This window comes from Trichoplax adhaerens, genomic scaffold (genome assembly GCF_000150275.1).
Source record: "Trichoplax adhaerens TRIADscaffold_4 genomic scaffold, whole genome shotgun sequence".
NCBI classification, from domain to species: Eukaryota; Metazoa; Placozoa; class Uniplacotomia; order Trichoplacea; family Trichoplacidae; genus Trichoplax; species Trichoplax adhaerens.
In genome coordinates, this window is record NW_002060946.1 from 1,042,543 (window position 1) to 1,186,721 (window position 144,179).

The 144,179-nt window shown below is 32.7% G+C and overlaps 14 protein-coding genes across 14 annotated transcripts; 6 read left to right on the plus strand and 8 right to left on the minus strand.

Moving 5' to 3' along the window:
• Positions 1-3,561: 3,561 nt before the first annotated feature.
• On the plus strand, positions 3,562-3,873 carry TRIADDRAFT_24518 (uncharacterized protein; the record flags this gene model as incomplete). Its single annotated transcript, XM_002111308.1, has 1 exon — positions 3,562-3,873. A coding segment is annotated over one exon (312 nt), but the record flags the coding sequence as incomplete, so codon positions are not given.
• Positions 3,874-15,326: 11,453 nt separating this feature from the next.
• Positions 15,327-16,997, minus strand: TRIADDRAFT_23870 (uncharacterized protein; the record flags this gene model as incomplete). The annotated part of the gene is made up of 1 exon (XM_002111783.1): positions 15,327-16,997. One exon carries the CDS (start codon positions 16,995-16,997, stop codon positions 15,327-15,329), a length of 1,671 nt encoding a protein of 556 aa, XP_002111819.1.
• Positions 16,998-22,273: 5,276 nt separating this feature from the next.
• On the plus strand, positions 22,274-24,234 carry TRIADDRAFT_7341 (uncharacterized protein; the record flags this gene model as incomplete). Its single annotated transcript, XM_002111309.1, has 3 exons — positions 22,274-22,379; positions 23,903-24,039; positions 24,118-24,234. Coding segments are annotated over 3 exons (360 nt in total), but the record flags the coding sequence as incomplete, so codon positions are not given.
• A 1,463-nt stretch (positions 24,235-25,697) lies between these two features.
• On the minus strand, positions 25,698-29,038 carry TRIADDRAFT_55237 (uncharacterized protein; the record flags this gene model as incomplete). Its single annotated transcript, XM_002111784.1, has 7 exons — positions 25,698-25,887; positions 26,419-26,672; positions 26,753-26,950; positions 27,054-27,171; positions 27,439-27,619; positions 27,712-27,994; positions 28,736-29,038. 7 exons carry the CDS (start codon positions 29,036-29,038, stop codon positions 25,698-25,700), a joined length of 1,527 nt encoding a protein of 508 aa, XP_002111820.1.
• Positions 29,039-30,744: 1,706 nt separating this feature from the next.
• On the plus strand, positions 30,745-33,642 carry TRIADDRAFT_24643 (rab6; the record flags this gene model as incomplete). Its single annotated transcript, XM_002111310.1, has 8 exons — positions 30,745-30,814; positions 31,219-31,277; positions 31,725-31,778; positions 32,700-32,805; positions 32,959-33,070; positions 33,184-33,277; positions 33,359-33,428; positions 33,581-33,642. The coding sequence occupies 8 exons, from the start codon at positions 30,745-30,747 to the stop codon at positions 33,640-33,642; spliced, it is 627 nt and encodes a 208-aa protein (XP_002111346.1).
• Positions 33,643-34,689: 1,047 nt separating this feature from the next.
• On the minus strand, positions 34,690-38,357 carry TRIADDRAFT_50137 (uncharacterized protein; the record flags this gene model as incomplete). The annotated part of the gene is made up of 14 exons (XM_002111785.1): positions 34,690-34,785; positions 34,918-34,989; positions 35,092-35,136; positions 35,398-35,478; positions 35,528-35,647; positions 35,774-35,818; positions 35,987-36,107; positions 36,277-36,350; positions 36,442-36,511; positions 36,703-36,761; positions 37,139-37,199; positions 37,868-37,947; positions 38,082-38,160; positions 38,239-38,357. The coding sequence occupies 14 exons, from the start codon at positions 38,355-38,357 to the stop codon at positions 34,690-34,692; spliced, it is 1,122 nt and encodes a 373-aa protein (XP_002111821.1).
• Positions 38,358-38,939: 582 nt separating this feature from the next.
• Positions 38,940-44,869, plus strand: TRIADDRAFT_63823 (uncharacterized protein; the record flags this gene model as incomplete). Its single annotated transcript, XM_002111311.1, has 16 exons — positions 38,940-39,065; positions 39,491-39,538; positions 41,722-42,019; positions 42,169-42,238; positions 42,332-42,401; positions 42,487-42,539; positions 42,650-42,790; positions 42,925-43,027; positions 43,141-43,235; positions 43,328-43,511; positions 43,636-43,740; positions 43,847-43,908; positions 44,066-44,145; positions 44,254-44,407; positions 44,498-44,617; positions 44,713-44,869. 16 exons carry the CDS (start codon positions 38,940-38,942, stop codon positions 44,819-44,821), a joined length of 1,818 nt encoding a protein of 605 aa, XP_002111347.1. The 3' UTR covers positions 44,822-44,869.
• A 2,478-nt stretch (positions 44,870-47,347) lies between these two features.
• TRIADDRAFT_55241 (uncharacterized protein) lies at positions 47,348-73,131 on the plus strand (the record flags this gene model as incomplete). The annotated part of the gene is made up of 83 exons (XM_002111312.1): positions 47,348-47,430; positions 48,933-49,048; positions 49,237-49,312; positions 49,818-49,866; positions 49,896-49,928; positions 49,993-50,079; positions 50,193-50,270; positions 50,518-50,598; positions 50,720-50,823; positions 51,379-51,466; positions 51,570-51,657; positions 52,029-52,136; positions 52,346-52,437; positions 52,750-52,828; positions 53,110-53,201; positions 53,362-53,412; positions 53,534-53,608; positions 53,807-53,857; positions 53,949-54,029; positions 54,220-54,266; positions 54,379-54,444; positions 54,954-55,014; positions 55,140-55,195; positions 55,360-55,426; positions 55,615-55,684; positions 55,776-55,819; positions 56,013-56,123; positions 56,205-56,270; positions 56,385-56,420; positions 56,555-56,651; positions 56,783-56,841; positions 56,923-56,964; positions 57,153-57,224; positions 57,965-58,009; positions 58,135-58,264; positions 58,401-58,503; positions 58,626-58,680; positions 58,806-58,897; positions 59,011-59,098; positions 59,216-59,323; positions 59,412-59,548; positions 59,674-59,741; positions 60,310-60,365; positions 60,463-60,527; positions 60,798-61,023; positions 61,151-61,257; positions 61,386-61,473; positions 62,032-62,094; positions 62,201-62,325; positions 62,466-62,582; positions 62,666-62,732; positions 63,301-63,387; positions 63,543-63,716; positions 63,788-63,917; positions 64,417-64,492; positions 64,621-64,677; positions 64,806-64,881; positions 64,993-65,069; positions 65,185-65,203; positions 65,316-65,509; positions 65,840-65,939; positions 66,084-66,173; positions 66,290-66,358; positions 66,483-66,542; positions 66,636-66,773; positions 66,856-67,005; positions 67,166-67,267; positions 67,469-67,552; positions 67,651-67,716; positions 67,794-67,902; positions 67,991-68,047; positions 68,191-68,303; positions 68,471-68,593; positions 68,908-68,954; positions 69,535-69,630; positions 70,054-70,150; positions 70,438-70,561; positions 71,236-71,411; positions 71,735-71,881; positions 72,072-72,149; positions 72,307-72,426; positions 72,669-72,803; positions 72,988-73,131. 83 exons carry the CDS (start codon positions 47,348-47,350, stop codon positions 73,129-73,131), a joined length of 7,461 nt encoding a protein of 2,486 aa, XP_002111348.1.
• A 1,713-nt stretch (positions 73,132-74,844) lies between these two features.
• Positions 74,845-79,209, minus strand: TRIADDRAFT_55242 (uncharacterized protein; the record flags this gene model as incomplete). Its single annotated transcript, XM_002111786.1, has 10 exons — positions 74,845-75,015; positions 75,372-75,666; positions 76,001-76,110; positions 76,203-76,384; positions 76,647-76,763; positions 76,873-76,984; positions 77,582-77,706; positions 78,358-78,613; positions 78,891-78,940; positions 79,194-79,209. 10 exons carry the CDS (start codon positions 79,207-79,209, stop codon positions 74,845-74,847), a joined length of 1,434 nt encoding a protein of 477 aa, XP_002111822.1.
• A 6,473-nt stretch (positions 79,210-85,682) lies between these two features.
• TRIADDRAFT_55243 (uncharacterized protein) lies at positions 85,683-93,707 on the minus strand (the record flags this gene model as incomplete). Its single annotated transcript, XM_002111787.1, has 28 exons — positions 85,683-85,859; positions 85,972-86,091; positions 86,186-86,403; positions 86,477-86,557; positions 86,661-86,741; positions 86,811-86,879; positions 86,966-87,065; positions 87,162-87,293; positions 87,370-87,438; positions 87,552-87,637; positions 87,711-87,789; positions 87,876-88,022; positions 88,143-88,226; positions 88,297-88,365; positions 88,444-88,565; positions 88,668-88,710; positions 88,815-88,877; positions 88,972-89,052; positions 89,131-89,253; positions 89,481-89,572; positions 89,656-89,739; positions 89,825-89,927; positions 90,038-90,110; positions 90,210-90,287; positions 90,481-90,535; positions 90,736-90,786; positions 92,865-92,977; positions 93,598-93,707. The coding sequence occupies 28 exons, from the start codon at positions 93,705-93,707 to the stop codon at positions 85,683-85,685; spliced, it is 2,703 nt and encodes a 900-aa protein (XP_002111823.1).
• Positions 93,708-99,535: 5,828 nt separating this feature from the next.
• TRIADDRAFT_55244 (uncharacterized protein) lies at positions 99,536-100,768 on the plus strand (the record flags this gene model as incomplete). Its single annotated transcript, XM_002111313.1, has 3 exons — positions 99,536-99,641; positions 99,790-99,987; positions 100,155-100,768. 3 exons carry the CDS (start codon positions 99,536-99,538, stop codon positions 100,766-100,768), a joined length of 918 nt encoding a protein of 305 aa, XP_002111349.1.
• Positions 100,769-103,455: 2,687 nt separating this feature from the next.
• Positions 103,456-112,984, minus strand: TRIADDRAFT_23574 (uncharacterized protein; the record flags this gene model as incomplete). Its single annotated transcript, XM_002111788.1, has 15 exons — positions 103,456-103,612; positions 103,749-103,884; positions 104,227-104,387; positions 104,490-104,540; positions 104,666-104,748; positions 104,887-104,947; positions 105,028-105,141; positions 105,391-105,567; positions 105,650-105,755; positions 105,889-106,198; positions 106,327-106,408; positions 106,842-106,993; positions 107,878-107,899; positions 109,419-109,492; positions 112,751-112,984. The coding sequence occupies 15 exons, from the start codon at positions 112,982-112,984 to the stop codon at positions 103,456-103,458; spliced, it is 1,920 nt and encodes a 639-aa protein (XP_002111824.1).
• A 5,094-nt stretch (positions 112,985-118,078) lies between these two features.
• On the minus strand, positions 118,079-122,173 carry TRIADDRAFT_10902 (uncharacterized protein; the record flags this gene model as incomplete). Its single annotated transcript, XM_002111789.1, has 2 exons — positions 118,079-120,234; positions 121,777-122,173. Coding segments are annotated over 2 exons (2,553 nt in total), but the record flags the coding sequence as incomplete, so codon positions are not given.
• Positions 122,174-137,177: 15,004 nt separating this feature from the next.
• TRIADDRAFT_55249 (uncharacterized protein) lies at positions 137,178-141,423 on the minus strand (the record flags this gene model as incomplete). The annotated part of the gene is made up of 2 exons (XM_002111790.1): positions 137,178-139,282; positions 140,883-141,423. The coding sequence occupies 2 exons, from the start codon at positions 141,421-141,423 to the stop codon at positions 137,178-137,180; spliced, it is 2,646 nt and encodes an 881-aa protein (XP_002111826.1).
• Positions 141,424-144,179: the final 2,756 nt, after the last annotated feature.

The window sequence follows — 144,179 nt, forward strand, 5'->3', positions numbered from 1 at the left end:
CTTTGGATGGAAAAAGACTGTTGTTATTTTTATATAAGCATTTTATAAATGAGCCTCATAAATGACTATTCTAACAGAAATCTATGAATCATTTTAGTGATGAATTGTTTTTATTAATTGGTCATTGTGATCATTTTATTTTATTATTTTTGCAATTTTTTAAAATAAGAAAGGATTTTTAGGTATCATCTAGTGGTACTGTTATGTACAGTGCTGTAAAGCCACAATATATATTCAGTAAATAATGTTGCTTGTCAACGAATAATGCTTCAAGATTCAAATGGTACTTACAGAGTTCTGGACGATAACAGATTTGCATGCCATTAGAATGTAGAATCTATTTTAAGGATATTATATATTGTTGGTAGTGCACCTTACTTCATGTAGCATTTAGCCTTTTATTTGATAGTTATTTTTAAGTTTAGGAAAACAGTTTTTAAACTTTTAGATAAAAATGATGTTGTAGTGATGTAGAATCTGATGTGCGAATTTGAAACAAATTCACTACAGGCTAATTCGCGGCTGTTCATTTATTTATTTTACGATTTTCGAAGATTACAATATGTACAGCGTACAGTACATGGCAGAAAGTAGAAAGCCTGACTGTAGCAATCAATCCAGTGCGGTAACTGTTTCCTGCACATATGAACACAGAATACAGCAGTGCATATAGTAAATTTGCATTTGCATGGCACCGCTAATCATGAAGATGCACTCCTCGATGAACTGTAACAAAGACGGGCTTCATTGTACATTACAAGAAGTGCAGATTGCGAAAGTTAATTCCATTTCCATTCCGTACAGAACTTTTGTGCGCTAGACCTATATTGTACGGTACAGTATAGTACAGTATACTAGTATATTTCTACAGTATAGACAGTTATGGTTAGGGACAGGGCTCTAAGGCACACTTGTACAGTAGTAGCAGTGCAGTAATGCTTTAGCAGACGCATCGATCAGACGATTATTATTTTTATTATGGCATTGTTCCTTTTTTGTTGTATTTTTTAAAAGTTATTTACGATTCTAATTATCACGTATAAACGTTTAATGTACAAATCATATTAACTTGGTAATTCCTGATAACTTCACATGCGCGTATCTGAATTATTTTAGATACTATATTAAATTATTATTTTCAATACATCGTCTTGGCACTAGTGCTGTTCGTGATATGATTTAGCAGATCAACGAATTGGCAGTACATTTACACTTTATAGTATTGAAATTAATTGACGTTGAATATTATTAACTGCAGTGTACAGTATTACGATATAACATGATTAATGTACTCATACAGTACAGTATATTGCAGTATATATACAGTACTGTAGTACAGTAGCTTGTAGAATTGGAAATTCAACAATGTATGATTGTAGCTAATTGTACCCATGCTAAAAATGGAACTGTACATTGTGTACATTACTGTAAGCTATTTATTCTAGGTGGTTGAACATTTCGTTTTTAAGTCCTAAATCATAGATTGAATGTACTTATGAAGATTTCCTTATGCGTTTTAATAATTTCATTTTAATTTCTTGAACATTTTGGTTGGATCATTACAGTACAGTATTGTACTCAATGTGTTTCAAAAGTCCTCCTTGGTGAAGCTAGCCCGCTCATATCTCGCCTAATGTACACTTTTGAAGTTGTGTAGTGTGCGGTGTTCAGTAATTGTGCACAGTGGCACGCGGTACTGGCATACTATTGTACTGTATGTTCTGGTAGTAGTGTACAGTATACAGTACAGTTGTACTGTATAACAACATATCTGCTGAATCACATACTTTACACTGTACTGTACAGCAGTAAAGAATTTGACTTCATTTCTGAACTCACTGTACGAATGTACAGTACAATACACTGTAAAATATTATCATGTTACAGTGAATGACCACAGCACTGTACAGTACTGTACTGTAGAAGTGAATCACGTAGAGTACAATACAGTACCGTACTGTGGTAGGAACAGTACAGTACTGTACACTAGTGATGTAGCGGGTGAGCCTTACAGTAAGTAGTGTACGTACGTACTGTACTGCGATATTGTGATCAGCCATTGATTCCTGCACCCAATTTGGATCTGTAGTTGTAGGTCCTCCAAATCATACAAACTACGTTCTACTTTTCAAAATGATCAATAAGATAGTTTGGAGAATGAATGTACAACGTACGTAATTTGGATATGCCGTTGTAAAATGGATGAATAAGCTGTCGTAGATGCAGTTGAAGTTGTAAAGGAGAAAAATGCAGACAATACAAGCAAGAGAAAAGAAAAAAGCATTTCACTCTGGGGGTGATTGATTGGGCAAAGGGGTACTCTTTACTGCTATTGTTGTAGGGTCATTAATAGTTAATGTGAAGATGTGTCAATCAACCCCCCGCCTGCATGTAAACAAGATTGCACCTGCAGGCAAAATTAATCATCTTGTCAATGAGATTCAATTTCCTCTGGGATCAGAATACCGACAGCTGACTGGCGTTGGCGGCGGTTGATTTGCCAAGCTGACAAGTGCATTACCCGCCTCCTCGACAATAAACACTTGTCTCGACTGTCATAATTACGGTAGTGACATGAGCAGTACGAGTATCAGAAATACGCAACATTAGTTACCGTTAACGTTGATTGGCTGGCGTGCTTGCTGATGGCCAATCAACGTGTCGCATAATCATCCATCAGTACTAAGAAAATTACCTTACCGAAGGGGGAATTCACACGACGTCTTCAGGCGTAAGACCGTTAAATCCAAATAACTCAAGGCAGCAAAGCGCGATTTGCCGTATTCTATTTTCTTCTGTACTGTACAGTACTGTAGTGTTGTACTGTACAATTGCCGACTGGCCAACGACTTGGTCAAGTAGTTTAAGAAGCTTACGGTACACCTCAATACAACATACATCACCACCACCACTGGTAAACACTATTGGTACCGCGTGTTGCTGGAGCTGATACATTTTCCTTTTTTTGTCCAGTTTTTTTTTTTTTGGCCATTCTCGGTAGTGGTTGTTATTCTTTCACTACCGCACACCCTCGCTCCAACTATATTAACAGCAAGGACAGAAGAAGAGAATTACCGTAAGGTAAGTAAAAGACTACTTTGATGCAAATAAATTGACATTCAACAACGTTAGGCGGTAAAATTGTAATGATAGTCAAGATTGTAAAGGATTGGATAAATTACTTGTTGACAATATCGAAACGACGGAGTTTTACAATTTTTTGTTACCCCTTTTGAATTGTACGGTACTATACAGTACTGGCTTATTGAAACATTTCCTTTTTAACTCTTTCTTTCGTTACCTATTGATATTGATGGTGGCGGTTAATTTATACCGGCAGGAGGAAATTAGAAAGCGTAATCGTTTCATTTTACTTAACTTATCATAGAGGATCGATTAAAAAAAAAAAGCGTACACTCAAGAAGAAAGGAGAAATCAATCCTGTGTATAGGACATCTAACTTACAAAGAATTTATCACCTGTAATTTATACGACAACAAATTTTTAAGTAATAAAGTACAAACGAAAAATTCGTTGCAAAACTAGAAGAAAAATAGAATTATGTCTAGTGGCGGTGCAAGCAATTCCAATAATGGCGCTAATAACAGCGCTAAAGCCAATGCTGAGCGCGTTAAAAGACCTATGAATGCCTTTATGGTCTGGTCAAGGGGTCAACGTAGAAAAATGGCGCAAGAAAATCCCAAAATGCATAATTCAGAAATTAGCAAGAGATTAGGTGCCGATTGGAAGCTATTGTCAGATGCGGATAAACGACCCTTCATCGACGAAGCCAAGCGTTTAAGAGCATTACACATGAAGGAACATCCTGATTACAAATATAGACCTAGACGTAAGAACAAAGCGTTACTGAAGAAGCAAGATAAGTATAATATGCCCGTTGGAGGTGGCGAAAGACGTCCTCCACCGGTGCAACGGGCAGTAGCACAAATGCAACCTGATCAGTACGCTCAGTATAATGGTTATGTTCCTCAAGGTTCTGTAGGAGCACCCGCAGGTTATTCCAATGTTATGGGTCCAGGAGATCATATGAGCCATTCCATGTCCGGACATCATCCAACAATTTCACCAACCGTCTCCACCGGGATGACGTCGCAATCGGCTGGTAATATTCGAACATCGGTAGTTTCTAGCGGTTATCCACCATACCGTGAGATACAAGCCAATCCTCAGTATTACAATCCTCAAGTTAGTTATTCTTATGCTCCATCCATGAATTCGGCTGCTTATTCGCAGCAACACGGCCCAATGATGGTTCCTACTAACATGAAAGTACCAAGTGATGCACAAAGGATGCAAGGTGGCGGTCGAGTTCCTCAACCCAATGATCTTGGAGATATGATGAATATGTACTTGCCTTCTCAAGGTGACGCTGGCAATGATCCTAACGCTGCTATGGCTGCTCAACAAAAATATCACATGCAGGAACACATGTCCGTCAATGGTGTTGGTAGTAACGTACCTCAAAGCTCTGGTTTGACTCATATTTAGATAATACGATCACGACAAGGGAGAGGAGGTGAAAGGAAGAATTTGTCAGTTGTATGACTTTGCGGTATTTCCAATTTTTGTTATAGTTATACTCTTCTGGTCACAATCGAAATACTTATGAAAACGAATATTGTTACGATGCCATTGCTCTTCTTTTTTCACTTGCAATGCACGTCAATGACCCCCGTTAACTAACTACTGTACGATAGAATGATTTAGCGTGTGTGTTAATACACCAACCATTACCGTTGATTAAATTAAACTTGTACCAATGTTTTGAAATCAACTACGCTCAACGTATACTCTGGTAGTGATTTGATCTTCTTTTCCCATTCCTTTCTCTCTCGCTTGTAATGAATTCGCAAGCATTTTTGTAGTATTACCGTATAATGGTTATCTTCCATTTACCCACCCGTAGTCTCTAGAATATTCAGGAGTTCGGGTCACCGAGGAGACATTTTCTCCGCGAATTTTTTATGTATTGTACAGTACTTTGGTGTATGGACATTATACACGTACATCCATCATGGTGCTTTGTTGTGATTTTAACTGTAAGAATATTTTATCGTCCATAGTACAGCTATAGTACTGTAGTCGATTTCTGTTGTAGGTGAGAGCCTAAGATCACTGAAGTGGTCTTTATCTTTCTTTCGACTGTAAGTTGTTTCTTTTCCCACTGTACTTTTTATAAAAAACAATTGCCACTGGAAGGTACTTTTTAAAATAATTATAATTATTTCATACTTGTTAACTATTTCCCCGAACTTAGTTCTATTTGATCGGATTTGGAAAATATGAGCTAGAAGAATACTTATTCAGTTTGTCTTTCCACTCTCTCCTATTCTGCCGAACGAACGATCTGATTGATAATATATTTGCTCCTATTTGTTACTGCATTACTGTAAGGAGATGAAAAGTATCATTTGTTGTACATGTATACTGGAAATCAACTCTTGCTTGATTTCGTGTCTAAGTACCTAATTGACGCTCTCCGTATTACACAAACTAAGTGTTATTTGTACAACAGCTTGCGGGATTGTTTCCTTTCCAAAAAGGGCTTGTTGTCTTGTGATATGTCATTTCTCTGAAAAATATTCCTATCAATTTTTGTTGTAGTACTGTCTTCAAATATTATTCTTTCTTTTCATGAACTTGTTTTTATTACCCATCGTCATCAACCTGTAAACTTAGACTACGTGAGTATAGTATATAATATTTATATACTAATGACGTATATAGTATTACTAGCAGACTGTATTGGTATTAATTTAATGTACATTCCTTCTAATTTATTTATTGCAAAACTTCTTTTAATATACATTTGACATACGTACATTTATTATAATGTAAAATTGGTCGAAAGATGTGTTTCTATTCCTCTACTTCCTTCAGCATCTTGATTTCGTGTAATGATTGATTTATATCAATGTGTGCAAATGCTTGAGAAATAATGTTGAAAGACAGAGATAGCCATTGCACTGCCATCCAGACAATAGAAATTCTCTGTTATGCATGAGATAACAGAAAATGGAGGATTACACGTTCGACCAAACTTCGATCATTATCAACAAGAGAAATTGACAACTTATCAATCGTCAAGCGATATATATTGGTGGTACCTATGCAGTTCGAGTGTAATACATTGAGAGAATAAGAATTTTTCTGGTAATAGCTAATGTCGATGTGAATTTTCATGACCTCTTTAAACTATTATTAAATAAACTGCTGTCAGTTCAGTATTCGCAATGACTATTCAGTAAAAAGTAATGCAGTAATGCAATCTCCATTAAACATATTTTATTATCTTGTATCTTGATTTTCTTGTTGTGAACATGCAGTGCTCGACTATAAACGTAACGTTTCATATCAAGTATCGTGCAGGTGCGCTGCTCTGGAATCATCCAAATATACACTACGACACAGCTCTATAAGCTTGAACAAAGCTATTGATGAGTTCGAGTAGAATTGACAAGATTCATTTAGTAAATATATACTGAACTATAACGTATACTCATACAGTACTATACTATGCTAGACAGTCATGAGAAGGTATTTATTTATTTTTAAACAGTATCATCATCCAATTATCTTGGTTGATAATGCTACTGCTTTAAACGATATACATACAGTACAGTGTAACTAGAACGTTTTAGCCTCTAAAAGTCGTCACTAACTCCACCAAGTTGTAACGTACAAGGAAGTCACGACTTTAACCCTTTTAACTATTAAAACTACATATTGTATTGCTATTTTGAATGCTATTTGTTATCATATCTTCTCTTAAGTTCAATGTTTGTTTTGAGCGAATTTACTGGGCAATGTTGAGCACAGTGCTTCATCCTCTATCGTAACTACAGTTTGCAATAGTTTACACCTTGTTCACGTAACGTTGATGATATCTACTCCTATCGGGAATGTACCGATCTAAGAACGCCAGTTTCTCAATAAGATCGCATGAATACCTACATTGCTATACCATAACATTGTAGTTATAGTACCAATAAAAAATATTTTTATTTTAACCATGATGGGATACTGTACTGCATGCCTGTATTATGAATCTTTTGTGATAGAGGATAGAAATCTGGTCACGACCGTAGTACGTATTTATTGTTGTTCACCAAATTGATCCGTGTATGCCTTTCGGCGAAAGTAATCGAAATACTCTATAGTTTACAGTATAGTGGTAAAATTATGCTAACAACTTTTAAGCTCGTCGGAGTTGTAAGATTCGATACCGTTGATTAATGACATTGCCATTAATATGTAGTGTACTTCTTATTTAATGGAGTAAAACAATATATACTATACAGTGAAGTAGCCATCAAAAAGAAAGAAAAAAGAAAGTCATACAGTACAGTACATACCGTAACACAATACATATTGTCTGTATGCTGTACACTGTACAATGCGACAGCAATCTTCTAAGTCCTAATTACCATACAGTACCATGTAATGCATACAGTAGTCTCTTTTCGATTACAATTGCTAACACTATATCGGTAATAAAAAGTCGCAATAACGACCGTATTGACTTTTAACCCTGTATCTACAGTACACTGTACTGTAGTCTAAGAAAGGGGAAAAAAAAAAAAAACTTTTTTCTTGGCCATTATGGCGTACTGAAGTTGGCGTTTTTGCAGACAGGAATTTTTATACTTGTCTTTTATGAGCACTTTGCCAATCGTTAACAACGATAAACATTTCCCTTTTTTTCTCTCCCTCTTTTGACTACAATAGCATAGAACGTGAAGTCACGGTAAAATACAACATTGCATCAGTACAACACATAGTATGGCGCTGTACAGGACTGCAATGTCTACTGAACAGTGTCATCAAAAAAACGAAACCATTGTAGCAGCTGTTCACTTTTTGACCAAACATCACAAAAGGTCGGAGATGAAAATCTTTTCATTCGTAATTTCGACATCAGTGCTACACGCTGTTGGGTATAGACCTTAGTAAAGAATCAGTAATCATAATATTTCATTTCTTTTGGCTAATTGAAACGGCACAGCCAACCTCAGTACTGTATACTCTCTTGAAAGAGTGCAAATTGTGCATGGTGCTGGATGTTGTTGACTAAAAATGAAAAATTCAATCCCTAGATTTACGCTATGTGGTATAAGTAAGATCTCAAAGCTAACTTTTTAATGATGCGACTTAGTAAGCGAAACGTCGGTCAATACGATCCGTGTCATAGACTGGTTACAGCGCTATGCTACGATATATAATCATAAATAAAAATGCTATTGCATACTTTTTACCATGCTTTTACTCCAGTTCTCTTCAACGACTCTGCATGACAAGTGTACGGTACTATGCTGTCGTGATACCATTTAAAGTCTATCATGGAAATTATTGTAATTGCTATTCTCGATGCCGGCCGGCCAAATTCGAAACCAAGTGTGCAACATATAGACGAGTATGCACAGCGAATTTGAATACTATTGCACCCTGATTGCAATGGATTTATACTGGTAATCAGGCCTCTAAAATAGACTGAATAATCTGTACAACTCGTTATTAATTCAGAAATAAATATCAAGAATACTATGTGCTCTACTGTCAAGCAGAATACGCATACAACAGTATTACAACACTCAAAGCGCAATATCATTGCATGCGATATTAGCAAGCCAAAAATACAATAGTAGATAATTTATTAAAATTAAAATTAATAAAATAAATGAAGGATAAAATGTTGAACACCAGGTCTTAATTAATAGCAACAACTGGAGCAAGAACATATAGTGCGCGTGGATAACGATAGAACGGCAAGATGAAGTAAAGCTAAATCATTGAATTCTATCTGGCCAAGAACAGCATTTACTGAATTATAATTACTTAATAATCACCAGTATTAAACACAAAACAACATACGCCTGTAGAAAGTTAGAGATTACATTAATACAATTAACCAATTATTTATCTCTGGTTTTGATATTGCATCAAAATGAAGTACTATATGTAGCTGTTGTATTCAAAGAAAGAACATTAACGGTATATTGCTGCCGATAAACGTGATAATTGAAAAACAATCAGTTTGCTCTAAATTACTTTTGTTAAGAGGTGCCGATCTTAAACTGCTCAGTGACAGTAAAAGTGTGAAGTAGCTATAAAAATCCCATTAATTACATCTGTTAGGCTAGCTTGGCTGATAAAATAGTAACATTATAACTTGTAACTTCTAAGGAGTCACAGGAATCCACTTATAAAGCTGCTCTCAAGAGACTGAATCGACTGCACTTACTAGCTGTAAACTATCACGTTGTTGATCAGCCTACAGATATATAATTATAATTTGAAACTATTGAGTTCTTATTACATCATTTACATGTCCTTATTTCACCCCATATTTTATTTAGTTCAATACAACGCTCGTAATCTGAATGTATTTACACTAACCATTATTACAATAAAATAATGGACTAAAGACATATTTTGACTGGCATTTGTAAAATACAAGGGATTATTCCTAGAATATTTGTACTGGTGTACTGGCTATCGTATACATGCATGCAGTACAATAGATTATAAAAAATTTTTTTTAACACACATTAACAATCGCCTAAGTACGTACAAATTATGTAGAATAAGAGATTTACAGTACTTCAAAAGAAGTCCAACTGCATTCTTTTGTTAGGATAAATAATAACGGACACTATAAAATCAACAGCAAATTGATAAAGTTTTGAAGTTGCTCGTACATTGTATGAAACTAGAAGTATAATTATGGATATACACTGTATAATGTATGTGAAACACAATTTATTAAACTTAGAACTTCCATCAACTGTAATTGAGCTATCTAAGCGAATGACTATTTTTTCTCCGTTATGTTTGTCATTAATTAAAGTACCAGTACACGATACAGTATTTAGAAAAGATTGATCGAAAGAAGTACACTGGTGGACTATGAATTTTCTCAAAATCATTTACGATAAATCAAGCCTACTCCACAAAAATACTGAGTTCCTTAGACTAAATACGCTCTAATTTGCTATCAAAATATTATAAAGCTATAATCTTCATATCTTCGATCTCAAACTATATCCTTTACTAATTTTGTAATTTTAATATACGTCCTGCTCAGCTATAGCTGCTATATAATTTTCGCAACTACGAGAGGAAATAATCTACTGATGTAATTGATGATTTACTTTATTACAATAATTAATTATTAACAAAATATGATATACATTTATGAGTGACTGAGTGTGAACCTTTGATGCCTAATGTGAAAATGTGTCGGACGGACCTCAAAAACTTTCCTAGATTTAGGTTACTGTTTAAGATAAAGTATTTAATACAGTGTATACAATATCTCTGTTTAACTTGAGAAATCCATACTCGAACATGGATTTGTAAGAGCACTATGCGGAAAAAAGCTAAAATTTCAAGCGATCTCTATCATACGCTTAATAAAAGGACATGATTGCTATATTTTCAAATTTCTGGGCACAAAAAATTCTACAATAACCACCTCATTTCGTCATATTTATTAATACAAAGCTGAATTTGTTAGTAGTATACACAAGTTTTACGAGAAGATCCAATGCTGACGGTAGTTAAACTTTAAAGGTTACGCGTATACCGTATCGAGTTGTAGAGCTTAAACACTGTTAGATATAAGCATATACCAAGACAGCATAGAGATAATACCACTAGTATAGCATCCTATTATTCATACTATCTGGTTCCAAGATTGTTGAAAAGCAATGTTGGTATATGATTGATTAACCATACTTATAGATCGTAATATTGAGATTGAATTATGACTAGATATTTTATATATACCTATAACAAGAGATGGTTGGAATATATCGTCCAAAGTATGATGATATTTTAATCTGCTACTTGATAGAAGTAAATATCTTGAATTACCGATTATTTATTTAAACTAATAGTATTTTCTTAAATTTATAGTATATCATATATTCACACTCGATTCTAAATACAAATAATAATATTTAATGAGTGAATAAATACTTCGTACATACATATCTGGTATCCCAATATCGAAATATTTTAAAATTATCAATTTTATGGTTATTACAATATGACAAAGGATGACCTAGAATAAAACAACAGCGTTGTATTGGATATGCAGTCCGCGATAGGTGTCAAATACAGATTAATTAAATTTTTTTATTAATGTAACATTTAACATTGTGTGGCGTGTAAGTTTGACGAATATGCAAAACAACACGGCAACTAAAACTTATTAACCAGATCTTAATTAAAATGGTCAGATATTTCGATAGCTTATTGTAACTATTTAGGTAGACATAGCAGCTTAATTGTTTATAGTCAATCCAACGGTAGTTTAACATGCAGCATTAAAATATTGTTAAATGTGTTTACCCAAAAAGATAGTTTACAAGCATTGGCTTAATTAACGATGAGCAAGAACTGCGAGTCAAAATGTTATTAATTTAATTAAAGTAGTATGATATAAAACAAGAAGGATCCAATTCCTTTTCTATATGACTTTCCTTTACAACTACAGTATTTGCAATGTTCGTTCTAAAGCTGTCAGATTTCAAGGCTGGAGTTTATCCTTACTTTGACTCGAAATTTTTCTTCAACTGATACTTATCCAAGCATCATTGTGAAGCGCTATTTAACGATAAAGAATATTAAATTTCTTTTTTGAGCTTATTGAGTAGCATTAGTGGGTTTGGTTTAATATTTATTCTAAGTTTCTTGAGCGAACAAGCAGTATTTCATTTACATCTGCACTACATGCCATTATATGTAATGGCCATTCATAATCTGTAATTTACAGTATCTTTTCGCGGCGCGAAATTTCGTATGCAGGCAGAATCAATAGAAAGGTAGATTTCATAATACATATATTAAAGTATAATTGTGCGAGGGCACTGTTACTGCAACTCTTTATGAATTACTCATACTCACAATTATACAATCTACAGTCAGCAATGCACACAATGTAAGGGCTCTACTACAACATATTCGAAGCGCAGTATTGTATTAACTACTTTGATCATTCACTATTACTTATTGTTTTCGTATAAGATAGGAATGATTATGCATATAGTGGAATAAACAAAGAGCCAATTAGGCCAGCGGCGCTACATATTTTAAAAGTTAAAATTCATTAGGAATTGTTGCTTTGTGTTAAGCTATTGTATGTCTGGCGTCTGGGCTAATTCATTGATATTATAATTTACTACCCCTCAGAAAATACTTTAAATGCTCCTCCTTACCTATTATTGTACTGTCTCCGAAAAATCAATACAAATTTTCTTTAGGCGCCTCAGAAATCAGTTTATTTGAATTTCTTATTTAGCACCGATTGGCATGATTTTTAATTACTCTATTAAATGATACTGTAGGAATTAAGAATTAGACAATACACAGTATGATAATACATCTTTAAATTTTATTAGTGAGATACTTTGTGTATATACATATGTTATATACTGTACAACTGATATGCAACAAAATATTAACATAGCGCAATCTGAGACTGCCTAATGATGCGCTTACCAGTATTAATTCGAAATTAACATCTCTTCAATTTAACTCGCCCACACATTGGGCGATGTGGTGTAAACTTTAGGTCTAATTAAATTGATTAAACATTTAATTACCTTATCACTACACAAACTGAGTAAGTACAATAATATCCTGCATTCTTTAAATGATGTTGTGATATCATTATGTGCATCAATTAATGCACAGTAGCTGCTAGTTAGGCGTGTAGTAAAATAAAAAATAAACAGGCAAATGAGAGTATTTTCTAAACTTTACGGTTACTTTTAACGCAATAATGACTTTAAATCCCTAATGGCTAGAATATTGCAATGATCGTGGATAATAATCAAATTTTAAAAACCTTTGCACTCAAAATATTCTAAGAATTTTTATTGTGACTCATATAAGCATTAAGTGGAGGTAATTAGTCTCATGAATGGATGATTGATTGCCATCTTTTTTAAATCACTTCTCTGAAAGACATAGTAGATATGACCATGACGCGTACACATTTCCTTTGACGTTATATGCATCCTTAAAGTTAAAATTTATACTACAGTGAGCAGTCTTAGGTCTGTTTAGCGTACAAGCGTGTGCCTGAGGTTATAGTTGCCTTAGTGTAAAGCATATGCCTTACCGAGTTTTTTGAATCAATAACCAAATCTACGAGTGTATTAGTCTTTAACTGTAATACGAGAATCATATGCATGTTGGCCAAAATCATTTTTTGTTTAGCCACATTACGTAACGGTTAAATTTTGTCTGTACGTTCATGAATGCGAACGTAGGAATAGTACCCACAATTAGATAGTATAGTAATAAAAGAATGAATGATGACAAATACGCATTAAGACCCTCACACTGCTACCTCTACTTTTCTGCGTATATTGTCCATTCTTCGCCCTTACGTACATATCACTATCCAGACTGCTACTTCATAAATGATCCTACATTATTACGTACATTGAATTAAACAACTGCTAATGCTGCAATTTCATCCACATTCCTATGTCATGATGCAAGAGTTACTTAAATGACATAAAGCCAGACAAAACAAGACTTATTTCTTATTTTCAAGCTAAGGTATTGAGAATCTAATCATGACGATGTGGATTGTGTATTTAATTTACTTCCTTATATGATTGCGAGTAAATTATTTTGATTAGTACTACTTCCAGAAATCTATAAACTACCATGAGAATACCCCTTTAGCTGTATGGAATGCAAAAGAATCTATGCATAGCTACGCCATTATGATGCACTAATAGAATAGTCTATGTATAGTAGTATATCGCCTTGGTAGTGTGTTATTGCAATATTATATAACAATTTACATCTTCATAAATACTCGCACTAACGCACAGTTAGATGTGATTGATCTGTATTATTCTTGATTATATTTTACAGTATATTAAGAGTTACTTCTATGCATATCAAAGCTACTAATCATATGTTCTATGCAGTTCTTATTTTGCTATAATTAGTGTATATGCGGCTTTTCATTTATATAGCCAAATTTTATTACGTACATGGAAGCAACGCTGAGTAGAGGTGTACAATCTTAGCTACGCAGCTTGAAAATATACCGCAAAACAAACTAAAAAAAGTAGTAAGGTAACACTAGATGCTCTGTAGAGCTTGCATTGATATCTATCGATTTGACTATTACGTGTAAGGTGTTAGATATTTGCAATAGCATTGTATAGAGCTTGGATATATTCTGTAGTACGTAAAGTACAGTTCGTAAGTGCATGGGATAAAATTTTTTCGAAATCTTTATGAATTAATTACAAGTGTTACGGTTGGCGAATGACTACGATATCGAACTATGATGAGAGATTCTAGTGAGGGCATAATCTGTAATATTACATTCCTGTTGCACTAAAATTTCGCTACAGTTAAATTATTAAAGGTAAATAAAACAAAAACTTGATTTATGATTAGTCATAGAGTACTAAGTAATGTGTTTTCAAATCTCGGAAAGTACAGATAAGAGGACGTACAAAATTATTGTTTTGATAGGATACCCATTTGGGCTATTTGCTTTTAATACAACTTTACAATAATACGTATATCCCAATAGATTATCTTGACTATTAGTAAGTTTCAGTAAGTTAAATTGTAGCCGACATTTAACATACGATATCGATTTCCAAAATTCGAACGACGAAAGTTGCATATATTTGTACAGTATAAAAGACATCGTGAAATCAGCTTCTAAGGAGTAATCTGTTTCCTATCATATGATATAAATATTTTATCGTCATCTGCATCGAATTTACTTACGCTACAGTGACTACAAATCGTCATATAAATAGTGGGTATGCTATTTTGAAAGCTTAGGTATATAATTTCATAGATTCGTATTAACAGATTCGAAGGATATGCATACCCATATAACTGTAAAAAAGTTAAGCGTTTTACCTAGACGAAATAAGATAGGACTGTAATATGCAATAGCGAATTACGGCAAAGTTGTCGCAGTAATTAGGCAATAAAGACATAATATCCAAGCAAGATGCACTGATGAAGGTCACATCTCTAATGCAATTATAATAAATTAACAGTCGCATCACTTCGTGCACGTATATCATTATATTCATAATATTTCAAATTTAAAAGTACTACGAAACTGATAGTTTTTTGTTAATTAAAAACTTCAGACAACAGTTTTTATTTACTCTAAAATATAGACGTTATTATATTTACAGTAATTCTTAGAAGTATTTGTATAATATTTTATAGAAACTGTCTCATAGAATATTGTAGATTACAACGAAGGCGAGTATTCCGTTCGAATACTTATAATTATGCTACATATGACCAACAAAGTTGTGGTATATGTTTTGCAATTCTTCCATACTAAACTGCTGTAGAACAACAAAAGTACTGACATGTTTACTTGTGCCATTTTGAGCACATTTTTTGCAATAAACTAAACAAGGTTTGTCTACGGTAACGAATAGAATATTAAAGACTTCACATTTACATTGGCAACAACACGGAGCAGGCTCATTTTCGCGATATTCGTGCCATTTAACTTTAGTATTGGAGGCCTCTAATTCAGCTAATGTCTCTTTACAATCTTGCATCGATCGAAGTAGGATAGATTCGATATGCCCTTGTAAGACTTTCTCTTTGATCTTTATATTCTTTGCCAAATTCCAACTCAGTAATATCATCGGAACAATAGAGTGAAATCTTTCTATTTTATTACAATTGTATCGTTCCATTGCCCATTTGTATTGATTAGCTGTTATCGGGCCGACGTTCCAGGCGATGTTATTACACCATCCTAAAGATTGCACCCAATGAACGGTACCGACATTAACAAAGACGATATCACCTGGTTTTTGAATAAATCTGTATAATGGAACATTTAGATCAAATATTTCTTCAGGAACTGGCCACCACGATCCAGTGAGAAAGTCTACTTTGTTTTTTTTACATAACTTTTCGATAGATCTCCAATTGTGAACGGGTACTCCAAACCATTCACAATCACCAGGTCCGACATTAATGTTGACAGAGCATAAATTATTGTTTTCTTGATGGCCAGGAGTACGGCATCCTGGTACTTTCATGTATAACTGGACTGAGTTCATACCTAGAATTTCGTAACCGAGGTAGGTTAACATATTTTGACGTGATGCCACTTTAAGAAACTGGGGTAATTTGTCCATTTCTTTTAGTTGCATCTTCCATTTTTGTTGGTTTGATAGGTCAACATTTGTGCCAAATTTTACCATTTTATGTTGATTTAATTTTCTCCTCTTAGCTCCTCTGTTACTGCTTTGGCCAGAGTTGCTGCTACTATCGGAGTATGGTGATTCAGCTGATGATTCGTCATTTTGTAGCAATTCTCGTATCGAAGCAGCTTGATAGCGCGCATATTTAGCAATTGTAGTATAAGCCCGATTACTTTCACAAAGCCAAGTTCTTTTTCGATAACGTGAATCCCAATTTTCGTCTGACGTTTGTTGGCGTTGACTTCGTACCTCAATTTGATCATCGGCGCTATTATTTGCTAATGATCTCGATGAGAACAGATCAAGGTTCATGTCGACCGCTTTGGCCATGCCTCGAATAATAGTAATAGGATTCTCTGGTGAAAGACACCATTCCTCTAAATTATTCGAATAAGCTTCTTCGACGTTATCAATCTCAATTATAGGCGCGGCTAGTTGCAGTTTAGAGTAATTTGTACGCAATAGATTATTGTAATTATTTTCTACATCGCTATCTATTGTTCTACTGGAAGAATTTAAAGTTTTTACAAATGTATTATCCTCCACATTAGCATCGATAGAATTTGAACATATTGTATCTGATTTTACAAGATTGAAGCGCTTATCTAGAAATTCTGGAAGAGATTGAGGCTTTACGCTACTTTCATTGAAAAAATAATCGAATTCAGGTAGTGAGTTTATACCTTGTATACTATTATCGATCTTTTCTAGTACATTAACGTAATCTATGGCCATATCTTTGACATCAGCATTGACTGTAGCCTTTTGATAGCATTTTATAGCATCCTCTACTTGCATAACCGACGAATAAAGGCATCCTAGATTAAGCCAAGTTTCTGCATGATTCCAGTTAATCTCAAGTGCACGTATATAACATTTGATTGCTTCATCATTTCTCTCCAGTTGGTGTTGTAAAACACCTAAACAACACCAGATTGTAGGATCAGTGGCATTGATCTCTAATGACTTCTCATAGTATTTTAACGCTTTATCATTTTCATTGTTAGCAGCATGACATCGACCAAGCGGATAGTAAGCACGAGAGTTGTTTGGATCGTAGCTTATAGATTGTTGAAATGCGTCTATAGCTTTATACACATCTTTTTGCTGTCCATCATAGTAAAGCAAACCTAAGCTATAGCTCGCTGCTGCTTTAATGGAAAGTTCGCAGTCATCGTCATCTAATAAAGATTGGAAAGTTTTTTCACAAGTTGTTGAGTTGTGCATTGCTTGATGACACAGTCCAATATGTAACCGAATGTCTCTATTTATACAAGCAGGTTCAGTATTAGCTAAAGCTTTATTGAGATGCTTCAATGCTGCATTATAATCTTCTTTAGATTGAAGTATTATTCCTAACATATAATGAAGATATCCAGCACGAAGAAAGCTGTCTCCATGGCATTTATAGACTTTGAGTAAATATCGTAGCGCTCTATCTAAAAAGCCCAGAGCAAAGGCACAAATACCCATGCCGAATATGATATCGATTTGCTCTAAAAAGACTTTATCGCTATCTATCAGTCGACGATATAAACGGATTGCTTTGGTATAGTTACCAACTAACAGGTATAAATTGGCAAGCTGGTGAATTATTTTAACATCTTGCTGCTTCTGCAGATCTTGCTCGCAATACTTAATTGCATGGTTAATACGCTCGAGCAGTTGATTGCTACAATTGAGATTCGATTTTTGTACTGAAGGTTTACATAGATCAATTGTTTCAGTAGTTTTGTAATCCAAACTGGAATATTTTAATAACTCGTCGTAAAAGCTTTTATCTCTTGCCTCGGCTTCATTCATTGCTTGGCGATAGGTCAAGAATTTACTGCTTCAAAGGTTGTAAGTATAATTATAAGCTGTACCGATAAAATTAGTTCTTCTGTCATAGGACAATGTAGTTTACCGTGAAAAATATAATATGAGTAAAGGTTGTAGTTAGAATATAAGGTTGCGGACGGCCGTTGGCTAATTTCTTTTGAATTGAGCTTTTCTAGAGGCTTGCTTGCTTGGTCTATCTTTGTAAATAAATGATATAATATAGACGATCTACAATGACCGGTTTGAAGTAGAGAAGGGTAGAAGCAAGATTAAAATCATTGCATTGAAAACGATATTGAGATTATGGCAGTATCACATTGATCAGCAGAAAAGCGATATTGAATACAATGTGTAAAAATAAGTTTAAAATAGCAAATTGGCATGTACGCATTGACTAAAGTATCGATGTCGATATTATATTGTACAGTGTTGTGCAAAACCCTATTATTATCGACGAGGTGAAGACGTGTGCGTTAACTTGAGATAAATACGTGTAACTCTTACTTGCATCTTCAATTAAACTATGTCCTTCTTGACTAGGACTACTCCCTGTTATTGACTGTAAGATAAAATCAATCCCATTTGCTACAGGTTATTAATCTTGATACCCTCTAGTAGATGCTGTAAGTTGTATAACTACTGTAAACTAACTCCATTCTACGCGTATTATGTTTTTTTAGTCATTATTGATTTTGTTATTCCTTTTTATTGTGGTAGAGTACAGTACTGTCTCCTACAGTATGCAGAGTAGATACTGTAAGTCCATTGTAGTGGTTAGTAGTGGCGTCGAGTTGACATTGCCAATAAGAACTGTACTGTACAGCACAATACTTTGTACCTAGATGCTTGTTAAGCAGACATTAAGGCGAGGGATAAAGCAATCGTTATTATTATGCTAAGTACAGCAGTCTGGAGATAGACCGCCCATCATTACTGCCGATGTAAGGCAACTATGTCACACATTACTATGCAGCATTTGAATTCCGCAAGACATTTTGTGGCAGTCTATGCCGTGTAGTATACAGCAATTGACAATTCTATCGAAAAAGTTCAGGCTGTTGTACGATAAGAACTGCCAGACTTGCTACCTCGATTTTGATGTTGTTTTTAAGTAGTTCATTCGTTATTCTAACAGTGCTCTACATGCTGTACTGTACAGTACAGTATGTTTATATACTGTCCAGTATACTGTACTCGTACAGAATACAGTACTGGACACTTGCAGAACAACGGTACAATGTGCACATTGTACCGTACTGTATTGTACTGTACAGTCTGTACTGTACTGTACTGTACTTTCCGCAGATCAGGTCTAGTCCTTTTCTGTACAGTACAGAAGACGTATTGTACTGACTACAGTGCACAGTACAGTACTGTATTGTATCGTACGTACTGTACACTGTGGACCGTAGTTCGTTATTATCATACTTTTTACTGCAGAGGTAATGTAAAGCAAAGTAAGAAAAAAAAAGCTAGTAATCACTGATTCACTGCTCATTTGATCATTGATAATAAGAATGAGAATTAAATGGCATAGATGTAATTATAAGTGACCGTACCAGTTCCGGTGGTGGGAATCGATACAAGGTATTCTACTGTACTGTAGTACCGACGTACAGTACAGTACAGTATACTGTAGGTATCCAACATTTCTACAGTACAGTAGAAGTGGTTGTACAGTACAGTATAACTCTAGCGATTCGATACGTTTCGTTGACTTAGTACTGTACATTGTACACTGTAGTACAGTACTGTACACTGTATAGTGTATAGTACTAAACCGGTGAGTGGAACAATCCTCGATTTACGTACACTAAGAATGGTTGTTGTTTAGCGAGAGTAAAACATTCGCATGCTATTTACTAGTACATCTTAACTGATAACGTCGTCGTGGTAAGAATATTACCTCGATACAGTTTGAATACATCAAAAACTGTTATACATTGAAGAAAAAAGGTTATGGTACTGAGCAAATGAGCATTAGGAAAACCAATCAGCGCGTACACCTATACTACTGTAGTGGATTGAAGCACTCACTGTATGAGAATGATACAAAACAAGAATATTACTCTACTCCAAAGAAATAGCAACAAATTGGACTGCATAGATATGACGTTGATAGCATTTATCCTAATGATGGTGTACATACACTTGTTAGGATCGGTACAAGCTTCACATCCAGTGTTGGTCATACGCGGCCAGTAGTCAGGATGAGTGATTACGTGAGTTCACTGAGAAATCAATGCGTAATAATGGTATAAACTGTAGCGCTCTGCCGTAGAGACAGTAGGATAAATCCAATAGATAGCGTACTAAAAACATTTACAAATACACGTATATTCAGTTGTTAGTCGACTGCCATGGTATGGATTAATTACTAGCTATGGCGTTAATACCTGATCGATCGAACGATCCTAATAATTGACGACATGTACCTAAGTTAACTTAAAGTAATGTACGTGTTTTGGGTACTTTCATGACAATGAATGATTGTTCAGAGAGCCTGAGATGGACTATTGTCAGTTTACAATAAACAAATTGGATCAAGACTGAAAAGTAATATTCACTTATCGTAAGGCTATAGCATCTTACCTCAGTTCTGGGCGCTATTTTCAATTTATCTTGTTAAAATTCTGAATTTCAATCTTAGTCAAGAACAATTTTTAGTCTGGTCCCTCGTTACAGCTGACGTCCATCATAACATCTTTTAAAGTATGTAGGTGTCAAAAAGTGCAGCAGCGAATCATTAGCGACCCTAGTTTTAAAAGGCACACACACAGAAATGTACTGTACACTGTACAGTACATTTACTGTACACAAAAGTAAACAGTACAGTACAGTACTGTAACAAAGTGTAACATACAGTATGCATACAGTACTGTTCAAAGAGTATGTAACACCTTAACACGCTTACCTTGTACTGTACAGTATCATGCTGTGTTGCATTATGTCTACAGTATGCGTATTTGCGTCCAGTACGTACTGTCAAACAACCAATGGCAACAATGGAAACATGTTCTAACAATGGAAGCGTAGGAAAAAAACACGAATATGGCTCTTTAGTCCATTGTGTTTCCAAGAACAATCAAAGAACTTGATGTTTTCTTCAAGTTATTTTTACCCTTTATTGCAATTATAGTAACCAAACTGGATGACTAAACAATTATTCTTTTACACTGTACAGTAAGGTGAATAGTCAATGCTGGACTTCTTGGAAATGTCTGTCGATCTCCTAATGATGCAGTATGGACGTGTAGTACGTACGCTACTATACAATATGTCCATTGTAAACAAGGAAGCATAGTAGTAGTAGCATACCGTGGTATTCATAGTCCATCATGTCCATAGTTCAAAAAGGCTGTAGAGCACTGGGCTCTGGGGAATTCGTATAGTAGTCACTATTGTGCAGAAGAAGAACATTCGACTGTTTCCATAGTACAATCTACAGTATGAGGTGCTGTGATGTCTCTTAATAGAGATAAAAAAAAAAATTCGATGAATGTGATCTGTACGGAACGTCCGTTCTGTATAGCATCGAATGGCAAGGTTATTCTTCCTGTTATTAAAGTACAGTATCCAGTACTGTATGTATCTCCATGCAGCTTTCATAGTCAATCAATTGGGTAGTCCATGACTGTGGATTAGACCCTACGAGTATAGCAAAGGTTGTTTAAATCATTGCTTACCCCCTCTCAACTAAGATGTTCACCATTACACACCGATAATATTGAAAAATTTTGTCAATTGACATACTTTTAGTACTTGCGCAAGATGAATTGACGCAACGTCCAACAGATATTCTAAATTTGGCCATTTGTTTTTGACGGACTGAAATAGGTGCCACGTACAGTACTGTGACATACTGTACTGTGTGACGTGCAGTACTGTACAGTACACTACAGTACGTCACTCGTATGGTCTACAGTGTGTACTGTACACAGTACACTGTACTCTAGGACAGTTCACCAGACCAGTGTACTGTACAGTACATTGTACTGTACACTACAGTAAAAGCCTGGAGTACCTTACTCTACACTACAGTAGATGCTCATACGCGCCATACAGACAGTACAAACATTGAGACTTACTACGAGTTGGCGAGTACTGGCCAGGCATACTGAGCCATCGAGATTTCCAATATGGCGAATGCCAGCAACGAGTTTAATAGCAGCAGTAGCAGTAATACAAGTAAAAATTATCCCAAGGATGCTTTGGTGATAGCAACAATATTGAAAGAGATGGGGGTTCGGGATTACGAGCCGCGTGTTGTGAGTCAATTACTGGAATTGATATATCGTAAGTATGCAAGTAGATTACAAACGTATTTTCCAGTAGGTCAATTGCATTCCATATATGTTATGTTAATACTGCAATATGGAGTGCAGTAGCAGCCATTTGTGGCTCAATTCCTTTTCTCTTTGAGACTGTAACGAAATGATGTAGTTTTACTAGAAGACTATGATCTTCTGCATCTTTTCCTGGTCAACATGTTAGCGTATTTAGAGGAACTCGATAGTGTATGGTGTCGCCAATACGAAAGACCGTAATGGACCAAAATTGTAAAAAAAATGACTTGTACTGTGTAGTACAGTACAGCATTTGCTGGATTTCACTCGAAATATCATTAACGATGACATGAAAAGTGTACAGTGATTATAATAAGTATACTTACCTATTTCATATTTCTCTAAATTTTGTCCTCTAATGTCTAATAGGCTTGAATCATTAAAATTGTTGCTTTACCAATATACTTTATTCAACGACTTTGGATACTATGGTATTTGAGAATTGCATAGAATTTGCTGATTAAAATTTCGAGACACATGGCTAGAAAGATGCGACTTCAAATTTTACGTCAAGTTATTTCTGCCTAGTTACAGTGTGTCACAATTTTAAAATAAAATGGATTAGCATTGGCGAACCGTAGCCATTTACCATGCTACATCCAAAATAGGAAAGAGTATAGATCATAGAATGTAAAGATTCATCTAAATTATTCATCAGCTATTGATTACTACATAAGCTCACGTACAAATACGCGTACATGTAAATCTACACTTTACGATATACTGTACTCGTAAACTTTTATCTACAGCAAGTGATTCCTTTATATGTATTGCGCAGTCTTAACGATGATACTGCAGTTATTAAGCTATTATGAGCATTCGAAATGAAATCTGTTAATTATTCTGCAGATTATTATAGTTAACTCCACTGCTGACTACCGGTGTTCTTGACACAGTTAAAATATACTTATTTGCTGTCTATGGGCAATTTTTCAACATGACTATTTACTGCCAACGTTCTTGATAAAGTCAATGAAAAATTATGAATCTCCCACCGAGGTGATAAATCAATGAAAGCTGGCTAAAGCACTCATTTATGATATTTATATAGAACTCACTGAAATTAAAAAGTAAAGTAAGTTAGTTTACATCCAATTCTACCCTTGACGTGAGCTGATATGTTGCACGAGTATACCATAAAACCATTGCATCCCGTGTATCCAGCAGCACTCTACCTATCATCGGTGCATGTCAAGTGACCACGTAACTTTGTGCATATTCGTATCATACATATTTATACAAGCGTAGGTAAAATATAATATTAGTGACAACCTAATTATTATTATTCAAGGGTCCCTATTTCGATATGATTGGAAGATTGATTTTAATTTATGTAGTGACTGATATATATACGTTGTACAATGTAACTATCAAGATTACTCTTAAACTGTATTTTTAATTTTTAAAGCGATAATATGTATACTGTTAACTTATTCATTCGGATATACTAATCGATGTTACAAATATTGATAGGTTATGTAAGTGATATACTTGATGATGCTGCCATTTATTCCAATCATGCTCAAAAGAAGCAGTTAGACGCTGATGATACGCGCTTGGCCATTAAGAATTTCATTGATCAATCATTTACATCTCCTCCACCACGTGATGTATGACCATAATTAAGTGAAGTCAAAATTAATGCTCTATCTTCGTATATCTTTATATTTCTTTTCCTATTGTAACAGTTTCTAGTTGGTGTTGCACGTCAAAGGAATGATACTCCTTTACCGATAGTTCAGGTTAAAAATGGCTTAAGATTACCGCCTGAAAGATACTGCATGTCTTCCGCCAATTACCACCTGAAGCCTTCTGCCCGAAAGGTAGCGCAGTGCACGTTGCTAGTGTAGCGTATATATATGTTATCCTACAGTGTTTTGCAAGTTCGCTTTTAACCTTTACTATACATTTTATCTTCTATCGCATTACATGAAAGTCTTCTAGTCGACATGGCCATAATCAAAATGCTGCGCCTTCTGGCTCTAAATTACATAACACCAATCCTGTACCTACAAATGCGAACAGCGTCAATTCATCTAAAAGCTCAGCTGCCGCTACTGCTTCCAGTTCCAATAATCGTCCCAGCGGCCGCGTAGATAAGCATAGTAAGATAGTTTTGCGTCATTAAATCTTATTTTGAGAATTTAAGGAAATTTACTGTGTTATACAGTATTTGCAGCTAATCAGTTCCGTCATGTCTAAGTTTCACGCATTAATGTTGCCTAATGTATGGATCTCATTACTTGAATATAGAAGACTCATCAAATGTGCCCGGATCAAAGCATCCGATCAAAATGCCTTCTACCTACAATAGCATACCTAATATTGTTAGAGAGCAACCGTTATCTGTTACTCCTAATGCAGAATTGGCACCAACTATTAGCGATTCATCCTCTAAAACAAAAAATTCAGCTACAACAATTGCAAGTACTGAGCAATATGGGTCTAGTTTAAAAAGAGGCTCTGAAGAAAACTCCAGTGAAAGTGCAACGGCCGATAATAAGCTAGCAGTTGGCCCACCTGCGAAAAGGAAAAAGGATGATGTCTAGCCTTCACGGTTTACATCTGCGTAAGACTTTTGGCCTTGTACATTATTTAGTTGTTTTTGTACTATAGCTTACGGTGTACTCGTTAGTTTGCCGTATTGACGGTACTTGCTAAGATGTACTCTTATATAGCGGTACAAGTTCGATAACCTGATTAGGTTAAACTATTCTGAAATTATATTTGTACATGAGACGGGCAACTGCTTTATACTGTTTTGCCAAAAATGTAACTCTAATAATGTTAAATTTAGGTTATCGTGATTTAAACGCTGTGAAGAGTTGATTTTTTGAGTATACTGTACAAACACAAATTCATGTTTTCGCTAGCTTACTAGTACTTACCTGCCTTTCCGAACATAAATAAATACGATAATGCGTCATGATTCGGTATAGATGAACAAGCGCGTACTTTGGAAATCTTATTACCGCAATGTTTATAGAATTTTACCTGCATACTACAGATACTGGTTACCGACTATTATTGATTAAATTACAATTATTTATGTTCAACTGCCGTGGAATAACAACTAATAAGTTGGAAATATTTTCGATTTATGCGTAAACCCAGAATCAGAATTTTAAAATAGGTTATATCTCTTATTTAGTAATTTTATGGCAGCACGGCATATATTGGTTGATATTTTTATTGTAATGAAGTAATAGCTCAATATTTTAGTTCCAAATCAGATTAGAATGGCTTATTATAAAATCTAGGTCCATTGTTAGTTTTGTTGCATGTCATTAATGGCTTTTAAAAGTTCTGACGTTTTACTGAGGTTATTGTCGATCAGATCGTTGATACACTCCATTTGAAATTTCTCGGTATTCACATAATTCAAGTCTTTCACTGTTGCAAGATTTTCAGTTATGTTTGCCGACCATGGTTGCCATATTGATAGTGAAGCTAATATGCTGTAAAGGAAAACACACATTCTCGACTGTGTACATTCGTACAGTATTGTTTGGATACTAGATTTGCAAAAAATCAGCTGTAAATTTGGGATTAGTTTCTATACTTGGACTACTTTTACATCAAGAGCTCAAAAATTGATAGGATACCATTGAATCGTTTCAATTCTTGCTGCTTTTGCATTATAGCACTGTAAAGTTGATCGAATAGCGAAAATGGTAAATAAGTGGAGTTTCGTAGTTACGACTATTTCAATGAACAAAGTGTACTGCGTTACAGAAATGGTAAGAAGAATGACCTGTGAACATTGTTGTCCCATATTGTATTGTTATAGAACCTGCTACATCTTTCCTTGCTATTAGAAAATGCCCACTTACACCAGTTGCTTGCATGTTTGGCATACCTAGCAAATGATTACATTCCTTTTAAATTGTAATGAAGTAAGCACAGTATCAGCTAAAGAATGAACTAAAGTCTGATACTAAAATTAAAAAATGATAGCTGTTAAATAAATGTCGCGCGATCGAGTTTACCTATAATAATTGTAATGTGCTTCGGTCTCTGCAGGAATAAGCGTAACATTTCCATTTGGAAGTATCAATTCATACTGCGGAGAAGTTATATTTTCTTTCAGCAAGTAGCGTCCGTTGAGCATGATCCCATCGTTAAAGTGAATATGTATTCGTCCTGTACTATACGCAATAAATCTGCCCAATTCGGTGATTGTGATATCTTCTTTCATAGGCTGCGTTTTTCGTTGTAATGCATTCGCAGAATTGGATTTCTTCTATGTAATATTACATTTCATTAGGAAATAAATTTAAACACTATAGTGCTACATTCAATTAAAAGCTTAATCCTTCTTACTAAGGTCGGTTTTGCGTCAGGATATTTATCCGGAGTATAAGATACAGTGACTTTTTGCCTTAGCGTTGAAGGCAAGCGCTTAATTTGAAAGAAGAACTTTAGGGACTGGAAAATAATTCTTTTCAACTCTGCTTGTGCACTTAACAAGTCATTCCAGAGCTGCAGTTTATACTGCGTCGAATAAGTCAACTGTTGGAGCTTTCGAATTTGGGCAAAAATTTTAACAATTTAAGATGCTGCATTTTGATAACATCTCATTATGAAGTATCACACGTAAATGTACGCAGTGGCGTTAGTCTACCTGTTTTAAGGAAGTGTCATACGAATAGAAATCAAAATAATTGGCAAATTCTCCTCTAGAAACCAAATAAGCTCCATTTGGCAGTAAAACTTCTACTCGAAGGTGGTCATAAAAAAATCTGCAGTCACAGACATAGATATAGAATAATATATTAGCATGTAGTAGACTCTGTCTATACTTGTAGTTTTACACATTAAGATAGTCATTTTCTAAATGATTATAGTAGATTTAATTTTATTTATTTTATTATATATAATTATAGATGTGTAGGTAATTTTCAATACCAGTTTGCATCTAGTAGAAGATTCGTACGTATACTGATCGTTATACGAACGAAATTTTCTACTAGATGCAAAATTAAATTAATTATAATCGTTATAATTACCGGTAGTGGCAGTTGTTCGCAATAATAATACTTATTAGCTTGTTATCTGTTAAATTTTGTGTTGGTGGCTCCGAATCCCTATTGAATATAGGGAATGGTACGTGTACCAACAAATCATCGTTATCGCTGGCGCATTCATCAGGTGTCTTTTCGTCATTATCTGTATCTTCCTTTCGATTCGCTATTAAAAAATAATGAAATTGAGATTGTGAACTGTCGAAGGTTATCTGATGAAAGTTATGTAATTTGAATGGTATCGCGTAATCTATTTACCGCTACCGATAACGTCTAGAGCTAAGTGCATGGGATGTCGCCAACATTCTAAAGCGGAACGAATACTATATTGTTGAACTATTTCGGAGTATTCTTCGTCTCCATTTGAATCGATACATTTAGCAATAAATTTCACGGTAAAGCTTTGCTGGTGATTTTTCAGAATTAATGTGGCTGCATTGTTGAGAGCAGTGACAGTTACTGAACCATTTGAGTTTCTTTTCACATGTGGATGTCCGGAAGCTTTGGGCCAGATTGCAATAGGTGAGTACCGGTTTTTGATCTAAATACGCGTATACAGTATATCAATATCGGGATAATTCATGCAGTTGTGCGTGAGTACGACTGTACGAGTGCAGTAGTTGTTAGTTGTAACATAGATTCCGTAAGATAATTGATTTAGAAATGGATTTACATACCGTTATCTATGACGTTTTACATATTTTTAATAGATAACTGTATAGTTTTATTAGTTTTATAATATTATTATCTATAAACTGATAATTATATAATTCATGTTGAAATCGATTTACTATAAATTGACTGACTTTTTCAATACAGTTTGGGTACAGTTATGTCTAAGGGAGATTAGTGTTGTGCTACTGTTCCTCCAAGCGATAGGAGATCGTCAGTATTTAAGGTCGTACTGTACAGTAGGTTAATGTCAGGGAGGACAAACCTGACAATAGACTTATAGTGTGGAGTTTCTATAATAGTTTAACATTTTCCTCATTACAAATTTCGATTTGTACCACTGTTAATAACTTTCACAGCAGTCTATATCAGTACGTGTACTTCCAACACTAATTACTTTAAAGTAAGATTGATATTGGTATGTGTACGGTTTAGACTTTAGTAATATAATCTCTGATAATATGAAAGGTCCTACTTCTGTGCATATATAATACTATCCAAATGAATGTTGCGTAGTTTTGCATTTGCTTTTAACAAGTGTTTGTATTTATACGGCACAATGGTAGCAGTATACGTGCAGTAATACTTTAAGGTAGTCAAGCTTTCTCACCTCTTTATGTTCTGGATTAGATATCCCACAGCACGGATATAAAGTATATAGATTTCTTGTTTTTATCATGTAGTGAATTTTTTTCTGATTTCGAGATGTTGCAAAACGTGTCATTTGTTTAATCGCTTTATTGTTGGAAAATGGCATAGAATGATTTAGTATCGTTGTATAGTTTCCACATTTTGAGAGTGTCATTGCTAATCCGTCACAAAATCTAGCTTCCACCATGCCGTTGCAATAGACGATCGTCTGCCAAGGATAATCATCTTTGGCGTTGATATCATGATTATCCTGATAAGACATTTGGATACCTTGAATGCTATACGCATATATATAGATGTACTCGTATTTGTATTAATAAGTTAGTGTCTATGTTTACGAATTAAGGTCCAGTAACAATTAATTAATTAATAAATGATAAAATGTAGTTTCCTTCATAAGGGCTACTAGAGTAGTCCTTGGTGTTGAAGATGAAACCAACTGACTAGAGCCAACTATAGTAATGGCAAGATGATAGATGGATCTAAACGAATCATTATTGGAAATTAGAAAGATAAAATAAGTATTTACAGTACAACTATTGCAAACATCAATTTGTTATTATTGACCACTGACCAGTACATTGGCCTACAGTACAGTATATCTAGCGCATTCCAATCAGTTCATCAAGACTATACTATGCAACTGTATACGCTGTAAATCAAAGTATTCGATCGTTGAAAGAATCCACACTTTATACTTTGGCCGATGGCTCTTTTAACCTCGAAATTAGGGAGATGTTGGAGCAGTTTGCAATGGATGCCAACATTTACTCATTGACTGGTCGTTAGAAACATTTTTAAACCTTGAGCTAGTTACCGCGCTTTCAGTCCAGTACGGGCTACTTGTACCGTACACTATGTACTGTCAGTACTGTGTACAGTATGTGTTAGTACAGTACAGTACAGTACATTGTACCGTATTTGGTACAGTATCTTGTACTGTAATAAGTTCACTGTGTTGCTTAAGGTTTTCTAATGGAGTCTACAGTACGTCGAGTACTGTAGAGTACATCATAACAGTCACGGTGGCATGACATCATTTTTGCTCTTAATGGGCTCAGGCAGTACTGTGTCACTCCATAACGCAAGTCAGAGTTCAAGGAGTGACTCGTTGGTACAAATCACTTTACCACCGACAGACGACAGCACACCGTGTACTGTACAGTACGTACAGTACAGTGCACGTGTGACGTGTCATGCTGCACCCTGTGGCTTACTGTAGTGTGTCTATTTGAAGGTGCGCATTCCTTCACGCTGTCGTTTACAGTGTACAGGACTGTCAGTTCTCTTGAATAAATTCGAGGCAAAATAAATTGCAGTAAAGCTGTAAAATTGGCCTAAAATTTGATATAGACAGATCGATGAAGGAACGATCTATCCACTTTTAAAACTGTAATGCAGTAAATATCGTCCTGATTTGAAATATACAGTACGTTAGCCTGGTTTTACAGTTGACACTTTTAGAAGCAATCGGTTAGTACAGACGTACAGTACAGTAAAAATAACATCTGACGTCATGGGCAGATCGGACGTTAGGGCTGGTGAGTTGTAGTCAAGTCACTCCGGTGTGCTGTTTTGGCAGAGTACTGTACAGTACATTCCACTAGAGTACAGTACCATGACTACAGTCTACAGTATAGCACAGTACTGTACGATACATCTGTCCATCTGTAGTCCCAGTCATGTCCTGGATTTTTTCCCGTACTAAAACCACTCTACAGTACCATGAACTGTGCTAGAAAAATACAGTACAGTACTACACTGGATTAGGCTTTCCTTCTACTGCACAGTATCGTAGCACAGTACTGTGGTTCGATTAGTGGTCTTAAGCCAGTGCCAACTGATCGAATCCCTCACCAGTTTGAAACAACTATCACTCATTAAAATTATTGTCGCCATTACTGCCTTGATCTGAAATTCACTTTGCTACATCTTGGATTATCCAGTTTATTAATTAACTTAAAAATAATGACTAGCTCGGCGGACTTTGGGAATCCATTAAGAAAGTTTAAATTAGTCTTCTTAGGGGAACAAAGCGGTAAGTGGACTAGTTGAAATCAAGATCAATGTGTTCTACTGTGCTGGAGTGTGTCAATTCAACGGATAGAAATGAATAGAGGTCATCGCCTTGTTGGGCCTTTTTCTTGCCTAGTAGAAGAGTAGAGTAGTATCTACCACACATACTGATGAAACTTCATATAGTTATGTTTTTGAAATGAAATACATCTTGTAGATTTTGTTCAATGATGACTAAAATAGATAGCATCATCCTTACTATTTGCTGAAATCATGCAATATTTGAAATGGAGATGCTTACGATCGTACCGTATGTTTCCTTGTCTTGCTCTTGTACTCTACTCGTTTTATATACCTTGCCAATATGCTGCAGTATCAATGATGCAACTTTGAAATACTAATCATGACTTTACCACATGGTTGTAGTTGGTAAAACGTCTCTCATAACAAGATTCATGTATGACAGCTTCGATAATACCTATCAGGTAAGTTGAAATTCTACTCATTTGAATTCGTGACTGCTATTGTGAAGGAGAAGTCTTGCCCTTCTATCTATCTTCATTGAACTATGCGCTGATTGATGTAATTGCATAACACCCTACAGTGTACTTACAGTATGTTTGCTAGCCATCGATGTTGCCTATTTTCAATACAGCTAGATAAAGTTGAAAATTCTCTTTACTAATACGAGAGATTAACTAGGCAAAGACTGATGGTACATGGATGTCACGATAAACAACGATGACATACTTTGCTTCAATTCATGAATGTCCACTATGACCGTATAGTTCAGTAATAATTAGACATCTGCTACACTATGATTGTTTCACAACTTTATAAATTTTTGCTATGGATCGGCCTTAATTAATGAATAATACCAATTCATTGCCGCTATACTATTAATCAATAATTTTGCATTTTCTATTTTACAGGCTACGATCGGAATTGATTTCTTGTCTAAAACGATGTATTTAGAAGATAGAACAGTAAGTCAATATTGGAAGGGGTTGTTCGTATTTTTTATCCATAGCAACTAAATTGAAATTTTTGACCTAGTATCACTATAGTATTTTAGCATCAAAGATTACAGTAGTATTCCGCATTCATCATCTACAAACATATAGCATCCTAGCAATCATTTTCTGCTAGTAATAGTCTGCAAAATTTTATCAGCCATGTTACGCTATCCCATGGGCGTTCGCTTGATTTGAAAATCATAATGATGTACAGTGGTACACGTGTATGTAGAATTTACAAATGTTTAGTTCTTGTACATTGTCTCGATGTACTTACCGTATGAGAGTTGTTAATTAATTAATTACAATTAGCTGTTAGTGGATTATACTTGTTGTTAGTTGGCTTGGGGTGCGTTGTTGTAGCTAAACTTACTTAAACATGTAGATTAATTCTATCAAAATGCAACTCTACATTGATATGCGTGTAACAGATCAATCTACTGTACAGTATAATGCTATACTAGAAAATTGTCTTTTTTACTCTTTAAAATTGTACCTGATGAGATTCTGTTTCAGTTATGCCTTTCTCGATCGTTTTGCTGTTATCTAGATAATTGAGTATACTGATTTGTACGGATTCTATTGAACTTGTGGTTAATATTACGGTCTTTATAATTCGTTCATTCTCATGTGGCTACCACACTGTATAACAGTGTGATTCTCATTTTATCTATTTGCGACTTCATAATAAATTAATTTAGCAAACTCATCGATGACGTTGTAACGTAATTATCAATTAATTGTGAAATGTAGTTATATCCGATTTTGCTGACTCGATTATGATTCTGTACTATACGATAAAATTAACTTTATTCGAGTACAGTTAGTAATGTCGATTGGCCTTTTTAAATTATTATAGTAGTTAACCTACGAGTATTTCTACTTTTTTAGGTAAGGTTGCAATTATGGGATACAGCAGGACAAGAGAGATTCAGGAGTTTAATTCCAAGCTATATTAGAGATTCAACTGTTGCCGTAGTTGTGTTTGATATCACTAGTAAGTAACGTGTTTTAAACTAAAAAGTAGTTTACTATTAACTTATTAGTGTACTTACTTATACGAGTATAAATAGGTTTTGATACTTTGGCAGTTAACGCAAGCTTAATTAGACAATTATTTTGTTAAATTAATGCTCCTTTGTAAATCTAGATGCCAATTCTTTTCATCAAACTTCGAAATGGATTGATGATGTTCGTACTGAACGTGGCAATGATGTCATTATCATGCTGGTTGGTAATAAAACAGATCTCGCTGACAAAAGGTTAATACATTGCAATAACTGTATTAGGTTGTTAAGGTTGCCTAAGATTCGCCAATACACTACCGCAATTGCCCTTACTATTGTTTGACTCTCGATAAAAAAATTTTGATTAGGCAAGTCTCAACTGAAGAAGGCGAAAATAAAGCCAAAGAACTAAATGTAATGTTTATAGAGACTAGCGCTAAAGCTGGACACAACGTTAAACAGGTTTGGGAGTAATCATGCTAGTATACAGCGTGTTAATTGACTGGATTTTGATGATTTTTGCATCTGTCAATCATCATGCAGTTATTTCGACGAGTGGCTGCCGCTCTGCCCGGAATGGAAAGTGCACAAGATTCAGGAAAGAGAGGAGATCGTATCCTATGTTGATTTTATATTATTTAAGAATATTCTAAACTCAATCTTTTTCATTTTTGCAAGTTTATTTTATAGCTTCCTAAATATTTGGGAGTTTCTCTTCGTTTAGCTTTGATTTATCATTTTCCTTAACTCCAGGAACAGTTGTAGAGGTTGATCTTCAGCCTCATCCAACGGATGATACCCCTTCTGAAGGAGGCTGCTCATGTTAATCGGACTTGAAAAATCATGAATTGATCCAACGAAACTACAAGTTTACTATAAGCGGTATTTAACTACAGCAGTTTTGATATTGCATCTTGGTATTAAGAATTCGCAACACGTTGTTCTAGTACAGTATTAGTATCGATTGTTTGGCAATCATCGATAATTAATTTGTGAAGACTTTATTTCAGAATAACGTGAAACTTATTATATGATTTATATCCTTCAGTTCGTATTTGACAAAGTTAGCCGATTGCCAGTGGATTGGATAACAGTCTGTAATACGTACTATAATAACATGCTAAATATTGTGATAGAATAGATTAATGCTTCGGTATTTTACTCGAGGTTAATGGTATTTTTCATTGCTGTTGTAATATAACCTTTAAGATGTAATGCCTAGTGTAGTGATGCAACTCTACTTACTAACTTACAGTGAATACAAAATGAGACGATGTTATTATTATGGATATAATTTAAACCTCTTTGGGCGATCGATAGTACTGTTGGTTAACTAGTCCTCAATTACCATTACCATTAAAAAACTAGATTTCTATACGAGAAAAGTACAAAAATTTTGTTTTTGGCGGCTGTACCTTATATTATAACTGGTACTGCCGTATAGTACATTTTAAAGTACTGTACACATAAAATGCAGCGTTGCCTGTTATAGATCGAATGTAAATTGCATGTCTTGTCCAATAAATTATCCCGTTGTTGGAGCATTTTAAATCTTGGATATAATTTGTTGCTCAATTGAACTAACATCTGTAAACAGCTACTTCACTTCAGTGTTATAAAGTTTTCATACGGAAATTGAAAAATAGTACAATAAATTCTAAAAAAATGTACCGTAGATTTTCATAACTTAAATGTAAAATTAATTAATCCGGTAACATTTACGAATATGGATTAAACTATAAATTGTGGAGCTGATCCATAAATATTGATTGTAATGAATAGCAGCTTCAACTAGCAAAATTGCAGACTGTAGATTAAGTTCCTTATTCATAAAGTGATCGTTCTTTTATTTACTGATACGGATATTCCACCAGTCATTCTCCAGCGCAAACTTGTTGCATGATATGACTACATAATTTCATCATTTGTAAATATTCGTCAGCACCGTCCATTAAGCATTTATCAATTTCCTATTGTTCCGAAATACACGTACGATATTATAACTGCAGTTGTTGTATCAATTTCTGCATCATTTCGAAGATATCAGTAAAAGATCTAGTATACGTAAAACGATTTTACTTTACTGCACGAGCATTACTTACCGCCATCATCTGAGCTAAAAACGACTTTTTCTTATCAGACAGTTCATCTACGTCAACGATTTTGTCATGGAGCTTCGAATTGTAAAATAGTAAACTCATTAGTAAGTGCTACTTTAATGAAATTGAGTTTAACTTTCCGCGAGCTGTTTGCAAAATAAGATATTAATAACTTACTTGAGATAGTAGTTGATATGCGGAGTAACTATCAGCAATTACATTCTGACACGAGAACATGAAAAATAGCGAGATTTAATAACTTTTAATGCTGCCGTGAAAATCGAGCATTAGAAGCCATTTCAAACTTGGTAAGAAAGGTTTCAAGAATAGTTTACTACAGTATATTAAATCAAATTGTCCTTAATGTAAAGAAAGATACTTTTAAGCTTGTTTTATCGAAAGCTGTATAAAAGCTGTTATTCTACGTTCTTAAGTAAAATACAAGTTGTTGACCGAGGTTCGAAAGTTTTCATCTTGGTGTACCTGTATTATTTTATCCAACTTTTCGTAAGAATTCAGGCGGCAAGTTTCGAGAATAGAGTCGATTAGTGCATCAGGTATAACCTAATATGGTAAAATCAGGATATTTTAAATTGGTCTTCCTTTGTATTACTAACGTAGCACTAGCTATCGAGAAGTACAGTCCAGTTACCCCAGCGCTTTCGATTATTCTCTCAGAAGTAATACGCTTATCGTTATACAATCGTGATACACTTTGTATATAGGTAATAGCCTACGATGAAAGCAACAACAGGCACAGATAAAACCTATCAAGTAATTGGTTAGGTACTATAATTTTTTATATTTTAGGAAGTCTCGAATATCTGCTATGGGAGTCTATAAAATGTTTTATTCCTACCTTTCTCATGTCACCTTCTGATATAGATATTATGTTCCGTAAGGCCTACAACGACAGATGGGTACATTTTATATATGTGTTTTAGCTATTTGGAATATTTCTTCAACTATCCTTCATAATAATAAACAAGTAGTATTGTAACAGCACCTACTATGCTAAATAACACATCGGAATACTATCTTACATCAACTATTAGTATTATGGTTTACTTACTTGTTTATCACAGTCTAGGTTTTCTTTTTCGGAAATTGCACTTAAGTGGTGTAATAATATATTTTCCGGCAGTGGCTTGAAGCGAAATTTGGAACAGCGAGAAGTCAAAGGCTCTATAATTCTATAAAAGCGAAGCCAATTTTTTATCAATCTCAAATGACTATCGTCAGAATGCTATTTTGTGCACTGTATCCGTAGATCTTATGTAAAGTATAGTAGTCAGTTGCAATTGGCAGCTAGTGTGCGTTAATAACTGAACAACCTATCTCATGCCATTTGATGTAGCTTACCTACTAACATAGTTACATATTAAACAAAATCTAGTAGTTTTCGAATACTTTTCCATTGTTCGCCGAAGTGCAGCCTATGTAGTAGTGAGTAATGTAATGCATAGATAAGGTAATAAGCAAGAAATTGAAAGCTATAAATGCAATATACTGTATATGTTTGTGTACCTGTGCAGCATGGGTCATGGAATCGGCTTCATCTAATATTATTATTTTAAAGGGAGGGCAAGGTGTACCACTGCATTAACAAATTAAATAGTAATGCCGATAAATTTTTGTAGTCATTACAAATTGATTTCAAATACAAGCATTGCAACAAACAACTGATTAAATTGATGTAGAATGCTATATATTATACTGGTATGAACAATTAAACCATAGGATGGTATATCGTTGGGTCACAGTTGACCGAGCAAAGCAATGACTTACTCAGGCCGTTGATTGGCAACCGATAGCTGTGCAAATGTCTTTATTTTCTCACGAATGACCTTTCATTATTATACGAAAACATCAAAGATTACATAGACTAAGTATTCTTCGTGAATACGAACGCAGATTTAACCTTTAATGTAATACCCACTACATGTACAGACGGATATACGAAAGAGCGTCTACTTTAAATACTTGTACTGTATTGACTGTGTGGGTAATGTTCTCAAAATACAAGTATACTTTCTACACGCATTAAATTTTACTATATTCAAAGTATAACAAACAAGGGTTCGATTACTAAGTAAGTATTGTAACTATTGGTAGTACTGTACAGTAGTGCATCATAACTAGTTATTGCGTATTCAATCAATTAATTCGCAACAAGATGCTAGATATGAGGACGTATAATTTTAATTATAACTATATGCTTTACCTGGATGCCACGATCATCGGATGCATTTAATTCCAGGACTCTCGATCTATAAATATCCGATCTAATCGGAATAAATCAGGACGCTTTAAAAAGAGTTTCAGCAATAGCAAAGAAAACAGTTGCTACACTGTGCCTTTTACCCTTTCGCAAATAACACGTTGGATATCTCGTAGTATTTTAGATAATAATCTTACAATAAAGTATTATTTTACATATTTTTGAAACTTCTACTGTACGTATGTGTTAAAAGAGTTACTTTGTCCAAGCGCTACGTTAAATTTATCGTGAAAGACAAGGAGGAATTGATTACAGTTTCTTAAGTACTGAGGAGTACCGTTACTACAGTAGTACTTGTGGTACTACGTACAGTAGAATGGCATTGCTTGCATGCACTTACGCGTCTATAGCATAGCAGTCATGCATATATGGGCAACGTTATATGAATATAAATGATAAAAGTAATAGCTGCACAAATCGGATATAATCTATTTTCTATTGCTGTAGTTCTGAGTAAAAAAAGGCATACTGTATGCTTTTACAAGACGTATCGTCTTGTAATGGCAAGTAGATGTAGAGAGTGCAAGGAAAGTACAAAATATGTAGAGCTACACTATAGCAGAAACAAATATTGAACAGTATACAGTACGTTATGTAATATATAATTTTACAAAATTCTCTGCATAGTGGTTATAAAGTACTGTCTATTCAATGCGTGCAATCAAGGTGTACCCGTAGAGATGTCTTGCTGCAGCTAAAATAGTAGAAGTTTTGCCAGTGCCTGGAGGACCATAGAACAAGAAATTGGGTAGCTGCAAGTAGAATATCCGTATGAATACATTTAAAAATTACCCTTTGATTACAAGACGTTGCATTTCAATTTGTCCTATTGACATATGAACTGTACAGTGTAGAATCATGACATCATGCAGGTAAGTGGACCTACATCTGCACCTTGCAGGCATTTCCTCAAGACGGATACCACTTCATCTTGATGTGCAACATCATCGATCGATCTTGGCCGGCTATCATAACCAAAATGGAGTCAAAAAATGGAATACCAAGTATAATAACATTGTAGTAAAGCATGTTTCTATACGTACTATTTTTCAACCCATGGGACGCTGACATTACTAGAGGATTTTCGTTCACCATCGGTTGGCATTATTTCCGAGCTCATATTTATTTTCTTTCCCGCCAGCTCTGTTGTGGTTTGTTGCATACGGGGACTTGTAAGTTCTAGTGGCCCGCAACACGAAGTCCCTAGCGCTATCCGTCCAGTACTACAGTACCGTATTGTAGCCTTTACAGTGCACAGTACGATGTACTGTGCACTGTAGACTAGGGGTCTGGACCAGACCGAACCAGACCATACAGAGAAGACTGTAGATACTGTACGATTAGACCTGTCATACGATCAATACAACTCATACATGTACATGTTTGAGAGTCGTGCAGCACTGTTAGTATGAGTCATCGTGTACAGTGTACAGTACTGTAGCACTGACTGTCAAGACTACTGTACTGTACACTGTACACTGTACACGATGACTCATACAGTACTAACACTCATACAGTACAGTATATGTATGAGTCGTATGATCGTATCTACTGTACTCTTCGCTTCTGGTCTGGTTCGGTCTGGTCCGGACCCTAGTCTACAATGTACAGTGTACAGTACCATGACTGTCGGATTTTTGTACTGTACCGTACTGTACTGTACTGAAGGCTGAAGCCTATCTAGGTGACTCCAAGACACTCTTGATCTACGGGTAGTAAACACAGCCGAGAGTGCTTCAACAAAATGGAATCTACCACCGATGTGATACAACCGATATCAACCAAGCAAAAGATTGAAAAATGTATCCAAGTATTGAAAGACAAAAATTTTGGAGACTGCCAGGCTTTACTAGAGGACATATGTGATAAGGTATATTGCATTCTTTGTAAATTGATCGTAATCTTCATCTATAGGACGTGAAAATGAAAAATTATCGCAGTTGTCTTGAATGGTCCTAGTAGTGTCCGTATAGACTTTTCTATTGAGTGGAGAATAAAGTCGATTGTACGAGGATATACCGTAGGCACAATAGTATACGATGCATGATATCATACAGTAGCCTATCAATGATCGCACTGGATGATACGATACCTTGACTAGACAAGTCATCAATGAAAAGATTGCGACTATCAAGGAAATTCATCAACTTTATCCATTCCTACTCTTCCACTACAGTACTATATCGACACATAACATGATAGGAGACAGGATTGAAATAGCGGATCTGCAACTACATACTGACTTTTTTCAAGCTGTAATTGATGGTCATTTTTGCATCCTTTTTCTTCTATTAGCTAGATAAGCAATTCACTTTTGATCAAGTGACAGGAAAACTTTATCAGGTAAATTGATTCATCATGTTGTTATGAACTGTAAATAATTCTAAGCAAATCGATCAACACTTTAATCATATTAAATACACAAAAACATGATGAAGATAGATACTGTGTTATACAATCAATGTATTGCTCTAAAAATTTTCAAGATCGTCGTCATTTTCTTCCATACTTCAATGTAATCAATCATATTGATGCAGTACAATATAGCACTACAGTAGCCATTGTAAGATGTCATGTTGTCATGAAACTATAAATTGACCAATATGATATATATATCTATTCCTTTCTTCTATTATCCACTACAGTAATATTGGGCTGATTTAGCTTTGCATTATACGGGAATACTTGTAATACAGAGCATGCGATCATCACGGTTACTTTAGAGAATAGAAATAGATGTATATTCCATTTCTTGGAGTTAAACCTATTGTAAGCGTACACCATTCGCTGTGTATTCGTCACTCAATGAGGTCCCGAATGACAAGGTATTCTAAGATGGACTCGTACATGTATTAGTATCATGCCGTAGATAGTACAATCGATTCAAGGTAATGGCATGCTATTCCTAGTCAACTGTATTTCGTGGATTGTATTCATGATAAATGACAAAAATATTAGAAGATGTACTCTCTCGCATATCGTACGTATATATTAACATACTACGATAGGCAGTGATCGCACTCGATTCACTATGAGGTTTACTCCGTTCATCGGCTGATTGTAATCATGATGGTGTAGTTTAACACGCGTACATGATTCTCTTGATTACTCTTACCCAACAAGGTACGGATTGGATAGTATTACTATTATAACATACTAGGATATACATGTTAGAATGTTACCATAGACAGTACACTCTCATTCAAAGTAATAGGCTTCTATACTCATCGACTTTACCCTTGAATTGTAATCATGTAGCGTAGCTTAATATACGGTTGCACATCATATTCTTAATGACTCACTTAATAAGGTACTGAATGGCAGAGATATTATAAGATCTTTACCTCGAGGCATTATAATTTTACGTTAGACAGTAGACTATATTCACTCTTGATCGCATTCTACACTAGTTAATTTTGTACCCTTGATTGTAATGATCATAATAGACAGTAATCTACAGTCACAATGGCTGAGATCATATCCTTCTTACCACTACGGACAACAGACACAAACGTTATGCATTATTACTTGGCTATTATATTTATTATCTATAGATAAATATAAAATAGACATATGTAAACTTGACTACATATTACAGTATAATGTAGTCCTAAGCACAATCTACTGTAGTGGGCTATAAAATGGCATCATTATCATGATACCAAATATAATTTATCGCCTTTGCATTAATTAATTAATTAATAAAAGATAGTAGTCGGTAATACATACACGACTTCTATATTCTTACCTATTGTATTCATCATCGAATACACTAATTTTCGGGCTCTTCTAAATTTTTAATATTATCCAAATGCTATTACCATGTTATCTTTTTTTTCGCCAGATTTATCGATCATGAGTATACAATGAGTACAGTAAACAAACTATCAATGTAGTAAGCAGGCTCCTGTTTATCTTGACTATTGCACTTGATGGGATATTATATATTTATCACACCGTTTAGTGCTTGCATCGCTATGTTATGCTTTTAAAAATGAATTTAATCTTAAACTTACTATTTCTGTGCAAATTAGAACTATTAACATTATTTAGTATATGGTACTTTTTAACCTTGACTACAATGTCATACTATAACATCATTATTACAGTAATAATCTATAATGATTGCTCTACAAGACGTAAAAAGTATCAAACATATGCAACCTTTTGCGACTCGATATACATGGATACCTAATAATAAGATTATAAAGTTGGCTTAAGTAACTATTCAGGCAAAAAATTAAACGATACCTTACCACATCAACTAATTTTCAGTCGTAACAATTTTTGCAATCGAGTGCTTCTATCAGATTCAATCAAAATATCATGACGATTACTGTATTAATCTACTGTAATCTTTGAAAGTTGATCTCGACATTTATTAATTATTATCAGCTATTTATTTACAATGGTATCATTTCGATATCTGATAAATGAAACTCAAGTGTGTGATCACGTATGTGTTAATGATTCATTAATTTAGCTTAAGTCGCTAAATAATGAAATGTTTAATTTTTAAATTGTAGGATCTGGTTATAACGCTATGTAAGGAATTAAAAGCCAGCAATGACCATAACGAAATCTCGTTAACGTTACGTCGCCTGATGCTAAGCACACTACGTATATTTAGCCGTGATAGAAGTGTGGCCATGAAGTTTAGTGATGAGACCGTTATCAGTATGCTTATACAACAAATTGGATATCATACAGTAGCAGAAGATAATGTTAACACACCCTTGGACAGCAATAATGAACTAGACAACAGCGGAGCAACAACTTCAGAAGAGCCAAATCATGCTGGCATTAGCGACGATCAAATTCAGGGTATGTGAAAGTTCTTTTATTTAGCGATTAGAACTATCACTAACTCGGAATCATATTTCTTGCATTATCGAAAATTGTCAGCAGTAGCTAAATTGCAAAAAATAATTTTCTTAGACTAATGGCTAATGGCTACTGCTATTTTTTTACAGTTATTATAGAAGCTCAGAAGTGTCTATGCAATCTCATTTATCAAAATGCTAGTGCACGAGCTGCATTTCAGTAAGAGTCTAACTACCTATTTTGTTGCTGTATTCAGTACCGCTTTATTTTTTTAATCTAATTTATGTTTTAAATTAATAAATTTTATACAAGGGCAAGAAATGGGTTGGAAGGCATCTGTAATCATGTACATCAACATGACAAGTTCCCTTATGCTGTGAAAGTAATAAACTTATTATTAAGTCAATGATGATACGATAATCAATTACTCATTGTTTGCTATAATTACTTTTTCTTTCCTAAATCAGCTATATGATCTTCGTTTATTGTTCTTATTATCTGCTCTCCCTCCTCTACAGAGGTAAACTTTTTTACGATGTTGGTTCATACACATGTAGATATAACTACTGTATATATATATAACCGTTACAATAGGCAAATCTGTCTAAAAATACTTCACATGATTTTTAGGAGTACGCTATTAGAGAAGTACCAAGGGTTGAAGTTAATAATTAATCAAATCTTGCGCTACATAAGTGAAGATGCAGGCGTGAAGAACGATAACCCAGTGGATCATGATCAACAACAAGATGTAGCCAATGCATATACAAGGTTTGTTCTCGGATACTTTAAGAGATGCTTAGTACATTATTTAGATACTGTAACCAAATCCGAGTGTACAGCATGCATTTGTAAAATCGTTAGCAATTGCGAATGGACTAGCTCATTATATATCTCTTCACTAGGAGCAAGATCCCGCTTAGTGACGATTGTATGTCCTTGGTCTCTGAAAGTTTACGAATATTGTTCAATATTACTTTAGAATTGCAAAATCAAACATGTAACGAGGTGAAAATTGTTGTAACTAGCTGTAGTTCATCATATTTCATAAGATCATGATGATATTTTCATTGTATTTGAACCTGATAGTACTAATCTTTGCTATACTTTAAAAACTGCAGGAAGATCTCAAACAAATAGCTAAGCTTGTTGAGACTGTTCGAAAGTACATTATACATATATTAACAGACCTCCCTGTTGTATCAGTCCTCCAAAAGTATGCCTTTTAGGTTTATTAAGATATTTCGTTATTAAAACATGTTATTTCTTTAAATGTAATCTAAACGTAAATATTATAATTTTATATAGAGATATTGTGAACATATTTGTCAACATACCTCCAAAACTATTATCAGAGCTGCTAATATTACCATTAAACGGCGATGAGGATAACAATGAATACGAAATTAAGGAAACTGTTGCTTTCTGCAATCGTAATATGATAGTTGTTCAAGGCCTCTTGGATTTCCTCCATAGTCGGCTTCCAAACGTTGTAAGAACTCTAAACATGGAAGATACTTATAGCAAAAAGTTGCTTTTATAATTTTCAAATATTTGTCTGAATAACATGCGTAAATTTTTGATTGATTTACCGTATTTACGATTTAACTAATTAGGAATTGTTGTCGCAGCAATCAAGAGATTCTTTAAAGCCAATTCTAACCTTGTTATGTTCACTGTCTCGTGCCGATAGCTATATACGGAAGTACCTGAAATTAAAGGTTAATTAAAGCTTATGCATTCGGTTTATTGAAATAACAGTAGTAATAATAAAAATAATCGTAACTTACAGTCTATTGACAGCGTAGTTATATTTATATTGCTTAGGTACTCCCGCCCAGAAAAGATTTTACTAAGCGTCCTGAAGAAGGCAATTCATTAGAAAGCCGGTTTGCGTTGATTAATATATTTAATTGGGAAGCAATTTATTATCATTATTGTTTCTCTATTTTAATATCTATGACTAATGCCTGGATTAAATTTACTGTATTTGTGCAAAGTAAAGATTTCTCAAGTATGAAATTTGCCATATCGTAATTATTGTAGATTAATTGCGTTACTGACATCTCCTTGGGATATCAAAAATTTGGTTGAAGATTTCTTATTTGTTTTATGCAAAGAAAATGGTAGACGCTTCAGTGTTGTTTTAAGAAAATTTAATATTTCACGGATACCTAAATTTCAGTTTTTGTCGCAATTAACCGACTCTAATTAAATATTTCTCCTTTCTTCAGCTGATCGCTTCATCAAACATACTGGTTATGGTAATGCAGCTGGAATGCTGCTCTCACGTGGTCTACTTGCCGGTAATCAAACTGTCGAAACGGTCAATTACTCGTCAGATGACACCGATAGTGACACCGAAGAATACAAGGAACAACATGATAAGTTAGTATCTCTCGATTCCCTGAGCTGTTTTCATTGATTTTACGTGATATCTTGTATGCTACCAACAGTAATAATTTGTTTCAACTGTAGGATTGATCCAGTTACTGGTGCTATTAAAGCAGATAATCAAAACATATTTGAAGGAATGACAGAGGAAGAAATTGAGAAAGAAGCAGAGCATCTATTCACACTGTTTAAGAAGCTAAATGAGTAAGCGTGTTGCACCGGATTTATTTAATATCACATTGATAAGAAGGTATGCTCGTAGGAGACATTTACTGAATTATATTTATTTTTACTTGTAGCCACGGAATTATACGACCGGTTGATAGATCTGGACAACCTATTAATCTACCTGACCCCAGTATATTTAAGAAAACCGAAAACGAGGATTCGGATCAATCTGATAGCTAGAAGCATGATGTAGCAGAGTCTATCTATTAATAAATAGAATGATTCTATTTTAAGGTTGTACAGTATAAAAATGCTTTGTAATCTAAACAATTTCCTCTAAGTAACTGATTTTCAGTTTATGGATAACAATGCGCAAGAAATTGTACAGTGTCGTTAATATAGTTTATGATCGTGAATGGCTATGTATATAGTGGCATAAATGATCATTTTACCCAAATTTTAACTTCATCCTCTAGCTAATGCAGGGATTTTTCGATATTCTGGTACTATTTCCCAACTTTACAGTGTATCTTCTAAATCAGATAACCGGTAATACTAGAAAAACTGTTTTAAGATTGAGTGAAGATATTAATACTCAAAAGATCTAAATTTTAGTCTCTTTACGTTTCAAACGTGAAATATCTAGCGATAAGTAATGATAATATTCTTAGAGATTGTAACTACTATCATATTGCACGCATATTGGCATACACGTAATTGTTTATTATTGTGCACAAGGGCGACTGCTGCCTGAATACTGGCATTTGGTACAGTATTACAGAGCTTCATTCTGGTTTAGGGTTTCTTTGATAGAGTGGATAAGCTAAGCAATTGTCTTAATTATGTCAAAGTTTTAATCAAAATAAAACATTAGATGCTGTTTGCATTGGTATTGCCATATTTAAGCTAAGTGACGTATACTTCTAACCCCAGAATAAATACAATTCAATTGGTACACACTGCAAATTTGAGCTATTTTACGTAGATTTGTTCAATACCATACTTTAGTCGGAATTCTACATCGTAAATGGACTGTTAGGTAGTTATCAAGAAGCGGAGAATATGGTGCGGTGGTATAAAGTAAAAATACATAAAGACATAGTCCAAACTAAGAATAAATTTGGGCTGTACGGATATGCAAGTGCTACATACTCTCGATTCTTGTGAAAGCTAAATAAATAAGATCTCGATGTCAATTTTTCTGCACTCTATCAATTTGATATTACTCCAAGTTAAAACTTGCAAGCTAATTAATTCTATATTACACATTCGGCTGTATGATAGGATACAATAGCTTCGCTGCTTGCTATCTGCGTTTTCAAAATTGTTGCTTGATTGAAATAGGTTTCTAGAACTTGAATCAATTTCATTTATTCCAATATAATCTATTTCAGTCCAGTACTGAAAGATTCAAGTTTTCGCTAATTATATTCGATAGTTTCTTATTATAACTTATGCGGGTAGCTGATGCTCTCACTTCGTTAAAAATATAAAGCAGTATCTATATCGCGATTATACTGATAGACTGGTAACGTCAACGCTATTACCACATATGGTGTAATTAAGAGCGCCACTTTAAAAGTTAATATGCCGCCATGTACTAGTATTGATATAGCTTTCATATTACTCCTTAGAGTATATCACAACAATAACATATAGCTGTTTTATTTTTATCAGTAATTTAGTTCTTAAATGTATCGAGGATGTATAGAATTACTACTATATACCATTTTTATTTTAATTTATGCTTCAATGCGCAATTGCATTGTTGGTATATGCTTCTAAAAAATTTGCACGATATCCATTACGATAATTGTAAAGTACTGTATAGAGCTATGAGAAGGATAAAATACTGAGTATGAGATGTACATTGTTATATTATCGTAGCTTATCCTCTGTTCGTCAAACTTGATATGGCCACAGGCAACTATGATATCTCTGCTATTAAATTGGCTTATTCCACGTATCTTTATTTCACTGTTTCACACTAATTTAATCTTTTGTACAAAAATTCCTTTATTTACTTAACTAGAACATAGTATATCATACATCCGATCTTCAATCCAATTTTTAGATTGTAGACTACATCTCTTACTGTAGGAATAGCTATTACAAAGTCATGTCGAATTTTTATTCTTTTTAGACAATACTGCATCTTTTTATATTGTTTTCTATTTCAATCAAAGGAAGTTTTTTCCAGAACGTTTTATAATTCATATGTTGTTTCTTTCAATTCAGATGCAATGTACCATTATTAATAGGAGTAGCCTTTATTCTAACTATTATTGTCGCCATTAGACTACATTCTTAACATTACAGTATGCACATAAATAAGTATAAGACAATAAATTATAAAAAAATATAATATTTGCTATTGTTATGAGTATGTTCGGATTCATAAAATTACCCTACCTTATGACGAAAGGACGTTATTGCCATAGTAACTGTCAATTCTCAGTCAGATAATGTTGATTCATAACATTCAAGAGGAATGCAAGAACAAGAGTGATTTTATGTTAATTTTATATGAGAATTAACTTGGTAAAGTTTGACGTAGCTGGCGGAGAACAATAACGGCAGGATAGTTTAGTTTAATAGAGGATTTTACGTAGTGTTAACATCTTTTTCTATCTGTGTAATCTGGAATGAATTCAAGTTCAACCGATTTGCAGAATCATTATTGTGAATTGTTTTCTAGGAAAGTGATTAGTGCGATTATCCCAAAAAAGTAACCTTATAATTATTGGTGGTGTAAATTAACTAATCATGGCCAAGTCCGTCTGCTTGGGTGATGTTGTGAGCATCTATTCTGAGGAGAGGCAAGGTTATGCCTTTGCCGTCGAATCAAGGTAATTCCTTTTATCAATGAATTTTGGCAAATTGATTAATATTACTCTATATTGATTTGACATATTACTTCAATAGCTTATCAAATAATATCTGGCCAAATTTTATTCATGAGTTAGACACGATTCAACTAACTTATTTTAAGTAAAATTTATAACCACATTGATCCATAGCCACAATGCTACCTAGAATGGGATAGCATAAAGTTGGAAATGTGCGATAACTTCTTTTTCGACAATAATAGGTTTACACGATCATTTTAGAAAGTGTTAACTAACATATTCGTAGTGACTGATAGTAATCATAGTGTATAGTAGTTAAAATTGACTTTTTGTCGTACTGTTTACTTACTACGCTGATAGGGCCTTTCACAGATAGTTTTAGGCATACATGACTGCAAAGATTCCGTTTAACTGAGATTGTAAGATGTGTACTCGATCTTTCTGTAACAGTATCATCATGATCAATTCACTGTAAGAAACGAAGTCTTAGTAGGATAATCTTTGGTATATCATAATACGTTGGTGGATAGGAAAGAATAGATTATTGAACGTAATAAAAAGTGTTGATTTGAAGATGGGCTTCGTCAAAGCTCACAGCATGATTCCTAAGCAACCATACCCCTGTTAGCCTACTACAACATAACAATCTATTTATAAGAAGTTCAAATCTTATTTTTAGATAATGATGATACTTTAAATATAGTAGGATAACCTTTTGAAGGAGAGATTTCGAACTGATGAATGATTGCAAAGATACAAACTCAAGTCAAACTATGCTTAATTATTAAGTAACTTTTGCTTAAAGTAGAGGGACGAGCCTAGATTGAATGCGAAATAAGTTTCTGAAACAGGCCTGCTAATAAATAGCCAGTAAAATAAGCCTTCTTGTCGACTTAAAACGAGATCGATAGTCTATTGTAATAAAGGTGACATAGTAAAGGAAGTAGAAACAATTTTCTATTGCAAAAATAGACGACATAGCTTATGTAGCATAGGCGTGCATGCACATTATCGGTACTTTTTCAAATGGCGAAAGACCCGCTTACCAATTACACTACATGATTTCAAAAAAATCCTAAATTGATCTGTGAAAAGATACTTATTCTTAATTAATGATTATTATTTCAGCAATTTCACGAATAATAAGCCTAATGTAACGAGTAAGGAGATTTTTGTTACGCAATCACATATCCATTAAGATTTATAACTTCTAAATTCGCCGCACGTTGATGAATAGAATATATATTCGAATCTCGTCCGATTTATAATGACGATATGGATAATTTTACGGATGATTTTGTTACAGACCAAGAGATTATACTAGACAGTCTCTTTTCGTTAATATTTATAATTGAAAAAATGAATAGTTTCAGAAACTACTAAGAAATTACAGTGATAAGGGAGTGCTTATAGTCCTTTTAATATCATGATTATGTCATTACAGTGGTATTTCTGTCTGACATTAAGAAATCTCACCGGTAGCGATTAATATTATCCGGTAGCGTGTTTTTATCGGATATGCTTATTATATTTCTATTTGTTACTAGTTCGGCTTATGCCGGGGTTTGTATAGGGTCCAACCAGGATCGGCTAAATCCTCAGCTGCCCAATTCGCAAGGTAAGTTAAAGTCAGATATTTACACCGGTATAAACATTGCTTACCATATTTTCATTCGAACCTACCGAATAAAACTCGTTCGATATTTTGGATTGAGGAATTCATGATGGCATTAATGATATTTGTTTTTCTACGAGCATGATTTAATATTTGAATTGGAAATGATCTTTCCTATTTTTACTCTTTAGTTGCTCAATTTGTGATATGCACCCAAAATCGGTACAAAAATAACAAGAAATATCGGAAAGCTGTAGAAGCTAGCAGGTACAATGTGGTTATCAAGTTAGCAGTAATAGTACTGTAGTTTCCCTATTTTACTTGTGATACTTGTCTCCAAAAAGCTGCTGTCTATATGATTTAAACTTTAATTTAGCCAGTAAACTATTCACCATTCAGTAGGCTCTATGTTAGGATTAACTGCATAATATCTATATATTTGTCGTAGACGTATTTCATGGTCTCTTTAACTATACTTTGTCATCATTAATCATTATCTAAAATAGTACCCCTAATAATAATTGCATCTATATTCTAATTCGTTAAATTGTTAGTAATCTGATTCTTGCTTAAGCAAATTTTTGTCGAATGTTTTTTCCCACACAGAATGAGATTACGCTACCTATACTTATTTAGAGTTTTAATTTTAATCTAGTCCTACAAATCATACTATTACTAACCATCCATTTATCTTTTACTGTCAAGAATAAAAACCAATAATTGACATTTTCCCTTATATTAACGTAATTCTGTTTTAATATTCTTACTCTAGTCGTAATCCCGGTGATCTGTCGGCGAGGTTCCAGGTTTCAACGCTTAAGGTGAATAAGATTTTCACGTCACTATTTAGATGAGTGCTGTGTATAAAAATACACCACCATCGGTATGATATCTAGATAGGTTTTATTACTTTCCTATAAATTAATATTACTCTTAATATCGAATAGAAATTAGCCGACGCTGAGGCAATGGATAATAGCCAGGAGCAAAAGCGACAGACTGGCAGGCAACTAACCTATGGGCAAGTTGTTCAGGTATATCATTTACAGCTCATTTGAACAGTCCGCCTATCGCAATTTCCCTCATGACTAAATCAATATACTTCTAACTACTAACGTTGATTTATTTACTTTGCAATCGGAACTAGCTGAAACATGTATTCACTAATAAGTACATTAGTGCTAGCTCAACACATACTTCTCAAACCGAAACAAGCAACATGTTGGTAAGTTTGTAAGCACAAGCCAGATTTTATTTCTGATTCTAGCTGTAGCAGCAACGATAATAACTGTTTCTAAATCTGTAGCTGTAAAAGTAATGATAACATTTCAGTTAATTAGCTAACCATATAGGATCGATTAAGTTCGATTACCTTTATCTGTAATAAATTAACTGATAAACTACTTATATACTAATTTATGATTGCATCGTTTAGAGACCTAACCAAACAATTTCTCGCCTAACTTTATTAGGTTCAACTATCTGAATATGAGGCTAAGCATTGTCAATTTCGAGTGATGCCAAGATATAAAGTCAAATCTGAAGGCGATATTGTATGTTTAACTAGTTTCATAGCCAGAATAATTTGGATACTAGATAGATACAGTATTGGAATGTACAGTATATTGGTCAAGATAATCTGTCACTAAAACGGACAGGATTGCTTTCTGATAGATCCATGAAGGTGACCAAATTGTCCTTGAAAGTGTTAAATCTGCAGGTCAGTATTTGCACTGCAGCCAAAGGCGCTTTGGAAGTTTAGGGGCCCAAGAGGACAGGTAAAACAAGATATATAAATAGTTTACTACAGTAAATTGCGAAATATTTAGCCTTGGTTATGATATTAAGATGTGTTGAGATACGGTTATAATACCTAGATTTGTAAAATCGTCAATATATCCAATTTAATTAGTTACCAATGCGCAACTGAATACGAAACTAAATTAAAGCCGATATGTTACGAGTAATAAAATCTATCCTATTCCATAACTCTACACTAGCTCTCTCTGGCTTAGCTTACACAGCCTAAATAAATATTATTTATTTACGTATTCATATTCAAGTGCAAATCACTAATTTAAGACAATGAAGCTTCGGAATTGATGATAGTTTACTTTTGTAGTTAATAATTTTCCTTAATAATAACGTTAGTCATTACATCAGCAATAACTACTATACATGTATATGTAAATACAAGATGAATGAGTTATTTTATGGTACTAGCAAATATCCTAAATAGATCATGATATTGAAAGAGTCCATCACGTCTGACATTGAGGAGCCTGTCATAATTAAGAATGAAAATAATCGATTTTTATTTTGAAAATGTTTAGCTACGAAATGAACTTATCAGTCCGATTGTCTGGTTTTACAATCTATTCTAACCAAAAACCAGAGGCCAAGGGAGAGGAATTTCTGAAGGTTATTAGCTAAAATTTTAATTGCTCAGGTTGCATGAAAAGACTGTTGTATATAATACGTGAGCATTTCTAAAGGTGTTGATGATTCTTTCAAATTTTATTAGGGAGTTTCCGTTGTTCGTTTATTCCATAGAGAGTTGGAAGCTTATGTTACAGCTGAAGGATTGTTCGATGATCGAGTAACAGAGACAGGTGAGATGGAAGGCGACAAAATTAAGCGTACATCATTGCTTTTAGTCTTTGTATAACTTAGTACAGATCTGTTAACGCAAAAATACTCCTAGAATACTAGGATACTTGCTTAATGATATTTCATTAGCAAGAAGAGCATGTAAGATTCATTAACTTAAATATCCTAGAATGGTATGCAAAAATACTATCTTCAATTAGTTGAAGAACTCTATTGATCGCTAGTTAGCTTGACAAGCTTATTCGATTTCACTTTGTATTCTATCTTATCTTGCTCTTGTTGTCAGAGAAGCCTCTAAAAATATAGTTAGAAATGTAGACGTACCGATTTCCATCTCAATAAGGTTACTTATGCATACAATTAAACCGATTAGTTCATCTACGAGTTCGGCCTGTGGACCCTAGCAGACCAAAGTCTCTTAATCCTACATCATCTGCTATAACTTATTGGCAAATTGAATTACTGGATGAGCCTATGAAAGGTAATTTGTCTAGATCCCATTTAATCACCTCACTTTAAACTATTTTATGGTTATATTTTCGAGATTTATTTGAATTGAAATATTTTAACCTTGGTCATAAGTTGGAGCTTTTATTAGATCGACTACAGGCATAAAATATGGCTCAATCTTAGCAACAAGTAATGAGTTCGATTAATGACTTACCCTTTCTAAATTACTTTATTCTATAGGAAGCATAATAAATTGGGGCGATCAGTGTCGTCTTAGACATATGGTAACGAGGAAATATCTAATTGTTCAGCCAGTGGAACAATCTTACGTAGTAAGTGAACAATATTCATATCGTTGTCATTTATAGTTAATTTATCGTAGAATAAAGGAGTTATAATTCAGAGTCTACCACAATGATTATGTGTACTTACTCCTCAATTAGTATTAATATTTTGGATGTTGTTTTAGATTGATTTAACGGATGATAATAAAGATCCACTGACAGTATTCCGCCTCCATTCGTTATTTGAAGTACATATACTTGGATATAGCTTATGAAATATTTTAACTTACCGATTCAATTTTCTTGTGATCTATTTAGCCATGAGACTAACAACATTAATGCTTTTATTGACCTATGTAGGAAAATGCAGAGATTACCTACGAAAGCTATTGCAGAATTGAACATTCGCTAACTGGGCAATGGTTGCACGCTTTGCAAGGTCTACAGTCATGAAAGAATATCTTAGATTAATTCTTAAATTATGATAATCGCATTCTCGAAATAGTGATAGCTTACTCTAAGAACGATGAGATTTCTATCGTATCATTGATCTTGAGAGTTGATTACTTGTCTTTCCATTTGGTATGCTTGCTAAAGTTTCACGGGTTTTTGAAGGCCAATTATAATCAACATAAATTGAAATTTTAGCAAGTCACGATATTTTATCATTACTAGACAGTCACTATTCTAATATCTATTCTTAATCTTGAATATTTCCAGGGACATATTATAGGAAGTCAGGTGCAAGACCCGGAACTGCCGAGAGTAGAACATTAAAGGGTTTAGCTTATGATGGAGGCCAACTAAAGAAGGTAATTAGCTTCTAGAACACTGCTATTTATTTATTGATATAATATAGTATATATCTTGAAGATAGGAAAATAGTATTAGACATCATAGTTATCAATAAATATGAGGAAGTAGTCAATCGCGTATCGTAGCTACAATGAATGATGAAAATTATTTTTCCAGATGACTGTGGTAGGAGAACGCATGTATGACGACGCTTATACAATTCAAAAAGTAAGAGAAACTGATATTTTACTGCAACAATTCCAGGATAGATTTAGCTCGATTATTATATATTGAGCTTTGCGTACATATAGCAGATCTTTACAAATTCTATGTTATCCACGCTATGTAGGTGGAAGATGAATTTCTAGCAGATTTTAATTATATGGCCGGAATGGTTGCCAGTGTTCAGAAATTTATACGTAACGTATGTTCAATAAAATTGAGTAATATGGGATAGAACGGGATAGCTTTTGTGCTACCTCTAGTATATTTTACATCCAAAGTAATATGATGTATTGACTGCTAATTCGATATTCAGTAGCTCTGATAGTAATGAAAATAAATGATTTAATATTGGATCAATTATACATTAACTTTGAGCTGTCTTACAATATATTAACAGCGTGGCAATAATGTCCAGTTAAGGCATTCATCAACATCAAAATTTGTTTCGGTAAGCACTAAAATTGAATAAGATGTTAATGCTACTTTACCTACAGGTAGTGATTCTAATTTGACTTTATCATCTTCTACCTTTTGCACAGACTTTAAAAGAAATTAGTGACTTCATGATCGTTAACGGTGAACCATGTAAGCATCGCCAGAAGCTAATGAGAAATTTAAAGGTAAATAGAACAAATATACCTTCGTTCGATATATGGTTTTGTTTACGTTTAAGTGATTCTATAGCAGCTAATTATTCTAGATGATGTTAACACAAATTGAGAAGTTTAATAGACTGTTATTTAGCTTCTATAGCTAAAGTTATTTCAATATACATGATGTTATCATTTCTATTATTGGATTATTGTTTAGATCATTGAATTAATTGTGCAAATTTTGGAACCATCGGATAATGATAAGTTAGTATATCATCTATTTTCTGATTACGGTTAAATAGAACTAAGATAGGGATTATAATAGTATGACCATCTGTTTCTCATCCTTATGCTAATTTCCTCATATTGCCCATAGATTTATTCAATCAATCTATTGTGAATGCTATAAACTGTTGAATACCTATGTTATGGGAGATAGCAGGTATGAGATAGTATTGATTGATGATCAATTTGAGACTTGTTCCGCCCTTGAATAAAGTCTAATATACATGGAATTTACAGGCGATGAATAAGACTAATAATTATAATCGCTTTGACATATTTCCAATCAATCTTTTACATATGTAATAGCTTAGGAATAATATTTAAGAATACGAGATGCATAATATCTTAGCATCGTGGTATAAATAGCTCAAAAGACTAATGATAGATTATTTATACAATAATCAACAGTAAAAGTGGAATATACTACGGGTTGTCTTTAACTTGATTGAATATACGCGTATTAGCAATATTATCCAAAATACACAAGATAGAATGCAAACGATTATATGCCGTCATGAAGGAGACTCAATACAGATTTCGGCAGTGCACAAAACCTATACCATTAATGATAGGACCAGTAATCTAGAATCAATTCTATGCATGATCATGATTTCATATTGAGTATGTTGGAGAGTTTAATTAATAATTCATTTATCCATTGAACAGGAAAAATGAACTTTACATTGCTAGACATATTGATTTCTTTCAAACAAGAATCGGATTAAACGTGAGTTTTATCCCTCTATCAAACAATTATTCAGAATATATCGATCATATTAATATTTCTATCCTATATCCTATATCAAATATTGTCGAGCTTTCATTTAATATCCATTATCTTGCCAATATTAGAATAAAATTGCTTTAACTGCTGCCGAGATGACAACTGAACTTATTCGAGATAACAGGTTAGCTATACTAAAAATAATCACTTTTATGCTGCATCCTGGCAAATTCTATACTTGATATACTCCTGAAACTAGATAGAACTTTATGAAAAAGGTTCATAACTCAGTTACAGTATTGCCAAATTTTATACTAATATATTTTCAACCTTTCCTTTCGTCCATAGGAAAATTATTGATCGCATTGGTCATAAATATATCGATCAATTTATTGCTTTACTAACCAGCAATAAGGTATTATAAGGATAGTAATTTCTATTAGAGAATTAAAATTATACTATGTTATCTGTCAAACACATTCACTGCAAATCTGGCTATCACTTTTGATAGAATTTGTTCAATATCGAGTCCAAAAGAGTTTTCATTACAGGTTTTAAATTTGATATCCTGCCCTTACTACCGTTCTGATTTCTATTTTATAGTACTATCAATATCTGGATTTATTGAATGTTCTCTGTGTTTGTAATGGTCGAGCAATACCTAACAATCAAAGTTAGTCTAGACATTAAAATAGAATTATGTTGAAGTAATTAGTAGATTTAGAAAGAGTACATTAATTGAAGTTGCCAATTCTACTTTGCAGCTTACATCACTGAAACTTTATTGAAAAGTGGCAAAGGAGAAAGGGTAGGTAACTGTAAATTATCCTTCGTGCTCTTAACATAAGACTATAAAATTTTTTAGTGAGATGTAAGAAAAATTTCAGGATACATTATTTACGATAAATTGATTTTGAGAGTGGACGTATTCTTCATTTGGGCAATGATACAGTGATAATATTGGACAATTCGCAACTTAGGATTACCTCTTTATCTTTCAGAATGTTGTTTACTTGACCGAGTTAGGCCAACGTGTTAACTTGAATAAAGATATCGTTTATGTGTCGACATCGTTAGGCAGAAATTGGGTTCCACTTCATCGTTTTATACAAGTATTAAAGCTTTCATAATTGCATTTCAATACGTTACTTCACGATGCTTATCAGTAGTTACTTTTTTATTCAATGCAATAGAGTGAACGCGATCCAGAATTCCTATTCCTTGATCATCAACTTGATTTATTTAATAAGCTCTGTTGGGTAAATGACTATTGAATAAGCTGCTACGATAAGGCTATTGATTAATCACCAAATTCGACATGAAACAACGATTACATTTTGTAAAATCTTGATATCATTCCCTTTCTCTTTCAGGGTCGCAATGAGTTTGCTATTAAAACCATCACTCAGGTATAGTTTCCATTCCTTGCTACAGGGCTCCTAATTTTAACGACCTTATGATATAATGATCATGAGCAAGATAAATATTCGTATACTGCGACCATGGCTTAGAAGTCATACAAATTTACTCTTAAATATTCTAGGATCTCGAATATTTAACATGGCAGGAAGCATTTATATGTCTTAGAAATGAAGATCTGCCAGATCGATTACGTGCTCGATATTGCGATCTGATAACAGGTAAAGGATTATTTCCAATTTTTTAGAACTAGCTTGGAAGAGTTTCGTCATATATTACAATTATTTCAATGGAATAAGAGATGAAAACTTTTATTCGTTATACTTAAGAGTTGATTAAAATAATTTTCTAGGAATGTTTATCAATATACCTGGCAATCATTCAGTTCTTGATGAGCTACAGTTATCATTTGTAGGTCTATCTATTAATATTCTGTAATAGAAGAGTACTTATCTTACTAATGATCTATAAATTTTATTGAAATGGTTATAGATTTATAGTGACTTGGTCAAGGATCGGAATGGAAAGAAAAAGGTACCATTAAATTAATAAGAATTTATCTTGTGTATCTATCATGTTGAAGATATTATACGATCATGGTTACATTTAATGTGGTTCATTAATTCAAGAAGTCCTTTCTGTACATTCATAGCTCTGTATACAGTATTTTATAAGTTAGCAAATATTTTGATCGCCAGGCTAACATTTTTTACTCATAACAGATTCAAAATGTTCCATTATCCTTCATGTCTGAGCTAAAGCAATGGATTGCTTCATTCTTAGATGCTAATAAGGTTAGAGAATAGGCTGCCCTGGAATTGAACTTGAAATTAAGATAAAATTGTCTACAAAATAGGAATATTTATGCTTAGTATACTTGTAAATATTAATGTAATAGCTACCGTACTACGCTAGAGAATAGGGCATTGAACATGAAAATTTGATAAAATTAAGATCAAAATAGGAATAGTAATACTTAATATACTTGTAAAATATTAACGTAGTATAATAATAGCTAGATTAGACAATACGATATTTAAACGAAATTATGATAAAATTGATGTCAAAATAGGAATATACATATTTAATACACTTATAAAATGTTAATATAATGGCTGCAAGAAACTTATGGTATTCCAAGATTGATTCGATTTCAAGATTAGTTAAATAGAATATTAGATATACAGTAAAGGCTATAAATAGATCAATCGTATCCTAAATATGTTAAGTTTCAGCATATAAATGGAACAATTGTATATCTGTCTTGATTATTAGAAGTAGTTTTTATCATGTTTAAATGATTGTAATATAGGATTCAAGAGTAGAAATTGAGTACATTATCGTTTCTAAATTTCTCAGGCAGCGATATTACCAAAATTATAATAATTATCTGACAGTGGTTAAATTAATAGCTGAGTTTACATCAGCTATAATTTAAGAGCCGTATAGTTTAAAATTATATCCTAGAAATGAAATTCAAAAGATAATTGTTTCCGAGAGTCATTCTATATCGCGTTTGAATTTTATAATTTAGGATATGACTGCTTCGTTAATTGGACATAATATGCTGATCGAGCAAGTACGTACTCAAAATTAATGGAATCATTCAATTTAATAAAGGATAGTTTAGCCACTACTACCATTTAAGATTGCTGATGACTTGATATTTAATCTATGTATATTCTATGGTCACTACATGATTAGGTTTTAAGATTAGTCCAAAATCTAGTGAGATTTGGATATTATGAAGATCTAACAGATATGGAAAAGCTAATACCGCCATTGTTATCCTTGCTGGATGGTCGCAATGATAAGCCTGTTCCGTTTTATACCTGTAAGAGACCGAAATAATTTTCTTCTCGTGACTTATTCTAAGCTTCCCGTTACATTATAAATTATATCAGTGTATAGAGAATTATCCGATGTCTGATATTAAATTATAAGTTATTTCTTACCTATAATCACTTTAGCATTAAATTCTGACGAGACTGAGCAATTATTACGCCAATATCGTGAAGTCGATCGATTTAAAGAAAGTGCTGAGACGAAAGCTGTGGTAGACGCTAAATACCAGTAAGAAAATTAATTTTATTTGTTAAATTGAATTCATAAAATAAATGCCTTAGAAACGCAGCGATGAGACTGATTTGACAATGATCCTATTCTAAACTATTATTTTATTTTACAAACTAAAGGGCTATGGAAGCTGTAGATTTGCTGTTTAATTTTCGGTTTAATAAACGTTTAGAGGTATAAATATTTTGGAACGGATCTATTATCCTATTATGGCAGCATACCTTAAAATTTTATTCTACATTTCACATATACTGTAGCAGCTGATCGGTTATTGAATTTCTGTTTTCATTCATGTGTAGCTCTTTATAAATGAATTCAAGCACATTTATGAAACTAGCGATGATCTCTATTTTATTACAAATGAGAACTTTAGTTTAGAGGGCAACAGAAGGTAAGTTTAACCTTTTAATTTACATTTTCATATGAAAATAGCCATTAAAAGCAATTTTAAAAGCATGCAAGGATTCGTCGATAGGATAATGAATCTAAATTATTTTGTCATAGCCTTTGTAAGAAAGCTCGAGAAAGGCTTAATGAAATATTTGAAGCAGCCCAATATTTCGATACAGAAAGTCTACGCGATATATTTTTGGTAAGATATCTTAGATTTGGTTTCGACCAAGATAGTATAAGGCTATTTTATCCGGACCTTAGCATCAAATTTGCATTATCGATCCTGATGAAATTTCAATTACATCAATAATGGCAGGATCTATCCAAATATGAATATAATCAAATGGTGGTAAAATCCATGCACTTATTACATCGTCTATATTCTACAAACTATACACTATTCGATCGTGCTGTTCAAGCCCAGGTAAGATAACTTTGGGAATGGTGTTCCATTTTATGGCGCTTCTAGAGAGTAGTGTTTAGGTTATATCGCTGTTCTTCCGATATCGTAGGTTTTAATCAAAGATTCATCATGTGAAGTTTTTCGCCATGCTCAGAAAGCGGTGCCAGTTATCCGTCGAATTCTTGCAACCAATATGAATAACGATCAAGCAACAACATTGGGTGAAATACTCGACACTTTTACAGGGTTAGAATGAAAAATCCTTTATAAATTTACCCAATTCAATTTGTTGCGCTTCATTTTTCTTATGGTATCTTTAAGGATTAATTTTCTGTTTGATTATTTAAATTTGCTTGATTTTGATCTTGTAGCTTTTGCTCACTGGAAAACGATCCTACCGAAAGGCATTCGATGAATCAAACTATTCTGTACAATTTTGGTACGTTCAATAATTTTTCTTATCCTCTAGCTTGCTTACAACCTCTGCACAGTAAAATTCAGTTGGATTAACGAATTTGATTACACTTCGAGCTTGTTGTAAGGCAGCCTTATAAATAAAGATTCCATCGGATTTTTACTTTCTCTTACAATAATTAGAATTAGTTTAAGCTAAATTTATTTGGTTTTCACATTGAGCTAGAATAAGAGAAGAGTTTTTACTTGCTTTTGCATTGATTTAAGCTAGTCCTAGCTAGATATACCGTAAAATTCGATTGAAGTTGCACTTTCTTTGACTTTAGTTTGACTTTGAGCTGATTCTGGAATCAGTTTACAGTTAATTGAAATGGATTGATAGCTTCTTTAACTTTATTTTAATCACAGCAGTTGCTAAAGTTATCGTAGTTTCTTAGCTATATAGCTATGTTGTAGTCTTATATGGTCATTTTTTCTCTAGCTACCCTATCAGATATTTTCATTACTCAAACTTCTTTTTACCTGCAGCAGCCTCTAACGTTGCCGTAGATTCTTAGTTGCTTTGTAAGCTCACATGGTTATTTTTTTTCTAGGTATTCTATCAGACATTTTCGATATTTTGGGGCAAGAATTTGATGCAAAGTTGGCGGTAAGACAATTGAATAATTTCCCAATATAAACAATATGGCTGATAGTAATAAATACAGACCATCATTTCTTATTCGCTTTGATCAATACTACTACAGGATCAATATAAGGGAGTTCAGATGATATTTCAAAAAAGTTTCAGTCTATTACAAGCTTTGTCTAGGTAAGTTCGTGATTTATTCTTTCATTTACCGCATTCACGGTTAGTAGTAAAACTTTTTGAGGCCTAACTAAAGTGAATACTGTTTCTTTTTGCTGGCTCTCAATATTAAATGACTAGTCTGAGATAAAAATGAGAAATAATTGCTTAATTTTCTACCTTAATCTGGCCAATCTCTACCGTTAATTTAGTGTATTCCAAAATATTTTCTAGGATTAAATGTATTTCATGCCATTCATTTAACGTTAATATGTATTCCATATGAAATTAAAGGGGCAATAAAACGATCCAAGATCGCGTCTATAAGCGATTAAATTCGCTGCTGAGAGTAAAAGGAGCTGTATCTAGCATGGCATTAGCTCTAACTGAGATTTTTACTGGTAATAAAGATACTTGCTTGAAAATTCGAGCTTCAGAAGTGTATGCAATCATGAAATTAGTTGCCGAATATAAGGAAGAAGCGCCGGAATTGATCGACTTATTAAATGCTATCGTTAAGGTAATGCTACAATAGCTGCATCCAGTTAGAGAAGTTCTATTTTCGTCTTCGGTACGTTAAAATGTACTACTAAGTATGATCACTAATATAAATTTCCTTACCTTTTGCACGCCTATCGGTAAACTAGGTCGAAGAATTAGATTTGCCTATTAAGCGCAACCAAGGTTTAGTTATGAAATATTTTATGGAATATCGAGATCGAATTGCGGAAATTATCGATAATGTCGATAAAAGGTGCTTGCAAAGGATTGATTTCATGACCTAATCATTACTAAAGTACTTATTCAAGATAAAGAGAGTGAGAATGTTCTATCTTATACCTTTTAATGAGTAATTTAATTTTTTTGAACGATATCATACAGGAAAGCGTTATGCAATGATCAGGACAAGTCCAGTAAACTGCATCAATATTGCTACAGTCTGATTAATTTATTAGCCACATGTGCAGAGGTATGCTCCCAATAACCTATCCAATCCAATCCACTTTAGAAGTTAAATGAAGAGTTGATATAGAACTTCTATGTCAATATTGTTCTCTACTATATGAATAATTTTGGTAATCTGTCCTTAGAGTTAATTAAAATAGATTAAATTTTCCAGGATTTGAAATTGATGTACAGATTAATTTTAACCTTATCAATAGCTATCAGTTATGCCATAGTTTATGAAATTTTATTTATTTAATTTCTAATTTTCAGTTGTAATATAGTTTATAAAATAATTTCATTACTTTATTCTATGTCAAATTATCCAATTAATCAGAATTAATATTGATACGTAGATAAACAGATTAGTTTTTAATATCATATGTCGTTAATAAATATCTTACGCTACTTTGGTCCTTTATAATATGAAGCTTGTAATTAGAACTCTCCCAATTCTAGACAGAGCGGATAATAATAGCTAATTCTGATGTAGAGATTAATTTTAGTTTGTATAAGATACAGTAAAAGCCCGATAAGTGCGACACTTTTGGTTTGTAATTAACTTTATGAAATTATTTCATAGGGAGAAAACAGATTTATTGAATCGATTTGCCAAACTATTTTGCCCATTGAAGACATCGTAGAGGTTTGTATAGACGTTATTTTCCATTGGATAGTGATAAATAAATATCACTAGCGATATAATACTTTGGCTGATAAGTATGAAACTTGATTCGTGGATTCTTTCTTAGGTTTTAAATCATCCAGGAGTTGATGATGATATGAAAAATGCCTACTGTCGCTTTTTCCTTTGGGTCTACTTAAATACAGCTGGAGGAATGTATGAATCTGGTGCAGCTGATCTAAACCATGATGAGTATGTTCATCTTAGCTTATTATTTTCATGATAGTATACAGAACTGGTCAAAATATTGGGTTCATTGCTATTTTAGTTCCTAATATCGATATATTCCTGTTGAAGTTACTTAATTTTCAATTTTTTCTTCTTTACCGTAGTAAAATGTGGATATTTATCTCGAACATTTGCTCATCTATTGGCGCTTTTAATGACTTTGCAAAACTTAACCCTAATAAACTCAAGGATATCTTTAAGAAAAATATCGGCAGTATGGGGTAAATATTCTGGAATGATCGTGACTTTATTATCACTTTGCAACATACTAATTGATTGCTAATTTTTCATCTAAAATAATTAGGTACGAAATGGGGAAATATCGTAGTATGAAGAATTATCTATTAGAGGGTGTTATACCGCTATTACAGGTGAGATTCAGATAAACCATTCCTTTACTGTAAATTTCTAATTGCAATACGGATCCTATCTGTGGCTGCTTGTTAGATTGAGGTGGCTGAAGATTATCTAAATAGTTAGTAATTTTCGCGTTTAGTGGTCTAACTATCCTACCGCAGTGATCGAGCTTGATCTTCCTGTAGAGATGCAGAAATGATATAAATACGGTTCACTATTAGCCGCTGCATCGGGCTAATCTGGTTATCGATATAGAGTACCTACAAGATTAAACTGAGAGATTTGATTTATAGTTTAAAAAACAGTTCTCACTACTGATATGATGAAGATACAGTTTCAATTTATGCCATGTTTTAGAATATGAGTAGATCTATCTATAGCCGTACTGGAGCGATTAAATCATCCACGAGCTAGATTTATGCCTTGACAAAATATACAGGCTGCTTTGATCGTTTATGAGTCAATATCCAAGCAGTGATTGAGCTTGGATACAAACTCATAAACGATCAAATCTCTAAGTTACTTCATTTGATCTAGTAATTTATCTAGTATCAATTTTAACTTGCGTTATTTCAACTTTAGGCATTCTTCAAGCGTGTCTATATCGTAGAATCGGAAAGAGTTGATATGGAACAGAAACATATTGATGCTCTTGGCCAAAATTTAGTGGTTAGTACTTACTCTTGAACTATCGCTAGTTTACATGAACGCGACGTTAAAAATTGTGTTCTCCTCGTAATTATAATTAGCTATTAGTTACCCTATAAGCAGGCGATAATCTTTTCCCCTTGTAACGATGGTATTTTCAAAATTATGTTGAGTAGACCTTTTGTGGGCTAGTAGCTGAACATTTAACCAGCTCTTCCAATTTAAATGCCATGATCAACTGTACGACGACAGTTCTACCATTAACAACTTTACCTATAACCATTTTGAGTGATTTTCAAGATCGTTTTTCCAACCAAAAGTCAGTGATGATTGAAAATCCAGCTGTTAAAGTAAGTTAAATCAAGTTGCAAAATATCCTACCGTTACAAAAGTAAATAACGTCGGCATTATCTACCGCTAGGCGTATAACGAGTATTATAAAGAAGAATCCCATTTAAATGTCATCTTGAATATCTTTGCCGTGAATTTTAAGCGAATTTACCAAGGCGAAAATACCGTCGAAGCGCAAACTGGATTTAATAGTTCCGAACGTAAGTTGCCAATAGAACTGTTTGTAGCGGTGATTTTACTCAGTGCTAAAATCTTACTCCACGTATTCGCTTAGAAAGATCCCATGTATATTCTATGCCTTTATCTTATCCCTAAGCATGGTTATTGCTTTTAAATTACTGCAGAAAACACACGTATTTACTTATGAAATTCCAATCTACATTCTATATCTTTACTTCATCCTTAAACATTGCTATTAAATTACAGCAGAATATTCCCGTATTTACTTATATTTAATCCAAATTCTATGCCTTTACTTAATTCCTAAACATTGCTTATGACTTATTACAGAACACATCCGTATTTATTTTTAAAGATCCAATTTTAAATTCTATGTCTTTATTTTATTCCTAAACTTTTCTACTGCTTTCAAATTATTGCAGAGTATACGCGTATTTACTTATTCCGATTAAGACACAATCTAAATTCTATGCCTTTATTTCATTCCTAAACTTTGCTATTTCCTTTCAATGATCGCAGAATACGTTGAAGAAGGTAGCGATAACGAGTTGCCTTTAGGGGAAGAATTTCAGCTATTTACCCGATGTTTTGCTAGGTTAGACTATTTTCTACGACATTTACTCAGTTGAATATTTGGCATTTTAGCCAGATCATTACCTTAATCGAACTCTATTTGATCGATATAATACCTGAATTGTTATCATGACCTCAATTCTTTTACAGAGAGTCTCCGACGGGAGTAATTTTCACTAATGCTGAAAAATTAGTCAAGCTTTTAGAGTAAGGGATTTCAATTCGTTTCCATCATTGAAATTGCTACCCTATAGAGTATTATTCTACTGCAAGGTTGCCAAATCACTTTCAACCAGTACCTAATGACTAGGGCAATTTTTATAATTATTGTATAGAATTTCATCATCAATGACTCGTTTAAGTGAAAAAGAACGAATACGACAGGAATCATTAGATGTTAAATGTTTAATGGTAAAATACTTCATCTATCGACTTTGCAATCATACTTGAGCTTTCGACTGCTTTCTACGATATCTAGAAAATGATTAATCCTTGATTTTGATGTTAATAATCCTATTCAAGACTTTACGTGCTATTATATATAATCAAGTTATTAAATTACCGCCTGATTGGGAAGAAAAACCAAATGAATGGGAAAGGTAAGTTGGAATATTGCCGAGGTAGTATATTGATCTATCCGACCTCAATATCCAAATTCTATTTGATTATTTAGCCTACTGAAATCATTGAAAATACACAAAACACTCTAATTAGTTACGGAACGATGATTAAGGTAAGCCCATCGATGGCATTGAAATATCCTTGAATACTATCATAAAACGAAATATCAGTCGAGAAAGGTTTTCTTATACGCATATCTACTCTCAAATTGGCATCCTATTTAGGTCTTACCTTTACTCTCCCGACGAAGTGATGACATCATTCGAGAATTACTATCTTTTTTAGCTGCTATGCTCCTTGAGGGTAATAGTATGGCTCAAGCAAGTCTAGCGCAGTATTTTCTTGGCACTAGAGAAGAAAGTTTCTTTTTCGCTATTAAAGGACGTATGAATATGTCGATGGTTGCTACTAAAGAAAAGTAAGAGCAAATTCTAGCGATTAATTCGTTCAATATGGTAATCTTGTTGGGAAGAATTCAAATAGCATAAATTGGTCTATACATTAAGTTAACTTAGACGTTTTGAAAATGATTATATATTATAACTAACGTTAGCCTATAGGAATATTTCCAGAGATGTATTATAACCAATTTTAGGGCATAACTTAAAATAGTCCTACTGTAGTAATGATATCAAAATATGAGCAGCTAATTTAAAGATGCCGTAGTCGGTATAAAGTTTCCATTGCTTTGGATATTGCTAATATGCCTTAAGGAGAAAAGACTAAAGCTCAACTCTATCTATCTTAGGCGAGTTTTATTAGCTCAGCATAAAGCAAAAATGGACGAAAAAATTCAGCAAGCTAAAAGCTTATCGAAAGCTGTCACAGCTGGTAAATCTGGAGGCAAGGTAAAGAGGACATTGGTGATAGTAGTTACTCTTTTATTTTCCTATTTTCTATTAGTCAATGTATTCACTAACTCTGAACACTTCTCTACCGATGAATCCTTTGGCAATGATCTTGTATTTACTCGTCTTTACTTTATTCATCAGAAATTGGTGGAAGGAATGACGCATGGTAAGCGTAAATCCAACGCCGTTGCTCCTTTGGCAAGAGTTATGAAATCAAGAAGCGAGAGTGAAGTATGTCGATTAATATAAGTAATATTGGTTACAATTTAGAGTAGAATTACATCTAATTATCATTTGAGATTATTATAGCAAATCTGTCCAACTTAATGATGAACATTTCTTCACAGTCGCCATTGGATCAAGACGATAATGATGAAATCCCACACGTTAAGATCATGAAAAATGGAGAAAAACAAGTGAGTTAAAGTCTAATCAACGATTGCACGGACGATAGGCTGAATAGCTTGTTGTAATTTCGATAGCTTTCTACTAGGAATAAATTTGATATCTAATTCTGGAACTAAATCTAAATTAATACAGAAATTAATATCTCAAAATTCGATATCACGATTCAGCCTGCCAATGGAGTCTGAAATCGAGGTATAGTAGAAAATTCCTGAATATGAATCCGTTTTACCAGCATCCACGATAAACTTTAATAGAACGCTAATAGTTGTAAAATTTTATCCATAGATGAAGAGCGTTGCTCAAGAATCTATCGAAGAGCAATCAGAAAATGCCATACTCAATCTTTATAAGGATGATGGCTATATAGAATTAGTTTTACGAGTATTAGCATCGATGTGTGACGGGCAAAATACTACATTACAGGTGAAAAAATGCAATATCCATTTTTCCGTCAATATCCATTGACTTCTAACTTTGGTGTTATTTTACAACTCTGTTTCTATAGAATTATCTTCGAGAGCAGCTGGACAACATTAAATCCGTCAATTTAGTTGCTGAAACAGCGAAATACTTACATATGCTCTACGATAACATCAACTCTAACAATATATCACTGACAACGCAAATCTTTGTTACATTAATAGAATATTCAGCGGTAAATAAACTGTTCCTTATTGAGCTAGATAGAAGTGAAAATGGTTGTAATAACTACTGTTCTTGTTCGAGAAAATTGCAATTAGTGAATCCTCTACCTTATCATACTTTCATTTATCCATCGTTAACCTCATGCAATAACGAATTTTCTTGGATTATAGGGCTGCTTTGAAAATCATCCGGTTATTTATGATAGCAAAATAATTGATTGTATCAATTTCATTTTACGCGAATCATCATTTCATGGCTGCTCTGAAGAAGAAGTAAGCTAACTGAAGGGATTCTAGGGCTAAGAGATTAATTATTGATTTAAAGAGTATTTCATTAACAGATCTCAAAGCATGAGAGCATCAGTATAATTTGGAAATTATTACGAATTAATCTAGAATTATTTATATATCGCGGATAATCCCGCTAGCACGGATAGCGTTTACTTATGGACTTGTACTTGCGTTTGCATTTAGATTTATACTCTGAAGCAAGCTATTGTAAAGCTAGTAGCTTGCCTGATTGAAGATAACTGTAAGCAGTCCTTAATGATTGCAAGAGTAAGTAGAATGAGGGGTGGAATTGATTATGTTCTACCTTTCTTTATGCTAGCGATGCCATAGAGATCGTTAATGTTTTGATGCATATGCTTGTTTAGGAAATTAAAGAGACGATTGATGTAAATGCTGTTCTCGATGTAGCTACAGATTGCTATAGAAGACAGGTAATGATTAAGAAATTCGATCCTTCTTAAATGCCTTATCGCCAGCCAATTCACAGACTTTTTTATTTTCATTTTAGCAAATGGCACAAGGGAAATTTAAAGATCTAGTCGTTGATGTTGGCTTTGGTTATTTTCACATCCTTATGCGTTTACGTGATTTGGATGAAAATAAAGTAAACTTAGAAAGTAAGGCTGGAATAACTTGTTTGCTGCTCGTCGATGAAAGTCTAGGCCTAGTTACTCATTTATTTTTTTCCTTACTTGATATTGATAGCTATTATTGGTTGTGATTCATCTGTGCTACTCGACAAGACCAAAGAAAGAGAAAAAGGTCAGCATAGCAGAGAGAGAATGATGCTCTGATATCAATGATCAAGAGTTATATTTCATTACCGTATAATCTAAAGCCCTTAAAAACCATTTGCAATTTCTAATGCTACAAGTTTCTCAACGTTCCTTTTAAAATTATGATAGATGAGAAATTTATTCGATGGAAAGCCATGGAATATTATCAATACAATTCATTATCCATTGAAATTTTACGTGAAGGAATCTTACAGAAAGTTCATTTTCGAGTACTGGATAAGGTAGCGTAATTAGTTTAAAATTGATCTTTGTTCTATATCGCGGAAGGAGTAAAGTTCATCCACAATTATGATTGATAGAAGACGATTCGAATAGTTTAATGCTTCTATTTAGAGATGAACCTAATACTCTGGCAAAGTTTTCTCATTTGTATTTCTAATTATGATAGGGAAAGTTAAGAGAAGGAGTCAAAGAAAAAGTAAAATGGAACGTTAATAGAACATCACCGAGCAATAAACTTCGAGATTTTGTCGATTGGTCGAAAGATATTCGAGAAAACATTCGATATCAAGTGAGTAAGATCATTCATAAAAGAGTTACGCACTAAAGAACAAAAACAGTATTCTAGAAGCATGAGAAATACTATATATGCAGTATAATCTTTTCTTTTCTACTTAGAGAAAGTAAATCATTTATAACGCGGTTACAATGATTTAAGTTTAGCTGGCCTTCTGTAGGGCATGACCAGCTATAAGACATTAGTTACATACAAGCTCGAAGAATACTGTGATTAGTGTTCGCCCCTAGTTCTTTTTCCAGCTACGGATAACTTATAACATGTTATGAATGAATTACTGATTTCTGGAATGTATCTTTATCTTTCAGTCAAAAATTTTAAGTAACAAGATTGCAGCCTTTTTTGTTAAGAGAGCGTAAGTATCTGAAATTCACGGATCAATTTATAAAGTAAACGAGGTGTCTGGTATTACTACGAAATAATTAGAGAATAGTTTGAGGTTCTGTCCTGGTGGACGTTAAAGTAGTAGCTTGTTATTGTCTCGATAGCTGTAGGGCACCGGATAGGTCTTCATTAAGGAAAGAAATTTCCATAATCATTTGTCATGACAACCTTTCATAAAATTTTGATCGCTATCTCAATAACAGCTTTCATTTGCTATTTGCTAATGTAATAGAGATGTAGCGAGTTAATCGATATGTTACGGCTAAAACCCGATCCGGCTATAATGCGTAATAGCCAACTACAGCCCGAATTAAGAGTACAATCTTCTGAATTTCGAGCTTAAGACGGCTATATAAGAGCCTATAAGTACAATGTTCACCATATCTAATATTACAGTAATATTCGCCTAGTGTTTATGCAGTTTATCAGATCTGTTCTAGTGAGAATTCAGGAAGAATACTTATCATCATACTTGAAATAGCCAATACGGTACCTAAAGTAAATCTTGGTTAGCTATCCTAACAATTTTCTACCCATTTCATTTGTTACAGAGATATTTTTACACTGGTTTTAAATATATTAACGCTAGCTATTAATATTCTAATGATTGTGGATTGGAGAGCAGCTGAATTTGGCGTTGCTAATCCGTATGTAGAAATATTATTAATCTCTATTTTATCCAACTAATTATTTCAGAAATACTTCAAACTAGCGTATCGAATCAATTAGCGAAATATTTTTATCATTCATTAAGCGCAATTTAAATCAACATCTCGTAATTAAATTTTATTCTATTCTGTCTAAACTCTAGTAATGCAACTTTATTTGCAAATCCTATACCCGTGGTTACCTTACCTATCTATAATATATTACTGTTTACGATGGGACCGCTGCATAGTGTGGCTTGTTTATTCATCATTATAAGCTATTTTCTATCAAATCAACCCAAATTACCTACAATTGATATTTGGGGATCAAGGTGACAAGATATTGCAGTCAAATTCTTCACATAACTCAAATATAAATGTTAAACTGTGCAGCTTATTCATTTTTGCTATCTTGGATCATAGGAAAAGAGAACAAGTTAATATTTTTGCCCCAGCCAAGCGGCAACGAACATCCTATTTAGAGCATAAATTTCTGAGCTTTAAAACCTTTTATTTATTGGTAAATTCATTTATCTACAAATCTATATTTAAATAACTTGATATAAGTTAAAGCATTGTATCTAGCATCCTTCACCAGTTAATCAATTGATCTACACCACGTTATATCGATAGTAAAGTGATCCACTTTAAGAAATTATAGCGTTTACCAGTCCTGTATGAATTGCTAATAATTCACGAGCCAATTCTGATAGTACAGTTGCTAAGAAATACCTAAATTTTTTGCTATTTGATCATTGTTTGTTTTAATTAGCTAACCTAAGGTTTCGTTTATGTCATGATGATTAGATATTGCTAGTCTTTTCTATCTTGGGCACTTGTTATCGTGGCTACTTTTTTGCCTTGCATCTCTTACACACGGTGGCCAACAATAATCTCTTTAGTCGAATTATTAAATCTGTGACATTAAATGGTAAGATTTGTTTATATTTATTGCATTGATCTTCATTAATTGCCTCCTTAATTCGAATTAAATCATAACTAATAGAGTTATTATTCTAATTATGGAATTGGGTTGTGTAATTGAGAGTTACAATTATGATGTTGAAATTATGAAATTTGCCTTAGTAACTAGAATTGGATCATAACAGGGGTAGTGTTTAATAATCTGATTGCTAAATTGGGTCATATAGTTGAATTAAGAATTTAGTTATCTATAATTTTCCTAATTTAGATTAAATCGTTATGATAGAGCTATTGAAATCAATCTAGCTATTAAGTCGAAACAGGAGAACTGGAATTAGCCAATTTTACCAGAAACAGCCTTCTTGATTGAAATTATTTTAACGGATGTACAAAATGATTCATCAGCTGTACTGAGTTCTTTAGTTTAAAAATGATCAGATTTACTTTTAGTTGTATCCTTAATTAGGATAAACATAGTATAGTATGTAGAATGGATGGTCTACAAGTCCCATTTAATCTTTTACATTACGCTCTATTTTATCTTTTAAATCTTAAAATATATTTATCCATATTTTAACTTGACATTTGGCGGTCTACTCATTATTAATACATTTAGCAGTCTACTCTTTGGTAATCCAGTTAATAGCCCTCAATTAAAATTATTTCATCCTTTCGTTTTAGGGAGATCACTGATCGTTGTCGGCATTTTGGGAGTGATTATGATTTATATCTATTCAGTAATTGCTTTCGCTAGCTTTAGAGAATGGTTTGATAGCCAAGGTGGTCTATTTTGTGGAACCCTTGGACAATGTTTTGTAACTGGTATAAGAGTTGGATTTCTTAGTGGTTTCCATGAGGTAAGTTGCCATTCACTTTTAAACTAGGATTATTAATAAGCTTATTACATCGAATTTCTTAACCCGTAATCAACTTTTATCTAGAGTCGTTATAGTTGCATGCAATATTATATTAGATCACTAAGAAAAGATCTTTAACTTACAGTATCAATGAGTAATTATTGGTCATAGAATCACAACCTTAAATATTTATTAGCCATCTACAAATAGTTTTTAGAACGAGATAAGGCTGTATATGTACATCTAGTAACACATTTCGATTCAATATTCTTTGTATATACGTGCATACTCAATATCAATTCTCGCTATGTTATGGCTGTTAGGCGCTTGGTCCGACGAATCAAAAATTTGAATTCTATGCCTGGAAATTAGTATTTGATTTATCGTTTTACATCTTAGTCACGACTATTGGTTTAAACATCATCTTTGGTATCATCGTTGACACATTCTCAGAATTGCGGCAAGAAAAGGTAAAACCAGTCGAACGAGCAATTTAAAAGAGGATAACAGCTGTTTCATGAACTTCATTATTCTAAAATTAAACTCTAACTGCTACTATTTTGAGATATTAAACAAAATTGAGTTTGGCTTAACTTATAGCATTAGCATGTAAATCTTTTTCTCAGATAAATTAACATTTATCCCATTATCTTACCGTAGTATCAAACAGAACATGATATGGAGACCTACTGTTTTATTTGTAGCAAGACAAACTACGAATTTGAACATTATGGAAAGGTAGTAATAGCATAAATTGCAAAATTAATAATACCTGTAGATGAATTTATAGAAAGATATATGCGCTATTATTTCAGTTGTATGGCAAGCTAAATAAAGACCTACGTGTGTTTTCGAAATAGTCTCTTTTGCTAATTAACGTATGTCTTTCCCACAGGGATTTTATCATCATGTTAAACATGAGCATAATATGTGGGATTACCTCTACTTTTTCATCCATTTGGATGATGTTCGAAAGAATGACTATACCTATATTGAATTATATGTTCATGAATTGGTAAGTTGCCCATAAACTTGTCTAAATTGAAAAAAGCTGAAAAGATTTCAAATCTAAACCTTAGTTAATTTTCCGTCTCGATCTTTTTTGAACTTCTCTCCTCGAGAGCAAAGTAACGTAATTAATACTTGTTAGATAATACAGTTGATGTTGTATGCTCTATACTGCATACTCGCACATCGACTTCTTCTAATAGCAGCAATAACGACGATATTTTAATAACCAATTATATCATAATGCAGATGGAGAAAGATCAATTAGAATTCTTTCCCTTGAATCAAGCCTTGACGCTACAAGATTTTAATACATCTCAAGAGCAGAAATTAGAAGATTTAGCTCTTAAAGTAGAAACTTTAATTAAGCGACAAGAAGAAAATGTACGTATACTAATAGAATGCCGCGTATTAAAATAAAATTACAAGATTTGTAGTTTTAATGGACACTTTCAATTAGACATGTAAAACTAGATACTGAGTACTGTATCGGCATTAGTGGAGACTCTTAGAAACTTATAAAGTGTGTTTCAATAATAATCTTTGCTCATGTTATACCCTAAATTAGGACTTGGTTAAGAAAATGGAGAACAAGCGGCGGAAAGAACAAGATTGGGAGCAGATGCATCGAGATATTGCTATTAATAACGGACGTCAACGATCCAATACAGTTACCGGATTTAACGAATATGCTGCTGACGCTGAGGTTTAATAACAAGTAGTCAACATCCATTTAAGTAAATGTGTATCATGCCTATGTATCTGTTATATGTGCTAAATGTGGAAGTAGCCAGGTTATTAAATTTTCCGTGTATCTCTCTTAGCCTATATGAAGAATGCTTTTATTAGTATACTCGACCAGAACCAGGTTATACCTTGATAGTTTATAGCTATTATACGATTTATTTATTAATTTAAAATTTAATTGTATAATTTCATTCTACATTCTAAGAATTTTTAGTCGATTTTTCAGTATTTTTAAATGAAGATAAGGATTCAATGTCATTATTTTGAGTAGTAGCTATATTTCATCATAACACTTGCATATATATTCTGAAAGAATTTAGTCTACTTCAAATTATTGACGTGCCTATTTTTTTTAGCAAGCATTTCATAATTTGTATTACACTTAAAAACAGCTCTTGTGATCCAAGCATAATGGATTCATTTTGAAAATGATCATTGACGACCTAAGCCTAATAATGGTTTAGTAAATCCAAAAGCCGTATGGAAATCGTTAATAATTGTTCTTGCATGTTGCATCTTCTGGTGCTACGCAATTTTTATCATAACCAAGATACTTTTGCTAGCTCTATCAAGGTTATTTTAAGGCTTAAGGCCCTATTGCAAAATGACTTAACCTTATTCATTTCTCCAATAATTAGTATTTGTTTATGTGTTTTAAGAAGTTTCGTATTGCTTAACGGAAATTATAAGAATAGGCAATTAGGATTTATTGCTAGCTCTGCCAACTTTTCTACCAATTGTAGATTTTCGAATACTAAATCAGAGTTTAAATCAAGGTTGATATATTGGTATTTCAATCATGGATATCAATTGGTTTAGAAGCGTGATAATTTAATTAGCATTAATCTTGCACTCCTTCATTACTTTTCCTATAATTCTTATTTTTAAACATGAATTTCATTGAATCAGATGGCACTTGAATTGTCCGCAATGAACTATTTGTGGATATTAGCGTAGTCGTCATTAATGCACTAACTTTAATTAAGTAATCTAATTTATTAAGAAATTGATATTATTTATATATCGATCTAAAGCGTCAATTAATAAAAAGAATTTTACCAGCAAAAAACAATTTTTTACTTATATATAACTCTGATTACATTGGTAAATGTAGTCCAGTTTCATCAATATTAGGATAATGCATTACTTATTTTGGGGGACATTATTGGCACAAGGCATTATATAAATCATTGACGAGGTGGAAATGTTAAGTATGAAAATAGGTAATTTGCTTAGATTGAATTAAAATCAATAATTAAAGTCGTAGGAATTCGAATCAGAAAGAAAGTAAGAAAAAAAGTCAATATCAATATTACACTAGTATATCGTATAGGCGTCTATAAACGATATCGAACATTGTCTATCTAGAAATCATAGAACAAGATCAAATAAAAAAGTTTTTCCATATAGTCAAGACCATTCGTTTATCTTATAGAACATTTATGACCATTAATATAATTTATAAATTTGGATATATAACAATTATCTGCATTGAAAAGGAAAAAAAATTTCTCTATTCAAGCATTGATCGCTAGGCGAGCATTTCAGAACAACATATCCTCAGCAATTTTAACTCTAGCATAAACTTGCGGTGTTATAAATTACTGTTGGGCCTATAATACAAACAATTTGGAAATATCTTTTAGTGGAATGGATGGAGTATATATGAGTTAACAAATTATTTCCGCTGATACGGGTTCGGTTTTGTAGTTTGCTGGATAGATGAAGCTCCAGAGAGGCTAGGGCGATCAACATAGGTCTTTTTTGGATCGAAAGTAGATATGGGAGCATCGGCTCTTGTACGAGAATTAGCTATTAAATTCTTGTATGGATTGGGCTTGTGCGATACCTATAATTTTATATCAAGAATATTCTATATATTACTTTTCTGATCATTAGCGGTGGGGATAAGCATTAATCCTCATGGAAGTTAAAAAGAATGAAGATTTTTTCAAGCCTAAATAACTGTCGTCTTAAATGAAATTTTGAGATTTTATGCTGTGCTCTAAAGGTACAAGCTAAAGATTTAGTTCTATGAGTAATTAGAATAAAGTTTAAGATTTTATTGTAAACTCTATTGTAAACGTACAAGTTAAAGATTTAGTTCTATGCAGGTACTGCAATAAACTTAGTTTAAGAAATGTATACTGCAATTATCTCACTGGTATAGGTAGCAAATGAGAGTTTTGGAAACAGCAGACGTACATTCAATAGAGAGTAAATGCTTTCGTTACTTGGACTCCTTATCATATCACTCATTGACGGAGATATCTGGCTCGAAGGTAGTGAAGTCTTTTTATAACCGTATGTTGGACCGCTAGAATCTGAGGATGTTGACGCATTTTCCATCGATTTTTGTAGAGCAAGTACAAATGCGTCAGCGCTTTGTTCATCGAGTTGTTCATCCACTTTTTGCGAATTAGATGGTTCGCTTGTTTTACTACTTTCGATATTGATGTTGGCCATTTCTTGTTGTAATTTATCATCCAATGATCGGAGCCTGAAATATTTTATAGAAAAAATTAATATGCACCTATTTTGTCGGTAGTGGATATATGATTTCTTGTTGTGGAACTTTAATGCACTAATAAAGTCCGTGCAGATATTATGGATTAACTGTAATATATAATATGTAACAGAGAATATATAATGTAATGCAAATATTGCATCTAATATAATATATTTTACCGGTAGTGGACACATGATTTCTTGTCATGAAACTTTATTACACTAGTACAGTTCTAGCAGATATTATGAAATAAATGTATTTAATATGGCTATCCTGACACTAGACAATGGTGGAAGTTATCGCTTTATTTTGCTGAAATACTTACTGTTCCATAGCTATATTTTGATCCGTACTAGAACTTGCATCGCCCTTTGATCGATTAGGTAGATCAATCTTATTCTTTCCTTTATATTTTATATCATTGCTATCTTGATCCTAAACATTATTTTTGATCGTGATAGTGTTAGTATTAGCCAATCATCTACGGTACATTTCTCAGTTTGCAAGTTAATAGGAATTGAACTTACGGAAACGGCAACATAGGGATTATCGTGAGCACCACCAATATCAGTGCTATTGCTTTGGTCGCGGTCGCCTTCCTCATAGATTCCTTTCCTACGATAAGAACGGGATGAGTCAAGTCCCTGAGCGATGGCATCATGTAGTGGGCTATTGCCAAGTAAACCAGCGATGATAATCAAACCAGCTCCTGTTGAAAATAATAGGACATAAATTAGCTGAGGTATTAGCAAGTCCATTTTAATAGCTAAATTCTCTAATAGTATAAGGTGCTGGAAATGAAATATTTTTAATGAAATGGTTTATAAGGAATAAATCAATTGCTAAAATGATTTAAAAGAAATAAATCGATTATTTCTGTCCTATAATATAGGATCAAAAGCTAGGAAATACGAGTGTGTATAGAATGACTTTAGGATACTGTATTTGGATGATAAGATGACGATACTTACCGACAAGTGTAACTATGAATGACCAGGTTGCCCATTTTCTTTCTCGTAGAATGAAATATTCTTCCACTGCTGTTACTGCAGGGATTAAAACGAGTAAACCATCGGTATTAATTGGACCTAAAGATTATCATACGAATATATTTAGTAAAGAGCCCAATCAGCAATTCCCTGCATTTTACATCCTTTATTCCATGACATTCAATTTCTGTTGTGACTGAAAACTGACCTATTTGGCGATATAAGGCATATCTAGCCAATGCTGCTAGGAATGCTAATAGTACTCCGGCATAAATAAATCCAATAAGTCCCAGGATATCGTTAGTGGCCATGCTAATTTCCTGTAATATTAGATAATATTACAATATTATCGTATGTAATAAATGCAAGTAACGTATCAGTTTAGTTTACATTATTGCAATCTATTTTATAATTTTTTTTTCCATTGCATTCCTTAAATGCTAAGCTATCCAATTTTCAAATTGGACATTAGTACGACATAATTTTGAGATATCTGCATTATGGTATATCATACTGGTGAAATCTGAATTGCTAATTGCCATGTAAATAATTGTGCGCAATTCCATGCCGCACAAAATTCTTGATTAGCTAAATTAATTTTGAGAACTATATAAAGTAAATCATCATCATTAAAAAGATAGATTTACGCTGTATAATTTTCAAATCGGGTATGGTAAGGCATATTTTCATGGGCATCTACATTATATTATACCGTATCGTAATGGAATCTAAATTACTAAGTATCATGTAAAATCATTTTATAATAATTCCATGCCACACAAAATTTACGTTAAATTAAATTCTCATTATTGAAAAATTCAATATAGGTTTAGGGTATTTTTAATAGACAGCACGGCATAGTAGTGGGTTTCTGATATATCCTAGCCTTTGTTCATTGTAGCCATGATCAAACTTACAAGTGGAAATCCGGACAGTCCATTCAGCCCTGCCCAAAGGGAAATACCAGTAATGGTTCCTATAACTTGCATTAATGCACCACCGACCGTGTAATGAATCATTTTACCATATCGTTTCCAGAGTACTAAAAGAAAGGAATGAAGTGATATAGTGTGCTTTTGAGTACTAATGCACTGTTAAAGTTGAGTCTATAATTTAGCTAGGAAAAAGTTAGTCTGACGATAGTAGTAGAAGACAGATTTACGAGAATTGAAATTAAACAGGTAGCTGTGAATATTGTAATGTTGAATTGCGTCTATAATTTAGCCGGAAAGTGAGTAAACTTGAGCACGGCAATAGGTGATGGATTAAAAGTGATCGAAATAAAATAATTTACTTTGAATACTATTAAACTGATGACATGGTGTCCATAACTTACTGGGGGATAAGTTAGTTTAATGATAGTATTCAACGCTATTATTTGATCGAAATGAAATTGTTAACTTTAAATAGCGCTACACTGTTGAATTTGTGGCCCTTAATTAGTGGAGAAAACGTTTGTTTGAGGGCAGTAGTAGAAGATGAATTTAATAAGATTGAAATGAAATTATTAACTATTAAATAGTGTTACACTGTTGAAGTCCACAACTTAACTAGGGAAAAAGTTCGTTTAAGGGAGGTGATAGAAGATAGATTAATAGGATTAAATCATTCTAAATATCAATAACTAGTCTAAATAGATTTCTTACGGGGAAGGTAGTTTTAGCCTATTTCTAAGTCTAGTATGTTAACCTACCTGCGCTAACTGACCACGAGAGAGAGCCAAGGAAGCAGAATCCTAACGCCATAAAATAAAATAACGGGTCTTTGCCGCATGCTTCCGTATAGCTGCTTTTAATACATGTTAATATCGCTGGAGGTAAGACTTGCGAATTGCAAGTGCAATTATAGGTAATCATTTCGTAAATTGTTGGCGTAACAGTCGCACCAACGCCAATAAATCCTATTAGTATTACTAAACTTCGTAGGACTGTCGTTATTGCTGATGTTTTCTATTTAAATGAATAAGAAAATGAAATGAATTCTTTTAGTAAAGTTTCTTTCAGGTATGAATTAGTTAATATTGTTTTACTGTGGAGTACAGTAAATGTAGTAATGATGCTTTTCTACACATTGCTGAGAAGCAGAAGTAGAGTTTTGAACACAAGTTTTAACATAAATATATATGTAGGTGTAGTTTGGAATAGACCATTTCTTCCGAAACTTTCTACAAGTAATGATGAAATAGAGAGCTTTCTAGCAAGATTGAATGATAGATTGTTTTCTTACTATTACAGAGAAATAAGATGTAGAATTCTCAAAGATTCTTACGCAGCTTGCTAAATGAGTTAAATTTTAGTAGATTGAATTCAATGTAAATTGGACCGAAATTGTACTAAATCAGGTCTAAATAGAGCATTCCGCAAGCTCTTGAAAGTAATACGAGTGCAAGTATCATTTCCTAATTAGATCTCGACTTTATTAGCTGCAAAGCGAGTGCAAGTCACAAGTTAATGTTAAAACTGCGTTACAAAAAGTAAAAAAAATTTAAAATTTAGTGCTACGAAAAGATTAAAGGCGGCAATATTCTACCTAATCCACCCCACATTAGAAATAGGCCAAAACGTAGACAGAGTCTTATGAAGATATTCGGTAACCTTTGAAATAAGACTTTGAATTTGTTGTGTAAATTAGTGTTATGGATCTAATACGTCACTAATGGCAGTTGGATATCAAATTGAAGGGGAACTTTGGGAACTCTAATAAAATGGTTGTCTTTTATGTAATCATACAATAAATTATACCAGCCTTGCTAAAGATATTTGAATTGTATATCATGACAGTTTTTAAGAGTCTTCTAAATCAGTTTCTTAGAAGTAGTTTTACTATTATTATTAAACCTTAAGAAATGTCACAAACTGAAAGCTACCGAAAGTATTTGATAGAAGTGGATGTTTCCGGCCTTTATGACCATTTTTAATCTTTTATATGTACGTGATTGATCCATAAAGACAATTTACAGTGACGTTGTAGACATTTTCCACTTTCTTCGTGAAAGTTTATCAAGTATGACAATTACTCTTACAACTTTCACTCCTTCGAGACAGTCTTTAAGGAGCGCATTTAGTATTGGATAATTAATACAGTATAGAATAAGGTTGATAGATAGGCCGTATTCAATATGGACTACTGTCCGTGTTGAAAAATCTCCGTCTAACTCCATGTTTACAGTAGATTGCACATAGAGTTAGTCAGAGGCAACGATCCTGCTTTCAAAGCCTTGATTTAAAAAATGAAACTACTTAGAAGATACAAAGAACTCTAATAAAGTGATAAAAATGTCTGTAATCCATTCTGCCATCACAACCGAAAGAAAATAGGACAAAGGGTGATGTTCTTGTTATTACCGATGGATGAGAAATGTAAATGTTACTTAGTGAATTAGTATAGGAAGCCATAACACATGTGCTAGAATGATTAAACAGAAACACTTTCTTTTATCGAATGAATACTGTTTCAGTACTTGACTATTATTAAGGGATAAAGACAAAATTTTTCCAGCCTTATTCGTCTATTTGATCTACGCTATCCGCGTCATGATAAACTGGGATAAAAATTAGCCTTATCCTTTAATTATTACAGTTGATTCTAATCCATAAAAAAATCATAACTTATTCTTTTATCAGTTATTTGCATATTCTTCAGATCTAGCTTGAACAATCAATTCTTCTCGAATAATATTAGAAAGCACTATATATGTGTTAGTAATCATCAATGGAGCCACTTTCTTCTGTCTAAAGAATATTACTTCAATGCTTGACTGTTCTTGGATATCGCAAACTGGGATAAAAATTAGTAAACTAGTTTACTAATTTTTATCCAGTATTTGGCTATCAATAAGTAATCGCGGATAAAAAAACCAATTAAATTTTACTGTAAACCTTACTAGCGCAATACGGAAATACATGGGAGTGCTTTTCAATAACTATGTGCTGTAATAAATTAGGTATATTGAATCTATTTTTTCACCGTAGGGTCAAAAATAAGGAAAGTTTGTACCCCATGGATAGAGATTTATTGAGAGGAATCAATTGAGTATATTCTTCAATCCTAACTTGATCCCTATTATGCCTTAAAGCAATCTTTTTCCAAGGATGAATTATTGCAAATTGTGACTGTATTAAGTTTTGCGAGCAAAGTCTTTAGTAGACTTGTGGGCATTATTGAAGAACGCTTAGCGACCGTATCGATCATCGGCCAATGATACGTTATAAGAACACTCTATCTTGCTTTTTAACTCTGACCGTGGGACAAGTTGATTTTTGAGTCAAACTGGGCTAATTGACAACTTCGTTTACTTCCGGGAGACAATTTTTGTACATGGAACAACTAGGGCACCATTCTATAATTACCAATAGATTTAATGACAGGACGTTGCCCATTCAACAACACACCTATCTTGCATAACTTTCATGTCCAAAACGTAAATTAACCGTTATTGTAACCATCCTAATTAATTTACAGTATGTTGCAAAGTGGAATCAAATCTAAAATTATGGTTGGCCAAAGGCAATTCTAAACATATCGATCCTATTCCTATTGACATAAGCTCTTATTGATTGAATAGAAAGTAGGCAAGAAATCAACCCTGTTGATTACAGACGACATCCTAATGCATGAATTTTCCATACTAAAGGAGCAAATTAAGCACTATATAGCTTGATAATGGATAAAATGAAACATAGTTCAGCTTGAAACTAGACCAATTTTAAATTGTATCAGTAAAATTAATTAGGCGTAAAAAATAAAGAGAAAAATTGCAAAATTGGTGTTTCAACCCCAATGCTATTTGAGACTAGTCAAATAAATGTCAAGAATAATGCCTTATGATAGTCAGTTGAAAATTATCAAGTGAAAAATGATGGAGAAGTAGATGAATAATGGATTTAAATTCTTATATCCTTCGCGTCTGATGAAAGGATCGCTTAAGCAATTATTGCACTAAATTTGGATGTAAATTTCCATGTATCGACAACTATAATTAGCTCAGTTATACATTAATAGAAAAGATAGAATTGAAAAAATCAAATAGAACATTCATGAATACATACAGCTTCTATCTGAAAGCGGCATAAGAGCGTATACTTGGGTCAGTTGTTTATCAAATTTTGATCGTTTCGTTCAGAATATAAGCTATCATTTTATGTTTTAGTGGACCATTTAAACTATATATAAAACTAGATAGGTTATAATTTATTACCTGCACACATGGAAATCGATCGAATAGAGCCGTCCAAAATGGAACTAAAGCCATAAAAGCGCCAGGAACAATAGGTGGTACCCATTTAATTGCGTAAAGAAACAGAAATGATGGTGCGGCAACATGGAATAGACCCAATCCAATCATTTTGAGATAATTATAAGGATTTAATAATGTTCGTCTTATAATTATGCTATTTTTTGCTCGGAAAGTTATAAAAAATAAAGCGACAAGAATAAATGCAATAGAGCTGAAAGAAGACGAAAAAGTAACCAAAATGGCTGGATGAGGAAATTTTCTTAGAGCGTATTGTAACAAAAGTGGCGCTGTGCTATAGGTCAAGGCTACACTAATAGCCATAATAATCCACTCAATCTTCATAATGATGATGAATTAATGTCTTTCCTACTACGGATAGAGATTAAGCATTAAAATGAAGAAATGGTTTAAATTGTAATATCCGACAACCATCAACCGTCAATTCTAGACCTGCTGGAAATGAATCATGCCACTTACCTATAATAAAATGGCTCTTCAACTTCAAGTAGATATTACTAATTTATAAGCTAAAAATAAGATGGAAAAATCAATTTTGGAGCCATATAGCGGCTACTATATTATCAAAGTAGAATTAATATAGATAGTTTATGATTCTTAACAGTGGATTTGCCTACCTACTAACTTTCTGACTACAAATGAGAACTAGTTGTAGTTGTAGTCGAAAAGTCGGTTTGGGGTTAGCATGTATAGTTACTAGGTCTTGTCTATCGATAAACTAATTTTCTACTATATCAAAGTAACATCGGATGACAGTATTATTTGTACTGTCGATTTGGGAGTTAATTGATCTTTCAAACTAAATAATGCTAAACCATAGACGTGAAAGTTGATACAACAATGGAAGAGCAGCAGTTTGCTTATGCCTTTCTATAGTGTGTAATAATTCCAAAACTAGAATACGACTGAAACCTTACTTTATTAACTATATTATCCTAGGGTGACATTGGAACAACTTGGTTTTATTGCAATATTTTCAGTATATTCGCTATTCATTAGCTATTGTTCACCTACTGTTGTTTCAATTTTATTTACCATCAAATACAATAATTGTAGGGCTATAGCTAAACAATTCTACTTACATACGTGATCTAATGATTGATAGTTGGAATAATTTCGTCATATATTAATGTTGTTATAAAATGGGCGTCTATTCTCCACGCCCGTTACTGTCGTTGACATTGTTGTTATCTAGAGCTGGATACAGGGCGTAACAGCTATATTTTATTGACCAACATGATTGAACTTTTAGATACTCTTCTTCCTTTGAGGTGTTAACTACAAAGAGTTACACTATCTTAATGCTATGATTCCTTTACTGTAGTGTGAAATAGGACTGTTTTCAACGCTATACTTGATTTACTATCGTCACGTATTAAGATCTCACCATAATTGGATTCTTTCCATATCCCTCCCCTTCTTTTCTTTCCCAATTTCTTTCGGGAGTTAGATACCGTCATCATTCAATTTACATCGCATGTTGCATGATATTAGAAGACAAATGTCAACAAATGCTCTTAAATTGAGATGACTTAGTATCTAAGAACAAAAAAGCAACTGTTGTAATCAACATCTTTTTTCTTCGTCCTTTCAAACAGATCTATTACTTGAAATCAATCAATGGAGTAGGGGGTAATATCGTTTTTACGCGTGTTCTTTTCTATTTTTAGTTCCCATATAAATAGGTAAGGTAGAATATCAAATTGAATTAAGATGAAAGGGATGGAATGAAATAAGTGGCAGTTCAAGAATATCATTACCGGCATAGAAATTAGCTATCTAAAGATAAAAAGTAGACGGTCCTTATAAAAGGATGAAATCATAAACTAAAGTTATACGTATAACACATGATTCATCTGACCTAGTTAAAGCCTTCTGCTGTAATTTATTCATTTAAAGTTTAATCATGGGCGCTGTACAGATGTATGAGTTATTAATTCACCAAATTAAATAGACTATGCAGTAGACTATATATTGGTCAAGGTTATTATTCTATGTTAACCAACATAGGAATAAATTTTTAACAGATTGAATGAAAATTATCCAGGCTAGGACTATGATGGTCTATTGTTACCGTTGTCTATCAAATCATTTCCATAACTCTTTGATGATAACTATTACTACATTGTAAAGTCTGCTACTTGATATGTCAAATTACAGAATCGGTAATCAATAGAATGTGGACCAATCTACTATTGCAACCTCAGATTTTATTCATACCTTAAATTAAATTATCCAAACTATTTAAATTGCCTATTGAAAGTTTCTCCAACTGCAAACTGCTTTGATAACTAAAAAATACTACATCCCATAGATTGTAGTCTACAGACTCCTATTTCGGTACAAGTGGTTAGAATAAATCACATATGTAACATTGTTGTCTTTTCATATTATTAATGCAAATGGTATATTATGTCATATCCAGTCGTTAGCTTCTCAATTAACCCTTTGTCATATATGCGACTGTTTTCCATATCAAGTAATACTAAAGCAAATGAATATTTACATTACGATCTTGTCATCGAATAAATGAATTTTATTAAAATCCAATTACAGTTGCACGGTAGTAAAACGAGGCATACTTGTATGACGCTTAAAAAGTATCTATAGACCTTTTCGATTCCAATGAATTTTGCCAAAATTCAATCTTACTATTTATTCGGTATACCGTAATAATTACGGAAGCTTACGTAAATGTAACATAAATACTCTCTAGCAGTACAATATCTATCTACATACTGTATTAAATCTGTCAAAGATTCGATAATTGTTTCTTTTTAATTCGAGTAGTTAACTGGGAGGCTTAAAAGTTTATTCATTTTAACTATTTTCAATGGTCACTCTATGCGCATTTCCTTCTTGTTATTTGCTACCAAAGTATAGTATTTCCGATAGTTTTTAACGTATTTATAACCTACATTACATTAACGCATAACTACTGTATTGTAATTATAGCTATTAATACTCTCATATTAACTAAATATGATTATTAAAGTGTTCGTAATTTCTGTTTATGCACGAAATAATACGTTTACGGTTTATCTCGTCGCACTGGATCATGATTGCACTGTAGCGTGTTTCCAGTTACAAGTATTTACACTTCTGCACGTAAATGCCAATATTGCGGTCAAATTTGGTAAACGTAATGATATTGTAACAATCAACTTCAGTACATTTAAGTGACAACAGATGTAGGTACATAATTTTGATTTTATTTTCAGAAAATAAAAAAGCTGTTCTCAAATGTTATTGACCAAATTTTGCTAATATTACATAAGATAAACTGTGATTATAGAAGATAAACTTCATATTATTTTTCCTTAAGAACTACGTGAAAAAAAGTAACGTTACCAAATCATATAGTCAGATACTTAAAATTTTTACTTATAGTGCAAGGCGGATCAATTCGAGAACAGTAACTTTACGGAAGCGCTAAAATTTTTTCGCAATAACAAATGTTAATTTTTTTAATACTCAGAAACTGCTACGATTGTGGGATAGCCATTTTGTATCATCTAATAAAGAAATTTTTACATTCGGTTAATTATCGAGCTATTTCGTTTGCTTTGAACCTTTAGCAGTCAAAAGTCTTCGCTATCATGCACTAAAGAAAATTTGACAACTCGATAACCTGGTTACGAAATATTCTATAGTCTAATAAGATTAATGCTAGGTAATTTGAAAAATGAATTGTTAGGGTTTTGTTGCTAAAACGGTCATGATATCGAGGTATATTGTGGTAAGATTGGGTGAATCACATCCATTTAATAAATCCAGGAGACAGGTATCCATTGCGGAGTTATTTGAGTTTGATCTACAGCAGATATTAGTTCAGATACTGTTGCTTCGACATTTTCATGATGAAGAATTAAATCAAAATAGTGCTGGAATTGACTTTCAATTTTCTGTGAATCACGAATGATACGGGTGATCATTTCATCCTAAATATCATGAATTCATATCGAAACAATATAAATGACATTCAATCGACAAGAATTATACGCTGCAACATCCATACACAATACTCGCACATAATAAAAATAGGTAACTTACCGACTTTCCTTTCTTAGAAAATACGGATACATCGCAAAGTGAGCCTAATTGATCAAATGATGGCGGCGAAATAAACACAACATATGGCAGGAATTCTTTATTACGGAGTACTTTCAAAGCCTATGAAGTAACAAGCCACGTAGACCTTTAAACTAAAATAAAAGCAACTAAATCAATCTTGACTAAAATACAATGAAAACACGTTATAAAATACCGATGGTTCAACATCTATAACGGCAATTTTTCCATTTTCATGAACCGTTCGGACGGCGTCATAACTGATACCAAAATATTCAACTTGGTTTTTTTCCACTTCAAAGGATCGGTATTCTAGATATTCTCTATCTTCAATTTTTCGGAGCATGTCAGGTTTAGACAAAAAGTTAAAATTTTTACCAGGTGTTTCGCCCATTCTTGGTAGCCTTGTAGTATCTGTAACAAAATCCAGATTTACAATTATTATCATTCGTGTAAAGAAAAATTCTGTTGACTACAAGGAATTTACCGATTGCAGGACTAGCAAATTTGATCGGACTTGACTTTATTAATTGCGTCTTAACTTGCCGTTTGCCTACGCCATTTGCACCTGCAACGATCAATCGCAAAATTGAGCGTACCAAAGCGTAAACACAACAATTAATGTTTACTCGTAGTACATAGACAAAAAATTGTTTACAACTTGTACTTACCGAGTAATACTATAGTTTTTCTCTTACAAAGATTAACTTGCATAACTTCTTCGTATGATGGAATATCAAATACATCAAAGTCTAAAAAAGTCATATAGAATCTTAGCGTACTTTATAGTGGAAAGGTGTCAAAATCAATAGTATTATAACCTGAACTTCTGTCTGCCTCGTACGTTTCTTTACTATGCTTCTTTTTATTAAGAAAATTATTCAGCCAAGCTGTACAAGAACACGGAATAAAATTATAATTGTTTGATTCTAAATATTTTTAGGAACTAGGAACATTACATGATAGCAATACATACAATGAGAATTTTTCTTCGATGTAGGGCGGCAATAGGTCCACTCGCGCAAATCAGGACAGGGAATTAAGCCAACGCTTTCTGGATTATTGATATGCCTAGCCTATGATGTGATGTTCACAGTTCATATTAGACTTTGGTGAGAATCTAAGAATACAGATAGCATGTACTGCATACTCGTATATTAGAAGAACATTACCTGCCACCACTTTGTGTCATCAGTATTGACTACTTCTAGGATATTACCAATTGTAAAGGATAAACCCAAGTGTTGGCAAGGCATTGAGTCATCATTGTCACCATTATATGTAAATTGGGATTTCAGGTAGCACTGATAACATGAATTAATAATTGTTATGTTGTAATAATTGGTAATTGGTAATAGTAAATGCTAAGAGAATAAATACCTGCACAGATTGTGGACTCTGACGCGTGGTAGGAATTATTTTGAATGATACCTTGCCTGATAAGCTGAGCTGTTCAGAATAAACAGATTATTCAGTACACAATTATGATTTGTAGAACCTCGAAGTGCTTTCATATATACAGGACCATCTATTTTAAAAGATTAAGTTAATAATGCAAATACCATAATTTGGCGCAATTTGCTGGGTGTAAGGTGAGAAACGACAATACCATTAATTTCTATAATTTCATCACCGATGTGGATCGTTCCTGTAAGATAATATCACGAAATGAATGTGATGGGCCAATAATTTAGGAAAACCGTAGATATTTTCAGCCTTACCTTGCTGATGTATGAAGCCATTGTGCATCACTCTAACTACATGACATCGTTTATCTTCGCGCATTTTCACCGTCATTCCCTGAGGAGTAATAGATGCTCGAATTTAATCGCATGCAAGAAATAAGATAAATTCTGAAATATTTACAAGAGGCTTAGTTTACTAACCAGTCGGGTGTTCGGTGACTTGTCAAATTCAACTAAGCGCACAAAAATCTTATCAGAGTCATCAAAGCTAACAGTGCTATTATTTTGGGGTAAATCAGCGTCACTATCATAGTTATTTGATATTTTATCCATACACCACAGAAGACCCTGCAATAGATTTCGAAATAAACAGTTAACTATACGTGGATATACCATTACTAGAGTGCAGTATTTCGTGACTAGATACTGGAGATACTGCAGATGAGTATTAATTATGAATAATGTTACCGAAAAATGTGGCTTTGACAATATTTTTAAGAGTTCATCTTTTTCAGGCACTTCGACTTGAGATCCATTACAATCTTCCATTACCTAAATATACAATAGATGCTAGCCTTCAGTACTCTGTTATTCCAAATAATATTATTGGGTTCTATCTTACCTTTGATATAACATCACCCTTATCTATATTTTCTTCAACAGTTAGGGGCTCATGCAACTTATCATAGATCTATTGAAATCATTTAAAGTATTACGTAATCTTAAAATTTTATGCATAGAAGCAAAGCCAATAAATTGTTTATTCTACCTTCAAGTAAGCCTTAATCTGTGGATTAGATAAGACGCTCTTTAGGACACTAAAATTTTCAATACTTGCACCGGATAGCTGGTGTATCTCGGCTAACGACTCAAATAAGTTCTCGGAGAGCTCTGCATAGGATAAGAATTAGAAGTGACTAAATTTAGTGTTTAATTACAGGAATTGCATACACATTACGAGCGTATAGAACTAATAGATGGTTATGGTTATACCTGATACAGTCATTGTATCAATGGAGCAGTTGACTTGATATTTCTAAGTAATTAAACAGATTGTTACGTAATTATCCATCATGGCTTAAGGTTTATTAGCCACAAAAAGATCCAACGCAAGTACTTTCGCTTAAAAGTAGACCTTACATTTTCGTCTTCTTTATCTTCTACCGCTCCAGTTTTGACGGAAACAGCATTACTGACATATTTCTGTGAATTAATACAAAATATCATAGTGTTACCGATCACTACATATATACCGTAGAATTTGCCTTATATCAATTATAGTTAGGTTATTACGTACCTTAAATCTTCTACTATTATTAAATTTTATCATTTCATTTACACTTTCTTGAAGATGAGTTTTTGAGCAATTTTTGAAGTTCTAATTAAAAGTTTTAATATATGTCATTTCTAAGCGATAAGCAGTCAACAATTAACAATTAAAAGCAATATGTAATACCCTAATGAATGGATGTTGAAGAGCTTCAGCAGCTGTTACTCTTTCATTAGTATCATATTTCAGCAAGCAACTTAAAAGATCTTTAGCGTCATCCGAGATAATATCCCATACGGGTGCATTATTCTAAAATCAAATATAAACAAATTATAATCAATGGACTTCTTTATTATCTCAACATTGGACAAAAAAATTATTGTAGAACTGTCATAAGGATATTATGATCCTGTAAGGATTTTAACGTTTTGGATGATATCTTACTCTATCCAATAATTATTTAATATGTCACTGTATCTCATCATTAGCAATAATGAAATCTCGATGTTGTAATATTACCACTGCATGTTACTTACTTCTGGGATGCCACATTCGATAGTTTCATAAAGTGCATCACCACTACCATTAAAGGGTAATGTTCCACCCAATAAGAGGAAGAATAAAACGCCTGTTACAAAGTGTAACGTCAGTTACGATAAGAATTAATAATTTCCATCCTAAGTTGTCAAAATGTCATAATGAATCGCTTACCAACGCTCCAAATGTCCACTTCTTTGCCGTAACTCAGCCTCAGTACCACTTCTGGAGCCATGAAATGAGGGGTTCCTATACGACCTGAATGGTATGAGATGAAACATAGAAAAACCTTACAGTCCAATCAGAAAACAACCATTAAATATTTCTTTTATCAAAAAATTACCAGGAGTACATAATTCGTCATCTTTCAGCTGCACTGCAATTCCAAAATCATTTAATTTGACTGGCGATTTTGTATTTTGAAAGGCCATCAAGATGTTTTGTGGCTATAAAATAGGGAATAAATGGTTAGCTGCAATAGTTATCAAATGTAACACAAACATGTGATGAATTTTTCTGACAACTTGACAGTATTCTATGCGAGAAATAAAAGCACCTTGATATCACGATGTACAATATTCCGTTCGTGGCAGTAATTCACTGCTTCCAAGATAAGTTTCATGAAGTAACTGTAATTGAGTGAGATTACACGGCGATAAGTAGTGTAAAATGCAATCAAGCTTATAGTACGTGTTCGTTGTAAATACTTTAGCCTTGTATATATATACCTTATAACACTTTCACAGTAAGAATATCCATCATTTGCACGTGATGTAATCTCATAACAGATATCTTCTCCTTCCATGCTAAAATAAATAAGCAGAAACATAAGATCAAATTAAGAATATTCATTATTCACACCAGATATCTTTCTATTTTTATGTTAAAGGAATTGATATGGGTAGAAGGCCGAATTCTCATCATATTTACACACTCAATAAGCTTAGCACAATGTAATATGTAATGATTAAAATGAAAATAGCAAATTTGAGTACTTACTGTTCAAAAATCATGAACATTTTCCCTGACATGTAATAGCTGTCGATCATTTCCACTAATAAAAAAAGAATTTGATCTTTAAAATTTCTGCGATAAAAGTTGTTTACTCAACAGGATAAATTCAGGCACCTCTATATGTGTAATGTCGCTATTCGTATCAACTATATTGAACAAGTTGTAACATAACGAAATTTTTTAAATTAATTTTCTTGACTAGATTATGAATAAGCTATTTTGAAAGAGTTTATCTCTTACCGATATATGGATGTTTCAATTGCAAGTGAATCTCCGCTTCATGTAATAAGTCTGTTATTAGTAATTGATACAACGGTAGATCAGTATATCATTCATTCCCCAAATTTTAATTTAACAAAACATGATATAAGATGGCATAAATCATGGTATCAGTAATAGTAAATTTGAAATGTTAAAGATTTCAATTAATCATATCTAGACTAAAATTAGTGATACAGATTTCTTAGGCAATCATCGCCTAAATCTCATATAACAAAATCACGATCAGCAGGTGGCAGAGTGCTGAATGATTAGTTATATATCATCAATAGTTAGATAGGGTACACTATCGATCCTATTCCAGCCTATGCCTTGCTTCAATGTGCATTATTACAGCATAGGAGTTTTCCACTGATTAATAATGCTATTCTTAAACATTGTAGACTAGAATACTATTTTTCTAGAGATTCTACAGCATGTTTAGCTCATTGATTCAACATTCTCTTTGTTTGAGGTTAGGATATTTGCATAAAAGCTTATATAATTGATCAATTAACAGCTTTTATCATTTTTATTAAATTTCTGCAATAGTACCTCACATAACTTGGACGCTCCATAGCAGAGAAATGTTATTCTTTAATGAAGAATCAACGTCAAGCGAAAACGCATTTATTACAGTAGAGTAACCTAGTAACGTGAAACGATATCGATATCCTGGAGTGACCGTATACCAATGCGCATGTGCACCACCATGCAACGACTCTTCCTCTCAAGTGATGTGTATCAGGTATGCACTCTACTAACTTCTCTATAACGTTTCAAACATTACCCTGTATTGTGGTGAGAATCAGTTCAGCAGCATTACGTAGTTGCTTTGTATAATTAAGTATATAATAATCATCGTACCAATCCACTAGTGTACTACGCATACGGTACTTCGAAAGGCTAACCAAAATGACTCCCACCTGAGCAGCTACTTCAGCCTTTATGTTACGTTATGGGGTTTAATTAACGCGTGAGAACAAGCAATGTCAAGGTTAGACATGCCCAGCAGTAATTTGCCTTTTTTTTAGCAAAATAATATTAATGATGATTACAGTAGGAGTAATCGATTCTGTTTGCAGGCCAACTAGTGAGGTATTCGATTGTTGACGCTATAACTTTTGACGTCGTATTCATAGTGAGTTATTTTAATGAGTCACCTGATAAATATACCTGTGCAGATTAATATGGGTGTTTCCAGAGTAGTGTAGAGCTGGGAGTTTATTAAGTGTAATGCAAACTTTAAAGGGTTTCGATCCTGCCCTTTCAACATGTACATTATGGTTGTGGCCTTAATTAATTAATTTATATACGTATACGTATACTGGATAGTACGGGGACACGGTGGGTGATCAGTTGTGAAGTAAATTATGACCACAGAGTCCCCCTACTGGCGATTTCGTTGTGCTGAATCGTCAATACCAGATAAAATAATATAGCAAATTTTACATCAAATGCATTCATTCACTTGATCCCAAATTTTATTGCATTTGTCGCCGATCTCAAATAAAAATTATGTAGATGCAGTATTTCACAATGGTAATTGTTAACTTAAGATGTTTGATGTAGAGCAGGTACTTTTAGCACGTACATATACTAATGACTTGGATTGCAACTGGAGCAAATCTTATTACTGTAATGTTGGCCAAGAGGAATCATTTAGGACTCGGATTGTCGATGGCCGGATGGTGTAATCACTTTCTTCGATAAAATATCGTACTCGTATAGCAATCGCTTGATGGAGCAACCATATCATAAAGCAAACTACTGCATCAGATCTCTTCTCTCTTTTATCCATATGACGATATTTCTCAGTGGTGCTCTAAATGCGTCAATGAGGGAGTAGAAACCTACGGTTTCTAGTGTGTATGTTACGTAAGGAGGGGGCAAGTATAGTTGCAATACCATCGTATCGCTAGCTCTTCACGGGCCATTCTACAATAATGCACTATATGCTATCATAAAGTACAGTAGGCTACATTCACTACATCCCGGAAGATTGCGTATTGATAGTAGAGTACTAATGTATCTGCTTGTTATAGTCTGGTACAATTGGCTCACTACAATCGAATTACAAGTGATTTTATTACTCGATTATACTTGCTTACCTCCAGCATTGAGATCTAAATTTTCTTGTAACTTCAACAAATCAGTTACTTTGATTGCGCAGTTTCTCTTCGTTTCAACTTCTTGACCCAATTTGACCACACTAAATGCACCCCTAAATTTAGTCAAATACACTCATTCAGTAATTCAAGGAGATAATACTTTGACGCACTTTAGTTAAATGATGTCAATAATTACATAGAGGATCGTGGATAGAACTACATCAAGAAATATAATATTATCGACTATGCTGTGTCGTATGTTTTATCAATACAAATATCAAAATCCGATTATGATCAATACTATATTGCAACAACAAGTTTCAATAGGTTGTAGACTACGAGACCAATAGTCAATTTTATAGTTTACATGGTTAAAATTTTTGCTTTTCGTTTCCTTTGGCATTTGATTAGCATGATAAGCTCGTAAATGCCATTTACTAAATGGCAACAATGTAACACAGCTAATCTACAAGGAACTTGCTGGTAAATATAATACTGCGAAAAGAAGTCAAGTTTGCATGTAGTATTGTGTACTTATTGGTATGGCTATATAGATTATTGAATGTGTCGAATTGAAAGTGATTCATTCTGCGATGAAGAAACAACTTGTAAATTAATCAATTATAATCTGGCATAGCCACGCTGAAGGCACTACTACTATATCACTTGGCCTGGAAGGAACGACAATACGTATTACTCAATATTGAAAAGCATTCTACAGTAAGATAGCTACCGGCCGATGACTTTATCCGACAACTGAAAGCGTTGCCTGAATTCCTCCACCATCGTTTCTTCGAAGTCTTCTTCGAAACCATTCTCATTTCCTTCGAAACTTTCAGCCATTTCTAATGAAAACGACAGTACGTATCTATTTTATACGTAGGACCTAACCTTCGTCGACGGGAGGAGAGGTAGAAAAAAGTGAGAAGATAATATAATAAAAAAAAAATTATTATTTTGTGCTGTAGTTCCAAATGTTACGCGTGCGGACCGGTATGGTACGGTACGAGCAGCAGCATACTGTACAATCAGTACAGTAGAAGCAATCTTGACTGATAGTATCAACTGGATGAGCGACAGGGACTGGTCCGAGACTGTGCACTATGCGCAGTAGAGTGGCGTATGCTGTAAACACTTCGCCAGTCTGTAGTCCGTACCGAACAGTGAAGTGAAGTTCTGTAGTTGTTGAATCATGAGCTCAGAACGGTGTACAGTACAGTACGCCTACACGTACAGTACACTGTACTGTACACTGTACATTGTACATAGTGAAGTGTAAATAGACCTGAGAAAGGTTCGGTTCGGTTCAATACCTTTGTGATCTATGTCTGTGTTAAAGTACAGTATTAGTAACTTTCACACGCTTTATGTAAATCTAAATTACATATCTACATAAGGTGTTTATTCCCCATCGACTGATACCAAATTTGTCTAATTTGGTCTTAAAATTGTGTTTTCATATCATTTCAATCGCCGGGAATTCTTTTTGAGACACCCTCTAATAGTCCCTAGATATTTTACTGTATAAAGAACGCTTGTTACAGCGAACATCAAGAAATGAAGGTGAAAAGACTGTATGATTTGAGCCGTTTCAGACACGAATCAGAGACATCTACGATTCTACTGTACAATGTACTGTACATTCATAGAGTCGTGCAGTACAAAATCTTGACTCGCTGTACAGTACAGTACAGTGTACAGTACAGTAGTACGTTACAGTAAAACAGAAATTTAACTACGGATTGGAAATCTTCAACTACAGTAATACTGTACACTATCGTTTGAACTACTTTTACATGATTTGATCAATATTAAAGCATTTTCAGTACTTATTTAATAATAATAATCTGGAACGAAACAGATCACGCTGTACAGTGTACAGTGCACAGTGCACAGTATATACTGTACTGTACAGTACCGTGCAGTGTCACTAGAGCACAGTAGACAGTAAAATGTAGGATGAATGATCACTGAACAAGTAGTAAATAGTGCAAGACTCGGCTTGAAAAAGCTCTCTATGCCCGTGAAATGAGAGGCTATACAGTTAAATCGATACGCGTAACGTCACGAATCAAGGTGGCTATTATAATATAATATATAATATATATAATATAGGGAAAATCCCTATAATATACAGTATATAATCAGTGAGGCACTAACATGAACACTTGGACTGTGGACACGAATTCGGTCCTGTTCTCAACTGGCTGCATAATTGTGTTTTGCAACTTCTTATCCACTCCAAAGGAGTGATTTTATAGGGTTGAGTTTGAGGCACTCCGACAACCGGCAGCTGCGATTTCTTTTTAATGGGTGAACAGTCGCCAACTCTCAGAATTTTTCTTCCTTTCTTATTATTTGTTGCCAAATCGATTTTGTGTGGAAGAGCGAGCTGTACAAACAGATTCGTTTTAGCCACACGATAGGATATCCTGCAGTAGCGCTTAACGTAGTGACATTAACACTAGTCATTGTTGTGACAGGTTCGCTTATTTTCATCGTTTATCTTGCATGGTGATATAATGATCGCAAGCTGTGATTGATTAATAAACTTTGTACTGTATTGTATCTACGCAAATTATTGAGAGTACAATATTTTGTTCTGAAGTAGAAATTGATTCCAATAGGACAGGTAAAGGAGTGTTTCTTAACTGCAGCTGTGTGAAGAGCTAAAAGTAACTATCAGAAATGATTGAAATCTTGACGGAATAAAACGTGCAATATACTAATTACAAAGGATGGGTCAGCAGCAGAATATTGTAGACAAGTTGTTCCTTGCTGATATCTTTTTATACGGCTAACAAGAAAGATGATTATAGTAGATCAATATTAATTGATGCCAATAATTATAATTAGCAATATACTGCTGTTCTAATCAAAACCTGGTAAGGTGAATTAGCAGAGGGGGTGATGAAATGATTCTTTGTGTTACGCTGGCGCAATATGGATGCACCTAAGCAAAACCAGATCATTATTTGATTTATTTCCATCAAACAGTTATCGAATTAGTCTCTAGGGGTTATCGACTGGCATACAGGCGTAATTTTTTTTGAACAGACTACGTTCTAAATAGGAATACTGGTTCTAAAGCTGCAAAGGACCAGGGTTACCATATCAAAACCACGTTGCTCTATCAACATTTTATAAATACAATATACTAACAGGATACGACAGTATATAATAAACTTGATCTATATGGGAACTGAAAACAGAACTATGCCGATACGAAAGTAAATGAATCAGAAATTAGCAACATTAAGTAACAATAACTATAATTCATTGATATAAACCATCAATAGGACTACATATCGAGAGTACACATTTCATGACATGTAAAATTTATAAATGATGTAGAGTACATATTTAATGGAAGTATTCCTATCACGGACACTGTTAAAATGAAAATGACTGAATAATACAGTTAGGATCAGTTTATTATTGAATTACAGTTATCATTATATTGCAAGTTTTCTCAGGTTTTAGAAGAGTAAACTATAATTCAAAATTTAGTGAGAGATTCCATATTATGTCTACTGTAAGAATACTACGGTAGATATTACATTTAATGAGCCCAAAAGCAAGAAAAAAACATTCCTAAAGATCTGTTCATAGGTTCTAGGTAATATTGATATTATAATTTATTGATGTACGAATTAATATTGCATACATTACAGCTATTTGATTCTAATCGATATTATGTCATGCAAGTCTTTCTCTAATTAGTATGCACAAGCTGAATATAATTGTGCGTATGTTTTAGACCATGGTTTTTATATCATATTACAATTGATGCGATACAAGGTATTTCCATCGCTAGCAAATCCGTTATTAGAATCACACTCTCTATTTAAAATGTCGTATATTATTAATGATTTATTACATTAGCTTAGAGTTGAAGGGCAGTAAAAAAAATAACTCTTTCAAGTTGTATTGATCCTATTTTCTCCATTATCTAAAATAGCTCGCCTTTAGCAATTTTACTCACAGTAATCATAGAAAACTGAATTTAGAATTTAAAATAACGAAAAGTTATTTTACAGAAACATGTAGTTTTCTATTCTTCTGGTCAATTAGTCTGCCCGTAATGCTATTGTTAATTTCTAACTCTAATGAAGGTAAATTGTTAAGTTAAAGAGCAGCACATTTACTCTAGAGGACTAACGTAAGTTTTACACGGCGAGTGTAGTGCTTTTTAAGAACTAAAATACCACTTCAGTACACCATTTAGTAAAAACTCGATCTTGTTCATGCCATATTGCCACTGCAACAATACGATGGTGGATCTGTGCTTATTTTGACTATCAAATTATCCATTCCACACCAATAACTTTGTCTCACTATTCAAATACCATTTTAAATTTTTAAGTTGGCGTGTAAAGGTAAACCAGGATGAAAGATATTAATTATTTAGATCAGTTTGATCAACACAGCAGATATTTCTAGACAACCTTTGGATTGGCATAACTGTCAGCAATAAATTACTTTGCATCAGAAATCAGAGATGTAAAATATTAAAAAATATACAGTATAGCAGATAAAAAATCATGCCGTAAAAGTAATGTTGATCGATGACTCTAATTAAAGCAGAAGGTCTTTAGAAAATTTCTTTAACGCATGCACCTACATAGGGTACCTAGATGTGTAATCATGCTTTTTCTCGTTATTTATTTTCGAGAAGTTATATTTAGCGCTGAAAGTAATATTTATACGGACATGTTGTCTTATTGGTATATTTTATTATAAGTATATACTCAATAGTACTATGCTATTTTTATTGCATCTAGAGTTTTAATAAATTGCTAGCAGTTTGTAAAGTAAGAAAGTTAAATGCTTAAAACAACATTATTGTCTTCTTAAGTGGTCTCTTGCACTGAAATAAATGATAATGTAAGAGCAATTGTCTTAAAATGAATAATATTAAACAATATATAGTCTAGACGCCCGATGTAGCAATTGCTAATATATTGTTACTGCTTTTGTTTAAGATATAAGTCTATTTAGATTATTTTAATCTCTTACTTTAATAATTTATAAAGCAAGTACTATAATAACTTCTATTTCAATAGAATTGATGAAAAACTGATGTCAAATAAAGTTGTTACAACCTAGCGTGCTATGCCATATCACCACATTCCCAGTGTGAAACGATTAATAACCACAACAAGCGCCAAACAATCTTTTGACTCTATGAAGATCTATTTGAAGGCGAATGTCTAATCCATCGATTATTCGTAAGTATATCATTTAGCCAAGCATATGATTAAGAAATAGTTATTTTTCCTACAAGCAACTAAATTTATATCATGACAGAATAACTAGTATTGACAGTGAATAATTAATAGTATATCCAATAGGAACGATTACTAGATTCAAGAGAAGGTGTTTGTAGTTTAACTGCCTAGCAGTGGCTTGACATATTGTATAACATTATTTTTGATATTCTGTCTCATTCACATTGATTTTGCTCTACAAGATTAGGTTATATCCTACTATTGTAGTTAAATCTAACATAGCTTTACTCTGGTAAGGTCTACGATTACTATTACATTGATTAATGCTGATCGCAAACGAGTTTAAAACTGATATTTAAAAACCTTTTTAGGCCCTAAAGCTATATAAAATTAAGTCAGCAATTATTAGAATTTTTAAAGGCACTTCTGTTATTAATTTCTCAAAATGTGATCGTATACAGTAACTTTCCTCCCGTGTTAATATAATATCTAAGATTCAATGGTAGAATTTATGTGTTGTATTTAATCAGTATCAAGATACGTCAATTGATAGGATAGCGCCTAAGCAGGCCTAAAATTCCTGATACAATGTATATTAAATTTAAATCTAGACTGTACTGCTATAATAATAAATTATAGTATAGATAATAATTGTAGCATAAAGTAGCCTTTACTACGGATTAATTTGACACATTTTATTTTCTTAAACCATTATCGTTTCCAGTATTCTGTAGTACTAACTGAAATATAGTCAAAAGCTTTATGTATGTTGGCAATACTCACATTCAGCCTTAGTTCTAACAGAAAGCCCAAATAGAAACAACTTTCTCATTCTCGTAGCTTAATTTCTTTAATCTTTTATAACCTTAGCAGTCATGAGAATTGTAGCGATAATTTTTTGTTATTCTGGTCGATATGAAAAGTTTCTTAAGAATCCTTTAATTTTGCAATTTAGGATAAATATTTAGAAGTCTTTATTACGATGCTAAATTGTGTTTAGAAGGTTTATAGACTGGATTTTGAGGGTGTTGCAGGCTCTCCTGTAGAATAAGATCCTTTTACTTGAATCTGTTTCATCCGGAATCAGAATTGAATAGCATTTAACCGAAATAGATAATTAATCTTGCTGGTTAGACAATTATTGTGCCACCTGCAACGAAATAATATTTTTTCTTTGCTATTTTGCATAGTTATTATCCGAATCATTGATGGTGATGATTAGATATCTTCCTGTGTTCTCTTGTAGCAACAACAAACAACTGGAAATTTAGTCAATAGCTTTATTTGTGAGGGCAAAGAACTTAGAGTAGAAAATTTTAATTTCTCACCCTCCTTCCCTGTCATCTACATTTTTACTACAACTAGCAGTGCCTTTAAATAAATTATCCCAATAGTTTCACTGTCATTAAAGTAATTGAATTTTATTTTTCCTCAATCGAAATGGGTGAAATATTGAGCTCTTTATGTGTTGAGGAGTTCTATAACGAATTTATTTCGATAGATCTTAAAAATATTTTCTTTTCTGATCAAATATATTTAAGATTACGTAAATAGTTTAATTTTTTACCTTTGATTTCGAAAGTGCTTTGACTAAAATTTTGACCTTAAAATTCCTACAGTAAAGGCTTGCAGTTATGATTATAGTATACAGCAGATATCTTACCAACGAAAACTCTTCGTTTTTATGATTTTAGGTTCTGTGAGTTGTCGCAAATCAAGGCATAAGGCTGTTCCTTGTATCATTCATTGCGAATTTGAGAATGGATTAAAAAAGAAGATGGAACGTTTATATCGGCCTATGTTGGATTATATCAATTCTACTCGTCAATGCATATCTATAGAGGACGATTCGAAGCGAAGCTTTAATCGAAGCAGAAACAGTTCTTCTTCAAGTAAGTAACGCTTAGATAATAATGAATAAGATCTGAATTGAGAAGAAAGTATTTGCTCTTTATATAATTGGGAAATTTATGGTAGAGCCATAAAAATGGCCGCAAGTAATTTTCTCAACTAGGAAATTGCTTAATGTTAAAATCCCAGTTCTTATTTGCTTGCATAGGTGAGGATATCAACCAATTTGATGTCGGTAAACCCAAAATTTTATCATTAGGTATTCAACTCTTTCTTCATGAATGTAACTACGGAAATTACCATGATAACATCAGAAATTATCTACAGCAATCAATATGGAATATTAAACTTAATGTTGCATTGTCATCAACGTACATAAAATCCTGTCCTCCAAATGATAATTTAGAATCTTATGTTGCCAATGGGCCTATGATGCCTTGGTGGGCAATCAGGACAATCCATTCTGGCAAAGAAGTTATTCGCATTAATCTATTTGTTAATGATTTGGATAATATGTTGCAATTCTATGAAGTTATACTGCGGCAGCAACCTCAAATTAAGCGAAAAGATTTTTGCTGTTTTACCTTAGTTCGATATCCGGAATTTGATTTTCAATTTTCATTGAAAGCATTAAATAAGTTAAGTCCTAAGCCCACCCCAACTGATGATTTCTTACTAGAATTTTTTCACACTGGTTATTCATCACTAGTTAATTTATTACCAGATTGCGTTACCCTAGTTAGCAAGAAATGCTGGAAAATAAAGGATCCGGAAGGTAACACTCTCCTATTACACGAAAAATCAGTTGTTATTAAAAATTAATCCGTCAGATATACTTCAAGCCATAATTTATTTTCAACTTTTATTTACTATAACCGTAAGAAATAAAGCAATATGAAGTACCTTGTAATATTATTAACAGGCTTAAACGATTAAAACTTAATACTAGCACCTTATTTTATGGATTAACGGAATTATTCAAAGTTTCTAATTTGTTCTTTATTTTTTGCTGTCTGCACTAATCCTAAAACATATATATGACTTGATATTATTGCATAAAAAGTAGCATTAATTTCATTTTTAACTGCCATATTTTTGCTATGATTTGATTCATTAAACGTTGTGTCAGATTAAACTTATATATATGTAGTAATCTGGCAAGTCATAAATAAAATGTTTGCTATTTAAGAAGCTTAGATTTTGAATTGCAAACTCGTGTAGCGCTAGTATGGCTAATAGATAGACCAGTTCTTGCTATTTAAAGCAAGACTTTAATGATATCTTTAGAAAATTAATTTTACGGTATCTCATGTGCAATTAATATTAAGCATCTATCCATTGATAGATTAAAGAAATGGATCAAAACTGAAATTAGTTTTGAGCCTGCCATAAACAAATTCTCTAAATGTAATAATACGCGATTTATGTACTGTAGAATAGATAGTAACTAGTATACAGCTATTCATACTATGGCTGATTACATGCAGTATTGTGGATTTCAATCACTCCGATTATAGCTCATCGGATAATCATCCCTGATAACGGTTTATTCCGATATTGTCATAAATAGAATTGACTGTTTTTTGGAATATATGGATACTGTAGTAGACCATTTCTTAAAATGATATCAGCGTACCCCTAGTTAACTCTCCAGCAATTTTCGTATCTATGGTAAAATCTTCATGGGCTCGTCAATGATTTGTTAAAGCAAATAAAAAAATGGAACTTTAATCTCATTTATGCTAGCGAATTTAATAACCTACTATTCATATTGCCAGCAACTAGAAACTTTTCGTCATATTTCTTAAAGTCTGGATTTAGGTATATATGAGCACTGACAACTTACGATAAATAGTACATAAAGTTGTAAAAGTAATTTCATAGGAAATTAACTCTTGCTCATTTCTGGCAGTTGTACACCTTCTTTACTTTTAATATATGCGTATATATAAGATAGGTATGTTGGTAGTTATTTAAAATAAAAATCAGAATATTTTTCGACTTGGTCATAATCAGCTTGTGATTTGCTATTCTTACATCATAATTTTTCGTACTATGGTTTGATCAGTAAAGTTTTGACATAGAGTGGCTGTGATACATTAGTTATTATATATATGTTACGTATATATAAAAACGGAAGTAATGTTTGATGATACCTACGACATTACAATTTTCTTGACGCTATAAGACAATGTACACATCGTTACTTTTAGTTCAAGAAGATTTCAGTAGCAATTAAATATAATTCTTTGATTTTTGAAATGATTAATATACTAATTCAAGATTAAATTATTATATAATTGTTTTTGATGTATATCATATATATAGCATGTACATTATATTAGTGATACATAATCTTAATCATTCTTACTTCATTACTGATCATTGCTCAAAATTAAAGATAATTTGGGATCGGATTCTTAAAGATAATACCGACATAAATTTACCAGACAAGAATAATTTCTTGCACATTCTTGTTATACTTTTATATATTTATATATATCACAAATTGCTAGTAACTGATATATTTCATTTGCGATTTATGTACATTTAATATAGAGAGTAATATCGTATTGGATGACCGACTATAATATATCATAATCAAATGATTTCTATTTAGAATTGTCTTAAGTATCATTGTTGAGCAATTTGCTTGCTTAACTTTTCCATATTACTTTTGAGAACTCCATTCATTGGGTTCAATATGTATGCCTTTTCGTAGAATTCTTGAGCTGTTTTTAAATCGTTCTGTAATTTAAAATAGTTAAAATATAGAATTTAGAATAAGTTACAATATTCTGATTTTCGAATTAAAAAGTGATCGATGTTGATGTTATCTACCTGTATATGTCTAATTACGCCAATGTGCATTAGGGCACTAGCATGTCGAGGATTATGTCTGACACATTTCAGATAACTCTATGAGAAGGAAGAGAAATTTAAAATTGTAAGTCATTTTTAATTAATGGTAGCCTGTTTAAGCTCAAAAATGTCGTAGCTCTATTATTCTCATGCAATATGACCCGATAGAAAATATATGGCATAGATGCTGTACCTCTTCTGCTTCATGATATCGTTGAAGATCTTTTAACGCTTCCCCTCGCAAGAAGTGTAAATCAGAATCATTTGTGAATGTTTTTAGAGCTTCTGCTGTAATTTTCAATGACTTAAAAGAATAAAAATGGCTATGTAAGTTAATAGTGATGTAATCGAAAACTTTAATTCCAACAAATATAAGCACAAGATGTGGTTTTAATGCAAATTATTCCACTATTACCTCTTGTGGATGCTTGTTTACAGTTAAAACGCTGGCTAATAGTTTACTTGGCTCCAGTTCATAGTTGGTGTTTTTGAAAACAGTTATCATATTTCTTAATTTGGATATGGCTTCCTTCGTCTTTCCTAAGTTGGCTAGACATTGGCTCTAGGGACGTTTACAAGTGAATAGTTAATCAAAAGTTGAGATCCATCAATTAATTAATTGTAAGAGCAATACAGCGCTATATACTCTAAAAACTTACGTAGGCTAGGTTAAAATCATATCTTTTGGGACGTTGATGTATGGCATCCTCTAGTACAACTGCGGCTTCTTTATAGCGTTTATGATCCAAAAGTAAGGTAGCTAGATAGTATAATGTCTCTGGACTACGTTCAATATCTAAGGCTCTATTAAAATATGTGAGTAAACCAATATTAATACACACTTAACTAGCAAATCTATTAAATTAAGTTTGCTAAGTAAAATTTAATCGTATATTTTCAGTAATGAAGATTAAGTTTTATACACACTTAATTATCATACCTTCGGTAGTGTTTCTCTGCCTGATCATTTTGGCCAAATTTTCGTAATAGCCTCCCTTTGTTTACTATTGCAACATGATGGGCTGCATTAAGGCTTATAGCCATATCATAAGATTTTATCGCATCATGCTGACGCCCTATAAGGAATTTTATAGTTAGCAAAAAGCGTGAAATATTTCGTTGATATACATCTATAATAATACTAATTGAAAAGACATCATTTGTGATACTGTCTGAAATGGTACGACAAGAATTATTACGCTTGCAAGTGATAATAACATTAAATAAAGAATAGAGTTAGCTGTTGCCTTTTGCTAATACTAAAGTAGCTATTTTAAAAATGATAGCAGATACTGATTTCTTTAGAAGTTCATTTAGAATTTTAAGGTATCGTGTAGGAAATTAACTATAGAATCGCAAAATTTACTGATATGATCAATCGCTACAATTGAATTACAAGTAATTGTTCGAAACCTAACCTAGTTTTGTTAAGTGGACTCCATAATTATTATAAACATCTGCGGAACGAGGAAATTTACGAAGCATTTTCTCAAATAGTTTTGATGCTTCATCCATCCTATCCATTTCGCCAGTTGATGCTGTCAGAGATATCCAAGGACCCTCAAAAGAATCTTCAATACTATCCAGCATGATCATAATGTAACAAAATAATTTTTTGATATTACAACTAATTTTCGACAGATGTAAATGAACAACCTTGTTTTTTTTAATTTGAAAGTACCTAATGGCTTTCTTAAACATCTCTACAGCTTTGATTAATTTTCCCTTCCGTCTTTGAAATCAGATCGCGATCAATAAAATTGATTAGTTCGATAGTAATTAAAGAATTCTGACTTACATAGTTATTCGATGGTAAATCTTCTTGGACTTAAGAAAATTTAAATTAATTTAGTCTACCTTAGTAAATTCCCGTAATTAAAGTAAGCTCTGGCGTGGTATGGATTATGGAGGATGGCTTTTTGATATAATTCTTCTGATTCCTAAAATATCCATAATTAAATATTGTATATAATGAAAATGATAGGGAACAGATCAAACAGAAAATCTTTACTACTAAAGACTACAAATGTTTTAAACATCTATAAAATTAAATTGCAATAACTATAACTCTATTTTACCTTTTCATCTAGAGTTATTGTTGCTAAATTATTGCTTGAACTGGCATGATCGGGTGCAATCCTTAACAGAAAATAAGTATTAAAATAAGAAAGAAAATAGTTATCAATCTATAATGTAGATTCATAAATAGCTGAACATACCTTAAAGCAGTTTTATAAGCAGTTGCTGCTTCTTGTAAACGATGATGATCTTTTAAGTAGTTAGCGTAATTATAATAAACTTTAGCATTATTGGGTACGACTTCAATTGCAGACCTTAGAAAAGAAAAGAAATAGAAATTAATTAAAATATAGCTATAGCTACTAAATAATCAGGAGGTGAGATTGCTTTATTTAGTAAATGCATAGTCTCAATACCGTAAAACTATACATGTAAACCGATACGTTATTGATCTTATGATGCATGTATTGAGAAGATTAAGCTATACTAAATTGATAAACAGCATAGAATTGAGGACGAACAATTTACATTTATGAATATACATATACACATACTATTCTTACCGGAATAGTGACTCTCTCGTTTTCCAAACGTTATTGCGACTAACAGTTCTGCAAGAAAAGATGATTAGCCAAGCATAGACGAGGATGCCCAGAGTCAGCTTTAACTTGTAAGATAGTCTGGTTGCCCAATTGGATAGTTGATTTAATCCTAGTACCACTATTATGCAAAACCCCATACTAAAAAATTGAAGAATTAATAGTTGGAATGGATTGCTTAAGTAACGCAGAAGCTAAACTGAGAGTTATAAATTTATTGTACCTAGGAAGATAGAGAACTCTTTCGGCCACAACAAAGCCAACAGGAAAGAAGAGATTTAATGCTGGGATGAAAGGGATAACTAATAAAGCGAATCCAATAGTAAGGGCTTGACTTTCATTATCTTTCTGAATAAAAGAATGAGAAAAGTTAAAATTAATCCAGTACTCTAGTTAAACGATTACTCTTAAAAGATTAATTAAGGATCTACGCAGACTTATAAGAATAATAGAGGCATAAACTTACCTGTTGAAATTTTAAGAATGATGAGGCTAGGCCAGATAAATTGTGCATTAACCATAAATAAAAGCATAATGAGTAAAAATTACGTATGTCTGTTGGCTTTTCAATTAATGGAATTGAACCCATCTGCCAGTCGTAACAAAGATCGCGAGGATATAGTAACAACCAAAAATTAAACGCAGGTAAGTAACTCAATGTCATAACTCGAGTTAGACGCTGTTTTGCAAAGATAGCTGGGTTATCATGTTGGCTAAAATTTGGCAGTTGGCCGTTCATAATCCATACACGAAAGGACATTAAGGCAATCAGCTGTAATTAAAGAAATAGTATTTAAGCATTACTAATTGAGCTACTTTAAGTGTGGTAAGCATTGTCAGTATAAAAAGTATCTATTGAATTAATATATATGTATTCTATCTTGTATTAGAAGTCATTACATAGACTGCCACCAAACCAAATCGCCACATTAGAGAAGATCCATGAAGTTTTAAATAATGGCTATCGAAATGATATAAGCATCTAATAGAAATTAAAAATCATCATTGGATGGGAACCTTATCTGTGATTTTTGTAATAGAAGTTATTTTAAATTTTTGATTGAGGATATAACGTCTTTTCTACATATTTTTATTATAGAAAGTTACGACAGTGCTATAAAAAGTACAAGAATAAAATTTAAAATAGACGTTTATAAAACTATCTATCTAATACATTATTGTTAAGAGTAGTACTGATGCGTAGATATGAATTAATTAATATACATGTATAAGGTTCACATTTAAGCTTTATTGACGCGATAATGACGGAAGCATCTATCTAATTATATTTAGTTATTTATGATATCATTGGTATTTTACGTTAACAATATCCTTCATAATAGAATACGATAGTAAATATGATGGTACATTATGAATATTAGTCCTGTAACTAGACAAAATATTGTTTAACATACCTTCGAAAACCTTTTCTAGAAGCTACAGCAACATCGTAAGCCATACAAACCGCAATAACTGTAATACCTTGTTCTTTACTTAGCATCGCCACAAATGTAAAAATAAAACAATATAATAATTCTTTGATTGAGGTAGTCTTTGCAAACTCATCCTGTCAATAAAAATTAGTCAGAATGAATAGAAATTAACCCTCTATTTACTATATAATTCATGTGTTCAGTTTATCGATACATTGCCATTAATACCTTCATAAATAGATAATAGTAAAAATTAGATAATCACTACTGTTACTAGCATAAAAGGCTTAAGTTATGGATAAATTATTTACCAACATGTAAAGATTTATATTTAAGATGAGTGCAAGAAAGTAATTTTATTATAAAATTTAAGAATATAAATGGCCGCTTTTGTTTATTGAATAAGAGTTTTATACCCACGGTATACTGTAGTTTATAACTAAAATTCAATATTTATTTTTCGAAAATGCCAAGATGGCTTATTATTGCAAGAAAAGGATAAAGGTGGGCTAACGAATCAATTTAGTCTTTAATTCAAAATAATTATTAATAGTACGATCTAAGTTTTACTGACTAGAAGAGATCAAATATGCTAATGTAGATTAATTTCGATTTATACATCAATTTCAAATTGTATATTCTGTATAACGTGTAAAACTACACATAGTCTAATACTATAATCTAATGCATCCAACGAGTAGAAACTATATTTATTCTGCCTAATCGGTAATAAAATAATACTTATTGATAATATAAATTACAACAGTATGTATATTTGTAAAATAAAGCTAGCTAGATGAAATAGATTTTGTTATTATATGTAGCAAACTATTATTCCAAATTAGGGCCCTACAAATAATTACAACGTGTACTGTACTGTAGACAAATATATAAGAACGATATTTATCCGCGTCTAAAAATTAAGTAAATGATACACTTTTCCCAATCGTCCTAATTGATTGTACTACTCATTCATTGTAATTCTGACATAAATGGTAAGTTCAAAAGACTAAGGAACACTTAATACCAACGGTTTGCCTCTCATTTTGTAAACATCCTCTCCTTTTCATTGAAAAGAAGTTGGTATTGTATCATGTCTATGATCAGCGACCTAAATACTTTATAAATATGGAATACACTTCTACAACTAGAATATTAGTGCTTTAACTACTTTGTAGTGATTACTACTTTGAGCTTATTCCTTTCTCTTCTAGGATAAGTCTTTGCCGTTACAGATAGTATCTCTATAACTATATATGCAGACGATTTTAAATAAATTTCCATCTAGCTGTATAGCTTAAAATATAGCCAAACTTATCATCATATTATAATAGCAATCATTCATTATCGGTCAAATGTAGTATTGCACAATCATAATTCAATAGAAATGAGCCAAATTAGATATGATGAGGCGATTAAGTCAATAAGAGTGTGTATCCATTTTTCAGGGGACGATATTAATCAATTATAAAGAAATATTTAGCAACTAAATGAAACTGTTATTATTGGAAAAATAAATATCTAACGCTGTTAATGGATCAAAATTATCTCAATGTCAAATTAAATAACATACTGATATTAAGAAGAACAATAATTAATCGTCCTCACTATACGTATACTTTAGCCTACCTTAGAGATCTTGTCGTTTTTCAAGCCAACACATCTGTGCAAATAAATGAGATAAAATAATAATATTCAAGGCAAATACGATTAAAAGCCTTACTATTGTTTGCATTAAATTATCAAGAAGCTATCAGCGTCTTGTGACTAGAGCAATAAATAAGGTTAAGATATTGATTTAGATCGCTTGCATAAAATGATTCTTCTTATTACTATTGATTTTTAACTACTAGCTAAAGTGAGATTTAATTCAACTGGGGCATTTATAGTAATCAGTAGAATTAATGTATTCTCAGTTTCTTAACTACTGACTATTGGCATACTATCGATAGTATAGAAATTTTGTCATATACTTTTTTAACAATGTTATAATTTTCCTAGCGATTAATGGATTTCGTAGAAGGTAATCTAGTATCTGTAATTACATCATCGACAATTGGAAGCTATTCTATCAATCATGACAAATAGACATCTTTATATTGACAAGGCATTCATATGTGTTTAACTATTGGTCAATGCTTCTGGGGAAAGCATTTATGTTCGGTCCCAGTAGGAAGTCTATTGCCTTCGGCACCCTGTCGGGAATTGGCTTTAAGTCTAAATCGTGGATAACCTTATTATAGATACTATTCCTTTACTATCGGAAGATCTGTAAAAATCTACTGATGTTATTCTATCGTAGATTTAACAGAATCTATGGGATAAAACGCTGGATGTACTATAAGCTTTCCTCAAAGTAATCGTAGAGCGGATAAGACTATCTGGCTAGTTAGGATTAATCTATTCTAATGATCACCAAGAAAGATTAACGTTAGGACAGTATTGGATAGGAAATTAAAAAATTTTGGGGCTTAACATAATCTTAAGCAGATTTATAGTTGGCATTAATAAGTCTAAAGGTTAATAACATGATATAACATACTGTAGGCTATTACTTACTTGGCATACGTATAGAATGCTAATAGAAAGAATAAACACGATAAGATTTCTGCCCTTCCGACGATTCCGGCCACCTGGTTAGTCGTCAATAATCAAAAGGATGATATTTGAATAATATTGCTCACGGAATCATTTAAACATTAGCCAATAAAGTGCAAATATCATGTCGAGTTTAATTTAAATTTTTTTTTTGCATGATAATACATTATATTCAATTAAGATAGAGTAGTTATTGTCATTTCAACAGACGGTAAAAAGTTTTTCTAATTACATTATTCGACTGATCAGCTGGAGAGTAACTCTATCGCATTATCCAAGCAGTTATATCGTTTTCAATATAATCTTGTACGTAAAATTAGCAACAAATAAAAATGAATGGATCAAGGTAAGAGCGATCATCTTCTATATCGTATTGTTATTGCAATTAAGAACTGGCGCCATCGCTAATTTAGTTTGACAATAATATTATAATCAACATGGTCGCCTTGATCTATTCTGATTCTACGTGACTGATTCATTGATTATGTTATCCACGCTGAATTGTTGGTTTGTATTAAAACAGTTTTTGATCAATTTATACAGACATGATTGTCTAGTTAATGGATGGTTTGCTAACAATAAAGACTTCCAAAACTCATTCTTTTAATAGCTTAGTCTAAATTACTACTTTAGTTGATATCCCTTTAGAACAAAAAATTTAAAATATTTTTATAAGTTAGCCGGGATTTTTTTTCGGAGATTGTATCAAAATTTCGACAGGATTTTACCGTTAAGTACCCTACTAAACGCATGACCTTAACGATACTAGCTAGAGTTACGTACGAATATATGATTGATTACGGACAATCCTGACAGTTAATCTTTTTCTTTTTAAGGTTTGTGTTAAGGGAGTCTTCGACGTACTGCTGTACTGTTTTAGTAGATTTCAAGGCATCAGAAATTCAGTTAATTTACTGTATAGTAATACGGCAGCTGTAGCTGTATCAACAGGAATGAGCCAGCATGATTAACTTTAATGGCTAGTTTTTTGCTGATCACGTTATTCTGTTATACCTTTGTCAGGGAAATAAGCAGCTATTTTAATGAATATCTCAAGGAAGCTGTATGTTATTTGGCAGGTTTCCAAGCATAACATTGTTATTGTAAAATCTTCATTGAAAATTACATCAAAGTAAAGCAATAATAATATCGCGAATGCTATCCTCCATCATGGAGTAGTGTTGTTTCCATGCCCAACTAAGCTGCTAAATTCTGTAATGATATTATAGCAACTAATTTATATGCAATATTGACTGCATTTAAGGGAAAAGTGGGATCTATTTTATATTGGATCTGTCTTATCTTTATGGTTATCTTGGTTTGTGGTTATATATGAGAACAAGTTATTTCTAGGTACTCTTTGCTAATAAGATTTCCATGAACTAGAAATACTTGCAGCCATCTTGATAATCCTATTATTGTGCTTGTTTAAGGTTTAGTAAGGAAATGAAGCATCGAAAATATTTCTAAAACATTACAAAATGACTTCTTAAGCACAATCGTATAAGTGTGCAAGGAAATTGATCACGATAATTTCCTAATTAGAGCTAAAACTTTAACTTTTGTACTGAGGAAATTTAATTTCATTGATTCTATCAAAGATTGAACGCCGAGACAAACGGCGAGCATATTCTCAGTACAGTCATGATTTATAGTATTCAACGATAGATCAAGTTGCTATTAAACTGATTAATCATTCTGTAATAAATTGATACTATCACGGTTATGTTATGCCTAATTTTTGCACTAATTTCAAAAAACTTGATGCAAAAAGATAAAAATATATGATGGCTAGATCGAAACTTGGCACACTCATACATTGGCTATCCAACGTTGCTATCGAAGTATTATTTACGGATTCAATTTAGCATTCATTCAGTAAAAAGGATCACTAGATAGAGAGTAGCTGTTTTTCAATATAGACAATTTTTCTATTATCGATGTGATTACTTTTGGGAATGAGAATATTCTGTGTTCTACCTACTAAAGGCAGTGTATGCTTTTAATGATAATCATGCAAGGAGATTGGTGCATATAATAAAGTATCGATTCTACATTTCAATAATTAATCTGACAGCTGTAATGGGAGTGCTTTCCTTGTCCTTTAAACTATAGTAATTTTTGCGCGCCATCGCTAATTGCTTAAAGGGAGATCTTACTGAAACATTGGATAGATTATGAAACAGCTTTTCCAGATGTCTATCGATGCACACAAATGATAAACGACAATATCCTATTTCGGATATTATGATAACCTTGGAGATTGGACAGGTTGAAATTAAAAAAGTCTAGGAATCAGTTTACTGGACTTTTTTGTGCTATTTGATTTAGGAATTAAGGTATTACCCTTCTAGATTAGGCTGGTTTGAGGTTATTAGACATAATGTGTGCGGCAAGATGAGAAGATGAAGCAAAATAATAATTATTTTATGTTGGTATCTTAAGCAAACAATAACAGCATGGGCAAATAAAGGAATAAAGCATAGGATGGATAACTGGATTACTAATATAGCATTTGAACAATGGCTAAAGTGTAGAATACAATATTATTGAAATGAATTTTTTCCCATAAAAAAAAATCACTATGCAACGTAGCCATTAAACGAGCGACTACAGTATTGAATACGCTATTTCTTTCAACGGGAATGATACTGTATAAGAAATGAGTTTAATTGAGTTATGATAAGGAAAAATGAAGGAAAAAGCTTCATGTTTCGATAGTTGAATTGAAGCCTAAGGAACCCATTTTGATTCTGCACTTGGTGATGTTCCTATTTGACTAACGATAGTGAGAACTTTTAATATGGACTAGGGTGTGATATGAAAGGATTGAGTACAAGACGAATGGAATTTGTTATGTCTGCATAGAATTGATGTCCCAATTTTTTTATCTTTCAAATCAAAAAATTGCAAATGATTAAATTGAGCAGGAAAATAAAAGCAAAACGATTGTAAACGGTAGAAAATCAAAAAAAAGACAGCACGTATCGTTCGATGAGTAAAATATCTGACGATAGTTGCCCTTATGCTACATAATATGTAAAAATTAAATGCAAGATGTTAATGATTTCTATTTTCAAATCGGGTTGTCAATCTCTATCATCTCGATGATTATCGAGCTCTCTATCAAATTTAGGTTATTTTGTGTATATGTAATGCATCGATATTAATAGGTCTTTTATGTCGTTGAATAACAATTCTATCCACCTTAGTTCACTAGTAAAACATTGCTCAAAGTGATTATTACTTCGTTAAACAATAACAGTAATCCTTTAGAATAACAATAACTTAACTGCTTCGGTATGGATAGGATGGACAGCGAAGAGGATAGCAGTTAGAAAAGCTAATTGGATGGACATTCGTAGCAAACGATGGCAGATAAAAAGGAATATCGAGCAAACCATTGCATGAAGAGCGATATTGACGATATGATAGCCATTAGGATGTAATCCATGCAGGTAGAAATTCCATCGAAATGTTGCAATGGTGAAAGGGCGATAAGATTTATGACTATTAGGGTTAGACATGGATGTCCCCCAAAAATCATGATGAAAAATTTGCCACCAACTGGCATTACCAACAACATCTTGATTCTCGACAATGGCGTAGATATCATCATGAACCAATTGACCATCTAAACTATTGATATAGCATAAACAACTAATGATAAAAGTGAATCCAAGGCTAAGATAGAAGGATAATTGTGGTAGATAGGGTAGATAACATGGAATCAAGGGTGATAATCTATTGCTTTCATTAGTCTTTTGGCCATGGATAAAGGCTGAACATGATGAGCGATTTTTATGAGTTAATGTCGTTGTTGCTGTCGATGATGTCGTGTTTGTTGTTGCCGTTGTGTTGGCCATCATGGTATGATTAATTTTACTTGGTGTACTCGATGTTGGCTTGCCTTGAAGAATAGTCACTTGATGATGATGATGATTATGCGATAGCCATGATTCAATGGGCTGTTCACGTTTTTTAGGGCGAAAACGGGATGAAAACACCATGATGGTGGCGATGTCAATGGATTAAGAATATTTGCTAATGCGATTATTCCTGCGGATTTATATTGTAATAATTGATTATGTTCTGTTCTGGCTTAACTCTTTTTTTTATCCTGGCGCTATACACGTGGTACATTGATGTTGATATAATGTAGAGGTGGATTCTATACATGTTTATTTTTCGGGTTAAATGATACAAAAGTTATCTAAATAAAACAAGTTGATTCTCTCTTCGAACAATATGACATTCCTTTCTTTTCAACTCTTCCCCGCAACGACGTCATATTATGTCCATATTTATTACGCATGATCTACGGATAAACCAATCAATCGCTTATTTGATGAATGGAAAATAGGAAAATTGAGTAATAATGAGTTGGGCAGGGAAGCAGAGATGTAAAATGATCAGTTTTATGTACTTACCATCAAAAGCTTGGATAAATACAAGATACAAATATTCATCGCTACCGTAGCGAATAGGAAGAGTTAACGAGAGATTTCTATTACAGACTGGATAGATTAAGCGAGGGCATTTATCGTTTCGGTCATGATTTTATTAGCAATTAGATAATACTGCTATTTTTATGAAAGGATCAATCATTTTTATCATCTATTTTCACTTCCATCTGCCTGTAAATGATATGTATCAAGTTGAGTTTGCTCTAGAGTTGCAAGTTATTGCAAGCTTTTGATTCCCATATGCTTCCTATCACGTTAACTTACGTATTTCTTGTTATCGTTGAATAACTTTCTATTCAGTTGGATCATGTCTTTATTAATGGGAATAATAACGATAACAGCTATAACTTATAAGATGAATAAAATGATAATCAGTAGATATAGTATAGCAATTTCAACTGCAATAGATCAATACACCGTCATCATTTGTGGTAAGAACAATTTACCGTTGTTGAATCACGACAACGCGTTTGCTAGAAATGCTATCTATCAAAGTGATGTAATTAAGTAATCATTATAATGAGTAAGGTAAATGAATTTTGGCATCTTTTATTGCCATATCAATGCTAAGATAGAGTCTCAGGTTGCATTGTATGCTAGCTAGAACAATATATTATTTTAAATCTGAGTAAATGACCAACTTGATGTCATGAGATTGATATGGCCAGTCATGGAAACATAGCTAGTAAATTGCTCTGCAAGACATGGAAATTACAAAATTGAAGCTATCGATATCAAAAGTTAATGTCAATGTTATTTAACTTAAAAAGTTGCAATAGTTGGAGAAAGAACGGTCAAAGTAAATTAGATTATCGTCATCATTGATGTTCTAGGACACAATTCGGTATTTCATAAACAGGAACAAAGAAAAATATTTTAAATTCACCTTCAATCTGGCAGCTCAATTATTGATGAAAATTTGATTGTATCATAATACTTTAAGAATAGTAGTCATTTCCTATATTAAGATATCGAGTAAACGTGCGAACTAAATCAATTTAGATTACTGTCCATAATAAAACGATGCTGTTAGATTGAGTCGCTACGTAAGTGTTTAATGCTAGGGGTAATATTGAATTTCCATCAGGCGGTTTCGGATGAATGGGCCCACTACAATATGTTAAATAAATGGTAGCAAAATAGAACTACCTTATTACAGTAGGATAAGCTTAGGGTTAAACAAATGTTTTTGCCCTTTATATTCAAACAGTGTAAGCACAGCATAATGTAGTCATGGCTGAATACTTAATATCTAGTGCAAATGTAAGGATTACTATCTTAAAAAGAAAAGGCTGTACATGTTGTGCTAGAAACATCTAAGTATGAATCATAACAACATAGAACACACAAATTTTGAATTTCCATCAGGCTAATTCAGATGAATAGGCCCAGTACAATATGTTAAATAGATGATAGTAAAATAGAACTATCTCATTTCAATAGGATAAGTTTAGGTAGGAACAAATATCTTTGCCCATTATATTCAAATAGTGCGAGCAAAGCACAATGTCGTCATGGTTGAAAGTTTGTCTTTTGCTAATGTAAAGATTACCAACTTAAAGAAAAGGCAATAAATTTTATCTTTAAAAAAATCCAAGTATGGATCGTAACACCATAGCACACGCCAAAAATCACTTACATTATTGATAATTATTTGATCCTAGGCGCTATTAGCACTAATCGTGACATTAAAATTTTTGTACAAAAATTGTATGATGATGAGCTATAAGGTTAATGGTGTGTCGCTACATACACATTTTTAGCTCAACTGTTGTAATTTTAATATTTACTGACGGGGTTGGTACTTAAGTAAGCAAACCTTGGCATACGTGTATACGAATTGATACCCGAAAATCGCTTACATTATTGCTAACGATTTGATCTTTGGCACTGTCAGTGCTAATACTTACATTAAAATTGTTGTAAAATAAATTGTGATGAGCTTATAGGTTATTGGTGTGTCACTACGTTCGCATTTTTAGCTCTGCTAGGTACCAACAACAAGTACACGTCTTAAATCGGCATATCAATCTTGATTTTGCTTTAGCCTTGGGGAAATATGTCATTTATTTTTTAGATTAATGGCTATAGTAACTAGCTTTTACTATAGTTGTGGTAATCCACAGAATCACAATCTAGCAACTATCCTAAAGCTATTAATAAGTCAACTAAGGACCAATGTTGTTATGAAATACAATCTTAATTTTAATCTTAAGCTAAATATGAATTACAAGCATAAATGACTTTAAAATTTATAAAGTAAAACAATTAGATAGATTTATGTCTTAATTAGCAAATTCTATACTCGTATGTTTTGATCTCGCAATGAAGTAACTAAATTAAACAGCTATTTCCTCTGATAGCAAAACCAATTGCGTGATAGGCTAACTTAGCTTTATAATATAGATAGCCTAAAGTATTTTTAACGTCTTCTTATTTCAGAAATTTCACTCAACATAGCGGTAGTTAGTTAATAAATATATCAGAATAAATTGATCAGCCTTACTTACGCTATCTATAATTACTAAACAAGAAAATATCTCCTGGTTTTAGGAAGGTGATAGTACTGATTAAAAATAAAATTGATAGAGTGATATGAATAGGAAACGTATCATTTCAGTTCTTCTAATGGTAAATGATGCAGAGCAATTTCCTATTATTATTACTACAAGATACATTCAGTAATAGATATAGAAGCGATTAGATATCTTATAACGACAGCGAAAGTTCATTTTAAACTTCAAAATGAGGCTAAGATAAGTTATATTTCGAAGAAGATTTTAATCGATTATGACTTCTAGAATTAGAGTGCAAGATCAAGAAGTGTAAATAACTTTAATAAGAAAAGTTTACAAATAGGGCTAATTAATATTCTTTAAATGTCAAAAACTTTAAGATTCAGATTCAAAGGTGATAGAAAATAATGATTCTTGTAAATAATCCCAGATAAAATCTTACATAATGGAAAAATGATAAATCTAGCAACCACAATGCTGCTCGCTTTTTTAATATTTGGAGTTGTTTAATAGTGCATATAAGCCATTCAAAACTACATATAAGTATTAATACCCGTGATTTAGATTTAAAAATCTATCTACTGAAAACGAATCAATCATAAATCTTGGTGATGCGATTAAAAAAATATTGTCCGGATTGACAAATGTCCTAATTTTAACTGATTGTCATACAATTCAACTGTCTACTGACAGCCACGATAGAATATCCCATGTATTTTACTAATCTGGAGTAGTAATGAATATATGAGTGCCCAAAATAGAGTTCATTCAGGGCAAGACAACATAATAAATTAGAAATATGAAAAATTATTCTTGATTAGACCATTGAATTTGTACCGTACCTTTCAATCTCCGAGTTTTATAGGCAAAAATGAATCGAAAATTAATTCTAACGTAGAATGATTGATATTTAAATTGAAAATAGTTCAAATCTGTCCAATAAATTAAATTATACTTGTATTTGATCTCAAACACAAGTATGAATCTCAAGTTAAGGCTAAGCTTTACATACTATCATCCACAACCGATCAAATAAAAATTAGTGTAAGGTCAAGCTGTGGAAAAGATTGGCCACTTATATTACATTATTGTCTTTGGATTAAGGATATCGCGAATTACTCTTCGGTTCTAATGTAAACGGATAGGAATAAATTATGCAGTGTCAATAGAGACCTTTAATCTATACTATAGTTCTTAGGGGATCGAGAAAAAATCACACGTTATACACATAGTAAGCTACATTATTTTCCGCAGTTGAGGCTTTTCTGGTCTCTTCTGAGTTATTTTCTGTTATTGATATTTTCGAAGTATCTTTTACGCCATTCTCCTCTGTTAAAGCTATCTGCGTCTCTTCTACCGTATTCTCCCCTGATGATGTTACTTCCACATCATTCTCAGCTATTGAAACATTCCTAGCCTCTTCTATGTTGTTCTCTGTTAATGAGATATCGGAAGTCTCTTCTGCGATGGTTTCAGGTGTTATTGCTTTTCTTATCCCATCTACATTACTTCCTACGCTATTATCCTCTTCTTTAGCTGCATCATCAATAAAGGTAACCACTGATTTTCTTTTGGTCGATTTTTTAGGTTTATCATGATTTACTAACTTTCGCATAGAACTTCTTGCTGGAATTGGTGGAGATGATGGTGCAGAGCCATTTGGAGTATGGATACCAGCATCGGAGATACGTCCTGCTGGAGCTCCACGAATTGGAGCTGTACTTGCTTTACGAAATGTATACTGTGATATACTTCTCATGCAATGCTCCTTGGTGTTTAATTCAGGCTTGAAAAGAATAGTATAGACTTTGGGTAAGAAGAGGAATACCAAAACGCATAAAGCAAAGCAGGCTATACCCAATGAGGAGAATACTGCTCGTAAAACGCCATCAGTACCATAATAACCAGGAATAGTCAATATACATATCATCCACATACAGATAGAACAGAAGCAAATGTATTTAGCTTCATTGAAATTATTTGGTAGATTCCTTGTTCTCCATGCTAGAAATGAACAAATTGTGCCTAACAAGCAAAAATAGACTGCAGAAAAGGTAATGCCTAAATGTGTGTCACTTTCACAACGTGAGAACGCTTCTTTACCCTTGCAAATTTTATCTCGAAGCCTTGGTATATCAAGGATACTACCAACAATAACAATAATGACTGAAACTGATGTAATTCCAAAGATGAATAATAATTGCATATAACTTTCACGATTTTTCGATTTACCAAAAGGTGTACGACTCCTTAAGCGGACTTGAAATATTTTAGACACCGAATTGGTTTTAGTCAACAGAATTGCCATACAAAAGGTAATTGATGTCGCAAAAATCACAAATTGAACCTCACAGACCACATCGTTAGGATCATAGACAAATGCTGGAGCAACTGCTAATATATAGTAGACACTGATTATATGGAGAGTGGATAATAATCGATTTGAAGCTTTGACAATCGGTGTATCGCGATATCTCAAGAAAATGCAAGCGACAAAGGTGGTCAAAAGGGCGATTAAAAATACGCCAACAAGAATGGCGATACTAACTGGATGATCCCACGATACTCGAGTTATGGGTATAGCCACACAATAAGATCGATTTGCTACTGGTTGTTCGCAAAGTCCGCAAGCTTGGCAATAGACAGTGGTGCCATTCGATACTTCTCCATCGCCGCATTTTGCACATTGCCAACAGCAAGACTGACTATCCGGTCTAACTCGGCGATAGCCTAATTGACATTCAAAGCTACATCGAGATGAAGGAATATTTGTTGCTGTACCGTTTTGAAAGCGCACAGCTTGGTAATGGAGGTTTAATTTGTTATTGTACCAATCTCCAACCGAAGCAAAGTAGCCGCAATTGGGGTTATTTTCATCAAATTGAAGATTAATGATAGAATAGTTCCTAGTGATCTCGCCATTATCGTTAAACGATAACATATTTCCTTGAGAATTTTTAATCTTGATATGACGTAAAGTATTGAGATACGCTTTACGATTCAAATGAATTAAAGGTAGACAATAACTTGAGGTACAATTTAATGATTGATGTAAAGCTTCAGCGATAGCATTGACTCCATCAATAATGAAATCAACTTTATTTCCTTCCGAGTTAACAAAGTAGACTGATTTGCCACAATTTTGAGGCCGATTGTCGTAATTACTTCGTACTAACGTGCATGTTTGCTGTGCGAAGCGACAACCAAGTTTTTCTTCTACCAATTGTGTTAAGGATGGATGATCACCTTGAGCTAAATGATTTTGAAAATAGCGATAAAATTCATCGGATGGCTGACTGCGAGGGACTACACCAAGTAACCCTCCTACAATATCTCGTGATAACTTTAATAATTCTGCGCTATCACTCCAACTTTCTGTACCAATCCATATTTTACCAGTTAGACCTTGATTATTTGCTTCTTTTAATACAGATAGAGCTTCTTTTTCTTGAGCAATTAAAATGATTGCCGAGACATTGGATAGATCGGCAAGTTGGCTAATGATAGATTGTATACGCTGTGTATTATTGGTCTGAGGAAAGTACAAGTCTTTAGCAACACAAATACTCTTCAGGCGTAATCGTCTTTGTATTAAATCCATAAATAAACGACTATAGATATCATCGACTGTAACTGTTGCAATATAGGTCCAACCGAATCCGTAAATTAAATCGGCAATCGCTCTAGCTTGTTGATGATCTGATGGTAAAGTACGAAATAAATTATCATACTGTATTCTGTCGATAAAGATGCCCGAAGTAGCACCGTAAGTAACGGCTGGAATACTGAAGACACCTAAGAATAAAAATTCGATATTTCGTTAAGAAAAGATCAGAGTAAAATTCTTATATCTTTCAGTTTTTAGTGAATAGCCTCTCTCTATGCAATATTAATGTATCATCAGATCTCGTTTTTAATTAATTTCCGACCACAAAATACTAATGTGTTTTAGCCGTTTGCTACCCGTGATTGTAACAAGAATATTTAAGGTATAACGTATCTACATTCGAATACGTAATTTAAAGAATTAAGGAATCGTAGTAGGAAACGAAAATTTAATAACTATAATTAGTTAAAGGGAGTTTACTGTTTGAAATTTACGCATACTATTTCAAAGAATTTTTATGATAGCGAATATTTCTATACTGTACTAATATCTGTCGTAAATTGGTGATAAGACTTGGAATTAAATATCTTTAACAAATATTTACTAGTGCAAAATTACGTGTCGTAAAAGTTATGCAGAAATCTAATACTCCTCATCTTTCTATCGCTATGAAACCAATCCTTTCACCACAAAACTCAGAGAAGGATTTTAATATAACAGAGAGCGATTGTTGAAAATTACACTAACTACAGTATAGCTTGATTATATCGATAAATTAGAGATATAATAGCTACAATTTATCTAAAGAGGTTTCAATGTGTTCTTTGTATTAGGAGCTTAAGCTAATAACAAAATTTTTCCAATTAGCTTTTAATCGACAATTTGTAGAAGATATTCATTTTTATTTGCATCCTTGCTGAATTGTACTTAAACGATTTATGCTCCGATTTTAACGTTCATAATGCCAAATTATGTAGTATAACGGAAATAACCAACAAATTTAACTCATTTTCCAACGAAAAAATTAAAACGATCGATGTTTTACTTAACGCGTTATTTTATGTTTACAGGTGGTAATCTTTAATAAATAGCCATTTAATTAATAAGCTGGAGTTAATTAGATACTTTCTGTACATACGCTACGCGACACAAATAGTCTAAAGTTACATGATGCAGGTTGTTAAATCACTTACAGGTCATCTCTGTTACCTAATAATGTGGCTATGTAATAATGCAGAAAATTTCGCAGTGTTTGTATAGTACACATACTTCAAAATTTTCTAGACATTGTCAATCTAAATTGATCTACTGCCTTAAGAAGGTGTAAAAATTTCTTAACTGTGTAACGCTTAATAGCGATGATATCGATTTCTTTCATGCCAATATTTTGAGGACTTTGTTGAACAAAATCAAATAAGAGCGATGTTTCTGTGACAGAGTACTAAACTTAACGTAAGAGTGTAGTCTGTCTCACTTATAAAATCATTCTATTGGATTAATTTTTAAAATGGTCACGTTTTAAATCATCTGATATAGAGTCAAGATTACGAATTGTTTATTAAGACAGATTGTAGATTGGACTGCATGTAAACGGCTAAACCGCAGGAGTCACGCACGATCAACAGATAATAAGATCATAATATCATATAGGAATTTTATAACACACTACTATCGGATGTTATGATGATCAAGCAATGGCTAATTGCTTTATTAAATCATTTTTTACTTACCTAGGACGTTAGTGGATGGTAAAGTTGTTGAGCTAGATGATGGGCCTACAACTGCAGCAACGCCTAAGGTGTTGTTCTGGTCCAGTCGAATACTACTCATATTACAGCCATATTTATTCAGCAAGTTGTAACCGATACTACCAGTGACTAGATCTTGTGTATATGGAACAAAGTTTAGAATATCTTTCAAGGTATGTCTTACATTGGAGCAAGTATCACGAATATGATAACCTAATGTAATGTTGGGCAATAACTGAGTAGCATTATTGACTTTTTCAATAGCATAGATCATGGCAAGAGCTTGCTCAATCCCTCTAATACTGGTTATTTGACATGATTGTTTGCTTTGATCGTAATCTAAATGAGCTGGAAATAAGCCTCCTAAAAAAATTTGGCCTTGATAAACCTCGTAAACGCCACCGGAAGATGTTAAACTACTGGAAATTTGTCCATAACCTCCGTGTCCATAGCATAAGATAATAACCATCCAAGTTGTTATAAATTTGGTTGAAAAAAACAGACCATAACTGTTAGTCAGCATGATCGACGAACGGGGGAATTTTTAAGGATGCTTCCCTGATTATTGCTTTGCGAAAATGCTATATTTCCTATGAGGAAAACTATTTAACTAATTGAATATTAATTAGTTTTACGATGCTCGTTAAGTTGCTCTTATCAAAACAGCCTATCATACGATGCCTATAACTAACTAGTGATTAGTATAGCGGAAGTTTTGGCTTGCTTAATTATCGATAACGATAGACAAATAGATTATTCCTTGACGATAGATAGAATAGATTTATTATTGTATTACAGAAACAATGCTTATAAGTAATAAATTAAGAGCTGATTTGATAAAAATTGTCCACATACACGTAGAACTTCAAAGAATTCGATTGGCGTTGATCATAATTATAGTAAACAATCGAATGACTTCATGGGTTCCCCATCAATGGTTAAGGTGGGGCTGAGTAATTGTAATTTAAATGTGGTATGTCGCTATTTATGGCCAAGGACTAATTCCGTTCTGTCAAGAGCAAAACGACTAATAAATACGAATCCTTTGAATCATTGTTCTTCTCTATCATTGACGTGGATAGGTAATTGCCATATGTCATTCATACAGGTAGTAAGGTTGTCTATACTACCTATTAGTAGTTTTGACGTCGTTGAACTGATCTGTGGGTATATTAGTAGATGCAGGAGTAGCGGTAGCAATACTATGCCAATGATTCTGCTATATTCGACGTAAAATTCAAGGGTGGTCCATTGACTCAAACTAGAGCCTGCCAATTCTAATATATTGACCTTAAGATAAGACTAAAATCAAGTTGGAATGAAAACAGGGGTCAATACTTATCCAAATTTTAATACGTGAATTTAACACTGGCTATATTCAGCTTCAATCAACAGTAGCTGGTACATTTTGCAGGAGTAGTGGGAAAGAAAAATGAGTTTTACCACGTGATAGTGTTACTTTTGAGGCAGGTACCAGGCTGTTCCTTATTATTTCTATCCAACTTAGACAAACAAATTGCTGTTGATGAATAATTATAATTACTCTCTATACTCTCAACCCATGCGCAATCAATTTGATCCATACTAATTTTTATTTGTGCTTTACTTTCATCATACACACTAGTAGTATATTTCACAAATGATACAGACTATTGTACATATTGGTAAACTATTCCACAAATGATGCTTGTATATTCATTACGGTAGCGTCTAGACTCCTAAATACGCTTATATTTATTATTATACCTGAAAAGGTTTTCTAAAGCATACGCTGCGCGTATGTAACGATACTGTATGTCAGACAGAAATGAAGCTATTTGAAATGCAGCAGCTTTAGCCTATTGATATATTCAATTTATTCATTATTAATTAGCACTAATTTTACTCTACTATGCGTTTCAAAAATTCTTTTACATAGGTTATTCTATATACTGTTAGATTATCGTATATGCTAATATAACGCTTGGTTTATGTCAGTGCAGTACTGTCTCGATTCCTAAATACCTTTATAATTATTATTATACTTAAAAAGATTTCTAATTATAAGCTATATGTATACGACGATATGTCAAATAGGAATCAAACTAAGCGAAATGTATCGGTTTGCCCTAATGATATTTTCAATTATCCATTAATTTACACAAATTTTACTCTACAATACTTTTTAAAAATTCTCTTACATGGATTATTGCGCATACTAGTATACTATTTCGCGCATGATACTTCCTTTACATATCTATACAGTACTATCTAGATCCCCAAATACCCTTATAATTATAAATTATACCGTACTTGAAAGAGTTTTTCAAACTCAAGCTACGCGTGTGCGGTGATATATCGGATGGAAATGAAACTATGCAGAATATATCAGTTTTATCCTAACGATGTTATCAACTTATCCATTAGCTTATACTTACTTTACTCACTATGCCTTTTAAAATTCTCTTTCATGGATTATTATACATACTAGAGTATCCTCCACTCTTTGTACTTCGCGTACCATACTTGTATTTTTTGATGTACTGGATAATTTATCTGGCTTAAGTCATAATTGGAAGGATGTAGTAGAATATTCTACACATCATACTTCGCGTATATTGGTGTAGAAAAGTAATGGATTTAGCCTAATAATATTAGTAACTCGCCAGAATTAGGATTACTGTAATCGAAATTCATATTAAGGCCATAAACTATATCTGACTTACTATATAGATCGTTAATAAAGCTCGTGGCAGACTACAATAGATGATTTAGCCTTTTGAAGCGTACTTACTACGAATTCATGCACTAAAAATGTAATAATTATAAATGATGAAGCGACATAATCTCAGATGTGGTATAACTAGACTAATCTATCGACCATAATGAAGAAAAAGCACGAAATTAAGTAATATAAAAAATTTTAATTGAGAATATTTGCGCTAGCCCACTATTCTAGTAAATTTATATCTACGGAATTAAGTAACTACACTGAATGATATTTTATTGGTTTTAATGCACATAGCAATATTGAAAATATTGAGCAAATATTCACTCTATTAATTTGAGCACATTTATATTAACGGCGTAAAATCATTCAAGTGAACCAAGTGAAAGCAAATTGGCCTAAAAGTTGCACAATAATTGTACAATAGCGAGTTTTGTTATTTCACAAGAACATCATCGTTATGTACACAGGCTCAAACTTTCTACTATTGTTACGAGAAGGGGTATGTTTTAGTCTATAGTCATAATGTAACCTTTAGCTAGATTACAGTTAGCTATGAAGCTATTGCAGCCCTTAATTTTATTTGCTTTAAGCTATTAGGCGAATTTTTCATCCATAGGAATGATAAATAGAACTGTTTTGCTATCATTGTTGCTAACATTATTAAATATTACAGTAGCCAGGCTTCAGTCGACGTTGTCTGACGAAAGTTTCTAACCTCTTGTTATCAAGGTAACACAATTTTTAATATGTAAATAGCAATTAGAAATAGTTATATTGGTCTGTTACATAAAATATTTAATGGAGAATACACGCCAAGCGTTATGCTATTATCTCTATAATTTATACATAGAAATTTTTTCATTGGTAAATTATTTCTAAATTTTGTAATACTAATTATTATTGCTCTTAGTGTTTTTACCACTAGTATTACTGCCATTATCGTTATTACTATCACTGTCATTATCACAGTTAGGATTATTACCATTAGAATATTCACCTTGATTAATAGAGCCAGTTTTATTGATGGTATTATTACTAGAATTATTACCATGATTAATAGATCCAGTTTTATTGATGGTTATATTACCAGTATTGTTACCTTGATTAATAGAATTATTACTAGAATTACTGCCACCACGATTAATAGATCCAGTTTCATTAATAGCATTATTACCACCATTATTGTCTTGATTAATGGAGCCAGTTTCATTGGCAATATTAGTACTAGTGTTGCTACCATGATTTATAGATCCAGATTTATCGATAGCATCATTACTAGGATTATTACCTTGATTAATAGAACCAGCTTTATTGATAATATTAGTACTAGTATTATTACCATGATGATTGATTGAGCCAGTTTTGTTGCTGCAATTAATAGAACCATTTGTATAGACGGTACTATGGCCAGCATTATTAATCGTTTTCTTATTATGGCTGCTATTGCTTCTACTTATGATTGTAGATTCAAGACCATTATGAGTGCTGTTACCAAAAGGAGAATTACTAAAGGAAAATGTTTGGATGCTTTGCAAGCAACGGCGTTTGGTGTTTAAATGAGGCGTTATTGTCATTGTATAAACTTTAGGCAAGAATAGAAAGACTAAAACTGCTAATGAATAACATTGTAATGAAATCGACGCGATAATAGTGCGCAAAATTCCATAAGTTCTTATATATGTTGGAAGTGCTAAAGCGAGGATAATCAATACCGTTATTGAACAAAAACAAATGTGTTTAGCTTCATTAAAATTACCGGGTAAATTTCTAGTTTTCCATGCAAATGCATTGCACAATAAGCATAAAAAGATAAAGTAACCAGCTGGTAAAGCTAGATTAATTGCATTGCTAGAGTCGCATATCACATAAACGCTATTAGTTACTCGATAATCACGTATAGGTCCGATAGGAGTAATAATATTGACAACAATAATCATAATAACACCGACTAGGGTTAACAATGTAATAAAGGCTACTTGTCTAACAACTCTCTTTGCTCTGGCTATAGGTGTTGTTGTATCTAGCAAATAGGCGAAATTGAGGTGAAAGATAGATGCAATATGATGTGTACGAGTTATTAAGACAGCAATGCATAAAATTAACGAGATCGGGAGTAATGATAGACTTAGCGTGCATATCATCGTCGTTGGTTTAGCTAATAATAATATGGAGATACCAAGCATGAAATAAATACTAGTCAGATGAAAAAAGGACAAAAAAGAATTTGATGCTTTAACGATAGGTGTATGCTGATATTTAATATAGATTCCGACGACCAGGGAATTTATTACTGCAACCAAAAGAGATGTTATCGTTAAAGCGATACTAGCTGGATGAGACATCGAAATAGTAATAATTGTAAGGTTAATACAGAATGTGTGATCCGGAGCCGCTTTTTGGCCAAGTTCACATTCATTGCAAGTTGATGATTGACCATCCGATATTAATCCAGGTCCACATTCTAGACAGATCCAACAACAGCTATTTTTATCTGGTTTAATTTTTTTATAACCTGGAAGACAACTAATACTACATCGAGATGTAGGGATTGATAGAGATGTTCCGTTAACCCATCGCAATAAGTTATTATGAATCACTAATGTGCCATTAAACCAATTACCAACATTTTTATAATGACCACATGAACCATTTGTAGATGAAAAGTGGACATTATCAATGATATAAACTCTGTTTATTTCTCTTTGAGCATTAAATTTTAGGGTGTGATTATGATAGCCACGAATGTCCAGATTACTTAATATCGATAATAACACCTTTCTATCGATAACATCTGCCTTTTGACAGCTTTGGCTTGTGCAGTTTAATAATTTATGCAATGCTGTTGCTAAAATATAGACAGAATCAATAATAAATGCCACTTTATTTCCTTTATCGCTTGCATATTGCTTGATGTTGTTGCATTGAGTGGGATTATCAGGTGTATTACTAATTTCAATGTTAGATGCAGCTGATGAAGGTACTGTTAGAAATGGTGTTGATGATAGTGATGACGATGATGGTTCACGCGATAGGTAGCAATCTTGGTATCCGTGGCTGCAATTTAATAATTCATCAATCATAGTAGTAATCTGATCCTTATCAATAGCCTGGAGAATATTCTGGAACGACGGTGGTAGCTGGCCGGCAAGTTGTGATGATTCTGGAGCAATCCCTAATACACCACCAATCACTTCTGGCTGGAGGCCCAGAACGACAGGACTAGTACCCCATGCATCGGTGCCAATCCATGTTTTATAGTAAAGTTTTTGCCTCTGAGCTTCGTGTAACACACTAAATGCTGCTGATTCTGACGCAATTAAGATTATAACAGAAACATTATCTAATTCTAACATTTTTTGTACAACAAGACTGATTTTAGCTGGACTAGGAGTTGCTGGTATCGTCTCTTCTAATGCAATACAAATAGAATTTGCATCAAATCGTCGTTTCATCAAATCAATTGCTAATCGTCCATAAAAGTCGTCTACTGAAATAGTAGCGACATAAGTCCAGTTAAAATAGCTTAAGATATCAGCAATAACGGTAGCTTGTTGATAGTCTGATGGAAGGGTACGAAATAAGTTTGGATATTCTTCCTTATTCACTAGTAAGCGAGACGTTGCTGCATAACTTATTTCCGCCACGTCAAAGATATCTAATCATAATGGATACAATAAGACATATGATATTGATGGAAGTAGAAGCAATTCGTTCAGAAATTAGCTCATTGTTATTAGTTAAATTATTAAATAATTAAACACTAGAATGATAGTTACACATTGGCTAAAATGAAACAAAACGCTGTCTTAATGTACTGTATGTTATCAATAGAATCCGTTAAATACTTTAATAATACCATACTGCTGGTAATATACTCGTAAATAATAAGGCTAACATGTAGGAATATTTTACTCTTACTGTAGGAATCAATCGAATTTATAATAAAATTTTCTACGTACGAATATGTTTCTATCTGTAGCTTTTGAATTAAGTTTAAGTTTAATAAGTGTAATAATGCGTTAATAATGTTGGTGTAAGGTATACATACATACATTCAGTTGTATCATACATTTTTTAATATGTAATTCTATATGTAATTCTGAAAAGCTAATGATGATAAATGTAAGTATAAATGTAAAGTTACTTTTCCATAAAACGCTTGATCTGAAGGATTAACGATTGAAACTCAATACTTTATGGTTTGATAATGATAAGATCAAATCTAAATTGTCTTTTTTGATCTGAAAGGAATAATGAGATAATCGTGCTCAATTCTCTTAGAAACAGCACTATAACTTTATTCTTATTACTCTCTTTCATACCTCAGCAATCATTTAATAGCATGTATGTATTATAGGCGACTGGTAAATTCTTTAAAGGGCCAAGAAAATAATCAATAGATGCAAAAAAATGCACTGACATTTCACTTTTCAATGTAGGTGATATATTATATTGTTTGCAACAACAAATATTTTGAAACCTGTGTTACAAATAATTTGAGCAATCTTCAATTCTAACATGATCGATCTTGATTTATAAAAGTATTCATTTTCAAAGTTTATTCTTAAGCTGAATATCTTAATAATTGTGAGTCTAATAGAGTATTGCAATTGACATTTACAATCATCTCTATAATCAATTTGTTTATTTTAAAAGTCTGTTCTTAAGCTGAATATCCCAATAATCATAAATCGAGTAGAATGTTAAAAATGAATATGGCATTTCAAGTTGACACTCCAATCGTTTTCATAAGTAATTTGCTTATTTTTAAACTCTGCTCTTAAGCTAAATATCCCAGTAATCATAAGTCAAATAGAGTGATAAAAATGAGTAGGTACTTTCAAATAGATATTTATAATCATTTCTTATTGAAGGTAATAGTCAAACTTTTCGTGTTAATATAAAATTTTTATGTCATTCTCTATTTCAAATAAAGTAATGAGTATAAATTGATTACAAGATTCCATCACTGAATTTTTGGATTTACTGTGCGAGAATGATCAAGGAGAACTGAACTCAATAAATTGATTTCAAGTTAAGCTTTGAGATTTTAATTATTAAATTGATAAAACAATAGGACATGAAAATCCATTATTCAACGTGATGCATTCAGTATTATTTTTCAAACAGGATATAAAAAATTTAATTATTAGTAGAAAAAAGGAGAGAAGAAATGCGAAGGAATTTCCGGCATAGCTAGTAAAATGGAATTAGCTAGGTATTTATCAAAGCATGCTGAGATATTTTGGTTTGGTCTTTTCATTGAAAATGAGGCAAGCAAGCAGCGCAATGTATTATTATGGGGCCTTGTTCATTAACATTTACGAGCCGCCATGACCATGAATATAGGTTACCTTAGAATCAATCCATATCAGTATTTCGGAAATAAATAGGCGTTCTACTCGAAATTGGTGATACTTCATAGTTTTATTCAGCCATTTTTACAGTTTGTATTTAAATTAAATTAATTTTTAACTGCATACGTCATCAAGAATCGATATGGCTTTGTTGTTTATTTCGACTGCGAATGTTATAAATCGTTAGAATCTGCTTAAAAATGATAATTTATGGTGCAAGATTTATACTTTAGAAAAAAACTTGGAATTTCATATCTCGTTAGTATCAATATCAAATTTATAGTTGCTAAGACTTGTTTAAGCGTCTAAGATACTAGAGTTATTGGACGATATTCATAATATTATTAGCCAAAAATAGCAAAGTAAAGGTCAAAGGTTGAAATTTATAGCTTGAATAGCATGACATAAAGATTACCTGTACTTTATAGGAAATTTATATCGATATTTGGCCTATAGAATACTGTACAAAAATGTCAATACCTACATGAGAGGCTGTTATTCAGTTTATGCGCAAGCTAATAAAATAGTCAATGAGTATAATGAAGATGGAATTAAACGGGTTATTACTTTCTTTAGTAATTCCATCTTAAGATGTTATATCATATTTTTGGTGTAAATATTATTATAGACTACAAATAAATTGATAGGGAACCGTCTTGTAGGCTGTTACAGGTTAAATGGAAAATCATATGGACTATTTACAAAATGAAATGCTTAGTTTTCGGTCTAAATATCGCGTTACTAGCAATCGATGCTTTATATAACTACCGATATGTAATATGAAAATTTTTGGTCTAAATCGGCAGGCATTGATATACTTAATCGGAATACAGGTATAGGATCGCACATTTGGTCTTGATGGCACAATACGTAATTACTTACATTACTTTATGCTATAACCATTTTAGCCTGAATAGAATAAAATTCAGAGATTGCTTTCGCTGATCGGTTTCGCTTAAATTGAGATGTTTTACTGTATCTGTTGTATTAATCCACCTCACACGCTTGGTATGTGATAACAATAATAGATTAAATTATACTTTACAATTTCTTAAATACCTTTTTGACTAAAATTATTATGGCATACCGTATGTACGAGTATTAAGGGATGATTATCAATTATAACTTCTGGCCTCATGTATCGTGTACTGCCTCGAAAACCTAAATAGTGACGTACAACGCTACGGTAAATTGTTAACTTTGTAATTATAGAATAAACACGAAATCGATTTATACGTTACAATTGAAAGCATACCTTGGAATTGAGCAAATATTGAATTGATATTGCTACAATACGATATTATATTAAAAATTTTTTCCCTTTCCGTTGTAGATACGACTAATTGAATACCATAAGAAGTGCAGAAGTTAAAACGACCACTAAGATACAGTAACCAAGTTGCTAATGACAATATTTAATTATGGTCCTAAATTTACTGTTGGCATTTATGTTCACGAAAAGTAGAGATCTTATTAGGATTTACGTAGATGAGATTGGGTGCGAAAGTTCGAGCAATTCAAGGTCATCGTGATAATACCGATCATTTCTCATATTAAGTTTTTATCTCTTTACTGGCGTAAAAATGAGCAAAGCCTCATCATATCCATAGAACTAAAGAGAAATCTAAATTTTATGCTTCCTATTACTTCTGATTTTAAAATTTGTACTATCGACTTTCTATAATAGTGGGCTAATTGCTGTAGTAATTTAATGGTATCTTTTGAAACATAGCAGATGTAAAGGTAGAAGAAATGGCGAGGCGCAAATTTATATTGTTATTTGGAACAAGAGTTCATAATATAATCATTCAACTGTGCCTGTACCTGTACGTTAGACGGTAAATCTAGACAACACCATAAAAATGATGAGCAATAATTTAAACTCGTCATCGATAAGTTAATAAGTCGATATTGTATGATAGAGGTGGAATGGAACATGAGCTTCGTAATATAATTGTTAACTATATCTGTACAGTAAATCTAGACAATACCATGAAAATTCGGCGTAATAATTTAAACTCGCTATCGATAATTAAGTTACGGAATCATTTCATACAGTTGGAACGATATACCGTAAGAAATAGTTTCTTATCTAACTTACCACGAGATAATGTTGTCATATATATGTAATAAAATTTAAAATATACTGGTAAAGTACAACGATGGAAACAGTGAAAAAAATGGTAATGGATCTGATAATAATTACAAATGATAAAGAATTGCTGTTTTATCTGATCTGGAAGAAGATTTCGAAGAATTAAAACTTAGATTTTGATAGCTAGATTGGCTGATGCTATTAGTAAAACTTTGGTATAATAGAAAAAATAATATGATAATAAGGACTATGATAGAACGGTTAATCTGATCACTTTTTCCTACTGAAAGAGAGTCTTTATATTTTTATAAAGGGGCATAAAATTTTGGTAATGACTTACTTAGCATATTGGCTACTGGTAAGGTGATCGCGCTTGAATCAGGTCCTACAACTCCTATAACTCCTCTGCTGTCATCCGCTACTAAATGTTCTAGAAGAGTTTGATTACAACCATGTCGAGTTAGTTCGTGATAGTCTACATGATGAAATTTCTTTTCCGACCATGGTAGAAAATTAATTGATTGTTGTAGTGTATGCTTAACGTTCGAACAAGTATCCCGAATATCGTATCCTAACGTCACTCCAGGTAGAAGATTTTTATCTCGATTAATTTGATCCACAGCATAAATCATTGCCATCATTTTGTATAACCCTCTAAAAGCAAATTCATCACATTGACCAATAGATTTATTGTAACTGTAATGGGCAAAAAATAAACCTCCTAGAATATAATCGCCGTCATGATAAATTGCTAAAGGATTCGTTTCCAAGATTTTATATTTCTTTTGATTATTAAGGCCATTAACTGGACATGATGATGTTATACATATCAAGCAAATTATCAATAGAACTACCCTTATTTTGATAGATTGCATGTAATCTACTTGATCATATTTTACTGCCATGATTTATTTTTGGTTTCCAGTTTTTTCGTCGTGCATTTCTGTCAGGTAATATTTATCGATTGACAATTGTCAGTATTTAATACTGTGGAATACAACAAGATGTACGACGGCACAATTAGCCAAAACAATTACAGGAATACTTCGAAATAATCAATCAATCAATTAGTTGAAGCTGAAAGCTACAAAACTAGAAAAAACTATATCATGAATAATAAATGATTTCATATTGAATAAAGTTTGCCTCGCTATTTTATTAGTATGAAGCCTTGTTCCTATAGAAATAGTACCTAAAGTATTGATTGAGAAAAAAGCAGTTGTATCTCCGATATTTTACAACAATAGAGCTACGTTACCGTTTTATTGTAGTAGCCAAATTCACGAGAGTTATATTTCATATTTTGACGTATTTGCGTTTGTCTATTAAAAAAGAAAATAAAAAAAATGATATAGATCAATTGAGAATTAAAAAATGAATAACGTAGAAATTTTACTTTCGTAAAATTACCTTATAATGTTTGTTGGATTCAATTAATGAATTATACAATTTTTACACGAAGATTTTCATTTATTTATGAACATCTCTATGCTCATGTACATTATTTTATCTTGTACTCTAAAATTGGAATAAGTTACATTTATTAAATATTTGATCAATATTTCAGAGTACACCTTTTATGTCACACAACCTCAATCTAGGTTGTTATGGTGATGCCAATCTTGGAATAAAGCCAGCTTTCAATTCTTCACGAGCTCATTTGATGATATTAGTTTCTTAGACTTTTCATGCATTGATACAATGCGAAATATTATCCCAGGGTATCATGATATTTGCAAAATGTATTTTGCCTTATTTCTAGACTCTGTGTCTGGAATATTGTAATTTCTTAGTTAAATTGAGGAGATCATAATTATATTGACTATGAAATCGATGCCAATGTAATGGTATAGATATCAATGTTTAATGATTAACAGGATATAGCAATTATGATTGAGTACACGATATTATTCTTTATCTTCCTTATAAAATCGGCCGATAATGAATCATAATGAATCTCCTTAGCTATTGGCTTAGGAGTTATCGAAGTTATCCATTAGTGTGATTAACTGTAGAGATTAAGTCTTCATCACGGCTGCATTATGAAGAAAATGAAGTATTACAGCACTTTGTTAGCAAATTCTAAAAGAAATAGTGCGTAACAAAACAACAACATCCGATTCATTATACGTAATTATAAATTCAATTATTTCACTTTTGATATAAAAAAAAATAATATCAATAATATACCAAACGAGAAGCTAAGACTGCCAATTTGTTGATGTCGATGAATATTGTATTGATGAGTCGAGGTGATAATGAAATGTAGGATTTCGAAGTGTAGTCAAAGCATGTTTTATTAAATGGATCTATTTAAGTTCTATTATCCTCGCATTTTGGTAATATTTTAGAAGATGAGTAAGATGATATTTCTGAAACTATTAATATTTTTGTATTTGGGACTAATGTTAGGGCCATTACTATCACATTATATAACACTGAATGTATAGCAGATACCATTCAACATTTGCGCATTATATTTTTTAGGTCAAAGTGGTTAATCTGTTCAATATCAATATCGGATATTAATCAAGCGCTTTGGGAAATTAATTGTTTATTCCAGTGCAGGACATTGAAAAGTTACTTCCACAAATTAGAATGTTCATGGCATTATTCTAGAATGTTATCAAATAATGATAAGAGTATCTGTACGAATAACTAAGTTAGCGCATGTTATCAGAGCTGTTATGCTCATTGCAATGTTTTAGAAAATCTCTCTAGATGTAGAATCACAATATAAAAGCTGGGCTAAGCTTTTATTAAATGTATTTGAAGTAAATAGATTAATAATATATAAACATTTACTCGAATAGACAATTAAATTGAATTACTTCATTACTGAATTGACGCAAATTTCCTGTCAACATCATTATCAACTTAAGAATAAAATACAGTAATAGTTTTATTTATACTTTAGTTAATTGAAAAAATAACCTTTGACAGAAACGTGTTTGTTTTTTTAATTATTTAGTGCCATTTATACATGCTGCATCCATAAGTGACAACAAATAAATGGCATCAATAAATTTTAAGCAATTTTATTGACCATCGGTAAATAAAATTTCTGGATACTCAGTACTGCATTTAATGTTGTAACCTAGACCTGCCCCAAAATCATGACTTAATTCCACATTTTAGCAACTAATTATATACAAGAGTGGATGTACATGTACAATTTTAATAAAGATTCAATTTTTTCTTTTTACATATTACTATAGATCTGTACTACGAAAAAATAATTTGCTTGGGAAAAATACTCTAAACATTAGGTTATTATGTTTAATCTCTATAAGTTTATAGTATCTAATATTGGGTTTAAATCAAATAATGCAGTCTCTTTGCCCTTTTTACTAAATTGAAATCAAGATTTTCTTCCTTAAACAGCAACTGATATAGAAATTCTACGTGTATAGTTTAGAAATTGCTTAAGTATCACGGCGGAAAATGCTATGAGGGTTCATCAAATATCAGCAAGACTTATTTCTCTACTTTTTATCTACACTATTTCTTATTTGAGCCATTAAATTATTATTATTATTCAAGATAATGCTTTGTAATCTCCAAGTTTCTTGAGATTAATAAAACCAAAATATTAGCGAATGATCTTAAGCGCTTTTGCAAATATAGTAGCGATTACTCTCAGATATTCAATTTATCAACGATAAATATTCAAATATTGTAGACTATCATGCAAGAAGATTATATGGGTATATTTAACATGCTGATTAGATCAGGTTGAGCTACAACTTGAAAGGTACTTCGAATTTAGTAACAGTTATTAATCTCCCTACCAACTGATCTCAAAACTGATCACTTCTACGCTAATACGTTCTATTTTCTGAAAAAGATATAATTCTATTCCATTGATGGATGGTTGGATAATTTAATGCACTTGGTATTTAAAAATTTGCTAACCAAGTTTAGGTGCATTTACTAACTATCAGTGAAAATTCATTTACTCAAAATTATTAACAGCGTTCAAACATGAAAAAAATCAAAATTCCAGTAATAGTTTACCCACATGTTTAGATATAATCTATCAGGCTATTTATTTAATCCTATTAATAACTATAAAATGCCATATAATTTATATATTATTCATTAAAGAAACATGAGATTCTATAGCTTTTCCGTAACTGCAATTTTTGTCTTAATTAGCAAACATTGCAATGTGAATAGTTGCTATCAATAATAAAAAACTTTAAATCACCCCAAATATCATAAGTTTATAAGGTTAAGGAGAGAAGAATAGGAATACTTCATCTACACTTTCTTATTAGACAATATATTCAATCTATTCTGTGAGCATTGAAATTATTGCATACCGGTAGTGAATAACTTGTTTTATTCTTAAGTAGTAGTATGTAGTATTGTCAGTTCCACTAAGAAATTTCCACGCTTACATTAATATTGACACTGAATAGTTAGTGACTTGTTTTATCCTCAATTAGTGCTAGGCAGTATTGTCAGTTAAATTAAGAAAATTTTACATGTACGCTCGTATATTAATAGTGATAATAAGCATATGTACGTAGACATGTTTCCCGCATTTTTTCACATTGTTACATATACTTCTATACATTGAAATTATTGCGTAGTTAGTGACTTGTTCTATCCTCTAGTAGTGGTATGCTATATTATCAGCTACGTTAAGAAAATACGCACATTTCCTTTAATTTTTCAGAATACCACATATACTTCTAGGCATCTGCAGATATGACCTAAAGTTTATATGTTAAGGTCAATCCTAGGATTTACCTCAACTATGCTATCTGGCTAATAATTTTCTATTTACTATCATACCGTAGCTCTGGCACATTAATGCTTTGAAAATCAATTCAAAATATCTTAAATAGAGATTCCGTCGATGAATGAAATCATGCATTATAGTAAGAAGAGGAACAACACCATAAGAAATCAGGAGTGATAGTTTCTTAGTTGCTTGCAAGGTCATATTACTGAAATTTCAAGAGCTATTATTCTCGCCAAACTTTAATAATTATTACCTTAATCAGAGATATATATTCTTTTCATCCTTTATTAGTTCTACTATGAAAGGTTTCAGAGAAAAAGGATCTGTAAACCATATTTCACTAGTATCTATTTTCTAAGTATTTCGATAGATTAACTGCATATTCGCAAAGGTATGTATTTTATACTAGTATTGGCGGAAATAGATAAGGCGAATCCTACTTTAGATGAAAAAGACTAAAATAAATGTTTATTTTGGTTTGGTATGAATTCGTGTATCAGCACCAAACGTAAATTCCTGGATAGATCGAAGCATCGCTTCTTTAGTATTCAGATCTGGCCTAAATAAAATTGTGTAGATTTTGGGAATAAACAGTAACAGTAATATCGATAATCCAAATGTAATAACGGCTATGGATGCAAATGTTGCTTGTAATAATCCTACCGTACTATAATAACCGGGCACACTTAAAGCAACTATGACTAATGTGCTAAAAGAACAAATAAAGATATAGCGAGCTTCACTGAAGTTATCGGGCAATTTTCTAGTCTTCCATGCTAAGATAGTGCAAATTATTGCCAAGACTAATGTAAAACCAACAACAAGGCCTAATCCAAGATGCAATTTACTTGAACATAAGATATGGACTTCATTTTCGTATCGATAATCAGGTATAGCATTTGGTGGATCAATAATAGTGAATATTAACCAAATAATTATGGGGATAGCTGTAATAGAAAGTACAAAGAGAATCGGAATAAGCGATTTACACCATCGACTTTGCAATCGAGAACTCTTGTCAACTTTCTGAATGCGTGAGCTAAGGGTAAATACATTAGCTACGTGTTTGGTTTTAGCAAGTAAACATGCTTCGCATAACGGGAAAGAAACACTACAAATTGCAAATTGGAACCAACATAGGCTTGTTGTCACTGCAAATTGGTAAGATCCACCTAGAATAAATAGTAGGGCAACGCTAAGTAGCTGTATGTGGGACATAATCTTGTTGGATGCTTTAACTATTGGTGTATTACTATACTTGAAAAAAATGATGACAATAAATAAAAGTGTTAACATGGAGAGGAGAGTAAAAATTAAAATTGTCAAATTGACTGGGTTACGCCAATCAAGTTTTGTTGGAGGAATTTCTTGACAGGCTGATCGATTATTTGTGGGCTTAAACCCAGGAGAACATTTAAAACATTGGGATGTAGTACCATTGGAAACTAGGCTTGGACCGCATTTCAAGCAGACGTAATAACAAGATTCTTGATCAAAGCTATGTTTGCGATCTCCAGGAGTACATGCTGTTTCATAAACTTCTGTAGGGATAGTTGTACTTTCACCATTACGCCAGCGAATTTTGTTAGTGTCCATTATCATTTCACTTTCAAAAGGATTCCACCTAGCCACTTCAACAAAATGAGAGCAATTGTCGTCATGATGCAAATTTTGGATTAAAATATGTCGTACGCCTTTATTTTGCTGAAATTCCACCGGCTGGTTAGCGTGATTGCTAAATTCAACCCGTTGAAGGTGATAATTAAAAATTGTATGATTGAATGTTTCAACGGAATTGCAAAATTCAATAGTACAATTTAATGTCTGATGCAGAGCATGAGCGATAGCATAAACTGCATCGATAACATAAATGATATCCTCATTCAATTCTGATTGATAATATTCACAGGAAGATTTCTTTTCATCGATGATTTCATAACTACCTAATCTGACTTCACAGTTTTCTTCATTTGGCGTACAGTTGTATAATTTTTTCCATAACTGATCTAAATGTACATTTCTAGTATCACTAGTAACATAATTCTCAAGATGCTTTGTAATTAAAACTGATCGAAAAGTTTGCGTTGATACAGCCAGTAGGCCGCCCATCACTTCTTTCCTGATGGAGTAAATTGCTGGCGATTTAACCCACTCACCAGCACCAATCCAAGTTCTACCAGTTAAATTTTGCCTTTCTGCTTCTTTCATAAATCTTACACCTTTTTCATAGGGTCCAAGCAAGACAACAACTTGAAGCTTATTATTTGCTTTTAAATTTTGAATTACTCGCGCCATTGCCAAAGACATCCGATCACCAGTAATGGAGAATTCCTGGGCGATACAAATTTTGGCATCTTGTAATATAGTCCTAAGTAGATCCATTCTGTAGCTTGTTTCTGGAGGTTCAATAGTTATAAGACAAATTCGTGTCATGTCTAATGCTATTATTATCTTAGAAATCACTACTAAATGATCATAAAACGAAGGCTGAGTTGAATATAAATTAGGAGGTTGATTGTCTGATTGTGTAACGGCCAAAGCACTTGGAGTAATTTCGATAACACCAAAATTACCTATATTAAAAATAAGACCGATAATTAAGCAATAGCGATATGAAATATAAATAGTATTCATTTATTGTACGTAGATACCACTTTAATCTATTATATATATAATCGATTTTTAAAATAATTTCTCTCTGATTTAGCCAGCATACACCATACTAATGTTAGTTGGATTACATGGCTTACTATTATAGTATACAAATGAAAACGATATTTAATTCAGGTTATGCTTGATTAACGAGATCGATATACGTTTTTATCCAATCTATTATATCATTGATTTTTTAAACAATTTCTCTTCGATTTCGCCGGTAAGCATCTTACCAGCAACAGTTAAATTATATAATTTACTATTATAGCATACAAATGGAAACGATGTTAAATTCAGGCCATATTTAATTGACGATATTAACGTATGTCCAATCTATTATGAATGTTATTCTAGCTCATAAAATGCTTGCATATATACTACTGAATTCTTTACTATTTTTTAAACATATACAGTATATTATCCATCGGTCATTTTCGATCGATCAATAAATTTATATATTAGCCTAAGGATTGGTGGTAATTTAAAAAAATGATGTTGATATTTTGTTGTGGATTTAGGTTACATTTGTTCTTGCTCGCCCTATTATCTTATTGCATGATCCTCTGCATTCATTCTTGTCGGTTACTATTCGGTAAGAGTTTGATTGCTTATCGGATAAGCATAGGTATATAAGAGGTTGAAAGAATCCATAATGGGAGATATTCACGTGGAAACATAGTTCCTAGTCTCGCCCCAGTTATCTGAGAGTCTAGAAGTATTTACAAGCTACGATCGAACATATATTTAATGCTTGTAGTCGTTAAGCCTTCCATTTACTTAAATAGTTGTTATGCTTAGTAAAATGAATGCAATTTTATACAATAATTGTAACTTTTATACTGTCAATAACCCAAATTGAGTTAATACTTTAGTGCTATATGCTATTGATAAATAAAATTTCTTGATAGACAGGTGAATTGGATATAGTTACACCTAAATTGCGACAATAAAATCATTAAAACTTAAATAAGGATGAAAAACGAAAGAGACTCAAATTCTTTCGCCGTTACAAGTAGGTTAGATTCATTACACATTAGTGTCAAAAGTTCATAATTGCTATAGCGCAGTAACTTCATGCCAAACTTATCGCATTCAAAATGAGCCTGAAAAGCTCACTCATTTGGTAGTCGTTATTTTAACCTTGTGGAACGAATGAGCAAGTACGATATTGTTTATTATTTATCTTTATGACTGGTATCAAGATGGAAATAGCACATAGGATGTTGTCTAATTTAGAATTCTCTGATTTGCAAAACGCTTCAGAATAAGTCTTATCAATAAGGTATTAATTTTTACTGTTACTAGCAGATAGACATTTCTATAAAAGCTCAAGCTCTAGCGCTTATATTCGAAGTTATTTCGAATGCACAAAACAAAGACTTGATAGGACATGGAGTAATTGTTCAAAACCGTAGCTTATGCTATATAAAATGGATAATAAATATCACCGACTTTCTATAATTCGTTTCAGCTTCAGATTTGACTTAAAATCAAATGTCTTCTAACTCACTTTCTTACCTATCGTATTTGCAGTGGCAATGGTAGAATCACTCATCGTTGTGCCAATAACACCAATAATAGGTCCATAAGTTCTGACTGTTTCTTCGTTAGCCTCATCATATTTAATTTTTTCACAGAAAAAACCGTCATACTTGCCTTCCTTAAATGGTAAGTATTGCATTAATAATGCCATAATCTCTTTAGATACACGCAAACTATTATGACATGTATCTCGTATATCATAGCCTAGTTTCACATCAGGTAAAAGATTAGATTGCTCGTTGATATCGTTAATAGCAAATATCATGGCCATCATAAGATGGATTCCATAAGTATCGAGTTCAGAGCATTTATGCTTGCCATCTTCGTAATTATAATGAGCTGGTAGAAGGCCAGCTATTATTGCATCACCATTAGTACTTATCATGACAGCGTTTTGAGTTTGTTGTTGTTCTAAGACGCTAAATAATGTCTTTTGAGCATTGCAAATACTATGTGATAATATGGATGCAAAGAGTATCGCGTAAATATAGCAATTTTTTTGAGCTGTGGCTACCATAATGACTCTATTTCTTGCGATTACTAATTTACGGTAAAATTACTTTTCAGTGATGAATAAGTCTGACACGAAAAATGACCAATTGACTTTATCGTGATAATTGCGTCGATCAGTATTACAAACAGTTTAACTTCTTCGCTTTCTAAAAATCTTCCACGCACCTATTTGTTTTAATTCTGTTTGCTACGATGCAGGTATAGTGTGCTACGAACATCAAATTCTCAGTCTAGAGATAAACTCTATAATTGTAATTATTGAGGGAATGCTTGAGACACTAATACGAAATAATTGATTTTAAGCCGCAGGGAATAATCCAACAACCAAAAATTGAGACAATCAGTTTGCATTCCGTGCAGAAAACATATGTTCTATAGTTATTACTAGCCTTTAACAGTAGAGTAATAAAATCTACTAATATGATTAACATTAGACTGAAAGCACTGACATAGCTGGATCAATAACACTTTGGCATGCATATTCACATTTACTGGATTATCATTTCATTTAAATAGGATAACTTGCTACCTGATTCTCCTCTTTGATTTATTATATGATCGAGCGTAAACTCAGGCTTAAAATTTTTACTGTATATACCGTAGATAGCATTCAAATTAATGACAGGCTCGCTAGATAAATAGATTTATTAAAAATTTGCTCTAAACAAATCTATCTTTAGTCAAATCAAAAACGGTCTTTAAAAAGTTAATAGAGAAACATTATACGGTATCTAAAGTCAAAAATGATTTAGCAAGGTGAATTATAATACTAAAAGACCGATTGTACTACATACTCTACAATATTAGCACTATATCTATAAAAACTTACTAACATCACTTATTAACTCTAACACATACCGGGCTTTATAATTATTTGAAATATGCGAATATTCAATCTATGTATTAAACTCTATTTGAAGTTAATGTGGAAGTTCTTGGCTATTTCTTTATCTTAAAAGCAGCCGGCTGTGTAATAACCCTGATATACATTTCGCACTCTATCCATTAAGTAGATTTAAGCCTGAAATTAGATAGTTTCTTTCCTAATGTAATCCCAAACAGCGAGGATAACAACATCTCTTGTATCCAGAATGATCGGAAATTATAACTAGCTGATAAGTACACTAGAATGCAAGAATCTAAAGGATATTGTTTAACTAAAGCGATATTACTTAATGTACTAGGTAGTATTCTAAAGTTTTTCCTTTATTGAAAAACGCATAATAATCGTGAAAATTAGTATAAGGATTCAATATAGGAAGATGTTCTTGGATCATATTTATAGATAGCTTCGGATAAAACTTAATTCATACAATATAAATGAAAACATAATTAATACTGATAGGAGAGCCTTGCAAATGAGAGATTACTGTATTATCATGCCATTAAATGAAGACATATTACTACCTGATACTCCTATTTGATCTATTATACGATAGTATTTAAATTAATCGCAAGTTCGCTAGATAAATATGTTATTTTTATAATTAATCTATACGTCCAAAATAAGTGGAAGTTATTACTATTTGATAAGCGCACTGAAATATAGGCCTCTACAAGACATTGTTTACCCGAAGCTATACTATTTAATGTACTCGGAAGCGTTCTAATGTTTTTCCTTTATTGATGAACGCATAGCAATCGTGGAAACTAATTGAGATTTTAGTATAAAAAACTATTCTTGGATCATATTTACAGGTAACTTCAGATACGACTTAATTTATGTCAATAAAATTGAAAGCACAATTAACATTAATAGAAGAGCCTAACAAATGCAAAAGTAAAACATCAACATTCTAAATTGTCAGGTATGCTACATTCTTTTATTACGTTTGTATTGAATAGAATACAACGATATATTACCATAGGAATCATAATTTATATTTTTCATAGCCAACTAAAGCTACCCACGGAAAATAATAGCTTGTGCAGTTGATAGGCTTCAAATATGAATTAAAATTCATTGAATTTCAGTAAGAAGTTACGATAGATTAACAGGATATGGATTGTCGTTTTCAACTTTCACGATCTGTATTATTGATATTGACACTTTAGCTTGATTATTAAATAGCTAAACCTCTTTACTCGTATTTATAATGGTATCATGACTGCTACTAAAGTGTTGTTGACGAAAAGGTTATTCAATTTCAATAATAGAATATGATAAATTAACAGGATGTTGATTTGTCTCAATTTCACTTCTGCGACAAGGTAACGTACAGTAAAAGCCTATAAGTAGCTACTAACTTAAACGCCCTTTTACTTAACGTTAAACAAACACAGCAAAAGACTGTAAAGATGAAACTTTTATTAGCAAAGATACATCTACAACTTTTGACCACCACTGAACTCAAATGTTCCCGTTTATATAGGAACCGTCTAATTCGTAAACAACAACAGTATTATCGTTATACCTTACTAGGAGAAACATCTTGAACTGAGATGTTCCTTACATAGCTTTCCTATCAGTAAATATTTTGAATCTCTTACTCATACTTAATCTTAATCTAAGCTCGTAGGTTGTCTAATTCAACTATCATCAACTAGAACTTGAATCATCTTACTGCTATCTGTTACACAATAACAATCAATATCAAGTATGTAATGAACTGTTACAAACAACATCCACGTTAAGGCATTACGTATCTTACCTAGCACTACAAATATGGATATTCTCCATAATAGCTACTACAGTACTTATTAAACTGTCCTAATGACAAGGCAACACCGTAATATGATTGTCATTTTTAACATTTATAA